General features: G+C 39.3%; 3 protein-coding genes and 1 long non-coding RNA gene across 10 annotated transcripts in view; 3 read left to right on the forward strand and 1 right to left on the reverse strand.

Moving 5' to 3' along the window:
* Window positions 1–4,482, forward strand: part of LOC122823632 (ankyrin repeat and fibronectin type-III domain-containing protein 1) — a 182,942-nt gene extending 178,460 nt beyond the window's left edge. For 6 of the 7 annotated variants that reach the window (XM_044103453.1, XM_044103451.1, XM_044103454.1 and 3 more), the window contains 5 exons: window positions 1,092–1,258; window positions 2,266–2,473; window positions 2,621–3,309; window positions 3,958–4,268; window positions 4,393–4,482. In XM_044103453.1, the coding sequence (XP_043959388.1) occupies window positions 1,092–1,258; window positions 2,266–2,473; window positions 2,621–3,309; window positions 3,958–4,257 (1,364 nt within the window). In that variant the 3' untranslated portion in view covers window positions 4,258–4,268; window positions 4,393–4,482. Of the gene's footprint in view, window positions 1–1,091; window positions 1,259–2,265; window positions 2,474–2,620; window positions 3,310–3,957; window positions 4,295–4,392 lie in introns of those variants that run through there. The other variant, XM_044103452.1, reaches the window with a different exon arrangement.
* A 33,366-nt stretch (window positions 4,483–37,848) lies between these two features.
* nog2 (noggin 2) lies at window positions 37,849–40,197 on the forward strand. The gene is made up of 2 exons (XM_044103460.1): window positions 37,849–39,527; window positions 39,683–40,197. Exon 1 carries the CDS (start codon window positions 38,827–38,829, stop codon window positions 39,463–39,465), a length of 639 nt encoding a protein of 212 aa, XP_043959395.1. The 5' UTR covers window positions 37,849–38,826; the 3' UTR covers window positions 39,466–39,527; window positions 39,683–40,197.
* A 182-nt stretch (window positions 40,198–40,379) lies between these two features.
* On the reverse strand, window positions 40,380–66,555 carry LOC122823637. The gene is made up of 5 exons (XR_006369368.1): window positions 66,314–66,555; window positions 58,191–58,283; window positions 57,110–57,173; window positions 45,580–45,659; window positions 40,380–41,881 (listed from the first exon to the last, which is right to left on the reverse strand). It is a non-coding gene; the product is annotated as an uncharacterized LOC122823637 (long non-coding RNA).
* ntn2 (netrin 2) lies at window positions 60,744–114,194 on the forward strand. Its single transcript, XM_044103459.1, has 7 exons — window positions 60,744–60,914; window positions 74,809–76,017; window positions 94,716–94,904; window positions 101,877–102,026; window positions 105,775–105,828; window positions 111,335–111,409; window positions 111,948–114,194. The coding sequence occupies exons 2-7, from the start codon at window positions 74,967–74,969 to the stop codon at window positions 112,325–112,327; spliced, it is 1,899 nt and encodes a 632-aa protein (XP_043959394.1). The 5' UTR covers window positions 60,744–60,914; window positions 74,809–74,966; the 3' UTR covers window positions 112,328–114,194.
* Window positions 114,195–144,179: the final 29,985 nt, after the last annotated feature.

The following is a 144,179-nucleotide window of genomic DNA, read 5'->3' on the forward strand; positions in this document are numbered from 1 at the left end:
GCCGCGTTTCTACCAGAGGATTAGAGCCAATGAAGACGGGAAAAGAGGAGCAAATTTCTGCCAAAACAATTCTAGAAAAATTAAGAAATTTCTGGGCTTTGAAAGTCAAACAATTGCTAGAAAAAACTCTGTAATTTTGAGACTAAATTCACAAATGTTCTAGAAAAACATGGATAATTCTGAGTTCAAAAATTCGCTAGAAAAAACAGAAATTTTCTAGAAAAATATGGACATTTCTAAATACTAAAATTGTCGACTTTTGAAACTCAGAAATGTCTGAGGTTGAGGTTTTGACTTTTCAAGTTAAAATTGTCCTGGTTTTTCTGGTAAATTTCTGGGATTAATATAAATATTTGAGTTTTTTTTCTAGCAAATGTTTGACTTTTCAAACTCAGAAACTTTCTCAGAAAAACATGAAAATTTTTGAGTTAAATTTTTTTTTATTTTAGGACTGGGAAATATCAGATTTTTCTAGAAAACTTCTGAATTTAATCTCAAAACTTCTACTGGGAAATCTTTGTTTTTAAAAGCTCAGAAGGTTTCTAGGAAAGGAAATTGTGATTTTATTCTTTTTTTTTACTGATAAAACTCAGAAACTTTCATGGGTCTACATGAAAAATTGATAATCTACATAACTATCAAATTTTGAACTTTTCAAACTTAAAACTTTCTAGAAAACCCATGAACATTTCTGAGTCGAAAAAATATGAACTTTTGAAAGTCTGAATTTTTTACTAGAATATTCCTGAGATTAATCGAAACATTTCTTAGTTTTTTCTAGCAATGTTTTTTATTTCAAAGTTTAGACATTTTCTAAAAAAAAAACTTGGAATTTTCCAAAATGTTTCCTTTTGAAACTCCAAGGGTTTTAGTAGAACACGTCACAGATTAATATAAACAGTTCTGAGTTTTATTCTAGCAAGTTTTCAACTTTTTAAACTCAAAAGTTTCCAAGCTTGTTTTGTCTTAGATTTCTTAGATTAGTCTCAAAATCTTCTGAGTGTAAATTCCTCTTCCTCCTTTGACTTCTCCATCCTAACACGCTGTGGTGGCTTCCCGTGTTTCCTGACTCTGTTTCTGCCTCCTTGCAGTCCACTTTGACGCGTACTGGCCCAGTTTCATCGGCCAGTACTGCAGAGTGTCGGCGCTGCTGGAGCTGGAGTCGCTCATGTCGCAGCAGGCGCTGCGGGAAGCGTTCTCCGAGGCCGAGCTGCTGGCCGCCAAGAAGAAGCACCAGCAGGTCCAGGAGCAGATGCAGGTACCAGCTGCACCAGCAGGGAGATCTGGACGGGTTGGACTCGATGCAGCCGTAAACTTCAGAGACACTAACTGACCTGATTTAATCTGATTTTTGAACTCACTGATAGTTCTTGATCCTCTGGTGGAAAAAACAAGAAAACAGTAAAAAAACAACTATATTTTCATTCGTTTTTCTAACGTTAATTTAAATTTATCGTGACAATTTTAGACTTTGGCAACTCAGAAATTTCCAGGATTTTTCTAATTTCTGTTCTCAAATTTCTGACGAACTTTTCAAACTCAGTTTTTCTGAGAAATTTCAAAATTTCTGTTTCAATGTCAGATTTTGTTTAATCATATTTCTGAATTTACTGATATTTTTTATTCTCTCGTGGGAATAAAGCATGAAAAGCATGAGAAAACATGTAAAAAATATTTAAAACTATTTCTAGAATATTGATAAGATTTTTTTTTTAAAGTTACTTTCCAAACTCAGAATTTTTTTGATGGAGAACACAGTAACAAATATTTCAATCATTTTATTTTTTTGTTGATTGACATTTATTGCAACAATTTTCAACAAATTCCAGATTAATCTCAAAACGTCTGAGTTTCTTTCCAGCCAATTTTTAACTTTTCAAACTTTTCTGTTTTGCCAGGAATTTTCTTAGATTATTCTGAAACTTACATTTTTTTGGGAGAAATTAACTTTTTTTAATTTACAATTGCTCCAACTGTACTAACCTGACTTCATTCAATCATATTTTTGAACTCATCTTTTTTATGGAGATAAAAATAATTATATTTTTTAACACTAATTGAGGTTTACCAAGACAATTTTCAATACATTTCTGATTAATCTCAAAATTTCTGACTTTTTTCTGGGAATTTCAAACACAGAAAATTCTTGATTTTTCTGAAAAATTTCCGAGATTAGATATTTTTGCATTCCTTTCCCCCCTGGTCTCTGTACAGAGACCCTAACATGCATTGCTCTTCATGATGAGCTGAATTGATTTTCTGCAGCAAATGGAGGAGATGTGGCGGGACGCGCGGTGGATCATGGACGCCCTGCAGTACGCCCGCTACAAGCAGCCCACAGGAGGAATCTCCATCAGCTGGATCATAGATTTCTCTAAAGAGGTTCTGCCAGACAAACCGGCCTCCACCTCGTCCCAGCCGGACTTCATGCCCTCCCCCATGGCCTCACCAGAACCCTGCCGCAAACACTCAGGTCAGAAACACCTGGAGACGGACTGCAGAAACATTCATCCTGTTCAGAAATTATGAAAATATTGATCTCATTTTAATTTATCATTAATTGATTAATTTTTGGTGAATCTGTGGGTTTTTACTGCTGCTGTTTTATTACCTCCATCAGATTATCCCGGTCTGTCAGATGAAGAGGGTTCCTCTGAAGTCTTCCTCACCACCGACAGCGACTACGACTCCAGCCGGGCGCAGAGCCCGCGTGAGCTGGACCTGCTGCCCCCGTCCCCCCTGTCCTCCTCGGCGCCCCTGGAGCCGCGCGGTTTCCTGCGCAGCGACGGCGGCGGCTCGGGGGGGCTGAGCGGCCCCGGCAGTGGCGGGCGCGGCCCCCTGAGGGACTCCACGCCGGACGTCCTCCAGGCCTCAGAACCTCAGCTGGGGCGAGACGGCGGAGGGCGGGAAAAGCGGAGGGGCCCGCCGGAGCTGTTCGACAGCGACTTCATCCTCCCCAGCAGGCAAATCGAACTGCTGCACATCACAGAGAAGCGGCAGGCCTTCTGCGTGAGGACCAGCAGCCTGGAGTTCCCGTCCAGCACGTCGGCCCAGCAGCAGCCGCACCCCCACTGCTCCTCCCCCTCCGCCTCGCCGCGGAGCCGGTGGCACCGGCCGTCGTCGGTGGACCGCTGCTGCTCTGCCGAGCGCTGCGCGCCTCAGCGTCCGCCGGCTCGGACGCTATCGGAGGACAGCGGCACGCAGAGACTCAACTCGCCGTCGCCGGCCGTGTTCAGGAAGGGCTGCCACGCCACGCTCAGAGTCTACCCACAGTACCGGACGGGTCTGCCCAACGAGACCAGCGTCAAGGTACCGCAGCACCGCCAGCCTGTTTCCTCTAGGCGCTACGGAATGCCCTCCATGACAACAAGCCACCCACTGTCTAAGACATTTATTTTCACAAAATTTGGGGTTCATTTTCTTAGATATCCATTTTAATCTCTTTAAGTATTTTTATCTACTACAACCGCTGGTTTTGTTTTTGTTTCTTGGCCTTTGAGACCTAAAGATAAAAAGGACATTATGAATAAAACCTATTATTATTATTATTATTATTATTATTATTACTAGGCTCAGTTTGACTGGGACCAAAGTTCCAACATTTGTAACATTTTCAGCTCCTGCGGTTCATTCTCAGGTTATTACAACTTTTTTTCTCATAACTTTTTTACTCCACAACTATTTTTATACTACAACTTTATTCTTTTATTATTATGACTTTTTTCTGATATTGCAACTTTTATCTGGCAGTATTACAACTTTATTCTTAGGACTTTTTTGTTCCACAACCTAAGTCTCGTATCATTTTGTCTTTATTCTCTTTTTTTTCTTAGTACTTTGTGGGTTTTTTAATAATTTGTCTGAGTTTCTATTTCATTTCCGTCTGTTTTTAGTTGCTGTTTGAGTCTGAAGCTCAGCTGAGCGTCGCCTCTTCCTCCTCTTCTCCTTGTGTTGCAGCTCTGTGTGACTTCGGTCACAACGGCCCGGGAAATGGTCCAGCTGGTGGTGCAGGAGATGAACGCGGTGTCTCGGCGCCTGCTGGGCGGCGGCCCAGAGCAGCAGCAGTCTGTGTGCTACGGCCCGGAGCAGGTGAAGCACTTCGGCCTGGTGCTGCTGGTGGACAACCGGGAGAAGTGGCTGCAGGACGACTTCTGTCCCCTGGAGCTGCAGAACCCCTGGCTGCGGGGGAAACTGTGCGTTCGCATCAAGGACTACTCTCCTCTGGCGCTGAAGCACAGCCGGGCCACCACGGTGTGACGCGCCTTCAGGTGTTTAAACCTGCTAAATCAGTGAATTCGGCCGTCTTTGTTGCTTTGACTGCAAACTGTAACATTCTGATTGTTTTTATTTTTTCTGAGAATCTGTTTCTGTGAAATGTGTTCTCCCAAACAGAAGAGGTTTTTTTCTACGAACATCAGAGCCTCATATGGACGCCAAATGAACGCTCAACATGAAACAAAGGAAAAATCTTTTTTTCTCTTCATGCTGTCAGAAATGTTTGAGCAGAAGATTGTGACTCTGAGCGAATCTCACAGTCTGGAAGCAGCACTTTGGGCTGCGAGCGACTCCAACATGACACAGGTTTCATCATCATCATCATCGTCATCATCGTCATCATCGCACTACAACGGCGTGTTGGGAACCTTGTAGAAAAAAGGAGGAGTAAATTTCCACCATAAGACTCCAAAATGTTAAAAATATGCTTGAAAAAATTTTAAGACTTGTGAAATTCAGAATCAGAAGAGTTTTCTAGAAAATTCATTTCAAATTGTTTTGAGTTTTGTTTGTTTGTTTGTTTGGTGTTTTTTTTGGAGCTCTGAAATTCCTTTGCTTTTTCTTGAAATTTTGTTAGATTAACCTGTAAATTTCTGGGTTTTTTCAACAAAATCTCTGAGATTAAGATGCCTGCACAGTGGTGCAGTTGGTAGAGCTGTTGCCTTGCAGCAAGAAGGTCCTGGGTTCGATTCCCGGCCCGGGGTCTTTCTGCATGGAGTTTGCATGTTCTCCCTGTGCATGGTGGGTTCTCTCCGGGTTCTCCGGCTTCCTCCCACAGTCCAAAAACATGACTGTCAGGTTAATTGGTTTCTCTAAATTCTCCCTAGGTGTGAGTGTGTGTGTGAATGGTTGTGTGTCTCTCTGTTGCCCTGCGACAGACTGACAACCTGTCCAGGTGAACCCGCCTCTTGCCCGGAACGTAGCTGGAGAGGAACCGGGTGGGTGGGTGGATGGATGGATGGATGGATGGATGGATGGATGGGTGGATGGATGGAATTAAGCTAAAATTTTCAGGTTTTTTCCCAGCAAATTGTTTGACTTTTGGAGGTATAAAATTTCTTTGCTTTTTCTGGAAAATTTCTGAGATTAATCTCCCAATTTTTTGATTTTATTTTCTCGCAATTTTCTTTTTTTACTTTTCAAGCTCTGAAGATTTGGTCCAGAAAATTTCAGATTTTTCTGGAAAAAAAATTCAGATTTTTTTCTAGCAGATTTTTGACTTTTCAATCTCCGGTTTTCTCTGGAAAATCTCTGTGAACTTCAGAGTTTTTTGGCAGAAATGAACTTTTTTGATTTGCTGTCGTTGATCCTCCTTGCCAAACAGAAAGGGGCTTTTCCTATGAGCTCTTTCTGCTACGACTCCCAGAGCTTCAGGTTTTGGTTTCCAGAGATGCGTTACAGAAACGTTCAGAGGTAAAACATGAGGAAACATTCGACCTGTAAGCCGGTCAGAGCCGATCTTGGTTTCTCCCTTGCCTGGTATTTAACAGCCAAGCAGGAAATAATGAACATTAGCACAAAACTAGGTGGTGCTGTCGACTCTAAAGTCGACTCTAGTGTAGCTAAAATAAATCCTATTGAACCAGCTAATTTTCCAAACAGGAAAAAAGAAGCAATACTCTCCATTGTGTTGATTTAAATTGAAATAGATATCATGCAAACATTGATTAGCTGCCATTCTGGCCCTTTGACCTTTCATGGAGCAGCTGTAAGTTTCATCCTGATCATTCTGATAATTTCTGATCATTTCTGATCATTCCTGATCATTTCTGATCATTTCTGATCATTCCTGATCATTTCTGATCATTCTGATCGTCCTGATCATCCTGATCATTCTGATCACATTCTGATCATCCTGATCATTTCTGATCAGTTGGATGTTTCACACCTGCTCTGATTTGAAGGACTTCTTCAGAACTCGGCAACCGTCTCTGGTTTTGTTGCACTTCACGCTGAGCTCTTCCCCACATGCATCACGAATGTTTTTAAGGTTTAGGAGGTTCTGTGTTTCTGCAGATAAACCAAACTTGGTTTCAAAATAAGCATTTAGAAGCTCATCACAGAAGATGAGTGAAGGCAAACAAAAGGTTCCCACCTGCCAGGTGAGTCTCAGTAGAGATTCACTGGCCTGTCTGAAGAACACATGCACAGTAAGTGTTGCTTGTTTTAGTTTTATAAGTGTTCTTACACATTGCCGTAAGAATGCATTTAGATATTTAGATAGTCTTCATTTAGCATAAATTCAGACCAGATGGTACAAAATGCTAAAGCTAGCGGCTAATCTGTTTGGGGTTAAGACCAAATGTCTCCAGTCTGAAAAATGTCACAAAGCTCTTAAAACGTCACATTTAGCAGTTATTACATTAAACATGGAGGCTGGAGGCGGTGCGCCACCAAAAATCTTCCTGTCTAAAACACTGACAGTGGAACATCGGAGATTCGATACAAAAATTATATTTTAGAACAAAATTATTGGTGCTGCAATAAGTTACCCTACTATTAAAATGGAAAGAAAAAATATTCACTTTTTTAAGTTGATCGGTATTCCTAGGAATCTTTTATTTATTTTTATTTTTTTTTGCTTTTTAATATTTAAAAATTAGAAACACAAGAGAACATGCCATTCCAGATATTGAGATTAGGGACGCACCAAAAATATCGGCATCAACATCCGATACCAGTCATTATTTAACATATCAGTAAATAAAACTGGGCCGTTACAAACAACCGATATTTATTTTTAATTTGTTTCTGGTTGGTTTTTCCTCAGGAGTCAAAATGGTAGTGAAATTTGCATAACATTGGTAAATATCGGTTATTGCTCATAACAGTAATATTATCAATATCGGCCCAATTATTTGCATTGGTTTCATCTCTGATTGAGACGTTCATATATGTCAGATAACTGTCACAAAATTGATAACGTGAAACAGTTAAAACAGATTAAACTGAGAAAAAAAAGTTGAATTAGAAGCAAAATAAATTCTCCAACCACAGAAAACAAGGGAGATGGAAAAAGATGTAAATATATATCTGGTACATAATTTATTCCATGTTTGATGCTTAAAAAGAACAAAAAAAAAAAAAAAAGCTTGTTAGCCTTCTGATCACAATGGAAAGAGGAAAAAAAGTTTCAAGTGTAATAAAAGTATCTGCAAAATTGAAACCTTTTCAGATGCATTTTTTAATCTAATTCAAATGATTTTAGTTATGAGCTTTTATGTTCTAGAAACCACAGTAAGGTATTAATAAATATTTGTTTACTCTAATAGATCTTCCTGCACAAAAGTGAAGCTTCGTACCAGCCAAACATTCGCTTTTTCAAATATTACAGAATTAGGTTACATTTCATTTTTCCAGGTTCTTTGACTGTTTTTGCACCAGATGAAATTATTTTCTGCTCCAAAATGTCGCCTGCAGGCTCAGCAGCATTTATTACTGTAAATAAAAGCGAGTACAATGTAGCGTCGAGTTTATTGCGTTTACTGACTCGGTTACTGTAGCATGTTGAACCTGCTAGCGGGGCGCTAACAGACGCGTCCTCACTGTTTACAGAGCTGACCTTTCTTACACATTTACAGACATGTTTTACATGTAAACTGCTGTATAAAGATGTTCTAATGCGTGGTAAATGGTTTTACTGATGGCTCCAGCTCTCGTGTTAGCGCCTAGACGTCTTTATTTGTGTTTTTTTTTTTTTTTTTTTTACCACGGCCGTCTGCAAAGACAAATGACTCAAACTGAACCGAGGAGATCAGGGGATGAATGTACTGTATCTGCCCTCAATGTGAAGCTAACCAGGGAGGCAGGTGGGGCAGCTGTGACCACTGGAGATGTCAAAGGTCAGTGACATTACAGGCTCTGAAATGAGGGGAAAAGAAGGTTTTGAATTCCCTTTCTGGGGTGGTAAAAATACAGCCTGTGTTTACAAGGAACTGTTGGTGGATCCATCATGAAGGAGACATCACGTCACTTTTTTAAAATTTATTTTTATTGAACAATAAATGAATATTACAAAATAAAAGCCCTTGTTTGTTATGTTTTTTTAACAGATCTGCTGTACGGGAACGTAGGAACTTTCTGGCCTCTTTTATGGGTTGTTACCTCTGAGCTCTTCCTGTTTGGAGCGTAAATTAGCCGTAGCACGCTCTCCTTGCTGCTTAAACTTTAACTGGCTGCACATTATGTTTTTATCTATGCTTTTACATGTTCCATTAATTCATCTGATAATGGTCAGAGTGATGTATAGCCGGCTGTCTCTGCCTCTAGGCGGTGACCTCAGCGCCGTTTGCAGGACGCTGCGTGTGTCCTGCAGGATGAATCCTGCGCTCGTTTAGGCTACAACTCGTTCACCAATGATGAACAATGATGGGAGGATTAACTGCTTTTCAAAGTATTGTACATCAGCACTGCCTTCATCAGTTGCAGACTCTCAGTCATCGTTCTAAGCATTCAGACTGATGCATGTTTGGATAAAAACAAACGTGTCAGATTGTCAAAAGAAGAAAAACAATAATTTGTCATTTAAGGAACAGAGGAAGCAAAAAGTGAAAGGGTTTGCTTTTAAAACGTTTGTTATTCAGGTAATTTATTTATCAAACACAGTGATGGGCACACTTATGCTAACATGCTAAGAGCGGTTCTGATATTTTGTTTTGCATATTAGCATTTGGCTAGCCTTGAAAACATTTAGCACATTCAACTACCTCTAAATTAAATTTTCAAAATAAACTAAAGCACTAATTTGTAAACTTAGTTGGATAAATTTTGACATCTGTGTTGAAGTTTTACTTATTGACTGTTAATCCTTCAAGTACTTGGATGTTTATGTTCATGCTCTTATTTTGAAGTCAGTGAAAACTTTCTGTTTCCTCTCCTCACTTTCTAGTTTTTTTTTTAAAAGAAAGTTTATTGGGCAAATGTTATGTATACAACCAACAAACAAATTAGGCATAGAGAAGAATAAAACACTGAAAAAACAGAAAATCTTATTCTTGTTGTAGTTTCCAGCGCAAATACACTTAAAATAAGACAAAACTAACTGATAAGTAACTTTTCAGCAAGTTTGATTTATATCAATAATTCCTTAATATTCATATAAAAGTGCTACTTCCAGAGGCAGATTATTACACTTATAGCAACGGGGAAATGTGTTGTTACAAGTGAAATAATCTGCAATATCAATGAATTACTTATTTAAAAGAAGCTCCTCTACATTTCCAGAAGTTTACCTGTGTTAGTTTTGCCTTATTTTAAGTGCACTAGAAACTACAACAACTTGCCAATATTTTGTGGTTTTGCAGTGCATGGTTACACCTGTTAGTAAGGCAGAAACATGCAAGAAATCCCATTTATGATTTTTTTAAGAGCCTCCACATGTTCTCCTCGCTTCACATGATTGAATTTAGTCCATTAGCATCACTATGTACAATATTTATAGTTAGCGCTGCTTTCATTTTCAGTTTGCTTTTCCCACCACTGAAAAAATGCTTTATTGCTCCATGAGGCTGTAATAGAAACTGGAACTGCTCCAAGCATGTGCACCCAGTCGTCAATGAGATCCAATCAGTTGGTGTTTGTAGATGCAGAATGGTTTGGCAATCTACAATAGGAAACGTAAAGTTTGATTCGAAATTATCCCAAATCTTCACATTTTACAAAAGATACCAACTGTAAATATTCCAGAACTTTAAATGTATAATTAAATATTCGTCAGCAAAGAAACGTGGAGGAACTCCTGCTTCTAAAGATAAAAACTCCTCCATTTGTATATCCTGCAAGTCAGCAAGCAGTGGAACGGCTATTTTTACTTTTGCATTAATACATTTTTATGTTGCACGCTCCTGTTTATGCGCTGCGTGTTTATATGTTTAGTTGACTCATGATCCCGGGGTTGAATTCTGGCTCGCCAGCTTGCTTTCAGCAGGCTCATATCACAGTGCTCCCTTGCTAGCCCTATGTGTTTTTTCAGCCCTTGAGCAAATAAAATGCTGCATGCTTCCCTGTCAACAGATCCTACACACATTAGTGTGAAGAAGGACGCACAAACACACGCACTGGCACACAGCGGCCACTCAAGAATCTTGATATATGGATGTGTAAATGCACATGTGTACCATTTGGAAGATTTACACTTTTAAGTTATATCAGGACAAACCCACACGTTTCTCAAGCATCTTATCACACACAAGCCAGGCAGCAACGCTTGCCAAGTCACTACACCTTTAAGAGCAGCCCTTAGCATTTATTGACAGTAACTTAAGAATTGTACTGGAATTCTGACACCTCCTAATTTTAAACCTTCTGACTCCAGGAGGACCCGATCTAAATATAACCTCTGGCACATATCTGAATACGCATAAAGAAAACATTCCAAAAACGCCTTGAATAGCGGCTATTCATGCTCAGAAACAGAGATTCAATGTGGAATGCGCCTCGCGGCGGCACGCAGCGCGTCTCGTGACTCGACAAATCCCTGTGTCCAACAACAGGCGCAGGTTAAGATTCATCCGATATGAGGCTTTATGAGCACTTGCACTGGCATGGACGTCGGATTCTGAGGTTGTTAAGATTCCATGCAGAAACTGGATGAGCGCAAACAGCTCGTAGCATCTGATACGACCTCAGGTCCATCTGAAAATCACTTCACCGGCGCAGCGGACAGATTTTTGGGTCCTGATCTACTTCCACTCCTTGTGCCACTCTTGATTCCTACAGAAGTTAGTAATGGCAGTTATTAAGCAATCTTCACGTTTTGGGCGTTTTTCTAATTTCATTTGGATCTAAAACTGCTTAAATAAAAAACAACCAGCCGTTTGGAGAAACATAGAAAACCTCCAAAACTCAACAGGCACTGCCCCGTTACCTAGCAACCCAAGCAGAACTCCAACACAACATTTGTGCTCAAGTCAGAGCAGCACTAAATAAAGTAAAAAGTATCCGCCCAGAAGTTACCAGAGTAAGAGTAAAACAGTATTTGGTAAAAAGTCTACCCAGGTACTGAATAAGTGAACAAATTAGCAATCATTTAATATTTACAAATTACATCATCAGATGGACCAATATTTAAAATTAAATGGAGATTTTAGTATTTTACGGACTAAAATGACAATAATTCATATAAGTAACAAAAAGATCAATTGAGGCAAAAGAAGATTTTGCTAAATCAGTTTTTTCAATAAAAAAACTTCAGAAACTGCAGGTGAGTCTGTCTGGTGAGTTTTTGGTTAAAACTTGTTTGTTTTTCATTCAGTGGGTAGAAAATCCAGAAATATTATTCAAGTGAGAGAAGAAATACTTCAAAATAAAATGACTCAGTAAAAACTACAGCGTAGTGAAAATGCTCCTTTTTTTTAAGTTACTCAAGTAAATGTGATTGAATAATTGTAACTCACCACTAATTACCTCTGGTTTTACTGCTGTATGTGGTGTACAATGGCTGCTGAACAATACAAATGTCTTATTGACTTACAACCAGGAAGCCATTTGCTGCACTCTTGTTGGTTATGCAGGAGGCTCCACTTCTGCTTTTCTTAGAAGGAGGTCTCGGTCTCCTGTCCACAGTTGGAATATATCAGTGTCATTGCTTTGCTTTTTGGCTAAGACAGAGAACAAATTGTGAATCCAATGCTTGAAACATTTAAAGATCAAATGTTATAGGATGACACAGGAGTGGATTTTTCACTCCTGTCCCACTGCCGCAGAAAATAATCTTGTCCTGTCCAAATCCCAGGCCACAGTAAAAACAACAAAAAGATTTCTATCCCGTCCCACGTCCCGTAAAATGACTCCTGCTCCTGCACCGCTCCCGTTTTTCTTCTTCATTTAGCCTTTACACTAACTTTTATTTGATCTCCTCCCCAGTCTGTTTTAGGTTACTTTGCCTTCTGCACTTTCACTTGAAAAGAAGTGGTAACAGGAAAAGTCCATCTGTGGTAATACAGGAAACATTGTGTGCTTCTGGGCCTTGTAGTTCTTTTGACTTCCATTAAAGTGTGAGTTTATTAAAAGAAAACTACAAAATGGCGGCGCCTGTCCTCTGTTTCATTTGTCATCGTAACACTTTTGTTCTCGCTCCCGTTTTGGTTCCGTTAACTTTTTATTCTTCACCATCCCAGTCGTGTGATTAACAGTAAAGTTTACTCCCATCCCTGGTGATCACTAAAAAATATCAGCCTCTGTTTTATAGCGAGAATCAGATTAGTGACAAACATGATGGGATGAGTATAAATTTGGCTTTGTGCTGCAGACAGTAACAGGAAATACAAACTAAGATGTGGTAGGTAAGCATTATTGTTAGCGTCTCCTGTTGGACTGGTGCCTGTGGGGGAAGATGTTAGTATTTACTCCAGATACGTAGGCTTAATCACTATTACAGATCAGAACAATGGCTTGAAGAAAATCAACAAAAGGGCAACCGGAAAGTCCATCAAGATCAAGAAATTACATGATTACTGACTCGTAACGGACAGTCAGTGGTGGAGAACCTCAAACATTACGCCTGATGCTGATATGTAGTGACAGTGAGTGAGGATTGTCCCAGGAAGATGGATTGAGAAGAGGGAACATATAAGAACATTTAAGAATGACCTCTAAAAGATGGCGACACTCCAACAGATCCCCTACTCCATCCTACCAATCCTCATGAACAAGACGCCAACATACGTCACACGAGGCAGCCATATTGCATTCAGAGAAATATCTGACTTTCCATGTAGGTGTTCCAACTCTGAAACATGGTCCACTGGTTTACTCCAACTGGGAAACTAGAACTCTCTGAAATCCAAGGGAACGCACCATTATTTACCAATCACTTCAACTGGAGAACCATTCAAACACGCACTTGGACGGTTCACTGATTGGTTGGCGCCATCATGCCTGAATATGGATTCCTTTCATTTTGTTGAAAGAGAACACCATCTGGAAAACTCTGTCACAAAACGTCTTTTACAAATCTGACTAAATTATTTTCAATAGCAACGTGATGTTCAGTTATTTCACTTCTTTCATCCACGTACATCAGACATCCAGTATGATGTATTTTCCAGACACAGGGTGAAATTTTCTAGCACAATCAAGTAACTATGTTTAAAAAGATACTTTATGTATCAAGAAATTTGACTTCCTGATTAAGCACCTTAAAATTGGTCCTTTGTCTCTTTAAAAACTCCTGCTCTTTCTGAAACTCTGCCTTCTGGAAGTCATCCCAACATGGCTCCTCTGTTAACCCTTTAACAACGTTTTTACCAGCATTTCACTCAGAAGTAGCTTGTATAACGATGCACAGTTCCACCAGGTGTTTGCTAATTGCTGCTGGCTAGTCTGAAGGAGCTGACTAAAGCGCAAGAAAAGTTGATTTTACATGAAACAGCAGCTTCAACTTGTTTTCAAATATTAGGGATATGCTGTCAAAACATAAGAAAACCTAAATGAAAATAGAACGTAATTTGGACTTTCTGCTGACACAATGAGGGCATCACCTGTTATTTCAACACCAGCCGATTCCAGCTTCCCGGCTAGCGGCGGATTATCAGCAGCGTATGTGTGTGCTTACATGCCGGCTCCAGCGTGTGTGTGAGGGGTTCTGTATATGCGTGTACAGTGGGTGGGAGAAAATAAAGCCTACCACTACGGCATCACTCATTTCTGTCTCTCATTCTCCTTCCCCGGGGCCCATAAACCTTTAAAGCACCTATAAAACACTTGGCGAGGCCTTTTTGAAGTTTTTATGAAGATCAGGCTTTATTGTTCCCTAGAGATGAGCCCCACTCCGCTGGCGCCTCGGAGCTTTCTGGAAGTGCCAGTGAATTCGGAGCGGGAGGTGTGGGTTTGGGTGGTAACGGAGGAGGTAGTCCCATGGAGGAGAGAAGGTTTAGGAACGGGAAGGGCGCTGCGTTTGGATTCCCTGGTGTATGCATCGCCGGTTCTTTGGGCACCTTTTTAGGTTAAAGTTGTCGGATCAAGGCGACGTTCACACTGCAGCCTGAAGTGAACGATTTTTGATGAAATCTGATTTTTAATTTCCCACTTCCAAATACATGAGACGACTTGATAGTGTCCCACAGGCGCAGTAGAGGGCGCAATAACGTCACACATGGAGAGCACGCTCAGTGTTTTGCCATAATAAAGTGGAAGAAGAAGAAGTTTGAGGAAGTAAATGTGGATGCTAATGGAGGAGCATATCTTACGATTCTGAAGTTGTTGTCCGACCGGAGCCAGAACATTGCATGTAATTGTTTACAACTGGAAGTCAAGCGCATGCCCATAATGCTGGAGGGTGAAAAGACGATTCTTTCGCCCGCCATCCGTAGCCGCACTGCGGCGGCAGAGTGATCCCGTTCACTAGATGAAACCTGGAGATGAAGCTATTATTAATTTAGTGCCGCCGTTCATCACAGCAAAGGGAAAATGACACAGAAAACCCGTTGAAGAACGACTTTAAATCACATAGTTCTTGTTCCCTGTGTCAGCTAGAGTATGCGCAGACATGTTGCCATAGCAACCAACAACAATGCCACTAGAGGTTTCAGGATTCAACACAAAAAACTCTCAAACATTTCCCACACAAAGAACAGAAAACTCAATTCATTACAGGTTTATGTTTTTAGGCTTGATGTTTAATTTGCAATTATTAATAAGTGGTGGTTAGCTACCGCTATTAGCTAAGCTAACAGAGCGGTGGTTGATTAGCTGATTTAAACACCCGCTCTACTGATGATCTGTCAGAGTTGGTGTGTGGATCGCCTTTCTTTTTATTTTGTAACTGAACCAAAACACACAGATTTCAGCAGCACATCTTCATGTTACGGTTGTCATAGTTAAGCTAGCATAACTGAACTACTTCCCTCTCCTTCACTAAATGTTTTCTTAATTAAAACCTTTCCTGACCTTGTTATCTAGTTGTAGTGGTGCTGACAATTAGTAGCAAAGTACAGCGTCGCATTTTCTTTTATATGTCATGCGTACATTTAATATTTAGCGCATTATATTGATAACGTGACAGCTAAAACCAATGCTAGTTACTGTTAGTGAGCAACTTTTTGCCCTCCATCAGGGAGACAGAATCATGCGCACGTTACATCATGCTGTAACAGGTTTGCGGTCTTTTTCCTGGTGGCGCATATCAGGAAGCAGAATAGTGACATTCATCAAGTATCGACGACGTTCCGGTCGGATGAATCCAACCTGGCCGTTCAGATTCAGGCCACATTTTAGATACGTATCGAATATTCAAATGTCCTGGGTCACATATGAAACAACTCTGATCTGTGTTGTTCAGACTGTAAGATTAAACTCAAAGGGTATCAGAATTGGGTCTCTTCAGGCTGCAGAGTGAAGGTAACCCAAATGAGAACATTCTAATAAAAGCACATGTGCGTGCCTGCATGTTTGTTCGCAGACGTCGGGGCCAGCAGGTTGCGTTCTTGTTGTTTGAAGTGGGGCTCTGTTGTTCTCATAGAGCTAAATGAATGGAGCCGGACCCCCCTCCATCTGTCTGATCCAGCGGCACCGGCCCTCCCTCCCAAATCCCAGCCCTGACGCCCGACGCGCTGGCCCCCTCAAAGGAACAGTTGGCAAACAGCGGAGGGCGACGGTGCTCACCTCTGAATGTGAAAGCCAAAGCAGAGATTAGTTTATGTTTGTGGATACTGGTGTATCTTAACCTAAGTGGTTGTTAACACGGGAGTGTATGTGTAGGAGTGTGTTTGTGTGTGTCTGTGTGTTGGGAGTGGCTGTTACGAGTCAGTGGCCGTGACATCAGCCCGTCTGGTGCCTTTGATTCTCTCTTTGCCCTCTGCAGGGCTCATTGTCATCTAAAAGCGAATTTAACCGAGGCGCTGACAGGATCATATCTCTGTTTGGATCTCCACAGCTTACCTAGAAACAGTAGTTAGTTACTAGAGTTGGGTAGTAACTACTACTCACATTTACCTGAGTATCTTTTTTGAACAATTTACTTTTAGGAGTATTTATACTACGCTGTACTTTGAGTAGCTTTATTTTGAAGTATCTCTTCTCTTGAGTAAAATTTTTAGATTTTCTACCCACTGAATGAAAAACAAACAAGTTTTAACCAAAAATTGACCAGACACAGACACACACCTGCAGTTTTATATTGAAAGAAACTGATTTGGAAAAATTTTCTTTTGCCTGATTTTGTTGTTTTTATGAATTCTTCTCATTTTGATCCTTAAAATACCAAATTTTCCACTTAGTAGCAACACGTCAAAATATTTTTACTCAAGTAAAAGTAAAAAGTAGCTGTCCAAGAAATTACTTTAGAGTTTTTGGTAAAAAGTCGACTCAATCACTGAGTAACTGATCAATCATTTAATATTTAAAAATTACATCATCAGATGGACCAAAATATAAAGTTCAGTGGAAATTTTGGTATTTTTTAAACCAAAATGACAATAATTCATACAAGTAACACAAAAATAACAAAATCAGGCAGGCAAGGAGTACTGCCACCTACAGGTGGGAATTAGCATCACTTAAACCCAATGTGTTAGACGATTTTTGTGGGAAATTTGCGATAACCTCACAATTATTCATTAGTACCAAAAAGTGCAAAGACCTGCGAAAAACTGTTATCTTGAACGTTCTTTTTAATGTGTCTAGAGTTTAGAGGACCACAAAAAAAAGCTGTGGCGGGCCGGATCTGGCTCCCGGGTCTTGAGTTTGACACATGTGGTTTACATGTAACCAATTGAGAGCAATTGTCACCAACAAATTAAAATGGTCTCCAAATGCTCATCTTGCAGAGAACTAAAGCCAGAGTCTTCATTAGCATTCAGTGCTAAGATTCAGCATCCTGGAGCCTGGAAGTAATTTGTTCACTACAGACATTTAGGGCCCAATCCACATTAGTCATTAGCATGACTAGCACCCTAAAACAAAAACACAACATCACACTGGTGTTTGTCAGAGTCAGATACTTCATAACCACAGACAGGAACCTTTGGTGCCAACGAGGCTTCCAAAAAACACAAGGAAACTGGAGTTTCTATTTAGCAGAGCGGTGGAACTGATGGACGTGTATCCTAAACACACACACACACACACACACACGCAGACACACACACACCCCAACCTCAGCTCCAACTCCCTTTGTGCAAAGGATGATGTCATGCTTTCTGAAAACATAGGGGTGCTGGGGGCTTCATGGGGTGGTGGTGTGGGATTCCTTTGGTCCTTTCAAGTTTGCAGGGGGAGTCTTGGGCCAGGCAGGGTAGACGGTACGAGGGCAGGAGGCTCAGCACTGCCACCCCCCCAATTCCTCCGCCGCCCCAGCAAGCGGCCACATTAGGCACGCTCCGGCCGCGCCTTCAAAGGCCCGGCTCGCTGCGCACTCACACACACTTTCAGGAGCTCCCAGTCGCTTCCAAAGTGCACGTATGGATCCGGTGGCACAAGTCAAGCGAGCCGCTTCTCACTTGGCTGAAACAAACGCGTGCCCAAAAATAATGACGTACAAGCGTACACCCACACAATAAGCGCACACACTCCCATACCAGCAGATCAAACGCACGCACACTTCAATCACGCCCGCCCCCCGCGGCTGTGTTATTGTTTTTAAAATATGATTGCGGTGACGGATGGGACGGGGTAAGCGCAGGGCTCTGGCAGGGGCGAGTGGCAGGGCCTCTCCATTGTGTCCGATCAGTGTGAGTCTGTGTCCATAGCTATAGAAACTGGGGCCACACTGGGAAGGCATGCTTTCATCTCCACCACAGGCCCACCGATGGCAATAAGGGGTCAAATAAATCCCCCTGGATGCAGGGTGAACATGTGTGTGTCTGTGTAGGGTAAGTTGACCAGGCTGAGGACATTTAAAAACAAAAATAAAAAAGGAAGTTACAAAAAATACTTTAAATGCAATTTTACAAGAAAAAAATCATAACAGCCATGCTTTTCTTACAAACCGGAAGTGAGTACCATATATTGACCGTTTGCAGCTACGTCACTAAATCATTGGAGGCGCCATGATGGACGTCAGAAGTGAGGGACGGGAGGATTGAACAGAGCAACTGAAACTGTTTTCCAAGTTGTTTTTGCCAGTTTATTCATGGCTTTCTCTTGTTCTAAAGGAGCTAATTTGTCTGTGAACGTAACACACCTGGTTGGGGCTGGTAGACGGCGGTTTTTACAAAAGTTGGAAACAACTAGCTTAGAAACCGACCCATACCTGATGATGTGTCGATCAAATTACTGAATTTTTCTCATTATGTCATAAACAGTTTCCCTTTAAACTGGAAAAGCATTAAAAAGGTACAAAAGTCGAGATGCTAACCAGTTTTTCTCATGCATGCTGGGCTACATGACGGTGCGCCATTGTCTCCATGGTTACCAATGGTTAGATGGTACCTTCTCCACAGTGTGACAATTGATATGTTTCTTATCATAATTACTTATAAAGAATATGAAAGCTAATCGTTCACTGCAAATCCATGATTACACTGAGGGCTGAAAGTACATAAACAAAGTTTTTAAAAAATCCAGAAGCAGGAATGTGTATCAAAAAACAGTTTGGGATTGCAAGAGACTGCCTTCGACTTGCTTTGTTACTTTCAATATTTTACATAATTTTTACTTTCTGGCTGCGTTCACACTGCAGCGTGAAGTGACCCAATCCCAATTTTTTTGTCAAATTGGACTTTTTTGCTGTGGTCGTTCAGACTTTCAAATATACGCGACCTGTATGTGTTCACCAGTATAAACGGGCAAACGACCCGGAAGTGTCCCACATGCGCAGAACAGGTCGCTATGTTAGCGTTCTCAGTGTTTGTGGAAGTAAACATGCATGCTAACGGTGTAGCATAGCTTACACATTTACAGTTCTTGTCCAACCAGAGCCAGTACATTAACAACTTCATCCTCCTCTGTCATGGTTGTTTTTCTTCCCACTTGCGTGTATCAAGAATAGGGACATCTGTTGAGTGTCAGTGACGTTCAGGTCAGATGAATGCGAACTGGACGTTTGGTCACATTTGAATCTGATACGTATCAGATTTCCAAGTGGCCTGGGTCGCATTCGAAAAGAATCCGACCTGTGATGTTCAGACTGTCATGAAAAGATACAGGTCGCATTACATAAAAAAAAAGGGAACTGGGTCACTTCAGGCTGCAGTGTGAATGCAGCCTCCGTTATTGAAATGAATACAATAATCTTGAGTGACAAGCCAGAACAAAACAGAAAAATTAATGAAATATGTAAAGGTCACACCGTTACCAATAGCCTGATTCTTGTTTTGCTGACCGACTTGCAATAGTTCTGAAGCACAATGTTGATCATCAGGATTTGCACTGGCCTGACAAATCCCAGAGTCACTGATTTCAGCCCTTTAAGCTCATACATTGTGTACACAAGCAATGACAAGCAAAACTGTGCAGATTCGCTTCTGGCACACAGTTGAAGAGCTGCTAGCAAAATATGTAGAAGTATGCATGATGTGGTATGCATATGCAAAGGTGGGAAGAGATCCCAAAGATTTGACTCAATACTTACTGAAGTTACTACCCAACTCTGGACATGGGGATGCTATCAAGCTCCTGGCATCTGGTCAGGTGGATCAAAATGTCAGAAACACATCAGTTCTTTTTTTCCCCCTCCAGAGGGTCTTTTGTGGGCTCTAGTGTTCCTTATTTGAAAGTAGGCTGACAGGAAAGGAGAGGAAGACATGCGGTAAATGTCGACGGATCCGGGAATCGAACCCGCGACTGCCGCGTCGAGGACTCGAGGTCTCCAAGCGTGAGTCGCGCTTATGCCACCACAGCACATCACTTCTAACATGTTTTTACCACTTAAAAGTAGTTCCCATGTGACGTCACACGTCCGTGAACTTTGTAACGCAGACGTATAACATGGTATACTGTTACTATGACAACAGTATACAAACCAGAAAGATAAAACCAACTCTCGTTTTGCTTCTATCTAACTTATAAACAATAAAAATACATGATAGTTACTTTCGAGTACTCTACCCACCTAGTAAAATAAATGCCACTGATATTTACTGTAGTATTTACTCCCGAACTAGCAAAATTATCTATGCTAATGTAGCATTTATCTGCCAGCTACGACAGACATGTAGCCTACGTGTGTGTTACTTCCTACTTACTCTGCCAGTCACCGGAACCTGGATATTCACAGGAAGTATACGTATGTCCTTTACAAAACCGTGGAAACAGTGATTGTATGGATTTCAGGCCGCGAAGCTCCTCCGTCGTGTTCCCTAGGTGTCCGACATTTGTTGGTCTCGGGTGATCAGACGTCCTCTTTTTCCCGGACATGTCCTACTTTTCAGACCTAAAAAAATGTCCGGGGGGAATTTCAAAATCGTCCGGGATTTTGGTCAACTGCCTTAAAACACAGCGGGCGCATGTTTGTCCGCCGATTACACCCCCCTCAGCAAAAAAAGAAGTGTCCTACTTTTCAGAAACCCAAATCTGGTCACCCTATCTCGAAGCCTTTAGTCAGCTATGCATCGTGCTGTATCTGGATCTGGAGGCGGTTTCCGTTTATTCAACCTGACAATCGGGAGATATTAGCATTAGCACGTAGCATGTGATACCGACTTCCTGCCCGAGCTATTTAAAATAATAAGCATCCGTTGCACATCGTGGTCAATTGAACAATATAAATTTAGAAGGAGTTACCATTTAGAAGAAAGTGAGGCAGAGCTGGAGGACCAAACCCGTAATAGTATGAACAGACAAATGCATTAAAGAAAGAAATTCAAATTCAAATATATTTTATTGAGCTCAACGGGAAATTAAATATTTTGCATTTTGTGTAACTATACAAATATTAATATAAACCAAGTTAAGTTTGCCTAGTAATACTTTGCGGCTCACTTCTAGTTCAGACTTGTGGGGAGTTTGTATTGATAATAAAAACCCACCAGTTGAGATCAGTATTAGTTCATTAGTAAGGAGTGAGTCAACATGAGAGTCACCAGACAGCAGAGGGGAAGAGAGGTTGCACAGCCACCACATGCCACAGACAAACTGACGATACTTTTCCTGGACTCCATGCCGGAGAACTGGCTGTAATTACACCACTCACACAAACACACATTAATGCATGCACACACACACACACACACACACACACACACACACACACACACTGTTACAGGACTGACAGTGAGCGATTCCTAATACCCTGAAATCTGGTTCACTCTCTTTCTACTGTTACGGGTTTATTTTCAACAAGCATTAGCTTTACTAGACATCCAAAACACTCTTAGAACAATATTTACAGGAAATGGCAGAGAAGAAAATTGGTATGTTCTTTCTCCAGACAACAGTCTATCAGTGGTGTCAAACTCATTTTTGTTTTGGGTCGAATCAAGATTATGAATGCTCTTATAGGGCCGATTGTGTCTGAATGTATTGATAAAATCTTTTAAGGTACTAATGAATTCTTAAATTAAATAATATTGAACATCTTTTCAGTCCCTCCAGGATTTCGCAGTTGTTTCTGTGGAGCCCAATAAATATATTACTTACCAAAAACGTTTTGCATCAATAATTGCATTTTCATTGACTATATCATTGCGCAATTTGATGTTTCAATACTAAATATGATTAATGGAAACACACCAATTTTTAAAAACTTGTGATTTTTTAAATAAAAAGTTGAAGTGGGTTTTTTGGCTGTATTGAAATCGGTTTATTTTTGCAAAACTGCAATTGAAACATTTTTGCATCACAAGTCACATGATCAACAACAACAGGATGTTGCCACTGGCGCAAACCACAAAGACGAAAACAACAGGAAGTTGTTGGAGAATGATGGCGCGGCAAGTTTTTTAATAACTTATTCCCTGAAAAAATTTATTTACATGTAATAATTAATTCAGTTTCTTATTTTACAGAAACAACACAGTTTCAAAATTGTGTTTTCTCGACATTAGTGGAATTTTGTCAAAGTTTTGCACACATTTGTTATGAAAACACGGCCAGAAATCCCCAACAGACCTGAAAGCAATGATGTGGCTACAAGTCATCCTGCAAAATTATGAACATAAGTGATTTTGTTTTGGTATTATAATTTCAAAACACTGCAAATTAGATAAAAATAAATCCTAAGTGAAAGATTTCATATTGTATGTAAGAAAATGTTTGTTTTCTTCTTTAAGCATGAATAATAACGCAATAAGTTATTCTTGGAAGTCTTGTGTGGAATGTTAGGGGGAAATAAATGAGGAAAACATTGAATCTGGAAAACAACATTCAGAGCTCTCTTAGCACAAACATTTTGTGAGCAGAATGGACTCTTGTTGTCTGACCCCTGAAATAGCCAAAGCTAAAGGTTACGAGCACAAACAGTCATTGTTATCCAACATCAGCACATATCTCTGGTATCAATAGCTCCTTGTTGATCCACTTGGCCACGCAGTTTGCCGTCACTCTCGCTCTCTCTCCATGGTCCCTGCAACTTGTGAAAGTTATTGGAGTGTAAATGCGTTTAACAGCCCCAGTCTGCTGCTCCTCGTGTGGGTAGCGCTTAGTGCATGGAAGTCACCGTGCGTTGGCCAGAAGTTTTTGCTTTTGTCAGAAAACAGTGGAAAAGTGTGTCTTCTAAGGTCTAACAAAACAGCTTACCCCCTTCTATCAATTACAACATTTGACATTCTAAATTACCACTTGTACACATCACTGTTTGTTCTGCGTGTAACTTCGTTAATTAGGTTAGCAATTTGTCGAGGGTGTTCTCTTCCTTCACTAATTAACAGCGGTAATTTGGTTAAAGCTTTAAAGGTTTTAGAAGGTACAAAATAAATCACTGGTGTCCACATTTGTTTTTCAACATGCAAAGAAAGACTAAGTGTGTTTTCACACCTGATAGTGCGGTAGACGTTGTTCATTTTGGGGGCCAAAACTGCGACATTTGTCACATTTTCATTTGCTGTGGTTTGTGTTCACTCTGCACTGAGTCAGATGACCCAAACCAACTGAAAAAAATGTCCCCCTCCTCGACAGTGGGGGCACTACACCAAGAACCACTGAAGGAAACTCCAAAAAAAGCTTCAGAAAAAGACAGGAGTGCAATTTCCTTCTTCAGGAACTGTAAACTAAAATGGAGTGGTGTCAGATTTTAGCAATTGGAGGATTTTTCTTTTGCTAGGGCTAAACTCTCGATTTTGTTTTGGTAGTAAATACCCAGAATGCCCTGCGCTGTAGTCAACTTCCTGCTTTTCGGGGCAGTCTTCAGTTCACTTAATGTTCACATACGCATTCGAACTGCACCGGAGTTCACTTCCACCGAACTGAGACCAAGGCTCATGTTGGATCTGCATCAGAGTTCAATTACACAGTCGCACCTCAACAAACAAATGAACAGAACTTTCTCGACAAACAGAGTAGAGGTCGATAAAAGTGGACTAACCACCCTGAGGATCAGACAAGGATTGTAAGTCAAAGCCCAAACTCCTTGGGGTTCCACAGAAAGGCAGACGCTCCTGTTTACACATGGCTCCAGGGGCTTGTGGCTCCCGATTAGCAAACCAGTGTGAGTCAACATCTGGAACATCCCTTGGACAAACTATCTCTCTAAACACACACTCCGTCTGCTGTCAAACCGTGTCCCTCCGTCCAGTTCCCAAGAAGGTCGGCCACCCCCTCGGCGGCAGTGCGCGCTCACACAGGGGCGAGACATTTCCCAAAGCCTCCCCAGTCCTTCTGGCATCTCGGCAGGTCGTCACCCTCTTACCCTTCTGCATGTTCCGCAAACACGCCAAAAATCTGACTTGAGGGCACCAGAGGCCCGATCTGCCATTTGTCGACATGCTTGATTATTGGGAGGGTGGCCGGGTCCATTGTGACTTCCCTCATTCTGTACAGGCAACTTGTGGATGCATGTACACAAGTTGCATCCACTTGTGCAACTTGCATGCACAAGTGCATTCTGGTCGGACCAGACTCCATTCGTAAACACTCCATTTTTTAAAATTTGGTTTAACAAGCAGTCAAGTGTAAACAGTATTTGAAGCAGAGGTGGTAAAGTATCCAAAAGTGTTCTCAAGTAAAAGCAGCACTACTTCAACATATTCTTACTCAAGTAAAAGTAAAAAGTAGAAATTACTCAAGTAAGAATAAAAAAGTGTTTGATAAAAAGTTTTCTCAAGTACTTCGTTACTGATCAAAGTATCAAACAATTAACAATTAAAAATTAAATCATCAGAAGGACCAAATCATAAAGTTAAGAGGACATTTTGGTATTTTAAGAACCAAAATTACAATAATTCATATAAGTAACAAAAAATAACAAAAACAGACAAAACATTTTATTTCCAAATCAGCTTCTTTCAACATAAAACTTTTGAAACTTTAACAAAACTGCAGGTGTGTGTCTGCGAAGTTTAAGTTAAAACATGTTTGTTTTTCATCCAGTGGGTAGAAAATCCAGAAATTTTACTCAATTAAGAGAAGAAAAACTTCATAATTAAGTTACTCAAGTAAAAGTAAAAAGTACAGCGCAGTAAAAATACTCATAAAAGTAAATTTTTTCATAAAGGTATTTAAATTAATGTAATTGAGTAAATTGAACCAGTTGCTAACCAACTCTGGTTAGAAGTGATGCATTACTCATGACTTTTTCATTACTTTTTCCAAGTAATGAATGGAATAAGAGATTACAATTAAATAGTTACTGTTTCTTCATTGCAAGCAGACTGCAAAATCACAATTTTCTGTCTGTGATCGACTCCTGACAATCAAGCGGGAGGCAGCGTCGTCATAGCAACAGGCATTTATCTAGGAGAGCGTTTTAATGCTTGGAAGTAAAAACATTTGTTTGGCTCAGTGACAGAAATCGCAGCGTCTGCTGTTCGCTCTGCGCGGGAACAAAACGTAGAAAACTCCATTTTGAATCTGAGCAAGAACAAAAACAAGCCGCAGAAATGGAGGAATAGAGCCAGTGCAGAAAAAAAAGAATCCACACTTTTCTCTCAGAAATCTGCGTTTGATCTTCTGAGATCAAAAGAAAGTCAAAATTCTGAGAAAAAAATTAGAATCCTGAAAATAAAGTTACAATTCTGAGCAAAAAAGTAAGAATTTTAAGAGTAATGTCAGCATGAGAAATTCTGACAAAAAAAAGTCAGAATTCTGAAGAAAAAAATAGAAATAAAGTCAGAATTCTGAAAGAAATTCTGATTTCTCAGATTAAAGTCAGAATTCTGAAAAAAACAATCTGAATTCTGAAAATAAAGTAAGAATTTTGTGATTCCACTCAGAATTTTGAGAAAAATAAATCTGAATTCTGACTATAATCTGAGAAGAAATATTTCTGAGATTGTCACCATTTTTAAAATCTTTTTGGGGGCAAATTCTTTTTCCATAAAGAAAGAATAGAATTAGTCTGAAAGGCATCTCATTTAAAGCAGCTTGGGCACCTTTTGTTGTTGTTTTTAAGTGAATAAGGTAATTATTAAAGAAATTACTTTGGGTAAAAAGGTAATGGGCAAATACTTTGTTGTGGAAGTAATCAGTAATTAGTAACTCATTACTATTTCCAACTGAATTCTGTTGCAGACTGGTGAGAATGCCGACTTTCCCTGGGTTTTTTGTTTTTCTTGCACAGTGCCAGTCTGAGAGGATCTTGGCCGTAGACTCAACAGAACGCACATGCCGAGGAGAGCGTCTCGCAAGGGAACATCTGTTGTGGTCGGTGGCTGCGGGCAAACGGTTTCATTTCGACAAGATGGCCTGTGGCAACACAATGGCTTGGCGGTTGGGAGAATGAACATAATGCCAGTCACTTGTGGTTTGGGTTTACCTAAGTTGGACGAAGCATCTGAAAGACATGTGGTCACATTTTACATCAAATTACTTTTTAGTTAGTGATAAAAAAGAACGTCCTGACACAGTTGTGTTTTAAAATTGATTCTTTCAAGTGGAACCGAGGAGTTTGATGTAACCAAATTGTTTTTGTCTGAAGTCTTTATTCCATTTATGTTACTTTTCCATCCCAGCTTGGAGCGTAAAGCGGGTGGGGGAGGGGGAGCGGCGCAGCGGCCAGCACAGCATCACGGATGAGGGAGCAGATTAGGATGACAGATCAGATCTTCAGGAAATCTGAGTAGTGAAAATACGACTTAACTGTCCAAATAAACCCTCTAAAGCAGAGGTGTCCAAAGTGTGGCACGGGGGCCATTGTGTGACCCTCTGGATGATTTTGTGTGGCCCCCAACCCCAATTCTGGATTGAGGCAAATATGGCCTATAAACACAGGTGGACATTTTTTTAAAATATTTCTTCTAGATTGACAAATTTTACAGACAAATAAAATCTTCTTGAAGGTGCCGTATGCTTCCTGAATACAGTAGATTTTTGGCACAAAATAATTCTTCTTCTTTCAGACTGACCTGTTTTAGGCTTTAAATCCCAATAAGCTGCTGCTGGCCACAACCCCAAACTCAACATTTACACATCAAAATCAAAATGGCTGCAAACAGACACGCAATTATACAACTGTACACCTTTGAAAAGCAGAAGTAGAGCCTCCTGCACAACCAACAAGAATGCAGCAAATGGTTTCTGGATGGTAAGTGAACATTAACTTATTGCCAAAACAACAGCTAGGTGGTTTATTAAGCGCTTGAGCTGTTTAGAGGCAGATTAGACCCAAATGCAAGTATAAACATGAGCAACAGGTGAATTTAGCTTAATAATTTCACATTAGGCTTTTCCACAGTTACAGAAGTTTTTCTGTTTTCTTGGTCTTTTATGCTTTGAAAAGCAGGAGTGGGACCTCCTGCACAACCAGCAAGACTGCAGCAAGTGGTTTCTGGATGGTAAGTTAACAACAAAACACTTGTCCTTTCCAGCAGCCATTGTACAGTGGACTACATATGGGTTGCTAGGTAACAGGCATTTCCTGTTTATTACTTTATGGTCCAGAGGTTTTTGAAACAACTAACTTTCCAGACATCATAAAACATCAACTTACTGCCAAAAACTGGGTGGATTTTTTTTTTTTTTTTTTTTTTTTTTTTTTTTTTTTTTTTTAAGCGTTTGAATTGTTTTAGAAACAATAGGAACCCAAATTGAAGCAAAAAGACATGGAAAAAAAAACATGAAATTTGCAAAAAATGTCCTCATTTTTTGAGTTTTGTCCAAACTCAAAAGGTTTTTGGCAAAACTCAAAATGTTTTGTCCAACAAAAGTTTTTTATTCATTGTCCAGGATTTTTCACATTTGTGTTTTTCACAATTTTGTGTATTATAGGACCACAAATATGATCAATGACTAGAATATTTATAAAGCAATATTAAGAAATGATTGACTTAAAACAACCAAGCGCCAATATCTTGCTGAAAATTTACTTGTAAGTTAGTTTTGTCTTATTTTTAGTGGACTAAGATACTTGCACAAGAAATTAGACAAAAATACTTTGTAAGACTTTGCATTTTTGAAATGTTTGCTTCAATAAAATCTAGCATGTTTTAGTTTAGTATTTGAGCAGATAAGATAATAAATGTCATATTGAATTTTGCATTTAGAAAAAATGAATTTAAAAAACGGGACCACAAGACGAGAACAAAAAGTTTGGACGCCACTGATCTAAAGATCTGATTTTTGTTCTCAATGTTTTCCCGTATCTTCCGCTCTCGGAGGATGTGCCGCTAAGAAAGCAACAGTGACCTTATTGTGAGTGGTGGGAATTAGGCACCAGGCCAATGATGTCACACCAGCACAGGAATCACCCCTCCTGGCACTTTTGTAAAATGTTTCTTTTTATTTCCGGAGTCGTCTTCCAGAAAGCGGTGATCAATTTAATTCCACCCTCATTCCTCCCAGATCTGAGAAACGGGCAAAGAAGAAAAGAGGAGGAGGAGGAGGAGGAGGAGGAGGAGGAGGCAAAGAGAAAAGGCGCTGCTGGGGCTCCGGCTTCCAGTCCGCTCTTCCAGGGGATTTGAAACAAATAAAAGAGGGAGGGGAGAGAAAAAAGAAAGAAAACCACGGGATGCTTTGAGCTGACAACATTCTTGTTTTTGTTTTAACTTTTTAAGATGCAAATGATTAAATCAGTCTGGAATGCTGTTAAGTTGCAGAAGTTTGCTAATTTGGAAGTTGGCAGGTTTGATTAAAGGGAACTTTTCTCTGAGAAAAGATGGGGAATAACTCTATAACTAATAAAAACAGACTTTAAGTAACACCAGTTCATAAAAGTACACGTTATGCTTCGCTAAACCTACTGCTGGGCTTTTGAATTTTTTCTAAATTCTTCCATAATACTCTATTTCTGTCTTGTTTTCATGCTGCTTGTGTACAAAAATGCTTATTCTGAAGATTTCCATGAAGGTTTTCAGACTTTAAACTGCTGCTTCCTTTGAATCAAACATTTTCATTTGACAAATATTTCTTTATTTTCTATAAATTAGAATATTACTGAAAAGTCCATTTATTTCAGGAACCTTGTCTCTATAGCTACAAACAGATTGTTGTTTTTACTTCTGTTAATTATGATAATTTTCTGCTTACAGTTAAAAAAAAAACGTGACTTTTAAAATTACAATATTACATCAGAACAATAATTTTAAAACATATTAAGCTCCACAACCCAGAAATGGAGGAAGATTTTAACTTTTTTCCCAAAATTAATCACTGCACCTCTAATCAGTTGAATGTAAACATATTTGGTAACCATGACAACGTCAGACTCTTGTCTAAAAGCTGATAAAAATCATTGGAGCATTTTGAGTTGAGTAGGAAACATTTGGACTGCAGGACAAATGCTTCATCACTTCATCACTTCATCAAAAGGACATTGTACGGAGCTCTTGTAGTGCCAAAAAGAAGTATTGATTTTGGGGTTTTTTTCAGTAATTTTTTCTTTTCCACAGTGGATAAATAAATAAATGCGCATATTCAAAACAAAACAAAAAAACAAGTAATTTTATACACTAAAAAAAAGGTTTATTAAGGGGGACAAAACAGGAAATCTCCAGTTTTGTTGATGGTTCCAACCAAATGCAAAACACTGAGATATTTTTTCATTATAATTTCTGTAAATCTGCTTTAGCTTACCTTAGAAACATCAATGTTTATATTTCTAAAAGATTTATATACTGTGCAGTACAAAAAATATGTTGAAGAACACCATATGTTGTTCTTCAACATATGAAGAACATATGTTGAAGAACAACATATGTCATAAACAGAAGTAAAAGTACATGTTGCTTCCAAATTATTTCATGTTTCATCCTCATTTTCTCTGAAACTATAGCAGCAGCTGTGATACTTAATTCTGATACCACGATTATTGAAAAACATAAAAACTGATTGCTGATAAAAACTCTGAAATGAAAGAAAAAAACTATAATTTGTTAAAAAATTCTACAAACCCTCTCAGAAGTTTGTCATCTTGACCAAACTGAGTCACTGATTGGAAAACAACGTCTCTGAACTTTAAAAGTGATAACTGATAACACCAACCAATAGATTCTGTAAATCACACAGAGCCAAACAAACAGGCAGAAGTTTCCATGAACACAAATGTAATATTTGGTCTCTTAGCGAGTTTTGGCCCCATGATGCACTTCGCCCCTCGTTTCATTTGATTTAGAAGAGTTCATTTAAATTGTCCGGTTCCTGCGGTTACACATATTTTAAACGTAGCCTATAAACTTTCAACAGACCCGATCATGAGGCATTAGGACGGCCATTACGGAGGGTTAATGTTTCGCCCGATTTCCTTCCAGTTTTGATGTTTTTGGGATCGTTGGAACCCCCAACTGTGTCCAAGTCTCCATCCAGCTGAAGAAAATGGAGTCAGCTTTCTGCTTTCACTGCTGGATCCGTTTTGAACAATCCATTTCTACCTCTCGTGGTGAAACATTCCCACAGCATGATGCCGCCACCACCATACTGTAGAGCTGCTGCAGTGTTTTACAAACATATATTTTAGTCCAAATAACTCAATTTTTGTCTCCTCTGACCATAAAACATTTGGTTTTAATAACTCGTGAGCCATTCCAACTCTGAGCTGAGCATCATGGTGTAGACCGGGGAGTCCAAAGTGTGGCTCCGGGGTCATTTGTGGCCCCTGAACTGATTTTATGCGGTCAATGAAGTAATTTAATTTGTTTAATAAGAGCAAAGTTTGTACTGACAAACTGAAATCCTCCTCAAATGGAAAATATAAGAAACAAAGACATTGTCAAAAATGTTCTGCAAAAACTCAGAAAATTTTTAGATTAATCAAAAAAAAAAAAGAAAAAAGAATCAGATAAATTTTGGAACTTTCTGAATTTGAAAAGTCAAACATTTGCTGGAAAAACCTTAAACATTAATCTTAAAAAAACTTGGAAGTTTTAAGAGTCGAAAATTCAAACAGTAAAAAATTTCCATGTTCTTTGTCTAGAAAATTTCTGATTTTTAATTTTAGAGTTTTTTGACAAAAATTCACTCGTTCTCTTTTTCTATCTGTAATGACGTTAATACACCGCTATACATTAGTGATCTTAACATGCACTCTAAAATGAATATGAGTTGATTTAAAAATAGAGGCACCAAAAGAAGTCCAAAACATTCACTAAAAAGCAACGTCTACTGTCTACTTGTTAAGTAAAAAAACATTAAAAACATAATTTTTTGTTACGAAGATGACACAAAGCAGAAACACTGGCGTTGCAGCTTTTGTTGCACCTACATCTAATCCAACAGGACTGTTTTATTTATTGGCTGTTTGTGCTGCAGTCAGGCTGTCTGGTTCTGTTTGAACGCCTCACGCTCCGAGTTCAAAGTGAGCCCGACTATCACATCACACATCCAAAATGCTGTCTGCAATATTATCACCATTAATCACAGCTTTTGATCACGCAGAGTTTTCTTTTTTTTCCATCATGGGAGGAATGTCGTGAAAGGAACAGAGGATGTAGAGCCGGACTCTGACTCTCTGCAGCAGAGACAACCTCCACACTTAGTCCTGTTTGCTTTTCTTCTCTAAGGGAAAAAATGCTGCTTTGATACCGTTTACTGGGTGTATGCAAAAATAACTTTATGATGAATTTCAGAGAAGAGAAAAAAATGAAGGGGGGCTTCAAAAGTTGTGCTAACAGGAGACAGATTTTTGACATGTTTCCCAAACCATCTGCTTCGGGTTAAGCCTCAGAGTCGGAGTCAACAATGCAGAAGAGAGGAAGACTGGAGACGATGGCAAGGCAGCAGGGAATAAAATAAATGCAATATTGGTGGAAAACTGTTTATTTGAATTGTGTTTTAAATTGTCATGGAAGGAAAGATGCAAATGTTGTGCCAGGAAGCTGGATTTGTTTTTTTTTTTACGTGTTTGAACATTTGACCTGGTTTTCATGCTGCGTTTCACTAAAGTGATAAACAGGGTCTCATCTTAGAAATAGGAATTTGAAGCTTCTGCCGTTTTTAAGGTTTAAGAAAAGGAAACTTTCTCCAGAAAAAGAACGATTCTTTCCAGACTCGTGCAGAAACTTGCACATGTAGAGCAGAAGTGGGCGGACCGATCCAAAATATCGACAATAACAATACCAAATCGGTTTCAGCTTCGGATTTATATTCTAGTTTAAAATTTATATTTTAAGAGTGAATCTTAAAATAAAAATCTCAAGATTCCTTGAACTCTTTATTTAACATTTTTTTAGACTCGATTACTCCAACGCTATTTTTACTGGATTATCCAAAAAAGCAATATGGCAGCTCCAGCTTCTCCAGAATGCTGCTGCAAGAGTCCTGACTAGAACAAAAAGAGATCAGCATATCAGTGCAGTTCTAAGATCCCTGCACTGGCCGCCTGTTGCTCAAAGAATAGAATTTAAAATCTCCTTAATGGTTTACAAAGTACTTCATAATGGAAACCCAGACTACATTTCCGATCTTCAACCATATAAATCATCTAAAAACTGGACTGGAGTTTAATGCCCCTGGTTCTAGTCAATAACAAAACACTAGTCTTTTCCAGCAGCCGTTGTACAGCAAATACAGCGATAAAACCAGCTGACCAAACATGCTGGAGCCAAGTAACGGCGCAGTGCACAACAAACAGGAGGTTTTTGAAATGGGTCATTTTCCAGACAACAAAAAGCATCTGGGTGGGTTTCTAAACACTTAGACTGTTTTTAGAAACAGTTGAGACCCAAATGGAAGTTAATATTAATATGCATTAATATTAAAGTATTAATGCATATTAATACTTTAACATGTCTTAATATGCATATTAATACTTTAATATGTCTTAATATGCATATTAATACTTTAACATGTCTTAATATGCATATTAAGACTTTAATATGTCTTAATATGCATATTAATACTTTAATATGTATTAATATGCATATTAATACTTTAATATGTATTAATATGCATAGTGGATACCACAGAAGGTAAGATCCAAGGTCTTCCTTATCACTGCTTTTGGGGGTTAGCATGTGGAGTATCTTTGTGCAAGGTATCTCAGCTTCCCAAGATGCACTTTGAGGACATTTTCTGTGAATAATTTGGGGTTACGTCTGCTTCATTTTGCAACAACAAATGAGAAAAAAATTCACATAACAATTGCTGTTACAGTCCAGCATCCTTCCAGCTAACTTTCCATGGTCTCTGCCAAAGTGAATGTGAGGTTTTGAACATAAAAGTGTTGATTTGGTTGAAGTGGCTTTGATTGGGAAGGTGTTTTTCTTGTCTTTATTTCCAGCAGTGTTGTGTTTGCGTTCCTCTCTCGTCTCCAAGCGGTCTGGCTCCATCCACCCCTCTGTGCCATTCTGGCCGTCCCCAGTGGGCACAGCCAGCCAGTCTGGCCAGCGATGCCCCTCACTGTGCCCCTGTGCAGGATAAGCTCCCGTCTGGACCTTGGGCTGAGCCCTTTGTGTGCGGCTGTTCGCGCTCCTTCCGCGTTTATATGTGTGCACAGCTTTCAGGAACAAATGAGATGAAGGGGGTCCAATCTGTGCCTGAGGGAAACCTGCTAGCACCCCGGCTGCCCCCAACGCACCCTCACATGCGCCCTATTGAAGCCTAAGGGAGCGTGAACAATCACTGCAGAAACAAAGAGCTAAGTCCCCTTGTTATACAAGCCCAATTTTCAGCAGCAGCCCAACCTCTCGCCTCGGCCGAGGGTCCCACCCCCAACCCAGCATTCCCCTCATCAGAGCTTTGTTAAATCGAGCCAGGTCCCTTTAATGTCGTTATTTAATTAGCCATTCCACAGAGAAACTACCACTGCTACCTCCGCCTGCAACAGGAGAAAAAAGGAGAAAAAGTCCACAAAAAATTCAGAAATTTTGAGATTTACCTCAGAAATTATTTAGAAAATACAAGGACATTTCTGAGCTAGAAAAAAAAACTCAGAAATGTTCAAGAAATAACTTGGAATTTTTTAGAGTGATCTAGGAACTTTTCTAGAAAAAAAAAGAAAAATCGGAAATTTCAAGAATTTTTCAAACTCAGAAATTCCTTGCATTTTCTAGAAAAAACAAAGAACTATCAGCTCCAAATGTTGAAATTTACTAGAAAAGAAATCTGAAATTTTGAAAAAAAAATTTTTACAAAAAATGGGAAACTTTTGAGTTTAAAAGTAAAAAATTTTAATTTTTTTAAATTCTGAAATTTTCTTCTTTTTCCTAGAATTTATTTTTCATCGATATCAAAAAATCTCTGGGGAGAAAAAGGACATTTCTGAGTTTGAAAAGTTCAAAATTTGCTGGAAAAAAATCAGACATTTTTAAGAAACATGGACAGAAAATTAAGGACATTTCTAAAGTCCAAAGTCAAATATCTCAGAGAAACAAAAACTCTGATATTTTGAGAGTAATGTTCAGAAAAAACGACAATTTCTGAGCTCCAAAAGTCAGAAATTTGCAACAAGAAAAATCAGACATTCTGAGATTCATCTCAGAAAATTTTTTGATTTTTCAAACCCAAAAATTTCTCATCTTTCTCATCTTAATGTCAAACCTTCAGAGTTTTTTGGCAGGAGTCACTCCTTCTATTTTCTGTCATCACGTTCTTCGCCTCTGTACATCCAGTTTTTCTCCTGGTCTTTAATTAGCCGGGGGACGGGGGTCGACTTACGACGGGGCTGCTGCAGTATTTGTTCTGAAGACACAGAGAGGGGAAGAGTTTCTCCCTGCATGGGGTTTCTCTCTCAGGACGTCACCCTCAGACCTGCGGAGGGAGACAAAGAGAAGAGCCGGTCCTACAGTATCCGGCTCAGCCTCACTGTCCCCGCCGCCCGCTGGCTCCTGTCTCCGTCACAACTCTAATTATTAACCAGATTATCAACGTGGGTCCTCTGGTGTTGTTGGGGTCACCACAGGGTTTCCAGAAGGGTTTCAATTAAGATTTTTTCACCAATTACAAACTTATTTTGGTACCAAAATAAAGCTCACTTCATCAGAAAGACGATGGAAGACAAAATTATTTGGATTTGATTTATTTTATTTAAATTTTTTTTGCATTATGCTTCATATAAAGTTTTTAGAAATGTCATAAATAATAATGATTCATCTGTGGACTTTGCTTGTGCAAAGATTGATACAGCTGAGGAAAATTAAAAAAAATGTACAGACGTCTTAGTAAAAAAAAAAGAAACATATGTAGATATTTTAGCGTTGGCATCACAAACAAAACTGGAGGTTTTTACTTACTATATGCATTTTTACGTGTCTATTATTGCTTGTTTTCTTCCTTTTTTTAAAAGAAAAAATATCCACTTTTATTTTTCTGTCCGGGCTGCACAGTGGCGCAGTTGGTAGAGCTGTTGCCTTGCAGCAAGAAGGTCCTGGGTTCGATTCCCAGCCCGGGGTCTTTCTGCATGGAGTTTGCATGTTCTCCCTGTGCATGGTGGGTTCTCTCCGGGTTCTCCTGCTTCCTCCCACAGTCCAAAAACATGACTGCCAGGTTAATTGGTCTCTAAATTCTCCCTAGGTGTGTGTGTGTGTGTGAATGGTTGTGTGTCTCTGTGTTGCCCTGCGACAGACTGGCAACCTGTCCAGGGTGAACCCGCCTCTCGCCTGGAACGTAGCTGGAGAGGAACCAGCAACCCTCCCGACCCCATTAGGAACAAAGGGTGAACAGAAAATGGATGGATGGATTTTTCTGTCCAATTATAGCAAAACAATAAGAAATTGTTAGATTCGACTCCTACTGAAGGAGAGTTTTTTATTTTGTGTAAAAAATAATTAAAATAAATTTTGCCACATTGCACAAAAGAAAAAACAATTAAAACCACCAAAATATGTACTTCTTTTGGCACTACCAGAGTTCCATAGGACACCCTTTTGATGAAGATTTCTGGCCACTAACGCCGTTCCCTGCTCAACTCAAAATGTTCAAATGCTTTTTATCAGCTTCTAGCCCAGAGTGTGACGTTTCCATGGTCACCAAATATGTTTACGTTTAACTGAGGGGAGGCGAGAAAAATGTTAAAAAATGCCCCAAATACAGGAGGCAAAGGGTTTAAAATGAATCAGATAATGAATGTGTGTGACCTCTCGTGTTGTTGGGTCGCCAGATGTTTACAGATACAGTACTTGGTAAAACGTTTACTCAAGTACAGAGTAACTGATCAAATTTAGTATTTACAAATGACATCGTAAGTCAAACCAATATATAAAGTTAAGTGGAAATGTTGGTACATTAAGGACCAAAATGGCAATAATTCATATAAGCAGCAAAAAGGATAAAATCAGGAAAATAAAAAATTTCCCAAGACATTTTCTGTCAATAAAAAACTTATGAAACTTTAACAAAAATTTTAAAATGTTTTATTTTGTTTATCATTCAGTGAGGAGATAAACCTGAGATTTTACTCAAGTAAGAAATACTTCATAATAAAATAAAAAAAATACAGTGTAGTAAGAAAAACTTCATTTTTTCAAGTTACTCGAGTAAATGTAACCAGTTACTACACAACTCTGGTTGCAGCCATTGTTAAAAGATTCTCACACCTGAGCTGCTGACCTCTGCAGATCCTCCAGAGTTACCAAAATAATCTTAGCTGATTCTCTGGTAGTTGCTCTCGTCAGTTTTGGTGGTCAATCAGATCTCTGTATGATGGCATATAGTTTTAAAACCTAAACCTGCTTTAAGTTGACCCCTGACCTCTCTACATAACGTCGTTTGTTCACTGATGTTCATGGTTTTAAAATTTCACAAAAGGACAAAAATATTTGTATTGTTTAAAAGGCTTAATAGGATTAACTGGCACAAAATGCTTTAGCAGTTTTATAACAATATTTTAGTCTTAATTTATGATCTTAATTTATTATATTCTTATATTTATTATATTGAGTTATTTTAGTAGACATAAATTAAGACTAAAATAACTAACAAGTAGCTTTTCAGGAAGATATTGGAGATTGTTTTAATTTCTTAATATTGACGGAAAAAAGATACCAGTTTTCCTGGCAGATTATTTTACTTATAACATGAGAAAAATGTTTCGTTATAAGTGAAATAATCTGCTAGTGGAACTAGAACTGGGTTGCTAGGTGACGGGTTGGACTTGGCTGGGGTTGCTAGGTAACGGCGCCTGTGGACCTAGAACTATTTCATCAACATTACGACTCTCTACTCGAGTTAAATGTCTGGATTTTCTACCCGTTGAATGAAAAACAAAAATGTTTTAACCAGACACAAACTCACACCTGCAGTTTCTGTTAGAGTTCAAACATTTTTTATTGAAAGAAGCTGATTTGGAAAAATTTTCTTTTGCCTGATTTTATTTTTTGTTACTTATGTGAATTATTGTCATTTAGCTCCTTAAAATAATTTTTTTAAAATCCACTTAACTTCGTATTTTGTCCATCTGATGATGTAATTTTTAAATATTAAATGATTATAATTTGATCAGTTACTTGGTTCTTGAGTAAACTTCACTACTTTTTACTTTTACTTGAGTAAAGTTATGTTGAAGTATTGCTACTCTTACTTGAGTATGATTTTTGATTCTCCGCCATTTCTGCTCTCAAACAGAAGCAGAAATGTGAAGGCAGTTCATGCTGGATCGACGCCCTCTAGTGACCACAACAAGCCAACCCAACACAATTCAGAGGGTCGAAACATCAAAAACCTCCAAAAAGTCTGGTTTGCTCAAAAATGACAGAAATAACCACTTATTCTGGTCCAATCAGGGGATTTTACAGGTAAAAGGAATTTTAACGCAAAATATACCAGCAGGATTTCCTGAAGTTGCTGTGAACTTTGGTCAAACAGAAGCAGAAAGCGCTGCTTGCTATGGGAAAGTCCTCCCTGGTCATTTATAGCCCCTCAATTACGAGCCTATTTCGTGACCTCTGGGGTTCAGCGGGGCCAATTCCTGTGCAGACCCAAATCCTGATGAACAAAGGTGGAATGCCCCAAACGATTCCCACCAATTTCATGGGAAAGTTCGTCCTGAAGCTCTGTCTCCTGATTCTGACAGCGCATTGAAACCATTAGTCTGCTGCTGCTGCTGATGAAAGCAGATTTGAGTTGCCGTTTCTTTCTGCTGAAAGTTCTTCAAACGTCGTTTCTTTTCCTGAAACACCGGAGCTTTAGGACCCTGCTGATGCGTGTCGTAGCGGCTGATATCCCCCCCACCATCCCCAAACCCCCGGGCTGTCAATCAGAGTGAAAGTGGCCGCGGTGGGCAGGCCTCTCTGACACTTTGTACCGGCGGAGGCGGATATTTAACTTGGGACTGCGCTCCTCTCGCTGCAGACACACACTCCTCTCTCACACACAGTGAAAAGCTCCGGCGCAAAGACTCCTGCAGAAACCCGGTAGGAGCTTCTGTAAGCGGCAGCAGAGAGCAGAGGAGCCAGGAGGAAGGGGGTGTGGAGGTCCCTCAGGAACCCGAAGCGCTGCAGATTGTTGTGGATTGTCTCGTCATGAGTTGCAATTGTTGGTTTTTCTGAGAGGATTCAGCAATGCAAGATTCAGACGAACTCTGAACTCTCATTTTCAAGATTTTTTTTTTTGGTTTGTTTCACCTGAAACCAGAAATAATAATAATAATAATCTACGAGTTGGAACATCCTCTGGAAATATGAATGGATCTTATTTGTTGAGCTGAGATTGCAGTGAGTGCAGGGAGGACCCCCGCAATCAAACACCGCATGTTCGCGGGACTGCGCGCGCTGCTCCGGGACTTTTTGGCAAACATCGGCGCGTCAGGCGACGTGAGGCGCGAGCCGTGCGTAAAAATAACTCCCATCTCCAGCTGGTGACAGTCAAAAGTTGGATTTTGCTCCTCATTCATTCCATGCTGCTCTCCTCTCGGCCGCTGTCATCGCCACTAGTTCCAGTACCCCCCAACCCCCAAAAAGGGTAACCATGACAACCCGGAGAAACCCAAAGTGAATCCAGGGAGCGGGGTGAGGCAGGAGCCAGTTTGAATACTGAAGTTTTTGCGCTTTTTTGTGCAAATCTGAGCTTCATGTCATCCAAACACATCCGCCTCTAGCTTTGGACTGAACTTATGACGCCTTGCCTTGCAGACAACTGATTCATTATTGCCCCCCCTCCCCAAACCCCTTCCCTTCCCCTTACCCAAAATAGAGAAGAACCGGCACCAAGGAGGGAATAATGGGCCTCTCACCCACGCTCCTGGTTTACGCGCTGGTGTGCGTTCACCTCGGAGTCTCCCAGCATTTCTTCCGCCTCCGTCCGCTGCCCAGCGAGCACCTCCCCGTCCCCGACCTGAAGGAGGACCCGGACCCGGAGTACGACCCCCGGGAGCAGGACTTGGCCGAGAAGCCGCTGCGGAAGAAGCTGGGCAGCCACTTCGACACCAACTTCATGGCCATCAGCGCGCCGCTGCCGGTCAACCTCACCTCCGTCCCGGACGCCCAGTGGAAGCCGCCGGGCCACATGCCCAACGAGATTAAAAAGCTGGACCTCACGGAGACCCCCTACGGGAAGCGGTTAAAAGTGGGCAAGAAAGCGCGGAGGAAATTCCTGCAGCTTCTGTGGACCTACACGTACTGCCCCGTGGTGTACACCTGGAAGGACCTGGGCGTGAGGTTCTGGCCGCGCTACATCAAGGAGGGGAACTGCTCCTCCGAGCGCTCCTGCTCCTTCCCGGAGGGCATGTCCTGCAAGCCCGTCAAGTCCATCAGCAAGACGTTCCTGCGGTGGTACTGCCAGGGCTTTCTAAGACAGAAATACTGTACGTGGATACAGGTGCAATACCCAATCATCTCAGAGTGCAAGTGTTCGTGCTGAGTTTACTCCAAGGAAGCGGACTGGAAATACAGTTTCAATTGCACTGTTAACTCTCTACAGAGGTGGGCACCATAGCAGATCTATTTTTTATATGGCATTTAAGTGAAATACCAACAATGTACATATTTAAGGGAGAGAAAAAAAAATGCAGCTATTTTTTCTAACTGAACTTGGACCATATTCAAACATTGTTTTGTTTTGTTTTGTTTTCCTCCAGGAGCACTTCACGAGGAAGAGCTTTTTTATATGAATATATTTTTATGAGACATTGATGAAGGAATTCATAATATGCTACACTTCTCCAAGAGGTGACCTTTTTTTTCGTCAACTGAACAATGATGCTGTTTGTTATGTCATTGCAATGCTGCCTAGAGTTTTTGTAAAATATTAATATCAATATTAATTAAACTGTAAAAAAGTTGAGGTTAAAGATATATAAATATATATATATATATAAATATATATATAAAAGCGTGAACTCAGCTTTTCTTTTTCTTTTGAATACTTAGTATTGTAGGAATAAGCAAATCTGTATGTTTTATTTATTATTTTAACGATTTGTGAGTATAGAGCATAAGGAAAGAGAATAGCAGAATATTACCAGAAAAAAATATGGAAGATGTCTACTTGAATATTTCTAAAAGTGACAAAAAAAAAGAAATAAAGTAAAAAATAAGGCATATCAGTGTATATGTTATGGTTACACGTGTTAGCAATAAAGTCTATCTTTTCAACGTGTTTTAGTGTCAAAAAATGTTGCTTAAAAGAGTGTCTGTGCAGAGGGGTGTGTACACTGTAAAAAAAAGACATCCGAAGACGTCAAGTTTAGTCCAAAAAAACAGGAGTTTGAGCTAATCAGAGCCTCAGAAAACAGAATTATCAAAACTTTACTTTCATTAAATCATCAAAACATATTAAGCATAACAAAATTATTACATTAAGTCGTCGTATTTTTAAGTGCAAGACCCATATAGAGCACTGCAAAAATGATCAAATCTGCAATAAAGTGATAAAAATGTTGCTTTAAAAAGTATTTTATATCCAGAGGGGAGCATGTACTGTAAAAAATAAGTATTAAACTGTAGTGTGTTAATTTTACACTCGTAAAACTACCAGTTAGAACTTCACAATTTACTTAGTTGATGTTTTGAGTATACATTTTGTAAATTTAACAGCTAAAAGACACTCATCTAAGTTAGTAATTAAAATCTTTGTGGTTTGTTAGCCGACGTTAAAATGAAATAAATATGGTTTGTGATTTTTGTCAGACAGAAACAAGCTGTTTTCAAATCTAATTTTTAATACAACCACCAACATTTCTGGTTAAAAAGCTAAACTAAAAGACAAAACAGGAACGGCTAGAAACACACAAACTTTCTCAACCACAAGTTTTATGACAGTTTTTAACTTTTTCTGAGTTCAACAAAACTCATAAAAAACAAACCCGCTGTAGGATTTTCTGTTTTACATCACGAGAAATAATCAAACTGTTTCAGTAGGATTTGTGATCCAGATATATTAGCTAACACGTTTTGGAACTGAGCCAGTGCTAAGCATCACTCTGCAAACTGATATCTGTTAACAAAATTGTATCGTTTTAACGGCTAATATTTCACAGTTGCTAAAATCCATTTACACAGTGCAGCCTGGATTTTGTCTTATTTCTCTGGATTGGTTGGTGTCATATTCATGCAATAACATGAAGGCTGGACTTCAACCTTTACAGGGTTCGAATGAACCCAGATCAAGTTTAGTTTTTTAAAACGTTGGATTTTATATGCCAAAAAACAAATGAATTAAAACACATTTCAGTTTGTCACAAACAGACCTGGCTCATGTACTGTGACATTTTCTCTTTTTTAAGTATGTATGCTGTTTCCATTTGGGGGAAAAATGGATACAAGAAGTCTAAAACTTTGAATTTGTAAGTCAGGCACCAATTTAACTCTAGCCCAGGGGCTCAGATCCTCCTAAATGCGGCCCTGGGTGCAGACGGCTAAGCAGTTACTTAACCGCACAAGTCTCAGTGGCTCTGTGTGGACTGCCTGCGCGTCGCTGGGTTTTTAAAAAAGAGCCTGATTTACAACGCAACACATACCTGAAGCGCCTCCACAGAACTGGCATTCATTTGTCAGAGAGAGAGAGAGAGAGAGAGAGAGAGAGGTGGGAGTCTGTGGGAGTGGAGCGGCGGAGCCCCGACACATTCATCTCCACTGTCTACTGTCTGCGCGCACGCTGGCTTCCAGGGATCCGAGGTGTTAACATAATGCGTAAAATATGATTCAGACATGTCAAACAGTGTCAAATGATGAAATGGCGAAGCGTCTGGGGTCTGGAAGCTCCACACAAGTTCCACTGAGGTATTTGTGTAGAGGTGGAATGGAGCAGACCGGCGCCTGTTGGAGTTGGACCGCCCCTGAGACAGAAAAAAAGAGACAGAGGGGAAGAAAAAACCCCAACAAAGCGCATATAAAACAATGGTCAGCTGTTTTTCACGTTAGCTGACTATTAATTAAGAGAGCGCACGAGTTAAACAGATATGGCCCAATTACGCGCGCTCATTTTCTATAAACGCCTCTCCTTTTATGGACTTTATATGATCAGTGTTTAAATGCGAGCAGCGACTTAAACAGGGCTGTGGCTGAGCGTGTGGAGGGTTTCCAGTGAGCGCATCTCATGTGCCTGAAAATGATTTGTGTTTTTCTGCGGCCAGAGCTGGATTTTTGACACTTGCCGCCCGGTTATTGTGACACAGCCTCTGATGGGATTTGGTCAGCAGAGAGGAGAGGAGAGGAGGCGGCACCGCACCAGGAGGAGGAGGAGGAGGAGGAGGAAGAGGAGGAGGAGGAGGAGGAGGAGGAGGAGGAGGAGGAGGAGGAGGAGGAGGAGGAGGAGGAGGAGGAGGAGGAGGAGGAGGAGGAGGAGGAGGAGGAGGCTGCTTTCCTTACTGTCAGCTTCTTTCTTGATGATGTCTCGGGGTTTTTAGAAACTGCGTCTCTGACTCGGCGGCGCCACTCAGCCGCCCCCTCTCCGCTGCGCAGAATGAGGTACTTTGGGAAACAGTAACCCTTTCAGGCTCTGCCTGGAGAGGATTTTAGAAGCGTGTGAAAGGCAATACTTCGCCCTTGCTTCAGGCCGACAGTTGAGCACCTAGTAGATTCTCATGGTCGGATAATTCCTCAATTCTTTAGAAATAATTATTTTCACCAAGAATCCTCGCAGCTTTATTTTACTAGCTACATGAGGAGTCAGATTTCATAACCAGTCAGGTTTTCTTCAGTTCGATTGGGGACCCAGATTGCAAAATGTTATGGTTCTCTTTTAGGCTGCATTGAAAAACCTGTTCCCCTCCTCGCCAGTGGGGGCGCTGCACCAAAAACTACTGAACGAAACGACATGAAAACCTCTGAAGACACTGAGAGCAATTTCTTTCTTCATGAAGTGTAAAAAAAATGGAGAAGTGTCAGACTAAGTGGTTGTAGGATTTCTCTTGCCTTTGGCAAAAGTCCACTCTAGCACTGTTTTGGTTGTATTTACCCAGAATGCCCGGCACTGTAGTCCACTTCCTGCCTTTGGAGCCATCTCCAGTTTGTTTGGTGTTCACATATGCATTTGAACCACACCAGAGTTCACTTTACCCAAAGTGAGACTGAGGTTTGTAGGCGGACCAGAGTTTGTTTTTTTGGTGGATTTAGCATTCACTTCTCCCCAAACGAACCGGACTTTCTACAGAAACGGACTGGAGTTCGATTAAAGTGGACTAAACAGGGCTGGTGTGAATGCAGCTTATTTTAGAAACAGAAATCACACTCTTAAAAGTGGTGAGTTTAAGACTGGGTTATTATTCAATTTGATGTTGGGATTCAGGCCTACCCAGGACTTCAGAGATTTCCAACCCAGAAACGGGAATCAAGTCAAATGTTAAACAATAATTCAGGATTTTCTTGAAGTACGGCTCTGTTAAAAGGTTTCAAGCAGTTAACATCTTACCTAGTGGATAGCGCTCTTACTATCTTCAGCTAATATAAATCCAGATTGGTCCCAGAAGCTAAAGCTAATGGATAATCAAACCGGATTTCTACCATCTGAAAATATGGTAAGAAGTCCGGCAATCTAAAGAACATTGAAGTGTTTTATTCATCCACTCTGCTATGAATTATTTGCATTATTACAATTTGTTGTTTACATAGAAGAAAATTATTTAAACAGAACATTTACAGACTTTTGGTTGAATAAAGTTTGATGTCTGTGTTGACGTTGTGGTTATTGACGGTTAGCGATTCTATAAGTAGTGAGACGTTTATATTCATGCTCTTATTTTGAAGACACAGTGTTTACGCAGCAGTTCCATTTCCTGTCCTCGAGTTTCCCACAAATAAAGTTTATTTAGTACCAGAATGCTTCACTGTAGAAGAGCAACATGTAGATCAAACGTAACTATAGAACTAATACCATTCACAGGTCGTATCAAAATGGTTGAATTTAGCACGATAGCATTAGCGTTTGTTAAATACTATGTTGTTGTTGTGATTTAGCGTTAGCAAAACTAATGTTTGTAATTAGTACTTGAGGGTTGGCGCAACTAACTTTTTTGTTAGCAGAAGCCACCATTGATAGAAATTAAAAGTACTTGAACGATAAATTTACAAACTAGTATGCCTTAGTAAAATGTAAAAACATTTTTTGGTTAATATTTGACCAAAATTATCCAAAAATCTTTTTTTAGAGTTCACCAAACGTCTGTCTCATCAACACAAATCAGGCATTTTTAAGGCAAAAACAGCCATCCAATATGGTTGACTCATAAGTAACCCCTAGGTATTTTCTTCACAACTTCACACCTTGAGATGAAATTATTCAAATACCAAAGAGTTTAATAAAAACTTCCTCAAAATGTTAACTAGATTTAGATTCACAGTCCCTGTGGCTAAAAGACAAGATGCTGATTGATACGCTATTGAGAGCGAGAGAATAAAAAGGAGCCAAACAGGATCATCATCATCATCATCATCATCATCATCGTCGTCATCATCAACGTCACATTGCATCCATATAAATGTCAACTCTCCGGTGGCCTTTACCCTGTCATGTGCTCAGTGTTATTATAGTCTGTCACAGCCTGGCTGTGCTTTCATCAGCGTATAAATGGAGCCACGATAATAAATACCGTTTGGACGCCTCATACACATCGACACCCTCATGTGAGTGGAAGATAAAGCGCACATTTACTGGCTGTAAGGAGGGCTGAATAAAAGCCTGGAGACAATTAGGATGGGGAGCTGGATGGGGGAGGAGGACGGCTCGGCGGCAAACGTCCTGTCCCTTGATGACTGCCAATTATGATGGATTGGAGTCAGATTGGGAGGGACTGGGGTCTGCAGTGGCTTTCACTCAAACATGAACGACACGCCCACACCTACATGCTGCCAAAAAGACTACACACACATACACACACACACGTAGCACATTGGGTTGTGTGTTAGAAAGACAGAGACCAGAGACTACATGGTCTGTGGCTGTGAGTAAAACCCAAACCTCAAAGTTGTAAAAGCCAGTGAGTCAGCACAGCTGAGGTTATTGATGATGACAGGGTATTAGATGGAGCACACACACACTCAGAGTTACCACAGATCATACCGAGCATTCCATCTCCGTACCACCAAATCTAAGCTGTGGTGTTTGGAGCCCCGGGTACAGTAAGTGTGTGTTGGTGTGTAAATTCATGCCTGTCAAACTGTTGCTTTTGCTGCATCAGAAACTGGAGATGTTGCCTTAGTGATTGCGTCTGCTGTGATCCTGTTACTAAAAAAGCCTTTTTTCCTCTTGCTTGACACTTTTGCTTGTCATGCAGTTTTAGAAATTGGAAATCTAACGCTGACGTCAAAAAATGTTTTACAAGGACTGTTATTTAATTTCAGTCTCTACTGCTTATCTTCAGTCAATCAAACTTTAGTTGATTGGAATCAGTCCCAGCCACTGCTAACTGTAGAGGTTGAAGTTAAACAGATAAGTAGATCATATTTGCTTGGTGACTCCTCAGTTTTCTCTTGCAAAACAGAAATTGCAGCAACAAAATGTGTTTTTTTTCCTGGGATTTTATGTAAAAACACTGACCTCGTTCAGTTGCTTGACAGATAGGTCTTCCCAAATGCAGCATGAATACGTGTCATTACTGAGCTTTCTTCAACACACCACTGGTCAGAGTAAAAAAATCACACACACCAAGATAATGAGCTGACATGTAGCTTAAATGCTAAACATGCTAACAGCTCAGACGCACATACACTACACTTACACCAACTGGAAATATCACAAACTATTTCTTAACATAAAATAAGTTGTACACTGTAGCTATATGCTTCTACGTGTGGGAAAAAACCAAAACATTTTTACAAACTTACAGATGGTGCTCCGCAAAAAAAAAAAAAAAAAAAAGCTGAAAACGAAGCAAATCGCTAAACAGGAAGTGCTATCTCCGTGACTTCCGGTTTCCCGGTTTTCAAAATTGAACTGAATAAATAATGTAAGATACACTAAAAACAATAAATAACAATAGATAAGAAGAACACTGTCGTGTGTAATTATTTATATTTTTCATATGGGTTTGTTAATTTATTTTTTCAAATCAATGTATTCTGATACCCATAATGATGATGATAATCCAGCCTTCAGATGTTATATGACTAAAATACCAAGCTGATAGGTCAGAGAGAATGCTATGGAAAAGTTTACAACATTCACATTTCAACCCATCAGTTGTAAATTTGTTATTTATGGTAGAAATACTAGAAGCATTAAACTTTAAATTTTTTTTTTACATCTCAGCTGATCATTTGGTGTCCTGAGGCGGTAATTCAGTCATTTTTTTCAGGCATGTTGGACCAGGAATGACAGCAGCCTCTTGATGATTACAGTTTAAATTTATGGATTGAATGACCATATTTGCATCCTCATGGTGAAACACGACGGTGGAAGCATCATGCTGTGGGGATGCTTTTTTTTTTTTCCAGTTGGGACAAAAAATCCAAATAAACCTTCAGCTCTTTTTCTCTACATGATTGCATTTTCAACATTTTTAATAATTGGCATGTATCTTATCAACAAAACAGTTTTAACTGATATGTGCCAATAATTCGTCCATACTGCCAATTTAACAACTAGTAGATAAACTGACAATATGTAAATATTGTCAGTTTAAGGTGACATGCATCCTCTGTAATCCAAAATATGCTGTAGCATCCTGGCTGCCCCGAATGCTTTTGTGCTTTTAGCATTTTAAAGAGGCAAACAGTGTGAGAGTCACATTCTGGTAGTCATGCTTGGGGCTCAGCCAATTCGGTGTAACTCTTGATAGACGCAGCAGTTACTGTATTCCCGAAGTGTGAGCTAAAAATAGAACTGTGGGCTGTGTCGAACCTTCTGCGCTTGAAATAGAGCATTTTCTCAGCCCTGTTTCCATGGTGAGCTGCGCTTCCTGCCACATGCGTGTAAACTCACATCACAGCTCTGCACTGCAAAAACACAAAATCTCACCAAATATTTTTACCTTTCTAGTGCAAAAATCTTACATCTTGAAACTTTTCAGCAAGATTTAGGAGCTTGCTATAAGTCAATAATTTGTTAATGTTAAAAACATTCCCAGATCAATGGCAGATCTTTTTCAGGTATACTTTCATATTAATCATCATATGAGATGTTAAAATGAATGCCATATCAAAACAAATTACAGTAGTAGTAGTAAACCTAATTTAAATAGAAAGTAGAAGAAGATATCACACTGCAAAAACAAAAAACATATGTAAATGTCTTAGTAGATTTTAAAAAAGACAAAACAAATTTACAAGAAACTTTCCATAAATTTTTTATTTTTTATTGAAAGAAATTGATTTGGAAACATTTTCTTTTGCCTGATTCTTTTGTTACTTATATAACTTATTGTCATTTTGGTTCTTAAAATACCAAAATTTCCACTTAACTTTATATTTTGGTCCATTTGATGATGTAATTTTAATATATTAACTGATTGATAATTTGATCAGTTACTCAGTACTTGAGTACTTTTCACTAGTTTTGAGTAATTTCTTGGTTGGGTAATTTTTATTCTTGCTTGCGTAAAAGTATATTGAAGTAGTGCTACTCTTACTTGAGTATAATTTTTGGGATCTCTGAGTGGGAATCAATCATTTCACCTGACTGCTTTCTGCCCTCTGCTCCCCCTCTCACTCCTCCGTCTCCCAGTCCCCCTCAGTGCATCGACATGGCATGCTGAGAATGTTTACTTTCGCCACAGTGTGTATTTACAGAGCCTAATAGTTTTTTAGGCCGCAATGGCGCCTCGCTACGCAACATGTGCACAACCCACCTACTCGTTTGAGCTTCCAAACATTTACCCACACAAGCAGAAAACGTGCATGGCGATCCCCCACCAATCTGCAAATCAGGCTGCTGCTGTCTGGGGTTTGGCAGTGGTGTGAGCCGAAACGCTGGCCAGGTGATACGAGGAGGGAGAAACGTGACACAAAGGTGGCAGGGCTAAGAAAGAGCTGATTGGCTGCATGCCTGCGATGAGACACTGAATGAACACTGCAAAAACACAAAGTCGTACCAAATATTTTTGGTTTAGTTTCTACTACAAATACCTTAGTGCACTTAGGATAAGATAAAAGTTAACTAACACGCAGAGGTGAGTGGAGTAGCACCTCTTCAACATAATTTTACTTAAATAAAAGTAAAAAGTGCTCTGTAGTAAAAATACTCCTAAAAGTATTTTTTTCCCAATAAAGTTACTCAAGTAACTGTAATTGAGTAAAAGTAACTAGTTACTACCCAACTCTGCTTACAAGTAACTTTTCAGTAAGATACAGGAGCTCGTAATATTGACAAAAAAGTTCTAGTTCCACTGGTGCCGTTACCTAGCAACCCCACACAAGCCCAGCCCGTTTCCTAGCAACCCACTTCTAGTTACACTGGCAGATTATTTGATTATTTGTTAAGTGAAATTATACACTGGTATTTTTTTTTGTTGATATTAATAAATCATTTACCTAAAACAAGCTCATATATTTTGCTGAAAAGCTACTTGTTAATAATTTTAGTCTTAATTCAGGTTCACTAAGATATTTGCATTAGAAACTAGACAAAAATATTTTTTGTGGTTTTGCTGTGCTGCCAAAAGAAGTCCTTAAAAAAATTATATTCCACAGAAAAAAATAGGCAAATTTTTCTTGCTCAAAATCCTGTTAAAAAACTTACATGTATATTTATATATTTAGAAAATAATACAACTATGAGTCTACTATCATATTAAAATGTGTTATTATGAGGGTTCTCATCTGATTAGTCACAGAGTTGCTGGGAATTAATAAAAAATTATTTATTGCTTTAAAAAAAATGAACTGAATTAATAAATAAGTTCTAAATATTTTTATTAGTGCTGCCAGTTGATTACAACAGGATGTAACAAGTAAAACCTGGGATCATTTCTCGTGTCTTGTAACATGTTCCAACACCACTCAGTCAGAAACAACCAATTAGAGGCAGGAGGAGGGTCCTGGCGCTGTCAATCACTCTTGTGCTCGCCTGCTCCCTTTGCTCTCTGCTACGCTACAGCTGGTTCACCACAACATAGCCTGCCACAAATGCTAAGGCTAGTTAGCATAGCCACCAATGGCAGTAAATAAATGATTTTCCTGGATTGGTAAGCTGTTTCTCTGCTATTAGAACATTTAGCAGCTCATACATGAGGATGATTAATAGCAATAAGACGTGCCTCCTGGCTCTGATTGGTTGTTTTTACGTGATAGCGATGCATTTCTTCATAGCTCCAGGAGGAGAAAGAGGAGATTGATCTTTTCATAGATCATCTGTCTCATATTATGTGATAGTTTAACAAATATGAAAAACACAAAATGTTTGTAAAAGTGACATCCTTTAATGTGTCTGTCCTGGTTTAAAGTTTATACATATGAGATGGGTACTGGATTAATTATTATCCATAACTTTCCCCTACAGAACAGAAACAAAACTGAAGCAATTATTTTTGGACCTGAATAGGAACCGTAGAGTCAGCTTCAGTTATTACAGCTGGAAACTAGAAATCATGCTGAGATAAGACCTGAAACTTCAGAGACACATAAAGATAGTTACAAAGTCAGCCTTTGTAACTAGGCTGAAGAACATTTCCAGGATTAAAAAGATCTAGAGAAGCTCATCCATGTCTTTATCTTTAGTCGCATTGTTTACTGGAACAGAGACTTTAAAGGTCTGCCTAAAAATCAGTCAGATCCAGAATGCTGCTGCTGGTGTTCTGACTAAAACCAGGAAGACGGAGAACATCACCCAGTTCTACAGTCCACAGAGAGAACAGACTTTAAAACACTGATGTTAGTTTATAAATCACTGAACTGAAAAAAGGGCTGCACAGTGGTGCAGTTGGTAGAGCTGTTGCCTTGCAGCAAGAAGGTCTTGGGTTCGATTCCCGGCCGGGGATCTTTCTACATGGAGTTTGCATGTTCTCCCTGTGCATGGTGGGTTCTCTCCGGGTTCTCCGGCTTCCTCCCACAGTCCAAAAACATGACTGTCAGGTTAATTGGTCTCTCTAAATTCTCCCTAGGTGTGAGTGTGTGTGCGCATGGTTGTTTGTCTTGTATGTCTCTGTGTTGCCCTGCGACAGACTGGCGACCTGTCAGGGTGACCCCGCCTCTCGCCTGGGACGCAGCTGGAGAGGAACCAGCAACCCTCCCGACCCCATTAGGGAAGAAGGGTGTAAGAAAATGGATGGATGGATGGATGGATGGATGAACTGAAAAAAACTTGAGCTCATCTGTTTTCTCCAAGTGCCAACTAGAAACAACCAATCAGAGCCAGGAGGCGGGGCTTAGCACTGTCAATCACCCCCTGTGTGGAGCTGCTAATCCACCCCTTTACATTTCACAATACATTCAAGATCTGCTACTGCTGTATCAACCTTTCAGATCCCTCAGCTGTTCTGGTCCTGGTTCTGGTTCTGCTCTGCATCCAGAACCAGAACTCAACATGGAAAAACAGCCTTCAGCTTCTATGCACCACAAATCTGGAACACACTTCCAGAAAACTGAAAAACATCCTTTAAATCCAGACTAAAAAGCCACCTGGTTAGAGCTGCTTTAGGAACATAATCAATGAAACATTGATCAATATTTTGACGTATAAATGATGGAACTTGAAAAATGTAATTGTTGATTTTTGTGTTTTTATGATGTAAATCTGTTGTTACTGAAATGTCCTCTACAAATAAAAGTGGATTTGATTTAAATTAGCCTCTTAAATGACAGAGGAAACCTTGAAAGTGGAGTGTAGGACACTCAGACTTTTGTTTTATTTCGTTCTCCCATCAGACGGCGCGCGGAGCCAAACAGGTGAAAATAATTGGCCGTATTTTCCCCCACTGGGCTGCAGAACCTGATGTCCTGACGCCTGCCTGTCTGCCGTATTCAGCGGAGGTGGTCTATTCAGAGTTAGGGACCAGGGGACACAGAGCCCACAGGGTGTGGACATGCATTTATCTGTGTGTGTGTGTGTGTGTGTGTGTGTGTGTGTGTGTGTGTGTGTGTGTGTGTGTGTGTGTGTGTGTGTGTGTGTGTGTGTGTGTGTTCATTTATGGTGTGTAAGGGGGAGAGAGGAGGCAGTGTAAGCAGCAGAAAATGCCTGGTGATGGGTTACCAAAAACAGAGCGCCATGGGGACAATGGATCCAGGACATTCCTGACATAACCCCAACACACCAGGGAGGAAGTGGATGGGGGGGATTTATTGGTGTCAACGGCCCCCTTGCCCCAACAGGAGGAGCGGGTGCCTCTTTTGTCCCCTCTGGCGTTGGAGATGGACGCCTTGCACAGAGAGGATGCCTCTGCACACATACACACATAATCAGTCCTTTGAAAAAAGAGCCACCAATTAGGGAGTGGACACGTACGGCTCAAAGGGGAAGGAGGGTGAGGGCGGCGAGGCGGAGGGGTGGAAGGAGGGAGGCAGGTTTTTGTAAGTCTGAGTGTGTTTCTGCACTGCAAAAAACAAAATCCTACAAAGTATTTTTGGTCTAGTTTCAAGTACAAACATCTTTGTGCAGTTTAAACTAACTTACAAGTAACTTTCATCAAGATACATGAGCTTGTTTTAAATCAATAAATCCTTAATATTGGTGAAAAAGCTCTAATTCCACGTGCACCGTTACCTAGCAACCCCAACCAAGCCCACCCCGTTGCCTAGCAACCCAGTTGTACTTCCACTGGTGAATTATTTCACAACATTTTTCTCATGTTATAAGTGAAATAATCTGCCAGTGGAACTAGAACTTTTTTTGATTCTCAGTTTTTCTGAATTATTGACCAAAAGAAGATTCAATTTCTTGCTGAAAAGTTAGGTGTAATTTTTTTCATTGTAATTTATTACCTTGTCCAACTATTCAGCAGAAAACCTTTAATATGCTTCCATGTTTTGTTTTGTTTTTTTTCTTTAGCAGGAACCATGCATAGAGGTCAGACTGTAAAAACACAAAGTCTTACATAGTTTCTGATGCAACTTTTATTTTTAGTGTAGTTTCGAGAGAAATTATTTTTGTACACTTGAAATACGACAAAACTGACTTACAAGTAATTCTTAAACAAAATATAGGAGCTTGTTTCCAGTAAATAAGTCCTTAATATTGATGAAAAAGTTCTAGTTCCACTGATTTCGTTACCTAGCAACGCCAGCCAAGTGTAGTCGTCACCTAGCAACCCTGTTCTAGTTCCACTGGCAGATTATTTCACTTGTAACAAGACATTTTTCTCACGTTATATGTGAAATAGTATTTTTTCAAAACTAATATTTATGAATTTTTGGCTTAAAGAAGCTTCCATATCTTGCTGGAAGTCAAGTTAATTTTTTCTTATTTTAAGTGTATTAAGACACAAACAGAATATGATGTGACATCCAAACGGTTCAGCCTCCATTTCTTCTCCCAGGGATTCATTTCCTTGTTCAAATATTCTTCAAGAAACTTTAAATATGTTTCTATGTTTCTTTTTTCTTCAGCATAAAGACTACACTGCAAAAACACAAAATCTTACATAAAACTTTTTGGTTAGTTTGTATTGCAAGTATCCTTGAAATAAGACAAACTAATGTAGACGTAACTGTTCAGCCAGATACAGAGGCTTGTTTTAAGTTAATAATTTGAAAATATTGAATAGTTCTACTTTGACTGGCAGATTTCTTTTCCCCTCATTTTATGGGAATATGTCTATATCAATATTTATAAATTATTGACTTAAAACAAGCTCATATGTGTTGCTGAAAAGATATTTGTAAATTAGTTTTGTCTCATTCCACAATAAGATATTTCCACTTGACATCAGACAAAAGGACTTGGTAAGGTTTTGTGTTTTTGCAGTGTGCATGCTCTCCTGCCTCCATGCAGTCTGAATGTAAAGACGGAGCCAAACAGGATGGATTTCAGCTCCTGGTGCAAAACGGACCGACCCCCTGGGAACACGCTGCTAAGAACTCGCTTCAATCAGGGAACATTTAGTCACGTTAAGGTTTGGTTCGGATTACACCGAACTGGGGCACAATAATGAAAACAATGAAAATGTCAAGCAATTTGCTGGATCATTTGTCAAGTTAATTTCCCATAGAGTTTAATGGTCCCTTCTACACACTACTTAAAGAAGATATGCTGACGGCTGCATGAAAAAGAAAATAGATGTCTCTGTTTCGCTCATACAAAGAGCAAATCATGTGATTTCAATGTTTTCCTGAAGCAGTTTTAGTAACAGAGGGTTGGAGTTACATTTGTTTTATAGTTACTGACCTTTATCAGTAACAATAACTGAGCGTGTTCTGCAGGTACAAGCAGAACACACTTAGCTCTTTCTTTCCCTTTAATTGTTTTTCCTGCTAAATTTACAGATAGGACACAAAATAAAAAGTAAAAAAACAACAACACATAATTGGGTTTGTAATTTTAAGCTTCTAAAAAGCTTTAAAATAACATTAAAAATCAGAACTGTATGAAAACACTGTTATTAAAGGTTTACTCAAGTACTGAGTTTCTGATAAAATTATCAACCATTTAATGTTTAAAAATTACATAATCAAACCAACCAAAAGGTGAATGGAAATGTTGGTATTTTAAGAATCAAAATGACAATAATTCTTATAAGCAACCAAAAATAACAAAACCAGGCAAAAGAACATTTTTCCAAATCAGTTTCTGTCTGTTTTTCATTCAGGGGGAAGAAAATCCAGAAATTTTACTCAAGAGAAGAAATAGTTCATAACAAAATGACTCAAGTAAAAGTAAAAAGTAGAGCGTAATAAAAATACTCCTAAAAGTTACTCATGTAAATGTAACTGAGTAATGTAACTAGTTACCACCAAACTCTGAAGTACTTCTACTTTTCCTTCAGTAAAATGTTTGGCAGGTTTCTCTGTCCAGCATTCAGAAATATTTAATGTGTGCAAAACAAATTTAATTACAACATTAACATTTAATATTTAACTAATTAACACACATTGTTCATTCACACACACTGTCTGCTGTCTGGATAAAGTTGATTTATTTCTACTGTTTGTTTATATAAGTATTATAATTCTTACTTTATTTATTACAGTAAAATTAATTGTTTCAGCCTCTAATTCACCTTTTTGACTCTGTTGGAAGATGATAAACAGGCAGCAGGTGGAAGGAGAAACCAAACTGGACTAACAGCGTCATCTAGTGGTGAAAATCTTTTAATTGATTGTGACGTTTGGAAAACTGAATATTTTGTAATCAGTCAGAAGGAGTTTAAAGTTTTAGAAGCTGTGTAATAACACAGGACTTGTTTTTCCATCAGTCTGGATTTTACTGAGTAAAATGAATCTGAAGTTAGAATGTTAGACTTTGCCTCATTGAAACCTAAAGATTTATTTGTTTTTTATTTGGATTTTATGCCCTGGAACAGGATTCTGATGGCAGGTGATTATACTGGATTTTATTTAGGGATATCAGAGTAAATGGGGTACACAGCACTCAGTATTGACCCCAAATGGTCAGTTGACTGATAGAAATCTGACGATGAACAAAAATTTTATTTTTCAGCATTTTAGTGACGCTAAACATCCATTAATATCAATAAAAAGTAAAAATTCGGACTCAACTGAAGTCTTAATAAGAACTTCTTTTGTCAAATGTATTTTTCTCTAATAAATTTGTTTTATTTTTTCAGTTAAAATGTAGAGAACAAAATTATAGAACAAAATTCAGATTACACTGAAAGAAACTGATTTGAAAAAATGTTTATTTTGTTGTTTTTTGTAACTTATTTGAATTATTTTCATTTTGGTCCTTAAAATACCTAATTTTCCACTGAACTTTATATTTTGGTCTGATTATGTAATTTCTAAATATTAAACAATTTGATCAGTTACTCAGCGCTTTTTACCAAATTCTTGAGTAATTTCTTGGACGAATACATTTTTACTCTTACTCGCTGCTCCCTCATTTTTGTCCTTTAACTCTGAAATGTCTGATTTGATGCGCCGCCATTTTTGGGGATCAAAATGAATTGTTTCTCCGCCGCTGTGGCTCTGGGTGGCACCGCTGCAGAATTTATTAGCTAATCAGCAGCGCAGTCCCAGATTCTGCTGTTCATGAATATCAGGGGGTATTGGAACCAGAACACAGGCTTTCATTAGAGCGTTCTGACTCTCCTGGTCTCGCTGCATCTTCAGAACACACAACGAGTTCAAATGGGAACTCCCAAGCGCTTCCAGCTGGCAACACTTTGGGATAATGATGCTGGATTCCTCACAAATGAAGGGCCTAAATACCACCAGAGAGGCACCTGAACCCCCTTCTTAATGCACCGACATGCATGCATGTATGTAAAAGCTTTAAAGTGATGCTAATTACACATGCATTATCCACACTCGGAGGGAAAGAGAGTTTCCCACCGTCGTTCATAGCTGCTGGTGTCAAATGCCACATCAAATCAGCGTCCCACACACACACACACACACACACACACACACACACACACACACACGCACCCCCCCCCCCCACACACACACACACACACCCTCTGATTTATCAGGAGTGCAGATTGGATTACTGCAGATTCCAGCCTGGAGGTATCCTCACTTTGTGACGCGACATCAGAATGATGGATGGGACGATAGCAGCTAGCAAGCAGAGCTAGCTAGCAGAGTTAGCAAGCAGAGCTAGCTAGCAGAGTTAGCAAGCAGAGCTAGCTAGCAGAGTTAGCAAGCAGAGCTAGCTAGCAGAGTTAGCAAGCAGAGCTAGCTAGCAGAGTTAGCAAGCAGAGCTAGCTAGCAGAGTTAGCAAGCAGAGCTAGCTAGCAGAGTTAGCAAGCAGAGCTAGCTAGCAGAGTTAGCAAGCAGAGCTAGCTAGCAGAGTTAGCAAGCAGAGCTAGCTAGCAGAGTTAGCAAGCAGAGCTAGCTAGCAGAGCTAAGCTCACTTTAAGTAATTCTGATGTGAAGAAATGGCCAACTGGTGGATATTTGGAGCCCAGAGCTGTGATTAATACCACACTGCAGAAAATACAACGTGTACTGAGAATATCTCAGGACACCTGAAATAAGAGAAAACTAACTAAAAAATAACTTTTCAGCAAGACATCGGAGCTTGTTTTACGTTAATAATTCCTTAATATTAATGTAAAAGTTCTAGTTCTACTGCCGCCGTTGCCTAGCAACACCAGCCCGTCTCCTAGCAACCCAGTTCTTGTTCCACTGGCAGATTATTTCGCTTAGAACAAAATATTACAACACTAGAAGTTTTTAATCAAAATAAAGGCATCGTTTATTTGAAATAAACTCCTACATCTTGCTGAAAAGTTACTTCTATGTTAGTTTTCTTGTCTGATGTGGACTAAGATATTTTCACTTGAAAGTAGACAAAAATACTTGGTAAGATTTTGTGTTTTTGCAGTGAATTACTGTCTCTTGTATCCTCACCTTGAACACTGCAAAAAAACATAAAAATATTTGTGTCTTGTTTCTAGAGCAGATATTTTAGTTCACTTGAAAATGACAAACTAATTTATAATTTACTTTCAACAAGACATAAAAGTATTTTTGAAGTAAATAATTATTTAATATTGATTTAGAAACATACAAATTCTTCAAGCAGATTTTTTCACTTATAAAAAGACCATTTTCCAATTTCTAGGTGAAATAATTTCCAGTTGAACCAGTTCATTTGATCAATATTAAACACTTAAAACAAACCTCTATGTCTTACTGAAGTTAGTTGTCCATTAGTTTTGTCTTCGTTTAGATATTTGCACTAGAAATTAGATGAAAATACTTGGTAAGGTTTTGTTTTTACAGTGAAGTTCTGAGAAAAAAGGAGGAAAATTTTTCAAGCTGTTTCTTTTTGCAGGACGCTCTCTCTAACTTCACCTCCTCTCAGCTGTTTGGACGCTACGCTCCTTTTTCACCAATCACAGTGAAGTTATTTGCATATTACTCAGAATGTTTTGAAAAAGCGGCTCCGATAAAAGGAAACATGTCGGACCAGACTGAACTTTTACTGCCTACTCGCTGAAATGTGCAACACAAATGAACCTGACTTGACTTTTTAACGCAGCCTGTGGTGGGAAAGAGGCACTTTAACTCACCGTGAATGAATCCCCACTGTGAAACATGGTGGTGGCAGCAGCATGCTGTGGGACTGCTGTTCTTCTGTAGGAAAATTAAACTGGTCAGAGTTGACAGAAAGACAGATGGAGATAAATCTGTCCTTTTATTTTAATTTTTGATGTGCATTTAGAAAAAATAGGATTCCCAGATTACACTGCAAAAACACAACTTCTTACCAAGGTTTTCTGGAATATATTTAAATTGGAATATATTTCTTGGAATAAAAGGAAAAGATATTATAAGATTTTTTCCTCTTTCTGCTGCTTTTCATTTTATTGATTTGTACATTTTCTCTATTGTATGGAATTGTTTTGTTTTTAATGAAATTGAATTTTAAAAAACTGGTGAGTTACATGTTTACACTAGTCAGCTTCTGTGCACTGTAAAAAAAAATATCTCTAATTTATGGTAAAATACCTGCAGCTGTGGTTGCCAGAGTTTTACAGTATTTTCACGGATCTTAACGTTTTTATACAGGAAAATTCTGGCAACCACAGCTGCTGGTACTTTACCATAAACTAGAGATGTTTTTTTTACAGTGTGCAGAGTTTATGGATTGTTTTTGGAGAAGTACAGTTCGATGTTATATCGCTATTTTTAATTTATTTAGCTGTTGTTTTTTTTAACACAGTGAAAAAAAACAGACTAAGTAATCTGAGAGGAATTTTAAGATCTTGTTCTGATGGCAGCGACATGACGGCGTATTACAAGAAAATTTAAAAATGTTAAATATTATTATGAGAATAAAATTATAATATTACTAGAATATATTTGCCCGGGAATAAAGTCAAGGTAATTCAAGAATAAAGTTGAAATAACATGAGAATAAATTCATATTAATTTGAATAAAGTCGAAATATAACAACATTATTCTGGTAACATTATGACCCTGTTTTCCTATTAATCCAACTTTATTTTTATGGGGCTTCAGTCAAATTTTTATTTTTATTTTTGTCTTAGTATGGTCCTAATAGTCCGTCGTAGATTGTAAATATAATTAAAATCCAACAGATTAATCAAATTTGATCAGAAAGTCCCAAAGTGATATATTAGTCTCACCACCAGAGGGCGCCCTGTCCCCGCTGGAGGACGTTCGGGGTTTTCCTCCTCCGCCCAGGTGAGCATCTCCTGTTGCGTCCAGTCACCAAAACCCTGAGAGCGAGAGGAGAGTCAGAGTTTTAGGTTCGGGTTTGTTTCGGGATCCAAACGCGTCGCAGGCCGCTGGGGTTGGTTCTGAAGAAACAAGCAGAACTTTGGTCCAAATGCTGCAGCTGTGAAGGACTGACGGAGCAGAACCTCAGCTGACAACAAGTGAGTTTGTTTCTGCTTCTGTTTCCCTTCAGTTCAGTTCAGGATCTGAAACCAGGATTTGGTTTGTGACAGGCTGAGGATCATTTAACCCGTTAACAAACAAACAAACAAACAAACAAACAAACAAACAAACAAACAAACAAAAAACCTTAAATGACCCCACAGTAACAGCATCCTAACATGGAACCTGAAATGAAAATATTGTTTCTTATCTTTGTTTTCTTTGTTCATCCAGAGTTTTATAAAATCATGAACACGTCCATTCAGGACATTTTGAGTTATTTACAGATTGTGTAAATAAATAATATCAAACACACAGAAATAAAAAAAAAAGTTACTTTTTTAATACCAAATGTGTTCTTTAATAATATTTTAGGAATATTTGTGGTTTCGAAGCACAAAAAATGAAAATTCGGGCATAAAAAGTAAATTAGATATGATCATAAATCAGTCAAAATGTTCAGTTTAGTCACTTCTGCTGCTTTATATTCTCCTTATCAACTTTGTTTTCCTTTGTGTTTTATTACTTTTATATAATTTTAACGTTATAAATGTTTTCTATATGTTCATTAATATGTGCTGTCCCTGTTTTATACGAATTTAATCGAAAATGTTAAGAGGTGATTAATATCTAAAATGATATTAATCACGTAATTTATTCACATAAACGTAAATAAATTAAGTTTAACAAACTTAATTTGATTTTATTTTTAAATTGAAGCTCCGTTCTGTTTTTAATCTTAACTAAAGAATCCAAACTGCTAACATTACGTTCACATGCAGCATCATTTGACAATCTCAGCATTTATTATTTCATCTTAAAAGATTCAGTGAAAACAATAAAACACCAACATGGTGCAAAGTCCTTTTCCAATCGGATGGTTTTACTCTGTTCTCTCTTGCATGTTTTCTCTCTTTTTCAATGCCGCTGCGTGATGAAACGACACCCAGCCATTTTCACTCAGATTATATGTCAAATAAAAATAATAACTGCAATAACGGTTAAAGGCAAAATTCATTTTGACATGTTTGTACTTCCGTTTGCGTCTCATTTGTTTCCAAGAAACAACCCAGGAGCTAAAACAAATTCAAAAACCTCTGGAATGTTAACAAATCAGCTGCTGCCCTGTTACATAGCAACCCAAGCGGAGTTCCAGCATGTTTGGTCAGCTGGTTTTACCGCTGTACAATGGCTACTGGAAAAGACTGAATGTTTTGTTGTTGACTTAACTTCCAGAGACCACTTGCTGCATTCTCTCTGTTTGTACAGGAGGCGCCCACATAACCCGCTATGTTTCAGATATTTCTACATTTAATTTCTTTAATAAGTTTGGGGCAGGATGAGGGGAGCTGAGGGGCGTAAAGCGGCTCTCACTGTAGGAATGTCCGCCAGAGCCAAGAGGAGCTGGAATAACGAAGCCCAGGTTGGAAGTCTCCACCTGGAATAACACGCAGGAAGCAAATATTGATTTTCCTTCCACGTTTCTTTATAAAAAAATACTTCAAGGCATTGAGAAAGGAGCAAACCAACAGTTCCTGTGCGAGTTTTGTCGTTATCTTTTCAACAGGAGTGCCAGAATCAATGCAGTGAGTCGGTATTGAAACAGCTGTGAGCTCTCCGGTGCGCCTTTACGCACTCCGCCCCTCCCTCCGGCGCATTCCGCCGCACAAACTTGACAAACCACATGCTCTATGAGCGGCAGAGGGGGCAGATGTATATATAAAAAGCCATATGAATGTGGCTAATGAGTTAATGTGATGCCGTCATGGCCGAGGGGCGCACAGCTCCGTTTCTCTCTGCCAACAAACGAGCCTGCGAAACGCGCAGCAGACCGTTCCGAGACTTCACGTAACTCAATCCGTTTCGTTTCGCTGCTGTTTTCTGCTTTTACGTAATGAAACAGCGAACATGTGGAGTGATACTGAGATTAATCCGCATCTCTGGGTTTTGTTTCTGACTGAAGTACTTCAGTGTTGTTCCAAATAAATAAATATTGATTTTTAAATTCTATATTTGTGAAAGGAAACCTGAACAAACATTCCAGGTTTGGGAATATTTAAAGCCCCCTCCTCTCTCTTTCTCTCTCTCTCTCTCTCTCTCTCTCTCTCTGTCTGTCTGTCTCTCTCTCTCTCTCTCTCTCTCTCTCTCTCTCTCTCTCTCTCTCTCTCTCTCTCTCTCTCTTTCTCTCTCTCTCTGACAATCTGGGTTTGATTCTAACGGGGAGTAGCCTAACCCGGCTCTTTTTTACACATGGACGTGCCGGGAGCTCTCAGTCGCCCTGCGCTCTGGACGCGGTTGGATCCTGGATCCAGGACTCCGCTCATTTAGCTTCCATCTGAAAGCGGACAGACTTTTGGACGGAACCGTTTCTACCGGGAGAAATAACCTCAAACGTGATTTGAGAGGACGCTTCTTTTCTTTATTCTTTTTTAAATCAAAAAGGGAAAGTCTGCGGCCGGTTTGGCGCTGAGGTGAGTTCATTTGCGTCTTATTAAGCGTATTATTGTTTCAGATTTTTCATTTTACGCACCACTTGCTTCGTTAAGGAGGAGGAAAGTGAGTCTCTTTGACCTTTAGGTTATTAGAAACAGCGTCTGAATCACCGGCCCGGCTGCACACAGGTGCATCTCACTGCACTGCAAAACCATCAAAAAGTTCATTTATTAGAGTAAATTCAGCTCAAAAACACAAACTCAGAGCTTTTCTATATTTATTAGATCCAGAATTATATATTTCAGGAGTTTTTTCTTTTAAATGTAATAATAATGACGTGCAGCTGATGAAAACTCAGCATTTAGTAAAACAGAAAGTGAAAATAATGTATGAAATCAATAAAAACGTGTTTTGTTCAGAAGTGTGCAGGTTTGGGTCTGAAGTCAGAGAGGTTTTACCTCAGAGACTTTTATCTTCAAATAAAACTAAAAGTTTAAATTATTCCATAAACGACAAACAAAAACATTGTCTCTGATAAAGGCTCATTTCTGCCACATTCATTAAAACGGGTTTGATTCAGCGTCTTCTGAACTATGCTGTTGCTCGTGTGCATAGTTTTTCCTTCCACTAAACCTTCCACGACTAAGACTGGATACAGCTGTCAGTCACTGCCAGTTGGTCACAAACATAACATTTCTGTTTAAAAACTACACTGCAAAAATCTTACCAAGTATTTCTGGTCTAGTTTCTACACTGTAAAAAAAAAAAGTCTCTAGTTTACGATTAAATTTTGGGAACCACAGATTTACCGTAATTTACCGATATTTTGTTTCTTCTTTTTTTGTTTTCTTTGGGGGTTTTTTACATATTTGAGTGTACAAATATTAGCACACTCAAAAATAAACTTCACCAACACACAGCATCTTATTTTAAGTAAATAATTTCTTAATACTGATATAAAAAGTCTTAGTTATAATAGCAGATTATTTTACATAAAACAAGACATTTTTCCAATGTTTTAAAGTGAACTAATCAACTTTTTTTTCATCAGTATAAATAATTTAATCACTTAAATCAAGCCTCTACATGAAAAGTTACTTCCAGGCTATTTGCAGTAGAAATAGGACTAAAAATACTTGGTAAGATTTTGTGTTTTTGCAGTGCATATGTAAGGTTTTCATTGGTTGCAACAGAAATAAATACTTGAAATCCTTATTTTTGCTTATTGAACTGGTTGAGTTCAAATCGCAGGTGAAGCTTCATTCTGTTGACTGTTTAGTCGACGAATAAGGAGGCAAGAATAATCCTTTTGGTAAATTATTGGTTTGTAATATAGAGATTTATTTTCTTTCTGTTTTTTGTGTTGTTGTAAATTTACCAAAATGAAGCAAATCTGAATGTGAGGATTAGAAAATCCATCATTTGGTCATAAAATCTGCTGCGTAGCATCAAATTAGAAGGATTTGTGTTTTCTTTGGTTTTGTTGATTTGGTTCTTATTAAACCGTTTCTGATGGGCCGGGTCGGTATCGGTATCGGTATCGGTTCGTTCTCGCTGCACTCGCAGTCAGAATAAGAAAACCTGAAGCTGTTCAGCAGCCCGGGGTTCACAATCCAAAATGGCTGCCGTTCTGAAAAAACATGAGAGCTGCAGGTTTAAAGTATTTATCTTCTCTTTTGTTGTCATTCTTACATATGCAGCGTTTTTATGTTTTTGAGTGTATGAATTGCATCTTCACAGTCAGAAGTGGTTCAACTCAGTTGATTTATTTCCTGACTTCTGTGAGAAATTGAACGCATCATTCGGTCCACACCAGGTTCTGCCGCCATCAAAGCTGATTTTTAACAAAATGACCTGTTCTTTTTAAACATATCATCAAAAATAGGAACTAGTATCTTTTCAAGATTTCTATGTTCATTTAGAAAAAAAAGATCCAAAATGTTCCTTCACCTCCATCTGTCAAGTGGGAATTATTACACCATTAAATGGTTTCGTTGTTCGTCCTTCATAGTTCCACTTTTTAGATAACCTACACTGCAAAAACAAAAACAACCATTTAGAAGTAACTTTTCAACAAGATATATGAGCCTGTAAATATTGACAAAAAAAAAAAGAACTAATTCCACGTCCAGATTATTTCACTTGTAATATGGGAAAAAAGTCTTATAAGTGAAATAATCTGCCAGCGACAATAGAACGGGGTTGCTAGGCGACAGGCAGAGCTTGGCTGGGGTTGCTAGGTACTTTGTAAGATTTAGTATTTTTTGTAGTGTAGGGACTGAAGTTGCTTTTGAAAACAGCTAACGCTCCATTCATACATCGCTACATGGTAAACCCAAAAACGTTACTCGTAAGTTAGTTCCTACACCAAGTTTTCCTTCAATATGAATGAATTATTTCATTAAACATATAAAATCCTCCCTCTACAAACCTGAAAATGAAATATCAAAGCGATGTGGGATCCCTGAGACAATTATCCTGCCAATAACGACGATCCTGCTGCTGCTCTCAATCCAGAAAGGGAAAGTGAGAATCCCTCCCTGATTGCTTATCTTAAGTGCCTCAATAGAGTGAAAGTATTCCCCCTTTGCTCACTGAATCCGTGTCAGTCATTTGACCTACTTCTCTCTCTCACCCCAAATGAAAGGAAGCAGAACGGCTTCAAGTCTCTCGCTGTGGAACCAGGAGTTTAAGGGCCACATGGCCACCATTTATCTCTCTGCTTTGCTAGAAATTATTAATTCATTGCATCACTCTGCAAAAACAGAAGATCTTACAAAGTATTTTTGTTGAGTTTCTACTGTAAATATCTTATGACACTTAATAATAAGAATAAGACAAAACTAACTTATAACTTTTTAACGACTCCTATTTTTTTGCTGAAAATGTACTTGTCAGTTATTGTTTTTTTTTTTATTTTAACTATGCTGATATATTTGTGGTACAAACTAGACCAAAAAATCTTGGTAAAATTTTGAGTTTTTACAGTGTAACAGTGGAGTACGCCGGGAAACACAAAATCCTACCAAATATGTTTGGTCCAGTTTCTACTGCAGATATCTTAGTACACTTGAAAAGAGAGAAAAACTAACTTTTCAGGAAGATACAGGAGCTTGATATTAGTAAATAATTCCTTAATATTGATGAAAACGTTCTAGTTCCTCTGGCGCCGTTTCCTAGCAACGGCAGCCAAGCTCAGCCCGTCGCCTAGCAACCCAGTTCTAGTTCCACTGCAGATTATTTCACCAATAACAAAACATTCTTTCATGCTACATGTTCATTTTTATGAATATTGAGGAGATATTTAGCGAGAACAAACTCTTATTTCTTGCTGAAACGTTACCTGTAAGTTAGTTTTGTCTTAATTCAAATGATTTTAGTTATTTACATTAGAAACTAGACTAAACACTTGGTAAGATCTTGTGTTTTTGCAGTGTATGCAGGGGAACCAGTTCTCTCTTGTCATGTTTTTGTTCTTGTTGGGGCTCTGTGATGCTCAGTCTCCCTTGTTTGTCCTGTTTTTCTGTCGTCTTTGGGTTCAGTTTAAATAAATGACTCAAGACCATTTAAATAAAGAGCCTGACCTGGGATCAGAATGTTTTCACTATTCTCACCCAGCTGTCAAGTGTTACCAGATCAGACTCTAATTACAGAGCAAATACATGAGTCTGGGAGAACTAATGAGAGAAAACAAGTTCTGTTATTCCTTCCCCGGATTGTTTCCATTCCTAACCTTTTTTTAAAAAAATACTCATATTCAGAGTAGTGTTTTAAATAGAAGCAGCACAAAAAACCTCCTCACTGAAATAGCAGCTTGATTTTGAGTGACAAACTGGGAGTCGGGCAAAGCTGTCGGATGATCCGGTCGACGCCTCGGACCCAGCGGTGGAGATTTACACGCTCTCTTCTGCCACTTCCTGCCCCCTGCTGGGCCTGTATTTGTTAGCCACACATTTCGTCCAGATGCAGAGATCTGCACGTGTGTGGGGTCCTCATGTGTTCTGGATGCAGATCCAGAACCGCTCACATCCGCAGTGATGGAAAAGTGGACCGGCTGGATAAAAACGAGCGTTTCAGACCCGTTGAAGCAGAATGTCAGCCATGAAGGATGAAAACATTCCTGCAGAAATGTTCGTCTGTTAAGCAGAGATGGACAAAGAACTGAAAACTGTACTCAAGTAAAAGCAGCAAAAATGACTCAATTAAGAGTAAAAACGTGTTTGGTGAAAAGTTATCAATCAGTTAAGATTCAAAATTTACATCATCAGATGGAGCAAAACATAAAGTTAAGTGGAAAGTTTGGTATTTTAAGGAGCAAAACGTTAGTAATTAAAAAAAATAACAGAAATTTTTCCAAATCAGTTTTTTTTTATTTAAAATTCAGAAATTTTACACAAGAAGAGAAATACTGAAGTAAAAGTAAAAAAGTACAATGGAGTGAAAATACTCCTTAAAGTACTTTTTATTTCATCAAAGTAACTTGAAAAGTAAGTTAATTGAGTAACTGCATGTAGTTACTATCCAACTCTTGTTATCTAGATAAAAACATTCATTTCTGCACATTTATGCGCCATAAAGCATGAAAACATTTCTGTAGAAAATTTAGTACAAAACCAATTAACATTTAGAGAAACATTTTGACCTTTTTGGCACAGATTCCTGTGTGTTCTGCTCTGCAACAAAGCTGAACTTTTCCACATTTTCTTTCATTAAAACCACAAACTTTGACATATTTGATTTGGATTTTATGTGTCAGATATAAAAGCAGCTCATATTTGTTTTGTTCATCTGAACATGTAGAGCAAAAACTGAACAGCAAACATGAGGACAAGTTCAGAATCACAGCAAAAGGCGGTTCTACATAAGGAAGTGGAGTGGAGCTGAATGCAAAAGCATGCCACACTTTTCAGTTTTATTTGTAAAAAATGTTTGAAAATAATACACATAGTCTATCTATCTATCTATCTATCTATCTATCTATCTATCTATCTATCTATCTATCTATCTATCTATCTATCTATCTATCTATCTATCTATCCGTCTTGCTAGCTATCATGCTATCATGCTACCTAGCTATGTTGCTATCTCGGCAGCTAGCTGTAGAAAGTGTTTATCTGCCCACTGTGTGTCTTTAAGTGATGTACATAACCTTGCAGGCACTTAATAAACTGATTTGTGGTTTTCTCCCCCTGCGTGTTCAAAGCAGTTCGGTTCTTTCGGCAGCAGGGTGGATGTTTCTTATGAGCTGAAAAAAAACAACCGTTTTCCTGTTAAAGGGGCTTTTAGGGAAACCACGGCTGCGCCGACCACAGACGACCTTCTGCAGCTGTTAAAAAGAACGGCTCACCTCTCTGTTTCCTAATCTTTCCATCCCTGTAAACCAGCCACTTCCTTTCTCATCCAAGTAGACTTGATTTTTGTCTCTTTATCTGCTTACCGTGGTTATTATCGGTCTGCCTCGGCCTTGGGAGCGTTTTCTGTAAGGAGTCTGTGGATCGCCGGGCGGTGGGTGTCATGTCTTTCTCAGGCGCATCTTGACGGCACATGTAGTGAAAATATTTCTTGTATTTGAAAACAGATCACAGCCCGACACGGGGAGCAATAAATTTTCCGTCTCTGGTCAACTTCCCTCCCAAATCCGTCTTCCTGTCAGTTAAAAATCCCAGACAAAGTGCGACTCCAGCTTCCCTCTCGCAGAGGTCGGCAGAAACATTTCTCCTCATAAAATAAGTCATCAACACTGCAGCTCTGTGGGAACTCTGTGGTTGCTTTACATTCTGAATACACTTTATGCAGATTTGATTTATAACAAACTTAGAAGTTTTTTTGCCACTATGACTTTAAAACTCACCAAGTTAAATTAAAGTCTGTGGTTTGAAAGTGACAAAATGTGGAGCGGTATTGTGATGAAAGTTTCTGTAAGGTAAAAACAGTTCCTGCTTTTTCTTGCGTTACCCCAGTTTAACCTGTGAATAATGAGTCAGCGGCGCCTGAAACTGCCGGCTCACATCCTTTATCCTCAGGTTTTCTCACCCAGAGCACCTTTATGAAAAATAAACCCAACCACAAAACGCTCCTATCAGCACTTTCCTCTTTCCTTTTGTGCTAAAGTGCAAACGTGTGTCAAACTGATAGTGTCGTTTCATATCAACCTGTCAGAGTCTTAAACTGGTTTGTCCTTATATTCCACCTTGCTCAGTGTTTCTTCTCCTGTTCTCTTCTGGGTCGGGTTCTGTTGATCCAATAAGCCGCTGTCAGAATCAGGGCCAAGCGTTTGGGCTCGGCCGCAGAGGTCTGCGCATTCCTCCGCTGGGCGTTCGGCTTCTCTCCTCGTAGCGTCTCTGTTAGGTGGAAAGGTTGGGAATATTTCACTTGGATGGACCCGGATTCCCTCTGGATCCATTTGCTTTGACTCTTTCCAAAGCTGCGATGTTTTATTGGAAGTGGAGTTCAGGTGTATTGTGGTGAGATTGAAATGTTTGGAGGGAGGCTGGGATCGGGTTTAGCTGTGGTTCGGGTTAGGGAACCTCTCACATTAAACACCAACACACACACAGAACCTCTGAGGAGGCTTTAAAAATTTGTCAGCGATCCCCCCCCCAGCTAATGACGCCCTCAGCTGTGAGAGCTGACCCCCTCCTGCCCTCCAGGCTCCCCGATCCTCCCCCAGCCGTTCCCCACTCCTTAATGAATGCCAACTGAGGCGCTGCGAGAATCCCAAACCTCAGAGTCCAGCATGTTTCCTCTCAGAGCCCGAAAACAGGGAGATCGTCATCACCCCGGTGGAGACGGACATCTTAAAATGGAACTATGAATCCGAATATATCAGCCCCTCAAGTTAGGGCTGTTAGTCATGATAACTCATGATAATTCATAATAACTCAGAATAGTTAATGATAATTCATAATAGTTAATAATAACTCATAATAGTTCATGATAACTCATGATAATTCATGATAACTCATGATAATTCATAATAACTCAGAATAGTTAATGATAATTCATAATAGTTAATAATAACTCATAATAGTTCATGATAACTCATGATAATTCATGATAACTCATGATAATTCATAATAACTCAGAATAGTTAATGATAATTCATAATAGTTCATGATAACTCATAATAGTTCACGATAACTCATGATAATTCAAGATAATTCACGATAACTCATAATAATTCATAACTCATAATAATTCATGGTAACTCATAATAGTTCATGATAACTCATGATGATTCTATTTTCTTGAGGATAAAACTGAAGCCTGTGTTTTACAGAAGGATCCTTGTTCTGAGATCAGATTTATTTTCTTGAATCAGACATAAATATAGTTGACAGCTGATGTGAAATGAAACAGAAGTGAGTCATTAAAGGTTATCTATTCTGTTTCCTTGATCAGGTTAGAATAGAAGCTAAGCAAAAGTATGTTAAGTACATTTTATTTACACAAAATAATTCTTAGGGATTTTAGTCTGTTCAGTTCTGCCTACCTTGTCACTTTAAATCTAAATGAGCTGCTGCTGGCCACGCCCCCGCAACTCAAACTTGCACGTGAAAATATCTACAAACCGATGTACGGATATACAGCCGAACATCTTTGAAAAGCATTAGTTGAGCCACCTGCACAACCAGTAATGCAGCAAGTGGTTTCTGGGTGGCAGGTCAACAACAAAACACGTCGTCGTCTTTTCAAGCAACCACTGTACAACACATACAGCGGTAAAACCATCTGACCAAACATGCTGGTTGCTAGGTAACGGGCGGAATTCGGCCGGGGTTGCTAGGTAACGGGCTGGGCTTCTCTGGGGTTACTAGGTGAGGGACCTGCTGATTTGTGACGTTACATTCCAGAGTTTTTTTAAAAAGTCAAATGAGAATAAAGTGGAAATAATAAAATCATAATATTATTCCGTTTTTCCTCTTAATAACATGGCTTTATTCTCATATTTTACAACTTCATTCTTGCATTATTTCCACTTTATTCTCATAATGCTGATTTTATTCTTGTAATATTATGATTTTATTCTGGTAAAAAAAAAAAAAGAAGCAATTATTAGTATGACCCTCATACTCTGTTATACATCTATATAAACACAGAGGAAATATTTAATTCAAAATGTTACAAACTCTTCTAAAAGCAACATTTCCTGTCAAACTGTACAGATAAACTCGTGTTTGGCGGAGCTGGGAACACATTTCCTCTGTAGATTCTTCTTCTGCTACCTATTGTTGAAAGGTTTCATGTGCAGTGACCCCTGCTGTTTAAAATGAGAACCACAGTGAAAGTCATGAGCCCCATTCATCAGGTGAAGATGCACCTGGGAGGTTCAGCTGTTTCTCTCCCCTCCTCACCCAAAGCCAAATAAAACCTCTCAGCGACTTTTGTTTTCCTAATCTGTGAACTCTGACAGAGACGCCCTCGCTTGAAAGAAAGACATCTCAACATGGGATGACGTCCTGGTGTCAGGGAGAAGCTGAAATAACGTTCCCTGGAATGCCGGCGTTGAGGCCACCAGACCACCCTGCCATCTCTGGGTTGCCACGTCTGTTAGCGACAGACGTGGCAACCCACCTTCACTAATTGGGCCGACTAAAGAAAACACTTAAGTGTGTTCCAAGTCGTCCTCCTGGCAAGTCTGTACATCTGTAAAATTTTGTAGATTTTTTTATTAAGGATGCACCGACTGCAGTTTTCTGGCCGATCGCCGATCTCTTAAAAAGCCTACCTTACCGATTGCCATTTTGGCTGATACCATTTTTTTGTCTGAAATGTTGCTCAATACATCAAGAAGGTTGAATTGGCAACAATGGGGTGACTGTTGTTAACTGTAAATGGCCGGCCGGTTTACAGTTAACAACTGTCAAACCCCTCTGGAGAAACGAAAAGCACAGTAGATGATTTTTAGACCTTTGCCGAGGTTGATAACACCAGTGGATAAGATCGGTTTCACATGTAAAAATTGGCCTATTTTTACATGTGAAAAATGTAAATCGACAGACTTTTTGGAAAATCGACACAGATAGATCGGCTGGCCGATGAATTGGTGCACCTCATTTTTTCATACTTCCATTTCTGTGTTTACTGTTTCTAAAAACAGCATGAGCTTAAAAAAAAAAAACATTTTTTGGCAAGAAGTTTATGTTTTTTGGTGTATGGAAAACGAGCCATTTTAAAAATATTCAGAGTGTAACGTCCCAAAAAAGTAGGCAGTGTTCATCACCTAGCAATCCCAGCAAAGCCTAGCCTGTTACCTAGCAACCCAAGCTGAGTTCCAGCACATCTATTCAGCTGGTTTTACTGCTGTATGCTGTATGCTCTGTGCAATGGCTGCTGGAAAAGACAAAGTGTTATGTTGTTGACAATCCATCCAGAAACTACTTGCTGCATTCTGGCTGGTTGCACAGGAGGCTCCACTTCTGCTTGTCAAAGATGTGCGGTTACATAATTGTGCATCTGTTTGCAGCCATTTTCATGTGAGTGTAAACTTTGAGTCGGGGGGCGTGGCCAGCAGCAGCTTATTTGAATTTAAAGTGACAGGATGCCTTAAAACAGCTGAAAATAGGCAGAACTGAGCAGATTATAATCTCATTACCTAAGAATGATTTTGTGCAAAAAATGTGATGAACATGTTTTGTATAGGCCATCCTAAACTGCTGACGAAAACATTATTGGGTCACCTTTAAATGCCATCCTATTTGTTGCTGCAGTAATTTGCTCACTTGGGGAGTTTCTCATGTTACTCAACAACATTTCCACCATTAATCAGCAGAGGAATGTTGTAGCGACAGAGAGGAAGATTAGTTTAAATGTCACTGAACTCCCAGCATCCAGGAACGGATGAACTGCTGCAGCAGCTCCTCGTTCTCAAAGTTTGGAGTCGCATCCAACTGTAAAGGTGCAGCACCTGAAATGGGAGGCAGCCAGTAGGGGTCACTGTTGTTTCCATTTCTCTACTGAATAAAGTTTATTTGAACAGTTTGTCCTATTCAACGCTGTTATTTTTGCGACTTTAGATTTATTTCTTTAAGTTGGTGGAATGCAGCAATAAATCGAGATCATATTCAGTTCTTTTGCTTTTATTTTTAAAGACAAAGGTTGTGAAGTTCACAATGAAAAACAGTTTCAGAATAACGCCATCGTTTTATTTACTAGTCCACTAATGATAGATATTATTTTTAGCAATAAAATGTTTATTTTCTTATTTTAAAAAGGAAATAAATAATTTAGTTATTTGCATCATTTAATGCATTTATAATATTATAGAAGAACAAAATGCTTAAATGGTGTAAAGAAAAATCAGTAGAATTTTACATAATTAATCATCAGAATTATCAATAGAATAATCAATGACTTAAAGAAATTGTACGTTGAGGTCTTACTGTAGAGCATGTGTCAAACTCAAGGCCCGGGGGCCAAGTTTGGTCCACTGCAGCTTCTCATGTGGCCCTCTAGACTCCAAAGGGAGCGTAAATAGAGGCTTCACAGTAAATATTAAATATTATTTTACCACGTTTATATTTCCATTCTGTCTTATTACATCAGTCGGTAATCGAGTTTTTGCAATCCCGCAAAATCAACAGATCCCAACACTTTTTCACGCCAATGCATAATTGTAAGTTTACAGCAAATTAAAGTGATGCCAACTCCCACCTGCAGGTGGCAGTATATCTTGATTCTATTACACTGCTGCCTCAAAATTACTTAGTCTGTGATCGATATGCGAGAAACAAAAACTCACGTTTATTGTCAAATATTTACAAATATTTCTGAATTATCTTCACAAAATCAGTGATTTTTGTTTGCCAATGTGGTTCTGGAGCAAGCAGCCCTTTAAGAACATTCATGATCTTGACGAGACCCAAAACGAAAGCGAACTTGATGCTCCTGCAGATCTGAGCCGTAATACAGACCAGATTTCAGTTTGTGAGGGAACTGCTAACACTTTCTGCTCATGTCTGTGTTAGCAGGGAGGCGGAGAGGCTTTAAACAGACGCCCTCTCTCTGTTTAACCTTCTGGCTGATCTGCCAGATGCGCCGCGCAGCACCAGACCCTGGAAGAGTCCTTTAGCTGAGCAGCACATGGACTGCGCCATATTTAGTCATTAGGCCCCAACGCAGGCCGACTAAATCTGTCCCTCCGCTGTTTCTCCGTGTGCTGATCTGCTTCTCATTACTTCTTTACATCTACTTGTCTCTTTTGCTGCCTGCCATTTATCTTTCATGCTGCTAACTGTTTTCCTTCACTTCATTTAATTTCTCTCTCCTCTTTTCCATTTATTGTCTCTGTCATTATAATTGGCCTTTTCTCCACATGTTCAGAGCGTAAAAATTGGTAATTAGAAGCCAACAAATCACAAAATCTATCAGTTTTATGTCCATAATCTTCCCAGAAACCTCCAGCTTCACCACTATTGTTTTCTTTATGGAGTGCTTTTCCTGGCAAACACTTAGTTAAACTCAGACATAACTTTAAATACTCCTAAAGGTTTTATCCTTTTCATTGACATTTGTAAAGTTACACAGTAATTGCTCTACTGCTTCTATAAACAAGCTAAATTAAAGACGCCATGTTAATGTTTTTGGTTTCAAAATCACCTAGTGACCCCAGGTCGTTACCTAGCAACACAACCAAACCTTCCCTGTTACCTAGCAACCCCAGCAGAGCTCCAGCACGTTTAGTCAGATGGTTCTGCGCTGTACAATGGCTGCTGGAAAAGACAAGGGTTTTGTTGTTGGCTCACAATCCAGAAACCATGTGATGCATTTTCATTGGTTGGGCAGGAGGCTCCATAATTGGGTATCTGTTTGCAGCCATTGTCACTTGCAGATTTAAATATTGAGTTTGGGGGGGCGTGGCCAGCAGCAGCTTATTTGGATTTAAAGTGGCAGGACGCTTAGATAACAGATTAAAATCTTATTATAATGAATATATCTTGTGTACCCAGTAGACCAACCCTAAACTGTTGAAGGAAGCAAAATAGTTCACCTTCAAGATTGTTTTTGACTTCATACTGAAGGGTTTCAAGTGGAAAGTGTTGCAAAAAAGTATTTCATTTAAATGAGTTTAGTAGATGAGCAGCAGATGACATGGAAGCAGCTGTACTCCATCGTCCGCCTGGTAACTCCCAACCTGAGCCTGACAACGGCCCAACGAGCTCTGAAGAGTCGCCCCATTTACCAGACCACTTGCTTCTTTATTGGGGGTTGCTGGCTTTGGACCCTTTGCACAAGAAAAGAACTTCTGTTTCTTTCTATTTTGGACTTAAACCCCTGAAAGCCTCGACTGAACTGGATACAGAGGCGGCCTTTTGTTGCACCGCCATGAAGAGGGATGCTGTAGTAAAAGAGAGTGTGGGGGTATGAAGAGGCGGCTGGGCTTCATTGTAATTTAATAAACACCTTCAAAAGAGCATTGCAGAAACTTCTCCACTCCTCAGTTTTTAGTGAAATCTTCCAGATTTGAGTTTTTAAAAAAATGGAGGGATTAGGGAAGGAAAAGCTTCAGGCGATTCATACGTCTCTTTCTTTTAGCCAGGGCTTTTTCTCCCAGCACCACCCAAATCTTTCTCTCACTGGGGAGGAGTGGCCTCTCGCCTGGCTGTGAGCATTTCAATGCAGGTATCTGTCTGCACCCGGAGCCTTGAAGGCTTCAACGGAGCGCCGTGGCCTTAAATCCCATAATATGAAGAATAGTCTTCAATAACTATCACTTCTGGGGAATTTTCTGGGTCGATGAAAGAAGATAATGCAGACTTTAGAAGACTCAAAAACAGCTGCAGTGGATGATTCCTGGTAAATTTAAAAATGACAACCACACACATTTTTAAGAGACTTAACTCATCTTGAAGGATGGATATTTATTATAATAAGAATTGTTCTATATTGATATTTTCACCAAGAAGAAGAAGTTATTGTTTGGACTGGTGCAAAGACAGATGATAACGTGGATCAAAGCCTGAAAAGATTGATGTGCATTTTATTTTATGCAGTGGATGCTTGGTATTTGATCAACCAAACCTATTTTAATAGTTCAAACATTAAATATGCATTAAAATCCTTATGCAATAATATCCTTATCTCCATTTTTTTGTGGATTCAGCCAATCAGCTCCAAGGAAAATCAATGGCGCTCCTGGATTGGCTGCTTCGCAAACCCCAGGAAATAACATGTCAAGTCGCTTTGCAACAAGCTGCACATTTATTGAAAAACCAAAGTGGAAAACCTTTTACATTTTGCCTACAGATATAAATCGTAAACAGCTCCTACAAATGAATGGCGAAACAACATGCCTGTATTATCCTGCAGGTGGCAGACATCCTGTAATAATCAAAGCTTTTGTATTTTTGTGACACAGAGCGGCTTCTGTGTCACGTCGATATTTTATCCCCCAGAAAATTCCATCAGATTTTTCCTTGTGAAACGATGATACGACCAAATGCTGTGGAAGGGACTCTTGTTCTCTTTTGTCAAGACTTTCTCTTTCAGCCAAGGTTCGACCAGAGTGGCACGCAGTTCACAGCTTTGCACTCCCACATGGGGATTATGCGGGTGACTTCTGCCATGCTTTTCAAGCCTGACCAGAAGGTGGGGGCAGTTTTGACCTGAATAGCAGAAATGAATGAACGAGAGGCATTGAAATTCAAGATGCAGTCACTTGCAGCCTCTAATGTCTCTCTTTAAATGGCCACTTCCTTTCACTTGGGGCCCTCATTTAACTGTCTGATCCTTGACATGCTTTTAGTCAACGAAAACATTCACTCTGGCACTGGAGATTCATTTGAAGCTCCTTTATAAGGGCAAGCTTAATGTGGGTTTAAAGACGTAGCTTTGTTTTAGGTGGTAGATCAGTGTCACTTTCCATCTTCTGTCCTGTTATGGTAAAAATATGCCTGTGACATTGACCTTTCTGTCTGTTTCTCTCTCTTACAGGAAGGACTGGAGTGAAGGGCCACTGAGCTCAGACACTCTCCTTTCACTGAGTGACAGAAACTCACACAGGGGAGAAACACTCGGACGCGTCCTTCCAGGCATTCAGCATTCTGCACAGCCCAAAGTTTGCAGAAGTCAACTCCGGCCCTTTCAGCAGGATGAGGGAACCCCTGAGGTGCCCGCTGGGCTTGTTCTTCCTGCTGACTTTAGTCTCCACTCACAGTGCCACCAATCCTTTTGCAGGACAGCAGACATCCTTGGACCCTTGCTATGATGAGGCCGGAGCTGCAAGACGATGCATCCCTGAGTTTATAAATGCCGCCTTTGGTAAGGAGGTGACCGTGTCCAGCGTCTGCGGCCGGCCTCCTTCCCGCTCCTGCAGTGTCGTTGAGCGCAGCGACGATCGCCCCTCTGTACGTGCGTGTCAGATTTGCGATGCATCCGACCCTCGGCGTGCCCACCCTGCCTCCTACCTTACAGACCTCAACTCAGCCCACAATCTCACCTGCTGGCAGTCGGAGAATCTGAACACGTCGCCCCACAACGTGACTCTCACCCTCTCTTTGGGGAAGAAGTTTGAGATCACGTACGTCAGTCTGCAGTTCTGCTCGCCCCGACCCGAATCCCTAGCGGTATACAAAAGCATGGACTATGGCAAGACTTGGATGCCGTATCAGTTTTACTCGTCACAATGCAGACGCATGTACAACAGGCCCAACAAAGCAACTATTACCAAACAGAATGAGCAGGAGGCGTTGTGCACAGACGGCCACACTGAAATGTACCCTCTCTCTGGAGGACTTATCGCTTTCAGCACTCTGGACGGACGCCCCTCTGGTAAAGACTTTGACAACAGCCCCGTCCTGCAGGACTGGGTCACAGTCACTGATATTCGTGTTGTCTTCAGTCGGCCCCAGCTCCCCAGAGAGCTAATGCTGGGCTCTGGCAGCAACGTTGGAGGAAGGGACGACGACCCACTGGCGGTAACGTCAACGTTACCAACGTACTTCTATGCAGTGGGAGACTTCCAGGTCGGTGGAAGGTGCAAATGCAACGGGCATGCCTCGCGATGTCTAAAAGACAAGGAGGGGAAGCTGGTGTGTGACTGCAAACACAACACAGAGGGGCCTGAATGCGACCGGTGCAAACCTTTTCACTACGACCGACCGTGGCAGAGAGCCAACGCTCGAGAGGCTAACGAGTGTCTGCGTAAGTCCTTCTGCTTTTCTTCCATTTCAACATTAGCAGACGATGCTTTCTGTGCTGCAGTTGTTCAATCCTCTGTGGTCAGAGGTGCAGAAAAAACATTTATTCTATAAAGCAGGAGGGTCAAACTCATTTTCATTTTGGGCCAAGTCAAAAATCTGAATCTTCTTAAAGGATGTATTGATAAAATCAACTAAACTGTTCAAATATAAATAAATAGTTGTTTGTTGCAGCATTTAATAAGTATTTTATAAAATTAAATAATCGCTGGTCAGTCCCTCCAAGGTTTTATGATTGTTTTTGTATTTTTTGCTCTCAAAATCACAGATTTTGTGGTTCTAATTTTAAAATATTTGTAAGGAATTTTGTTCTAATTTATGATGTTAAATGTGACTTTTTGCTGCTCGTCGTATTGATCACAGGCTATAACTTCACATCACGTTTTCCATAATTAAATGTTTAAATTTACAAAATTAAAACTAAGATATTAAACTTGAATCTCTGATTAATTCAGAAGTGTTTTTCTTACTGGTGTTGTAATTATTTTCTTGTAATCATTGAAAGACGGTCATATTTCCTCTTGTTTGTCATCAGAGGTTTAGATCTAGAAATGTAAAAGGTTTTGGAGGAAACGTACTCTTCAGTGACCATATTACTTTTTTCTTTTCACTCCAATAATATTCTGTTTTTAGATCAGCTGGTTTTTATGCAGGTAAACATTTAAAACTCCATTAATCCTTGCTGTGGTTTTAAAGAGTTTATGTTCAACTTCATAGTAAGGTTTTGGGAAGGTGAACAAAATTTACTGGAAACTTAATTTAATAACAGAATCTACTTCCACAGTTTGACATTTTCCTCTCTGCATTTAATTCAAAGGGTTGGTACTTTACTAGTTTGTTTTGTGAAAGGTGAAAAACTCTTCACTGCTTGCAAGTCTAAACCCAGGATGACAGGATCTGGAGTCCCTGGCGCTCTGCAGAGCGAATCCATCCAAGAATGTTATTTGGCTGCTTTCTGTGCAAGTCATCCTGTCGCTTTATGAAATCCAACCAAGAAAAACTCCCAACATGTCGAGCAGGAAAGTTTGTTTGCTGATTATATTGCATTTGATTAAAGATGAAGTCCTATCAGTGCTCTGGCCTCAGCCTGGTGTTTGTTCTGTAGCATAAATAGATTCAGGTTGAGCCAGTTTTGTTTGTCATAGGAATTTGTTAGCATAGGAAAATAAAACCGTATTAGAAACCGCTGTCCCCACTGTAACCTTTGCTCACTGAAATGAAATTACAGCCAGAGGGAGGAAAAGAAACAGTGTGTATTTTTCTAACATGTTGTAATTACCCAGTGAGCTGGCCTGAGGTCACATTTAGCACTGAACAGTGCCAGATTTGTTTAAAGGGGACCAGGAGTGACAGAGCCAGAGAGGTGAGGCCGTTCCAGCCAACAAATCCATCCTCTCCTCACCAGCTACTCTGAGCCTCCAACCTCAGCTTGGCTTCAGACGGGACTGTAAAGCCTCCATTTACTCAAGGCAGACGGATGCAAACGCACTCACAAGCCTTTCTTCAACAATATCCTGTCAATCCCTCAGTGGGCTCTCGCTCACACTTTTCCACACGCCCTCTTTCAGATGTTTGCGAAGTGTTGTACCTGCTTCCCGTAAATCTCTTTGCTGTGGGATTGATCTGTCACTTCGATCCAGAGCCTCTGGACAAAACAACCAGATTTCTGCTGGCCAACTTCCATGACCTCATCCCTCTGCTCAGGCAGGGCGGTTCGGGCCCGTTTGCTGTTGCACGCTATACCTGCTCACGCATTTAAACATGCCAGAAAGCTGCTCCCACTTCTCTGGGACTTTCAGCTGCAGAAGCGTCTGCAGAGGATTAGGGTAACTGTGTCGAGAACGTCAGTCTTTGTTTTCCTGTTTTATGCCTTCCTGAAGTGCTGGACCAGAGAGTTCACTCCACATGTGTCAAACTCAAGGCCCGCGGTCCAAATCTGGCGCGACGTAGCGTTTTCTGTGGCCCTCTGGACTCCAGACGCAAAATTACACCAATCAGTCCCTCCAATTTTTGGCAGAAATTTATGCAAAATCAATAAATCCCAGAATTTGTTTGTACTAGTGCAAAATTGTGAGTTTATTGCAAAAAGTGTCAGAAATCTTGGGCTGAAGTGATGCCAACTCCCTCCTCCAGGTGGCAGTATTTATTACTTCTACTAAACTGCTGCCTTAAATTCACTTGATGTCAAGTTGCACTGCAAAAACATTAAATCTCAGCGAGTATATTTGGTTTGGTTTCTTCTCTTGAACTGAGACAAAACATTTTCAGCAAGAAATAGAAGCTTGTTTAAAGTCAATGATTCCTCAATATTGATGAAAAAGTTACAGTTTCACTGGCAAGAATATTTAAATCATAACGTGGAAAAATGTGTTGTTATCGGAGAAATAATCTAGAAGTGGAGCTAGAAATTTTTTAACAATATTAAGGGATTTCACTGCAAAAACACAAAACCTTACCGAGTATTTTTGGTCTATTTCTAGTGTAAATATCTTAGTATAGTTGAAATAAGACAAAACTAACTTACAAGAAACTTTTCAACAAAACATATGAGCTTGTTCTAAATCAATAATTTTGTAAGCAGTGAAAAAAATGTAGTAGGTCCTCTGGTTGTTTATTTCACTAATAATTAGACATTTTCTCATGTTATAAGTGAAATAATCTGAAAATGGAATTAGGTTTTTTTTTTTTTTTTACTTAAGACAAACTCCTATATCCTGCTGAAACGTTATTTGTAAGTTAGTTTTGTCTTAATTCAAGTGTACAAAGACATTAGCACCAGACATCAGATAAAAATACTCTACAGTATTTATGTGGCCCTCTGGAGTCTTAAGGGCCACATAAATAGCTTTGGTGGGCCAGATGTGGCCCGGGGGCCTCGAGTTTGACACATGTGCCCCAATTAGTCGTCTGTTAAATTTTTACCTCAAACAAGAAAAACTTCCACTGACTGGTTTGTGTGATTCTTCTCCAGTTTTCCTCAATGTTTGACAAGCCTTGCACCAAGATAACCGCCTGCCGTCTTGGCAAACTCACACACTCTGTCCAGACACGATCCATACACACACACACACACGCACACCCACACACACACACACACACACACACACACACACACGCACACACACACACACACTTATGTGCCGCCTTCATTGCTATGAATCGTCCCCGAAGACACAGGTTTACAAATCCCTGCTGAAGCGGTGGAGGACGGCAGCCTCATAACCGGCTGCGTGTGTTTGCGTTGAGGGCGACGCGGTGGAAAAAGCCGTGATTTATCTCCGCTGCGCCTGAACCGCAGGACAGAACCAGGAAACAGATGGATAAGAGCAATTTGGCTTCTGGCTGTGATGGAGCGCTGGCTGTTCTGTCGGCATAGCTGAAGTTATAAAGTAAATACTTTATGTTGATTTAAAAATCAGGGACACTATATCACGCCTTAACAGAGTCTGCCAGCGCGTGACGTACGTGACGTCAGGACTCTGCCGCTCCGCCATGACAGACATCAAAACAATGCGCTCACAAAAACGGACATCTGGTGGCCTAATGCCGCTTTTATTTAGTTGATTTCACTTTAAAATGGTCATAGGATGCTGCGCGGGAAGCTGCTCAAACAGACAAGGACAGAAACCAAACGTCTCATTTTATTGCGTAACTTTTAACGTTGATGGACAGCAGCTGTTGATCATTATGAGCCTCGTGATCACAGATTTACAGCGAAAACTTTTTACAAGGCAAGAAAATTAACGCTCATAAACTTTATAAGTAAGTATATAATGAGAAAGATATCAAATATCGCATTATGGAGAAGTTCCAGTTTAACCGTTGGTAACCATGGAGACGAAGCCGCATCGTCATGTAGCCTAGCATGTATGAAAAAAACTGGCTAGCATCTGGTCTCCTGTCAGTTTTTAAGACTTGAAGGGAGTCATGTGATGTGAATCCAGGCAAAGTCAGTAATTTGATCAACACGTCAAGAAAATTATGTTAGTAATTACAAATAAAAAAAACTCTTTCTGCATCAAGGACCTGTGCTGGACGGGTACAATTTGCATCATTTGTGAGGACCACAAACGGGCCCTGGGCCGCACGTTGGACATCCCTGATTTATGCAGAAGCAGCAGGGCTGTCTCTGCTCGGCTGTGGCACCGAGCGGTTCTGTTCTGCAGAACTTCCTCCACCCCATTCCTCACTCAAACCACAGGAAGTCCAGAAAACTGGATGCCAGATCCCATCCATCCCTAATGGGCCGGCTGAGCCAGCAGCGTGGCAGCAGACACACCGGCATGCATTCATGGCATGAAGTAGGAAGGTAAAGGTTGATGTGCCAGGAATGCAGGTGAGGCTGCTCTGCTGCAGAGTCTGGATGCAGCACTGAATATTGAATATGTTGAATATTTAGAGGGAGAATTTGACATCTTGACTCGATGAGATGGTCTTCTGCTTCTGCGTAATCATTACAGTTTCCTTGGAAATTAAACCAATCAATCCAATAACCTTTGGAGTTTAAGAATGTTAATGTTTTTCAGAGTTAATATATTTCTGATGGGTTTGTCAGGCCACACTGTAAAAACACAAAACCTCAGTGTTTTGTGTTTAATTTTCAGTTAAAATTAAGACACTTGAATTAAGAAAAAACTAAATTACAAGCTAGAAAGGAAGCTTGTTTTTAGTCAATAATTACTTAATATTAATAAAAAAATCTTATTTCCAGTGTCAGATTATTTAATTTAAAACAAGACATTTTGCCCCAAATTATAAATAAAATAATCTGCCAATGAAACTCAGACTCTTTCATCAATATTAAGGAATTATTGATGTAAAAGAACCTCCTTTAACGCTTAAAAGTTACTTACAAGTTAGTTCAGTGTAATAATATATTTAAACAAGAAATGAGACCAAAAATATTTGGTAAGATTTTGTGGTTTTACAGTGCAGATGTTGGGAAGAATCCAAGCAACTCAACGCATTCAAACATTATGTGTAGCTACACTTAAAAACACTAAATCTTACCAAGTATCTTTGGTGTTTTCAAGTGTAAATATTGTAGTTCACTTAAAATTTGACAAAACTAACTTTTCAGGAGAACATAGGAGGATTTTAAAGTACATAATTCTTCAATATGATAAAAAAGTTCTAATTCCACTGACAGATTATTTAATTTCTAACATGGAAAAATATCTTGTAATCAAAAATATCTGCCAGTGGAATTAGTACTTTTTTAAAAGTCAATATCAACAAATCCTTGACTTAAAACAAGCTCCTATATTTTGCTAAAAAGTTACTTATAAGTTAGTTTTGTGAAGCTGATTTTAGGATTTGGACCTACAAATGATTCACATTGTTTAATTAAATCTGGTTTGTTGCTGTAGAGCAGGTACAACCAAAATAAAATCACAATAATCACATTTTTGCCTTTGAAATTTAATGATTTTTTTTGTGTAAATACTTTCAGTTTGGTGATTGAACTCAACCGACGTCGTATTTAATTCCTATCTATCCTCCAAACGTCACATAGATAATATTTCTGCTATCAGATCATGTCTGCAACAGGACCGTTAGGTCCAGCCCTCCATACCAGCAGGAACACAAACACTTTACATGACGGGTGTGCAGAGGCTCTCTGAGGGGTTCTGTGGCCCTGGGGCCGCTGCCCCTGTCTTTGGAGAGCGATATTTTGAAGTAGCGATAGCTCGAATGGGAAAACGTTGTGGTCCAGCAGCTGGACTCGTGTCACAAGCAAAACGGCGGCCAGGAACAGTTTCCCAGAACATGAGCACAGATGAAGCTAACTGGGCTGGAAACACTGAAAAATCCACTAAAGTACAAACTCCCCCTTTATTATTTTCACTTTGGTAAATCTCTCTCCTCAATAACCTCCCTGGCAGGCAGCAGATGGTTATTCCATGCTGATTTGACTTCCAAAATAGGCTTCCCCCCACACCGTCTCAAGGGCAGGCAGAGGTCACGCCCAGTCATCCTGCAGCTTGGCCAACGGGCTTTTTACACCTGCAGATCCTGAAATCTACCACATTCAACTGGTACTGTTTGGCTAGCCTGAACGTTAATATCTTTATCTACATTATATTTAATTACTACATGCAGAAGAATAGGATTTACATGCTTTTCTCTGTTGTTTTGAGTAAAACCTAGTTAGAAAACTGATCAGTGATCTCATGGCTGGAGGTTAAGAGAGAAACAGTCTTTATTTATGTCACTTAAATGAAAAATTCTGGATTTATTTTGTGGTGATATAATTAAAAGTTACTATATTCACTTAAAGGGGACACACCTTATGCAAAAATTCACATTTTGATTTTCTATGCTTCAATTTTGGTTTCTACTGCTTCTAAAAAAAGAAACAACTTAAATGCTTTAAAAAAACTGCTAATTTTTTGGCGACTGGAAAATAAATAATTTCAAAAACTTTCAGAATGTAAAGTCACAAATCAGCAGGCACTGCACCGTTACCTAGCAACCCCAACAGAGCTCAGCCTGTTACCTAGCAACCCCAACAGAGCTCAGCCTGTTACCTAGCAACCCCAATAGAGCTCAGCCTGTTACCTAGCAACCCCAGCAGAGCTTCAGAACATTGGGCCAGCTGTTTTAAAAAAAAAACAACAAAAAAATAAAACTTTTAAAACTTACAAAAATAGTACCGTAGAGTAAAAAAAATCTTTATCAAACTCAGGATGATCTGAATGAAATTAGCATTTGGTTGCTAATGGCTACCAAACACTATTTACATGAATGTGCAGCAGCAGCATTACAGGCTACTTTATTAGATAAAATCCTGTTTCTATTGGCTGTTAGGATTCAGATTTACATCCAGTGCATGTTGGGCTCAGATCAGCTGGACTTCAGGAAGGAATTACACTGAAAAAATAAAATAAAATAAGCAGAGCTCTTAAAAAAATCTTGTGTTAATTGGTCACAAGTAACTGGAGTTTGTCAAACTTACATTATTCACCTTTATTTAACTTTAAAAACACAATAAATTAACTTGGATAAGCTAAATTTGATCCCTTGTGACCAATAAATTATCGACTCTAAAGTTTCATAAACAAGTTTATATTTCAAGGATTATTTTTAGAAAGGAGAAGCTTTAAGACAGAAGAGGTGAATTAGACTGGATGTTGTCTCTGCCTTTGAGACGAACAAATCTGAATTTATCAAAACTGAAAATGCCCAAAAAAAAAAGAAGTTAACTTGTTTTTTAGTTTTTTACAGAATCTAACTTAAAAAATCCTGAACTATCCATTTAAAACATCTTAGACCATTTTTAGTATTCCTTTAAAAAATGTAACAAAAGCCACAGGATGTTGCTTCAACATTGTTTTTGTAGTAAACAAAGTTAGCTTGCAGGAGCTTCGTCTGTCTGTGAAGAAAGATCAGCAGTTTGTTCAGTGTGATTAGTTTACGCTGCAGCTTTTACTTTATTCTCTCTGTCAGGGTTTCACTCTGGGCCGCGGCCAACCGGAGGATTGATATGATCCTGCTTTTGAGAAACCACCCAGAAAGGCTTTTCTTGCAGAAAGAAATGGAACATGGAGAAACGATTGTTAAAGACAGCGAAGTGTCAAGTAACAGACTTAACGCCAACGAGGTTTTAAAGCGCCGTGTGTGCGCCGATACATGTGTGAACGCCACATGTGGCCTAGTTGTGCCTTGCAGTGTTTCATCCCAGTGCCAAAGCAAACTGGGGAAGCTGCAGAACCAGTGCCCACCCTGCTTTCTCTGGCCCACACTGCTTCTTCCTCACAGATGGTAGTAATCACCTCCCGAGGTGCCCGTCACCGTTCGGCCTCTCCTCCTCTCTACGCTGACTTTTGTCAAGGAGCAACTGTTTGCCAGGAGATGTTTCTCCTCTCCTGCTACTTATTTTACCTACTTTTTCCTGAGTTCTTTGTGTTTTTGTAACAGAATTTATATGCTGTTGCAAACTCCCTCTGCTTTATTGCATGAGTAAATGTGTGTTTTGGCTGCTGGTCGGTTTTTCTGGTTGCAGCCAGAACTGGAGACTATTAGGATAAAATACGTCCTTCAAAAGTTTTCATACACCTCCAACCTTTTTATGTTATGTCAAATTACAGCTGAGCACTGTAACACATTTTATTGGAGTTTTATGTGACAGAGCAACACAAAGTCGTGCGTAGTGGTGAGCTGGAAGATTTTTTTTACTTGCAAGGCTTGAAAAGTGCTTTGTGCAGCAAAAAACACAAAAACTACCCAGAATATCTTAGAATACATGAAATAAGTCAACATTCATTTACCATTAACTTTTCAGCTAAAGTGTGACGTCACATGCACAAGATGCCGCCCATCTCTGCTGGAGGGCAAAACGCTGCTCGCTAACGGTGACTAGCATTGGTTTAACATGCTAAATCCTTCATGTACACCTGATGTATAAAAGAAAAAGGGACGCAGTGCTTTGCTACTGATTGTCATCACTACAATTATATAACAGGGCCAGGAAAAAGTTGTTTTTATAAAGGTTTTATTGACTCTAGTGGCCTTTATTTGATAGTTAATTGACAGGAAAGTGGGTAATGAGAGAATGGGGAAGACATGCGGCAAAGGTCGCCAGGCCGGGAATCGAACCCGCGATAGCCGCGTCGAGGACTAAGGCCTCCTTATGGGGGCTGTGCTTAACCCTTGCACCACCACAGCACATCCCAGAAAAAGATTTAATTAAGAATAAGAGCATGAATATGAACGCTTCACTATCTGAGGAATTCTTAACAGCCGATAACTTCAGCACAGATGATGAACTTTATTCACTGAAAGTTTATAAAACTACAAATTTTATGTGGAAAAATCTAATTTAAGGGAAGTTAAGTGAAGTTATAATAAGATCTAAAAAAACAAAACAAAATACATCACTGTTTCACTTGATGTAAATTCAGGCCACATATTGTTTACCTCTTTCTACTTTTTTGTCTTTTTCTCCTTTTAAACGTGAACTTTCAAGTGAATTCTCAACTATTCCTGTTATCTTTGTCAGAGTTAATGAATTTAAACAGTATATTCCATCTGTCACTTTGTTTTCCCAAACCAGCCAAGCCCTTGTAGTTGTATATGCCGTCAGTAAAGTCAGACATAGAACAGCTCCAGTTCGTACGCTGATGTGGCTGCAGACGCAGGATTTACCCTGCAGGGTGGAAAACCTGGTAGCAGAGTGGAGATAACGATGTTTAGATGTGAGGAAGCAAACTGGACCAGTGAAAGAGAACAGAGCCGAAGACACGACTCTGCACCGACATCCCCAACCTGGCAACCCTCCAGGGTAATCTAGTTAAAGTTTCTTCCTGTTTGATGCCATGCAGAAAGAGAAAACGAGCAGAAAAGATAGAAAAAAAACAGAGATGGAAAGTAGTAAAACACTAGTTTATGAATCTGTTGTGTTTTCTAGGCAGACTTGTGAGGACTGTTGCAGTAATCAATGCGTCTAAAGATAAACAAATGGATGAGATTCTCTAGATCTGGCTGAGACTTTCGTCCTTTAATTCTGGAAATGCTATTCAGGTGATAGAAGACTGACTTTGTAACGGTCTTTATGTGACTGTGGGGTCACTGCACCAAGAACAACTGAAGGGAACAACATGAAAACCTCTGAAGACTCTGAGAGCAACTTTCTTATTCACAAAATGTAAACAAGACTGGAGATTTTAGTGGCTGGAGGATTTCTGTTTTGTCTTTAGCTAAATGTGCCATTTCTCCCGCTGGCGCTAGAATAGCTGTTTGTTTTGGTTGTATTTATCCAATTCCTCGTTCTGGAGCGGTTTATTTGGCATGGCACAAACTCACCACTAGATGGGACGTTTGCAATTTCAGAACTTTAACGGCAAATGTGTTTCCATCTCCCCTTTTAGCGTATTAACGTCTTTTCAGAAAAAAGCAAAACTCACCTAAAGCAAGAGTAAAATCTTTCTTTAAAAACTGAGGAAATTAATTCAGATTTTGCCGTTTCCATCAACTGTTTTTAAAGTGAGACTTCAAAATATCCACAAGTTGACAGAAACAGTTAATCTTAGGGTCTGTTCTCACCTGACAGTCCATGTCTGTCGCATATTTAGTTGTATTTACCCACAATGCCCTGCGTTGTAGTCTACTTCCTGCTTTTGGATCGGTCTTTGGTACAGTTGGCGTTCACATATGCATTTGAGTTCACTTCAACCGAACCGAGAACACGGTGTGTAGATGGATCAGTGTTCGGTTGTTTTGGTCCATGTTAGCGTTAGCATTCACAAACGGACTGGAGTCGGATTAAAGTGGATTAAACAGAAAACGGTTTTCTGCCTGATAGTATTCAGTACGGTGTGCTCAGTGTTTTGAAAAAAATCATCATTTTGAGTTTGACTGGTCTGAAAATGATCCAGTTCTGGATCTTTTCCCTGCAGCATTTGATATGTGTGGAAAGTGGAGTGAAAGAGGAGAAATTATGAGAATTAGGGGGACTTCAGGTTGAAGAGAGCTGTAAAGAGACTGCTCTTAAGATCACAGTTTGAGGCTAACCGCAAAGCGGAGAGAGTGGGGGACTGAAATGTGGTCAAAGACGCGTCTAAAGGAGGAGAAAGAGGACCTGAAGTTGCCTCGTTGCAGAGGCAGAAGCCAACGGATTTATAGTTTCTTGTTAGCGTCTTTTATCTGTTGGGCTCAGCTTGTTGTCTGCAGCTCATTAGCGCACAAAGAGTTTACATCTGTTCGAGATTCACTTCATCCTTTCTGTGCCTTTACTCGCCTGGTTCTGTCGTGGATACAACACCTCAAAGTGTGTGTGTGTGTGTGTGTTTGTGAGTGTTTTTAGTGTGCTCCCTGGTCTGGTTTGGCTATAATGAGGAGCTAATTAACCGGGTGTTTCCCTCGGTGCCCTGAGCAGGTGGCTGGAGCAGCCAGGTGGAACCCAGCCCACACACACACACACAGAGAGAGAGAGAGAGAGAGAGCTCACACACTGTAGCGTAGCATGTTTTGCCAGGCAGAGAGAGCGCCCGAGGGGGGCAGCAGCACGTCTGGACGGCTGCCCGGGCCCGGAGGGGGAAGGTGGCGGTGTGAGCCCTCCGGTTTTCAACGACCAATTTTAGCCGTGGGATTTGGGTTTTGCACAGGCATCCAAAATCAATTGGCTGCACTCACCGGCTTGGCTTTGGCGTTCCACGCTGGACGAGAAACGAGGTTAGATTTATCCCTGACATACGGAGAGGGGAAGGAGAGGTGGCGCGCTCCGCTAATATGCTAGCATTTATGCGTTGAGAGTGGGCTTCCAGGGCCAATTTGTCACCAGTCAGAGGAGAGAGGGGGTTTTATTCAGAGCAGGCACCTGTTAAAATAGATTAAAAAAACTATTTCCTGATGTTCATAAGAAAAATCTAACTAAACTCTTTTTTTGTCCAGAAGCGTATGGAAAAGGATTAGGGACACTGAAAAAAAAACCTTTAAGATTTCTGACTTTAATCTCAAAATTCTGACTTTTTCTCAAGATCAAAAGAGAAAAAGTCAGAAATTTTCTTTCTTTTTTAGTTCACTGTTTTGTACAGAAAACCTCTGACAGCCTTCAAAGTAAGGAATAATTTACCAAAAGCGTCTTTTCCATCTTTTCTCTGCATCTTTTCCTTTTGCCAAAACTGAAGCTTGTGTTTGTTGCTGGATTTCCACGACAACGTGAGAAACGAGCTGCACGTCTCTTTGAGCTGAACTCTGAGCCGAGAGCTTCTGGAAGATCAGAGAAAATCTGCAGCGTTTCCAGCAGCATCAGATTCCCTGCACATCTAGAAGAGCGTGTCTTTCTGCTACGGCAAAACCGGATATTTCTTTGAAACTGTGCAGTTTAAAGTTGACTGGGTTTGTAATGGAGTAAAATCTTATAAGTTTATACTTTTACTGACTTTGTTTCAAACGTGGAAGAAGGATAAGATGTGACTTCACTTCAAAAACAAAATCTTTCCAAAATTACATCATCAGACGGATCAAAATGTAAAGTTAAATGGAAATTCTTGGATTTTAAAAATGATAATAATTCATAACAAAATCAGGCAAAATAAATTTTTCCAAATCAATTTCTTTTAATAAAAAACCTAACTAAAACTGCAGGTGTGTGTCTGTGTCTGGTTAATTTTTGGTTAAAAGATTTTGGTTTTTCATTCACTAAGTGAATGAAAAATACACAAAAATACAAAATATTACCAAATATTTTTGGTTTAGTTTTTAGTGCAAATAGGTGCATTTGAAATAAGACAAAAGAAACTTATGTTTTACTTTTTGTTTAGCAAGATATAGGAGCTTATTTGAAGTAAAAAATTCCTTAAAATTGGTGAAAAAGTTCTAGTTCCACTGGCGCCGTTACCTAGCAACCCCAGCCAAGACCAGCCGTCACCTAGCAACCAAGTTCTAGTTCATTGTTCCCATGTTTTAAATGAAATAATCGTCTGATTCAAGTTGTACTTTTGCATCAGTAATAATAAATTATTGACTTAAAACAAGCTCCTATATTTTACTGAAAACTTCCTTGTAAGTAACTTTCTTATTTCAAGACATTTGCACAAGAAACAAGACAAAAATACTTGGTAAGATTTTGTGTTTTTGCAGTGTTTGTAATATTATATATGAATTATAAATCATGTTTAAAATAATCTTAAAGCAATGTTAGAAATGAACCGATCAGGGATTTTTTTTAAATCTAAAGCTAAATCTAAATTTTCCAGATTTAGATTTTTTTGTAATTAAATAAGTAGAAATAAATGTTTTCTACTTTCTGCCTAAGATGGATATGAATAATAATGTAGTGATATGCAGTAGACTTACCTATCTGAAGATTACTTCTGCGTACCATAACTCCAACTTATTTGTGGAAAATATGCTTATTCTAGGATTTTAGGCTGCATCACAAAACTTTTTGTTTATTTTATTTTCTCAGGAAATGTTGAACTTGTAGCAGATTTTCCATTCTACAACTTGACATAAATTTGCTTAAAGGAAACATGCCAAGTCTAATTTTTTGATAAAATGCTTCGGTGCTAAGATGAGGTGTTTTTTTTTTTCCACAAACCTGGAACAAAATTTTTTTTTTTTTTTTACATTACACGAGTCACATGATGAACAACCAGAAGGTACTACAGGTGGAAACGACAAAGAAGACGACGACAAGAAGTAGTAGGAGGATGATGTGCTGTGTTTTTTAATAACTTAAAACTCATTCACGTGTGATTTTGATTGCTATTTTTGATTTAATGGAAACACCATAATTGTGAAGTTGCATTTTATCAACATTTGTTGACAAAGTTTTGCTCACATTTGTAGTAGAAACGGAGCCATTGTTGGATTATTTCTGTTGAATCTGATTTGGTTGAGCAGGTTGGACAAACACTTAAAAACAAACCCATAAACACTGCAGGAAAAACCACACACACACACACACACACACACACACACACACACACACACAGTAACGTGTCCGCTGACCTTCTCGTTTCCTGTCCCGTTTCCAATGACTGAGCTTTTCTTTCAACCCAAACACAGATTCTTTCATTCTCCGTGTCATGGTGGAGTTAAAGCCATCGCCGCTACATATGTCAAATCATTTAAAGGTTAATTTCAGAGAGATTTCCTCACATTCTCCACACCTGAATATATATATCCCCTCTGATTCCGGGTTTTGTCGGCAGATTGTGTTGCACAGCAGTAAGGCGAGAAGAAGCCTTACTGCTTGAGGCCGACGCTCCCTCAGCTGGGGGAGAAACGGCAATACGATGCTTTCATGTTCCCCCTACAAGGTGTTAATGGAGGCAACTGCTCACAGCTGTGCGCGCTTCAGACGCTTGATCGTAACCACGGTTCCCGACCTGCATGACTTCGGTGATCCATCTGAGCCGTGTGTTCTTTGTCAACGTTCCTGCAGAGGAAGCGGGGAAGCCTGAGGATCGGCTCACTTGCATGAACACACAGAGGAACCCAACGGTGATTTTACGCTTTTTCAGGATGTTTAAGAGCACTGTAAAAACACAAAATCTTACTAAGTGAATTTTAAATTAGTCTAGTCTAGTTTGCAAATATCTTAGCACACTTGAAATAAGACAAAACTGATTCATAAGGAACTTTCCAGCAAGATATAGGAGCTTGTTCAGAGTCTTGACTATTGATATGAAATAATAATTCCACTGGTAGATATTATTCAAATGGGATTATGCAAAATTACCATTCTGTAATGTTTTTGTACCTTCATTTCAGTTTTTACTGTTTCTAAAAACAGACAAATAATAAAAAATACACCCAGCCGGTTTTTGGTTTTTGGTGTCTGGAAAGTGAGCCATTTCAAAATCCAGGCACTGTGCTGTTACCTAGCAACCCCAGTGGAGTTCCATCCGTTACCTAGCAACCCAACCAGCGCTCCAATGCATCAGCGTAGTTGTTGATTTACCATCCAGAATTCACTTGCTGCATTCTTGTTGGTTGTGCAGAAGGCTCCACTTCTGCTGTTCAAAGATGTTACGGTTGTAGAACTGCAGCAGCTGGACAGAAAGCCCTAAAGCAGCTCAAAACAGGCAGGACTGACTAGACTAAAATATCATTATCTAAGAAGGATTTTGTGCAAAAAATGTAATGAACATGTTTTGTATAGGCCATCGATCCATCCTAACCTGTTCAAGGAAGCATAATAGGTCACCTTTTACTCATAATCAGTTTTAAGGAATTACTGACTTAAAACAGGCTCCTGCATGCTGCTGAGAAGTTGTTTTACAGCAGTTTTGTCTTATTTCAAGTGTTTTAAGATATTTGCAGTAAAACAGGACACAAATATTTGGTAAGATTTTGTGTTTTTGCAGTGAAGAGATCAACCACATCATTTCAAATGTGCATATTCGAAACCTCAAAGGCTTTGAACTCAGTTTTTAAACCTTTTTCTCATTTCCAGCCAGAGAACTAGAGTCTCAGATCCGCCCACTGATCCACTTTGTGCTCCTCTGCTGGATCAGGGGGTCAGTTCTGCTCTGAGGCTCATCAGTTCATCAAAGTGGAGCAAAGAAACCAAAAGCAGTGCCTCCAAACAAACACTGCTGCTTTAATATCAATTTATACTTAAAGCAGCGCTTCATTAGTAGCAGAGTTCCACAGAAATCGGAGCATGTAATAACCAGATGGGGCAGGGAAACAGTCTGGGAATGTGGCCCTTACCCTGCGCTCTTCCCCCCGTTCCACAGTCTGGGACCGGGAGAAGTGGGCCTCTTTCCAAACGCACCAGGTGCCAGGCTTTTCTTTGACTGTGAATGCGGCTGCATGTTCACTGCTTCCATTATTCCTTAAAGCCAGACTTTGTTACTTTTTTATGTTTTTCTCCTTCAAAAGCAGCCATTCAAACTTGGCTGTAGCTCATATTTACTGCTTTATAATAAAACTCAAAGGTGAGATGTTAAAATTTATGTAATATCAAAGCAAATTATCGTGGTTCATAAAGTGAAGCTACACAGAAATTATTTTAAAATTAGTTTAAAAGAAAAACAAAATATTAATGTTTTTTGTCTAATTTCTACTATAACAAGAAAACTAAAAAATAACTTTGTCAAGATAGAAGAGCTTTTTTTGAGTGACTAATTTCTTAATATCGATTGAAAATGACAGATTTTTCCACAAGAAATGTTTCTCATGTTACAAATAAAATAATCTGCCAGAATAATACTCTAATGCTTTTTGAAAAACAATATTAAGGAATTATGGACTTAAAACCCGCTTATATATCTTGATAAAAAATATTTGTAGGTTAGTTTTGTCTTATTTCAAGTGTACTAATATAATTGCATTTTAAACTTAACCAAGAATACTTGGTAAGATTTTATGTTTTTGCAGTGCAACACTTAACAAATCAGTTAAAAAAAAAACAACAATTTTTTAATAAAAGTTACAGCTGCAGCTTTAACACGATGACCAGAGATAAACCAGTGTAAATATTTTCACTATAAGGTACAAAAACATATTTATAAATAGTTACATGGAAGATGAACGATAACGTAAAATATACGGGATATAAAATTATGTTTTCTATGTAGGATATTGATATGTACACTGTCACATTTATTTTGATATAAGCGTATGTTGAATAGCATATGCAGGTGGAAATTAAAAAAATGTAGAAATTTCCGACTCCTTTTTGGACAAGCACTAAAAAAAAACACTCTGTCGCTTTTTAGCAATAACTTCATATTTTTTGGTGTCTAGAAAATGTTTCAAAAATCTTCTGATGTGATGTCACAAATCACTGTGCCGTTACCTAGCAACCCCCAGCGGAATTCCGCCCGTTACCTAGCAACCCAGCATATTTTGGTCAGCTGGTTTTAAAGTTGCTTTTCAAAGTTGTACCATTGCATAAGTGTAAACATTGAGTTGACAGAACTGACCAGACTAAAATCTCATTATCTAAGATTCATCACTTGGTGTAAAAATTGTAATGAACATGTTTTGAATAGGCCATAGAGTCATAAAAGGTCACCTTAAAATTATAACATGGGAAAATTGTCTTGTTATAAGTGAAAAAAATTAGTATATTTTGGTAAATCATTACGTATTTTGTACTACAGTTGCAAATTAAGGGAAATAATAAAGGAAAAGTGCCACAGCTTGCATGCAGATCGGAATATAATGTTTAATAGAAAATCATATCTTCCTCCTTTTATGTTGTTGAAAGACTTTTTATGTGAAATAAATGAATAATGTTCATCGTTTCAGTAGACGTTAAAAAGCCTGCAGTGTTTCCTCCTGTCTGTCTTTACTTATTCACCATTATTTTGTCTTTTTCAATTTTAAACATTCCCTGTTGTTGAAATCCTCTCCGCCCAGCAGCCTCCCTCCTGACTTAAGCTAACTAATACCAGCTTTATTTGTGATCACCTTGTAATCCTCCAAGCCTCAACTGTTGACATTTTTGGTGAAATGCCCCACCGTTGTTTACCCGTTTCTAATTTATCTGTGGGTAACTCCGGACCGGAGCGCAGCTCCACTTTGAAGCTGCGGCCAGATTTCAGGTCCCGGGTCTGACTCTGATTTAAAGAGTGGAGGGTCTAAATCAAACTCTTTCACACAAATAGGAGCGGCGGGTTTCACAATCGACTGCTCAGATGCAAACCTCACATGTAGAGAGTGACAAGAGTTTATCAATAGTGTCACAGCTTGTGAGTGCAGAGGAGTCTGAGGAAAGACGTTTAAGCCAAGGTGACACGGAGAAGCCATTTTGTGGGGGAGAACTTGACGTCCCGTCTCCCATTTATTCTGCTCGCCTCATTTAGACGACAGCTAGCAGGAGCCCACCTCCATATCTGACCCGCCTTCGGTTCTGATAGATCTCTGGAGTCGCTTCTCATCACGGATTCATGAAATTAATGCCTCTCTTACCAGGGATTAATATCTAATGAGCTGGGAAAAGCTGAATTCATTAATTATGAAATGGAGCAAATGAGTTCTGCAAATAGGACTTTTGATGGATGATGTGTGGAAGAGCAGCCAGACTCCGATTATAAACCATCGTTACGCCGCTTCACTGGAAAATGTCTCCCTGCTCTCTGATAGCTCTACATGTGTTTTTACAGGAACGTGTTACATGTAGTGGAAACTTTTACGTCTGCACACGCAGAGCCAGGAAGTAACTAGTTACATTTACTGGAGTAACGTTTTTGAAAACAAAATCACTTTTAGCAGTATTTTTTACTATGCTGTACTTACAAAATCTTACCAAGTACTTTTGATCTACTTTTCTAGTCCAAACATCTTAGTACGCATGAAATGAAAAGTAACTTTTTGGCCAGATATAGAGTCTTATTTAAAGTAAATAATTCCTTATTATTGATGAAAAAGTTCCAATGGCAGATAATTTAACTGATAAAATGGAAAAAATGTTTTGTTATTTGTGAAATAATCTGCCAGTGGAACTAGAACTGGGTTGCTAGGTAACATCTGGGCTTCGCTGGGGTTGCTAGGTAACATCTGGGCTTCGCTGGGGTTGCTAGGTAACATCTGGGCTTCGCTGGGGTTGCTAGGTAACATCTGGGCTTCGCTGGGGTTGCTAGGTAACGGCTGGGCTTCGCTGGGGTTGCTAGGTAACGGCTGGGGTTGCTAGGTAACGGCTGGGCTTCGCTGGGGTTGCTAGGTAACGGTGCCAGTGGAACAAGAACCTTTTCACCAAGATTAAGGAACTATTTACTTAAAATAAGCCTCTTGCTAAAAGGTTGCGTGGATGTTAATTTTGTATTATTTACAGTGTATTAAGGTATTTGAATTAGGAACTGGACCTAAAATACTTGACAAAATGTTGTTTTTGTAGTGAAGTATCGCTACTCTTACTTGAGTAGTTTTATTGTGAAGTACCTTTAATCTTATTTCGGTAAAATTTCTGTATTTTCTTCACACTGAATGAAAAACAAACAAAACAACAAAAACAAAGCTTTATGAGTTTTATATAGAAAAAAAACTGATTTGGAAAATTTTAATTTTGTCTGTTTACCAAATACTTTTCTATTCTTACTTGAGTAATTTCTTGTAGATCTACTTTCACTCTTAATTGAGTAAAAACATGTTGAGGTATTGCTCTTCTTAGCTGGGTATAATTTTTGGGTCCTCACCTCTGTGAACTTGTGACTGAATAAAACTTTCCTCCTGTCTTCGCAGCGTGCAACTGCAACCTCCACGCTCGCCGCTGTCGCTTCAACATGGAGCTGTACAAGCTGTCGGGAAGGAAGAGCGGCGGCGTCTGCATGAACTGCCGTCACAACACGGCCGGACGCCACTGCCACTACTGCAAGGAGGGGTTCTACCGGGACATGGCTCGACCCATCAGCCACAGGCGCGCCTGCAAAGGTGACAACAAACAACAAACAACCTGCTTTTATGACGAATTCACCACAGGTTACACTGCAAAAACACAAAGTCTTACCGGATATTTTTGGTCTAGTTTTAGTACACTTGAAAAAAAGAAAAAACTAACTTACAAGTAACTGTTCAACAAAATATAGAAGGTTGTTTCAAGTCAGTAATTTCTTAATATTGATTAAAAACAATTAGATACATTGGCAATGTGTTGAGTGAAATAACAGAAGACACATTAGTGTTAAATTATTGACTTGAAAAATGGACTTAAAACAAGCTCCTATATTTTGCTTGTAAGTTAGTTTTGTCTTATTTCAGATATAAGATATTTGTATTTGAAATTAGACCAAAACATTTGGTAAGACTTTTGCACTGTGGAGCATTTTAGTTGTTTAATTTATCTTCACTTATATTAAAAGTACATAATGCAGCCATTTAAACAATAAAAAACAGATGAAATTCAGATCAGTAATATTAATGCACCCTGTGAGTTTTTCTGGTGCAAGAAAACGTGTAAGCAGGCCTCGTCTTCCAGAACGTCTTCCAGCTCCAGAACCATCAGTTCAGCTCAGGAAAAAACCCACAGAGCAGAACATCACACCCGGCTGAAATCCCTGCTGAACGAAATGCACCTGCATTGTCTGTTTTATGGTCGTTACTCATCTGCAGCACGACGGAAACTGATGGTGGAGCTGCAGAAACTAAAAGAACAGCGAGGAAACAGTGCAGGAGAGACGTTTATGTTTCCTGCATGAGACGAAGTGACATTGGAGCGACATGAAGAGAATGTTTTTATTGTGATCAGAATCCAGTGTCAGTCATTATTAAAGCAGCCATGTTGTCGTTCATGTTCCCTTTAAGCTAACTTTGATGTTTCACTGTAAGTGACGTAGTAAAACAAAAACAGCCAAACGAAACGTCCTAACTCTGTTAATACTCATAATAATCATGTCAGCGCTGAAGAACTTTAAGAGGAGCAAGATGCTAAAGAGTAATGGAAAACATATGCAGCCATGGTAACTTTCAATAAAAATATAACAGCATGTCTGATTTGGCATACTGTTGCACTTAGAATTAAATTGATACTATGCCTAAAGCTTCCCCATCAAAAGTTCCCCCTGTAACCTCACACACCACATAATAGTATCTGTTCACCGCGGCATCTCTCATGGAAAAATGCATTTTACTAGTTTGCATTTACAGTGAATATGTTTTTCAGCCAGATATTAGGCTGGAGGCTTTGCAAAAATAACACCGGCTTCCTGAACTTGATGCTCTGCAAAATGTTTGAATAAACAGCAGAGAGGGAGAGATTTTCACCCTGCTGGTCCTTATCAAGGTGAAAAACTCCTGCAGGAGACGACATAATTGGAGAGAGCAGCAACTCTTACAGGGTCTACACTGCAAAAAACAGTCTGCTTTGAATGTAGATAACCAAGTTTATTTGAAACACGGAGAAACTAACTTATACGTAACTTTTCAGCAAGATATCGGAGCTTGTTTTAAGTAAATAATTCTTGAATATTGATGAAAAAGTTTTATAGTTCCTCTGGAAAAATATTTCACTTATAACTTGGGAAAAACGTCTTTTTACAAATGAAATAATCAACTAGAATATCAAGGAATTATTGATTCTAAAAAAGCTACTTATAAGTTAGATTGGTCTTTTTTCAAATGTACTATTAAATTTACAACAGAAAATATAAAAAAATACTTGGCAAGGTTTTATGTTTATGGATGTTACTACTGGCAGAAAAGAGGAAGAAGTCAACAGGAAGTAGTTAGGAAGAAGTTGTCAATGAACAGCCTTACTCACGCGTGATCTTATAGTTTTTTTATTTAATGCAAACAGTAATTGTGTTTCTCGTCATTAGCGGAATAACAACAAAGTGGAAACGCAGCTTCTGCCTACAGATGTCTGTTTTCACCAGCAAGCTAGCATAAAGCTGCGAACTGATAAACGGTTAATCTGACCAGATCTGACCAAAATGTAAGCTGGAATATCTCTACAGCGGCTGACGGTCCGTCTGACTCAGGGGCTGATCAGAACCACGGCCTTCATGGAGCGCTCATTTGCGTCAGCCCTCCTTTTCATCTCCAGCTCAACAGATGTTTCATAACACCGGCGGCTCCAACACTTCTGGCTTTTCATGCCCCGACTCACCGCAAACCTTTAACACCTTTGTCTTTTCCCACTGAATCCCTTGTTTTATTCTCTGACTCTCACTCGTGTCTGTACTTTATGTCGTGATTAAAGTCGGAGGTACGGCTGAAGTGTCAGAACTGGAAGAGGACAATAAAACGCAGGTGTCTTCTGTGGGAAAGAAAAGAGACAGACGGGTCTGTTTCTGTTTCTGATTAAAGTTAGAATAGAGAGCTGAGAAGGGAGTTCGCTCTCTAGACGTTCAGACTTCACACACGCAGAAAAGATGCATGCTAAGATCTCAAAGGTCACCAATTATCCAAAATTCACATTTTGCATGTTTTTGTACTTCCATTGAGCCTCAACTGCTTCTTCCCTCTAAGGGAGACAGATGTATTTTCCTAAAACTGTATATTTTCATTAAACAAAGAAAAATGAATTCAAATTTGGAGAAAATGAAATAAAATCAGTTCTACGTTTTTTGGTCACAGCATCACATCAGTTCTGAATCATTTTCCAGTGAAACAAGATATTATGACTCTGTGCTTTTGCACTGCAGCCATCAGCAGTTTAAGTTTTCCCATTTCGGCTCTTAACATCTTAAAAATGTAAAACAACAACATGGAGAGAAAAATAAATGGACAAAAAAAAAAATCAATTATTTATATTGGTTGATACAAAACGCTGATATTGTGAACAGCAGTAATCTGCTGACACAAAACAAACGGCGGTCGAGTCGGTGCCTCCTGGACTCATAAAGGTCCAGGAAACAGGACCGGTGATCCAGCAGCCGTCCCACCCAGACTCCAACGGATCAGGCCGTTTGCACAACAACGCCGACGTTGACGGTAAACTGTGAAGTCTTCTGGAGAAGGGAGGAGTGTGTGAGGAGTGTGTGAGGAGTGTGTGAGGAGTGTGTGCGCCCGACATAACACACGTCGTGTTTACGGTGGATGATCCTGCGCTGATCGCCGTGGAAACAATGGCCTGTCGGTGCTTTGCTGCGAGTCTCTGCAGGCCGGAGAGACCAACAGGGAGGAACATCTTCCGGATCGAGTAACCCGGGTTTGTCCCGGGTTTGGAAACTCGTTTTACAGACGAGTAAACATGCAGTGGAATTGTTAGAACGACTCGACTGCGTTTTACTGACCCTGCAGCAGAAATGTTAGGACTGATTTCTGGTGTTGTGACTGTGCAACACTGTAAAAACACAACATATTACTGAGTGTTTCTGGTCTAGTTTAGAGGAAATATCTCATCACACCTGAAATAAGACAAAACTAACTGACAACTACATTTTTAGCAAGATATCCAGGCTTGTTTTAAGTCAACAATTCCTTAAAATTTATTTTACAAAGTTAAAGTTCTATTGGCAGATTATTTCACTAATAATAATTCTGCTGGTGGAACTTGTGCTGTTTGTTCATTTTAAGAAATTATTGACTTAAAACAAAAATATAGCTTGCAGAAAGTTCCTTGCAAGTTAACTTTGTTTTATTTAAAGTGTATTAAGATATTTGCACTAAGATACTTTCCTACTTACTTACAAGTTACATTTTGAGTTAGTTTTGTTTTAAAACATGTATTTGTTAAGGTTTTGTGTGTTTGCAGTGGAAACACTGGCAGCTGCCTGATGTCTCATCACACTGCAAAAACACAAAAACTTTCCAAGTATTTTCATTTAGTTGTTTAGTATCTAGTACAAATATCTACACTTGAAAAAGACAAAAACAACTAAACCTTTCAGTAAGATGTAGGAGTTTGTTAAGTCAATAATTCTTGACCAGTTCTACTTGCAGTGCATTCACTGGAAACACTGGAAACATTGGAAACACTGGAAAAATGTCTTTTGAATGAGAAAATCAAAATGACTACTACATTTTTTCCTCAATATTAATGAATTATTAACTCTAAACAAGCTGTTAGTTCTTATTTAAAGTGTTCTGAGATCTGCACTAAAATTGGACTCAAACTCCTCGGTACGTTTTGTGTTTTTGCAGTGCAGTAACACGTTTGTCAAAGGTTCTGGTTTCCTGGTGCGGCCTGCAGGACTGAAGCGGAGCGTTGGGGGGTGAATACATCCTGATTTATAGCTTCAAATAGAAAACAATCACTCTGACACCTGTGGACCGATTAGCCCTGCAGGAAAAGGCAGAAGTGTTTCTGAAGATCTGGGCTGCAGTTAATCTTTCCCTACCCTGTCGCCAGATGCACACAATCATTGCCGGGTCAGAGTGGACCATTTAAACCCCCGCCAGCCCCCATCAACAGATGGTAGAGTCCTCTGCTTTTGTTGGAGCAGCTAACAGAGAAGCGAGAGGCATGCGAAGGCGCTGGTTGTGTTACGTGGAGAGAAGAAGTTGTGGCTTGTCAGCAGACGCCTTTTCCTGCCGTCCCATATCACTCACTGTTTGATCACAGGGTTTCCCCCCAAAATGTAACGTTAGAGTTACGCTTTTTTATTTTTTAATATAAATTTTGACACTTACAGATTTTATATGGGTGTATGTTTCAAAAAAGTCCCAGAGAATGAGAGGGTTCAGACTAAAAAGGACAATGAGTAAATGATGCCAAAGGACTCAGAGAAAAGGTTTCTTTATATGCACTGCTTTGATGCAACAAAAGTACAGAAATACAATATTTACACTGTATTTTTTCAAAGTTTCCGATGCAAATATCCAAAAATCCTTGGTAAGATTTTATGTTTTTGTGATGCAATGAGACATAAAGCAGCTGCCAGTGATTTCACTACAAAAACACACAATCTAAACAGTATTTTTGGTCTAGTTTCTGGAAATAAGACAAAATTAACTTATGTTACTTTTCAACAAGACATAATTGCTCGTTTTAAGTGAATGGTTTCACATCTCGTTAGGAACTGGAACATTTCCATCAACGTTGAAGAATTACTGACTCAAAAGAAGCTCTTACATCTTGTTGAAATTAAGTTTGTCTTATTTCAAGATATTTGCACAAGAAACTAGACAAAAATACCTGGTAGGATTTGAGTTTTTGCAGTGTAGATGTGAAAAGGGGGTGGAGACAAACCCAAAGTCTAATTAATATCAATTAGTAATTCCAAAGGAAGCAGATTAAAAATGCACACCACACTTTTCAGGTTTTGTTTGTTAAAAAAACCAACGGCCTATTTGGTGATAGTTCAGTTGGATTTTGTTTATTCTGTGGAGCCACGAGAGGCTGAATGTTTCCCATGTTCCCCTCACCCTGATGAGAGGCTCTCTCCCTCTTCCTGTCATCCTCTGCGCTCTCTTGTAAATATCTGTCAAAGTGCTTCTGACCAACACCCGGGATCATGTATCCAACAACTCCTTGGTGCCAAAAACGCCTCGTTTTGGATAAAGTAGCTTAAATAAATCACCCAGAACTAGAAAAGCGAAGGAGAGTGTTGCCAAGGCGGGGTGAGCGGAGTGTTGCTGTTGGCATTTGCCGGGCATGGACCAAGTTTTCGGGAAGTGATGAAATAACGCAGCGAGTCACCAAACGGAGTTCAGGAGAAAGGAAATAAGCAGAAACAGGAGATGAAGATGCATCGTGGCGTTTGGGTTTCCCATTAATGTTCTACTGAACGTAACGCTCAACCTCCGGTTTCACACAAAAGACTGATATGGAAGTGAAAAGCAAAAATTCATAACTGTCCTGAAACGTAAAAAATACAAAATATAGTAAAACCGATCAAGTTTTAGTTCTGTAAAGACCAGAAGCTTTAAAGATGATCTATAATGTTTCCCTAAACAGGTGAGGAAAGGACTGTGGGCAAAACGAAACAAAAGTTTAGTCTGGCTCTTTCAAAACACTGAAAAAAACACAAATTTTACCAAGTATTTTTCTTTAGTTTCTACAGAAAATATCTTAAGACAAAACTAACTTACAAGTAGCTTTTCAGCAAAACACAAGAGCTTGTTTTATGTAAATAAACCCTTAATATTGAGAATGAACTACTTCCATCTGCAGATCATTTCACTTTTAACAAGTGAATGTGTTTTGTAAATGTCTGTTTAACAAAACATTTTTCCTGCACTATGAGTGAAACAATCACCAAGGAATTATTGACCTGAAACAGGATCCCATATGCTGCTCAAAAGTTGCATTTTTGGTTTTGTCTTATTTCTGGTGCAAAGACAGAAACACATAAAAATATATAATAAAGTTTGTGTTTTTTGCAGTGAATGAACTCTTTTAGAGTCTTGTCACTTTAAATCCAGATAAGCTGCTGCTGGCCACGCCCACCAAATCAACGGTTACACTCACATGAAAATAGCTGCAAACAGATGAACAATTATACATCTGTACATGTTTAAAAAGCATTAATGGCGCCTCCTGCACAGCCAGCCAGAATCCAGCAAGTGGTTTCTGGTGGTAGGTCAACAACAAAACACTTTGTCTTTTCCAGCAGCCATTGTACTGTGCATACAGCGGGAAAACCAGCTGACAAAAAACATGTTGGAGCTCTGTTGGGTTGCTAGGTAACAGGTGGAATTCTGCTGGGGTTGCTAGGTAACGGAGTAGAGCCTGCTGATTTGTGACGTGACATTATGAACGTTTTTAAAACGACTTATTTTTCAGACACCAAAAGTCATTAACTGCCAAAAAAATGTCTGTGTGATTTATTTAAGTGCTGATAGTTTGTTTAGGAGCAGCAGAAACCAAAATGGATGTTCAAAAACCTGCAAAATGTCAATCATAACTCCCCTCTATATGTGAAACACAGGAGTTTGGCAGCAAATTCAACCAGCTAGTTTGAATATTTTGTTTCTGTCTCTATAATAACACTCTCCCTCCCCCTTCACACCCGCCCCCAGCATGTGACTGCCACCCTGTGGGCGCCGCAGGCAAAACATGCAACCAAACCACCGGCCAGTGTCCCTGCAAGGACGGCGTCACCGGCCCCACCTGCAACCGCTGCGCCAAGGGCTACCAGCAGAGCCGCTCACCTGTGGCCCCCTGCATCAGTGAGTGATGAATACACACCGCAACACACACACACACACACACACACACACACACACACACACACACACACACACACACACACACGCACACACACGTCTATAACCTTTTAGTTTTTATAGTTTTCAGTGACTCTCTGAATAAAAATTGCAGTAATTAACACAAAGTGTTGTCAGGAGTGTAGAAGACCTGCAGGTTTGAGCAGAAACATGTACAGAAATAAAGGAAAGTGTTGCTGATTTCTGGAGAATCACTGCACTGCAAAAACACAAAATCTCACCGAGTATTTTTATTTTAGTTTCTAGTGAAAATATCTTTAAAGTGACTTATAAGTAACTTTTTAGCAAGAAATAGAAGCTTCTTTTCTATCCACTGGCTGATTATGTCATTTGAAACAAGGGAAAATGTTTTAAGTGAAATAATCTGCCAGTGAAACGTTTTTTCATCAATATTTTCAAATTATTGATTTAAAACAAGCTCATATGTCTTGCTGAAAATTTACTTGTAAGTTTTGTCTTACTTCAGAAATCTGAGATATATTTGCACCAAATGTTTGACCAAAAATACTTAAGATTTAGTTTGTAGAAAGCTAGAACGCACACTGCAAAAACACGTTACCACATATTTTTGCTCTAGTTTCTAGTGGAACTAGTTTAGTACACTTGAAATAAAAAACAATTAACTGTTCAGCAACATATAAGAGGTTCTTTTAAGTAGATAAGTCCTTAATATTGATTAAAAAAGTTCTAGTTCCACTGGCGCCGTTACCTAGCAACGCCAGCCAAGCCCAGCCCGTCGCCTAGCAACCCAATTCTAGTTCCACTGGCCGATAATTTCACTTATAGAAAGACATTTTTCCCATGTCATGACTTAAAATAAGGCCCTGTTTCTTGATGAAAAGTTACTTTTGTCTTATTTAAAGTGCACAAAGATATTTACACAAGAAACTAGACAAGAAAATATTTGGTAACATGTTATTTTTGTCACCCTGATCCATAACAGCTGCCACTGTATTTCCACTCTCTTGTAGTGTGTGTGTTTTCACTCTATATGCAGTAGATTTGGTGTTTAATTTCCTGTGACAAACGTGTGTGTGAGTGTGTGTGTGTGTGTGTATGTGTGTGTGTGTGTGTGTGTGTCCTTGTGGGCTGTGAGTTTCACCAGTGGCCTGGCACACACAGCCCTGTGTAAGTGAGGGCAGCTCCCCGCCACACTGAGCGCCACATTGCTGGCTCTCAGACTGGAGCGGGGCCCCGCCCGGCCTCGCAGCGGCACGCTGCCACGCTGCTCCTCTCACACGCTGCCCTGCAGCAGATGGCAGACGGGCATGAAGGGGAAGACGACTGCGGACACGGATGGTCAACTACACATGACTCTGAGTGACACCGATCTGTCCGGGAAGGGGAAGGAAACCAGTACATGTGTGTTTGTAATCTGGTTTTTGGAAGCAAAAGACATGGCTGGATTTACTGCAGAGCCAGATAATGGAGTGTTTCTACAATTTTTAATGTTGCAACCAGTTCAATGTGTTTTATTGGGATTTCACTGCAAAAACACAAAATCCTACCAAGAATTGTTGGCCTAGTCTCTACTGCAAATATCTTAGTACACTTGAAATAAGACAAAATGAGCTTACAAAGTAACTTTTCCATCAAGATATAAGAGGTTGTTTTAAGTCGATAATTATTGAATATATTAGTTTCATTGGCAGATTATTTAATTTATAACTTCAGAAAAATGTTTTGTTAAAAGTGAAAGAATTTACCAGTTTATCAATATTCAATTATTGACTCTAAACAAGCTCCCATATCTTGCTAAAACGTTACTTTCAAGAGTAACATGGATGTTACTGAATGTTTGTTGTCGTGAACAGACCTGACACGATAAACAATAATTCAATTATGATAAATGAAAAGAAAGATTCTCGTTTCTCTTTTTACCAAAAACTGGCTGATAAAAGTCTTCAGTCTATACATACTAAAAATAAGAAAGATGTTGTGTTTTTGCAGGGAATCTTCTCATTACCAGCATTGAATCCTGTCGTGTATTTTGCTGGGTTTTTTATTATTTAAATGGTCTCATAATTGTCATTTTGCCTCCTGAGATTTCTGTTTCCCAAGACAGAAGACAGGCCCATTGAGCCGCCAATTAGTATGAAGGCAGCAGCCCCTATCCAAAACATCCTTTCATCATCTGTCCTTCTGCACAAGACGAGGCGGTGACGGCTCGGGGACTCTGCGCGGCCGCAGCAGCTGCGCCTGGCGGCCGCCACACAGCCTCCGCAGCCCCTTGTTTGTTTTGGTTGGCAGGGTGTCCATAATTTTAAAGAGACAACGGCTGCGTTGCCTCAAAACAGCTTTCTAAGAACCAAACCCTGCACAACACACACACACACACACACACACACACACACACACACACACACACACACACACACCCAGGACTGAAAACCCTCAACCTAATCAAAAGCAGATCCGCCAAGCCGGCGCTCCGGTAATTCTGTGTTACGGTAACAGCGGTGTTAGCATTAGCATTTGTATTGGGAGGTCGCATACGATTAGAGGTCCAGGAGGAATTCCAACGCGCCGCCTGCGAGGGGGAGGCATCTGCCTCAAGATGCCCCGCGCCATCTGTCCGTCTGTCCAAACGGGGAGATTACGCTGCAGAGTTAACCCGGCATCTGCTGGGGGCATCGGTCTGTTTTCTCCTCAGGGGCAAAAACTGAAGAAGGGTGGCAAACTTAAAGCTGCAGTACGTAACTTTTATTAAAATGTCTCCATGTCATGGCAGTTTAATATGAGACAGATGATCTGTGGAAAAACTGATCTCACCTGCCTCCTGTCTGAGCTGATGTTGCCATCTGAAGAAACGACCCTAAAACAACCAATCAGAGCCAGGAGGAGGGGCTTAACGCTGTCAATCAATCTCATGTACTCACTGCTAAATATGCTAATGGAAAAGAACAACAAAGTTTATTACAAATTAAAATGTTGATTAGTGTTTCATTTATAATGTTTCAAAAGCAGCAGAATTGCTGCTTCTCCATGTTTGGTTCTGGTTCTGCATCCAGAACCAGAAGACCTGAGAGGTCTGGAAGGTTGATGCAACAGCAGATCTTTAATATATTGTGGAATGGAGAGAGACGGATGAGTAGCGCCACACAGAGCCTGATTGACAGCGCTAAGACCCGCCTCCTGGCTCTGATTGGTTGTTTCTAGTTGGCACTGAGAGAAGGAAGAGAAACTGAATTTCTTTCACAGATTATCTGTCTTAAACTGTCGCTTCAAAATTTGTGTAACAAAAACATGTTACATAAAAATTACATACTGCAGCTTTAAATTGCCGTTTCATCTAAATACTTAGTCTGAGAGTTTTCCCAGCGTAAATAATCTAAATAATCTAAAATAATCTGATAATCAATATTACAAATTTACTAAAACATCTCCTATATCCTGCTTAAAAGTTGCTTCTAAGTTAGCTTTGTCTTTTTTCAAGTCTATCACAATATTTGAACTGGAGACCAGACCAAACATAGTTGGTAAGGTTTTGTTTTTTTTGCAGTGTAAGTGTCATTCTGTCAGAATCAAACTGAGAAAGAAACAAACTGATGAAAACATGTCAGAATCCAAACTGTGTGTCTCTGATTATCTCCGTCTGAACCGGCCTGCTTGTTTTTGTGAGTTTTCTGTATCTGTATGAATGTTTTCACGCTCTGGATCCGCATTAATTTGCGTCTCCTGTGTGTTTCAGAAATCCCGGTGGTCAACCCCACAGCTGCGGTGAGCAGCACGGAGGAGCCAGCAGGTTAGCCTAGCCGCTCTGCACCTCACCCATGAGCGCCGCTGCTTTACGAGAGGAACAAAAACATATTTCTCAAACTTTCTAGACATGACTTTTAAGGTGTGGAATAAATATTAAGGCAGGGCGGGTCTGGATGTTTGAAGTTATGAGAGCAGCGGGGACGGCAGGATTTTTCCATTGTCTTAAAACTCTGACTGCTCGGCCTGGACCGAGCGGAGGCCCGCAGCGCCGCCAGCCGATTGGCTGCAGACGTGATTAGTTACGGTATCGAGGGGAAGTTGGGAGATCTGAGGTGTGAAAAGAGACTTGGCAAATAACTGGGGGGAAATATGTTCAGTCACTCCCTCTGTCTCTCCAGCTTAGGCTCCGGTCAATTACCCAGTCCTTATTTTTCATGCAGTGGCTGTTTGCTTTGAACGGCGGTGGCGATTTGGAAATGTTGATTCGTTAGTTGATTTATAGCATATATCGTCACTCAAACTGCGGATCTTGTCCCCCTCCCCACTCCGTCACCAGAGCGTTTTCGAAGTATAACAGTTATTGTTTTTACATCCCTCTGCTTCTAAAACATTATACTTGTATTTGAAATCAGTAACTGTCAAGTTTTACTTCTCAGCTCGGTTCAAACTTTTGATTTGTGCTTTCTTGCGTTTCAAGAGCAACACTTAAAGAGTTCAAGGCATATTTAATGACTAGATACCTTGGATGAAGCTAAAAGCTGAACTTGGAAACATAAACAAAAGACACATTATATAACTACAGAAGAGTAACACAAAATGTTTCGCGTTTCCCAATCCTTATGCAGTACTGTCTAATGTTACCGTGCAGCTGTTAATCTAAAAGGTGATTTTAATATTGGTAATAATGCTTATGAAATAAATCCCTTTAAGGCAACAGCTCAGATTCTGGTTCAAGATTGATTTATGCTCATTCAATTCAGTTTAGTTCAGTTTTACAAACAAAGAAAAAACATTAAAATAATTTAAATTCAATCACACATTCATCAAAGGTCGTCTATACAAAACATGTTAATTAAATTTTTTCACAAAATCATTCTTCGATAATATTTGCATCTGTTTCAGGGCCTCCTGTCACTTTAAATCTAAATAAGCTGCTGCTGGCCACGTCCCCCAATTCAACATTTACACTATTTACAGCTATATAGCTATTTACACTTCTGAAAATGGCTGCAAACAGATGCGTAATTATACAACCGTACATCTTTGAAAAGCAGAAGTGGAGCCTCCTGTAAAACCAACAGGAATGCAGCAAATGGATTCTGGATGGTTATTCAACAACAAAAACACTTTGTTTTTTCCAGGCGCTCAACTTGAATTGCTAGGTAACAGGCGGAATTCTGCTGGGGTTGCTAGGTAACAGGCGGAATTCTTCTGGGGTTGCTAGGTAACAGGCGGAATTCTGCTGGGGTTGCTAGGTAACGGGCGGAATTCTGCTGGGGTTGCTAGGTAACAGGCGGAATTCTGCTGGGGTTGCTAGGTAACGGGCGGAATTCTGCTGGGGTTGCTAGGTAACGGCCAGAATTCTGCTGGGGTTGCTAGGTAACGGCCAGAATTCTGCTGGGGTTGCTAGGTAACGGCCGGAATTCTGCTGGGGTTGCTAGGTAACGGGCAGAATTCTGCTGGGGTTGCTAGGTAACGGTTTATTGCCTGCTGGTTTGCGATACATCATAATAAAATTACTAAAATAAAAGTAGCCATCCATAAAATTACTCAAGAGTAAAAATGATTTGAGAAGCCTCCTCAAGTACTTATCAATCATTTAATATTTAAAAATTACATCATCAGATGGACCAAAACATAAAGTTAAGTGGAAATTGTGGTATTTTAAGAATGAAAACAATAATTCATACAGGTAACAACAAAAAAATCACAATCAGGCAAAAGAATATTTTCCATATCAGCTTCTTTCAATAAAAAAAACTTATGAAACTCAAACAAAAACTGCAGGTGTGTCTGTGTCTGGTGAAATTTTGGTTAAACTTGTTTTTCATTCAGTGGGTTGAAAATCCAGAAATGTTATTCAAGTAAAAGTAGAGATACTTCATAATAAAATTACTGCAGCAAAAGTAAAATGTACAGCGTAATAAAAATGTTAAAAGTAGTTTTTTTAAGTTACTCCAGTGAATGTAACTGGTTATTTTCCAACTCTGCCTTTACCCAACCTTAACTTTAATGAACAGTGTGTTCCTTACAGTCAGATATTTAAATTAAAGTAAATGATCTTTCCTTTGTTTAATCGCCAAGTCAAAGTCCAGATTTTCCAGAGTTTCCAAGGCTGCTCAGGAACCCCATATCTGGTCGTTTTAGATTTAGCGACCAAAAAATGGGGGCAGCTCTGTCCTGTTTACTTCTTCCTTGGGAAAATGTTAAAGAATCTAAGAACACAAGCCACTGATTGTCAATTCATCCCAGCTTCTTCGAAACAAACCAGAAAATTCCCCCATCCTTCTTCTTCCTGAACTACCGGACGAGAAGCCTCACCATCAGCAACCTATAGCTAACCCCAACGTTTTGTGTGAGGGGCGGTGGGCACCATTTGTCCTTGTCACGGCGCAGTGAAAGGGGGATCTCTGGTTGCCAGTTAGGGTTTCCTTCTGGGTCACTGGCTGATTCTCCATGAGCTCTAACAGGTGAAGAACCAGCAATAAACTTCCAGTCATGGGAAAACACTCATCAGAAGAACTAAGGGAGGCTGTCCAAAGTGCGGCCCGGAGGCCATTTGTGGGCCTTGGACTGATTTTGAACGGCCCCCAACTGCAATTCGAAAATTATACAAATTTGGCCTTTAGATGGAGACTTTTAACTTTTGTGATTAATCTCAGAAATTTTCTAGAAAACTTGGAAATTTTCTACAAAAAATTAAGAAATTTAATTTACGATATTAATTGAAAAATAAAATGTATTTTTTCAAGAAAATTTCTGATTACTCACAGAATTTCAGACTTTTTTGGCAGAAGTTTACTGTTTTTTTTATAATGGCTCTAACGGCGCAGTAGGTTTTGCATGTTTGTAAGAAAAGTTTCTGGTTTTTAGTTTCTTTTGGGCTCAATTGAATAATTTTATTTTCAGTAATAAGAACAGGATTTAGATCCCTTTGTTTCAAAATATTTGCTATATTTAAGTTTAAGAAAGAACAGCAGCTGATTTTGGTGCAGCAATGTTGGATTTTCAGTAAAAGTGTCTGGATAAACTCGGTTTTATCTTTTGTTAAAACTTAGTTATAAAAACAAAAATACTTTGTTTTGCACTTTACATCTATCTCTGTAAGGAAATAATGTTGGTAACAATTTTACCCTGATTACAAATGAAAAGTCTCCATCTGCATCTGCAGAACAGATCTGTATCATTTTTGAATTGCAGTTGAGGGCCACACAAAATCAGTCCAGGAGCCACAAATGGTCCCGGGGCCGCACTTTGGACCCCATAGACCCCAAACATCCATGTCTTTACTTCCGACTTCCTGCTTGTTTCTCCTTTTCTTTAGCTAATAAAACCTGCAGCATTCATGGCCAAGTCTGCTTGGTCATTTTATGGCCTCTTTGGCCCTCGGCTTCTTCCTCCTATTTAGTCATTTCCTCCAAACACGGTCAGAACAACTCCCTTACCTTTGAGCATCGTAAAAATCCTTCATTTCTACTACTTGAAAATATGATTTGATTTTTTTTTCTTCTGTTTGGAATATAACGGTTCTAGTATTTTCATTTTGTTTGCTACATGATGGTGCATTTTCCTTAGTAACTTTAGTCTGAATTTCTGCCTCAGGTTGAAGAAATGTTGCCTGGTAAAAAGACAAAAAAACAACAAACTTACTGCATAAGTTTGAAGAAGTTAATTCAGTAACAACAAACTTACACAAAGTCCTGCATAAGTTTGAAGAAGTTAATTCAGTAAATCCCTGGTATTCAGAAAATGCTAGCTGCTAGCCGCTAGCTGCTAGAGGCATTTCCATTAAAGATGTATGCAAAGCTTTGTCAATATTCTGCAGATGTGGTTTTAAAAGCCTCCTCATGTACTCCATATGACTGAACTTAGCGCTTTAGCATTAGCTTCTACAACATACCATGTTGGAATAGCATGTTAGCATTAGCTGAGTTGAGCTAATGTTGATGATTAGTGATTTAGGGCTAAAAGTTACTCAACAAGTAAATGTGTTTAAGTAGCAATAAGAAGCTTCACTAATCTGACTAAAATGAAAAAATGTGTAGTTAGCTTCTAGTATTTTTAAATCCCCCAAACGTTGAGTTATTTATAAGGTGTTTTAGATTTAAATTATTTACAAAATCCAGTGACAAACTGAAATGTGAAACTTTCCTAACCATCTCTTACAGAAGACCAGCACTTTGAATATTATTTTTGCAACATGATTGCATTCATCTGTTTTTTTAAAAATGCGTTCAGTTATGTTTCTTATCAGTTTCATCTCTAGCACTTCCTCTGCTCTTCCTGTGTTGATAGAAAATGTCTTTTGCAATCACACAGAGAATTGGCGCTCATATTGTTGAGTGGACAAAATAAATATTTCAGGATTTCTAGAAAACAAACCTTGGGAAATAATTACATGCATGTGCTCTGGAGCCTTTGAAGGGGTTTTTTTTTCATCTGAATGAACTCATCAGGAAATGTATTCATCCATGAGGAATGGCGTACACAGTCATCAGTGTCAGCTGCAAACTATATTTAATAACTTCGTCATTTAACTTCTTCAAGTTCCCTTGAAAGAATAAAATCTGGATCAAAGTGGTTCCAACAGAACAAGATTTATGTTGGGGAAAACAGTTAAATCAACAAATAAACTGACTTTGAATGTCACAATGATAATTATAACTATACAGGCAAACCAGCGAAAATGGTGAACAGAGACGATTCACCCATCGTACTCCGAGTCGTCAGCCGAAGTATTTCCTCACTGCAAAAACACAAAATCTTACCAAATAATCTTGGTCACGTTTTTAGTGCAACTACAATATTATACTTGAATAAAGAAAACTTATTTTTCAGCAAGATATAGCAGCTTGTTTTAAATAAATTATTTCTTAATATTAATGACAAAGAACTAGCTCCATTGGCAGATGAATGAATTATAACATGGGAAAAATGTCTTGATAAAAGTGAAAAAATCTGCCAGTGGAACTAGAACTGGGTTGCTAGGTAACAGCTGAGCTTGACTGGGGTTGCTAGGTAACGGCTCCGGTGGAACTGGAACCATTTCACCAATATTAAGGAATTACTGACTTAAAACAAGCTCCTGTTTGTTGCGGAACTTGCCAGTTGGTTTTGTCTTATTTCAAGTGTACAGAGATATTTACACTAGAAACTAGACAAAAAATACTTGGTAAGATTTTGTGTTTTTGCAGTGCAGTCACTGCATTGATGCATTAGAGCTTAAAGATTTCAAGAATACATGTGTTGCAGGAAGTCAGTGAGTGTTGGGAGAACCTTAACAGTTGAAGTTTTCTAAAAGTAAAAGTTGTTTGTCTTTGTTTTTGCAGATTGTGAGTCTTATTGTAAACCAGTGAAAGGAAATCTAAAGATCAACATGAAGAAGTTCTGCAAGAAGGATTACGGTAAGAAAACACAACTATCAGCCAGAGGTTTACATACACTCATCATCACTGACACGATGCAATAATTTATCACTTCAAAAACAAAATCTTACCAAGTATTTTTAGTGCAAATATTTTAGTACACTTGAAATAAGACAACAGTCACTTACAAGTATTTTTTCAGCAAAATAAAGAAACTTGATGGAGAGAACAGACTTTAAAATACTGTTAGTTTATAAATCACTCAACGGTTTAAAGATCTGCTGTTGTGGTATGAACCTTCCGGACCTCGCAGGTCTTCTGGTTCTGCTCTGCATCCAGAACCAAACATGGAGAAGCAGCACTCAGCCTCTATGCTCCCCAGAACAGGAACAAACTAAATCCTGGCTGTTTAGAGTTGCTTTTGTACCACAATAAATGAAACATCAATCAACATTTTGGTGTGTAATGACAGAATGAACAGAAAATATCATTTTAAATTTTTGGTTTACTTTGTTGCTGGAATATTCTGCAGAAATGAAACTTGATTGATTGATTGATAGTGTGACTGTTTTCTCAGCGGTCCAGGTCAACGTTCTGGACATGGAGACGGTCGGGGACTGGGCCAAGTTCTCGGTCAGCGTTGTGTCTGTGTACAAAAGCCGCGGCGAGCCCCTGAAGCGCGGCGACAACATCCTGTGGGTGCACATGAAGGACCTGGCCTGCAAATGCCCCAAGATCCAGATGAGCAACAGATTCCTGGTGATGGGCGGCGCCGAGGGTGGCACGGCCCCGGCGGCGGGCCCGGGAGTCGGGCCCGGAGGGGGCGTCTCCGGACCGGAGCGAGTTGGCTTGGTGGCTGATAAGAACAGCCTGGTGATCCAGTGGAGGGACGTTTGGACGAGACGTCTGAGGAAGTTTCAGCGCAAAGAGAAGAAGGGGAAATGCAGCAAAGCGTGATCTGACCTTCCTGACCTCTCCATGACTGTTTCTCGCTCCTTCAACCCTCATCGCCTTTTTTAATCAAGGGAACACTGCGCATACAAAAACAATTGCATGTACCTTCCATGTTTTATGGATCAATGTTTTTGTGTACATTGTATGATTATTCTACCTGTCTCTGTGTTCAATTGGTTTGCCTTGAAAAGGAACCAATGAAAAGGGTTTGAAACGTTCAACCCATCGAACTCCGACCTCAAACTGGTGCGAGTGACCGTCTTCCGCCTCGTTGCTTTCGTACTTTATGTACCGCAGGCCGTAAAGTTGTGTCCTCTGCACTTTTCCAAGGACGTAACTTTGCAGTGCTCCCCACTTTCTGAGTTGGACTGATTTCAGCAACAGCTTAGCCAACTTACCGGACTGTCCGCTGGCCACCTCGCTCCGAGTCTTCACGTTCTGATTGGCAGACTGCACCTAAGAAACTTTTTGTCCCAAAAGGAAGCAAGGGCTCCCTCAGCAGGGACGCTTCTCCTAGTCGTACCACCACCGCTGCTGCTCCTCACGTGGGATCTTTTTATCTACAACTTTGTGATGCTGTTGCTGATGACAGTTTTAATTTCTCACTTGAATTCTCGGCCAAGCCCTATCTTGATTTTCAGTCTGTCTATTTGGCAGAATGACCCTGTTTGTGCATGTGAGGCTGCGCCTCTTCACCGCTAGTCCCTCCAACACATCCTGACTCACGTCTTTGTTGTTTTTGGGGACAAAAGATGAAGTGACACGGACAAATGGCTGGAATTTCAGAACAGTGCAACATTTCCAGAGATGTTTTTGCTTTATGGATAACGTCTTCCGCTGGTTGCCATCTTCCAGATGTTGCTGTTGACCAACGTAATTTTTATACTCTTTCAAGGTTTTAATGTGTCTGAAGACTGGCAGGCTCCGCTTGGCCAAAATAAGAGACTGAAACGAGATTTTCTTTTCATGCAGTACAAAAATAGGAATTAGGCAGATAAACATCACAGCCATGTTTTTCTCTGTAGTGTATGATGACAACAAGAATGAGGCTGGAAACATTCTAGCTCTCGCTGATTGTATTATGACATGAGAGGATCATGTTTCATCTTTTTGTGCTTTTCTTATATATATATTTGCATGTTTGTGGCTTCTTGCTAACGGTTAGCAGAGCGGGAGCTGAACCAATGTGAGTCTGAAGATCCAATGGAAAACTTCTACCACGTGTTCACCCTGAGGCACAGCGTTGCCATTTCACTGCCAAATCATTACTTTCAGTTTTATATTCAATTAGAAATGTACAGCTACTCTCAAAATGTTTCCTATTTCACTTCCTGAAGGAGATTGCTTTGAGCAGTAGAGAAAAAAATTGAGCGGATGTGAAGATTAAAAGTATAGGTCACGACTGTTAAGGTAAAGTTCTGGGATCAGTTGGTTATAAATCCAGATTATTGATCATTTACCATCTGAAAACAACTTTATCTAAATATACATAACGTTTTATGCAAACAGTATTTTGTGAATCATCAAACTTTCATCATGTTTCCGTTGGGCAGTTATTGAGAAAAAAACTGATTGTTTACACAGAAACATGAGGTTGGAGGCGGTGCGACGCCAACAACCTTCCTGAGTGAAACATTTACTGAGATTAGAATATTTCCTATCAGACTAACTGTCTGATATAAAACTAATGGTGATGATGTAAAATGAATCACCAAACTTTCATTATGTTTCATTTGGGCCAGAACAAACCCTGAAAGGTTTGGAGGGCCATGTGTAAAGTCAAAAACTTAACAGCAATAATTTGATAAAACAAACCAAATATTTATTTTAAAATTAAATATTTTGTTAGCAAGCTAAATATTTAATTTGAGACTGGATATTTTAATCTCAAATGTAACTAAATGTAAATATTTAGTAACATTTAGTGTGAATGTTACTAAATATTTACATTCAAACTAAATATTTATCCCAGATATTAAACTAAGTTAAATATTTAGTTTGAAATATTTAGTGTGAAGCTACATATTTAGTTTCTACTAAATATTTTTCACTTTAACCTTAATATTTAGTTCAAAGCTAAACATTTATTGTAAACTAAACATTATGTTTGAAACTAAATCCATTATTTTGCTGCTGACCTAAATATTTAATTTGAGGAAGAATATTTTAACTTGGTAGCAAAATATTTCGTTTGATGCTAAATACTTAGCTTGGTGACTAAATATCCAGTTTAGAGATAAATATTTAGTTTTTCACCTTAATATTAACCTGCTAATATTTAGCAGGTTTCAGATATTTAGTTTGAAACAGTAACATTTATAACTGAATAACTTTGTGACAATATGAATGAAAAATTTTAAATAATCCAAATTATTGCTGTTAATTTTTAACTGTGTAAATCTACAAACATCTCATAATAACAGAAAATGCCCACAATCCTCTAAACTTGGTGATTTGTTTGGTCTGCAGGATCTGTAAGATCCCTCCAGAAATCCCAAATAATCCGTTACAGATCATATCTAGTCACCATATATCTGATCTGACTGGCATCACAGATGTTATCTGAAGGATTTTTGGATCTTCCTGCTGACGTCCAAAAACACCCAAAACCAGTTTCCACTCACCCACTGTGGGGAAAAAAACAGAACAAAATAAGTATTGAGGTTTATGCTAGCGCTGTTCCCATGCTCCGCTCACACTGAAGGAATTTCACAAAAATGCGGAACCAAACCGTCAATTTTTCATCGGTTGGTTTTGCTCCGCGCCTGTCAGGCAGGTGGAGTTACAGTAGCAGCTAGCAGCCGTCTCACTGCACCACTTCAGGTCCACTTGACACATTTTGATAGCCTGTCAAACACTTTGAGGCCCGTCTGGAGAGGCACTGCAGACTTCTCAAAACTTTTTTTTTTTTCCAGGACATCTGAACTAAATTCCTCCGTTTTTAAGTGCTTGGAAAGTTAGAGTGAGTCTCAGCGAGCCTCACAGGGAGATTCCTCCTGTTGTTTTACATTAACAAGCCTGGCAGCTTGGCAGTGGTACTGAGGCAACGTACTTTGTTTATGCCCTTTCACAGGGTTTATAGCATCCACATGCGTATGCGTGTGACTTTGTGTTTAATTAACCCCTGCTGAGCAAACAAGTGTGCAGCGCTCTGTGAAGTATTCATACCCATTCACCTTTTTCACATTTTGTCACCTTACAACCAGACTTTTATGGATTATTTCAGGTTTTTATGTGACAGACCAACAAAAACCGGCAGCTAATTGTGAAAAAATACATAGTTCCCATCTGTAAGATGTGGCAGGCTTTAATATTCAGCCCCATGAGGTAAAACTTTATTGGACCACTTTCAGCTGCTATTTCAGCTCCAGATTAGGTGGCGAAGATTTGAGAACCGACAGTTTTCAAACCAACTCAGTTTCTTAAACCGGTTTATGCTTTTATGTAAACATTGTAGCTCTGGCAGTGGCTGCCTTACTTCACATCTACAACTTAATTTGTTGATAATATTCTTTCACCTGAGCTGTGGATCTTTACAGCTCCTCAAGAGTTACCATGGGCTTTTGGCTGCCATTCTGATGGCAAAACTGCAAAAACACAAAATCTTCCCAACCATCTTTATCTAGTTTCTCGGGCAAATGTATTAGTACACCTGAAATAAGACAAACTAACTAATAAGTAACTTTTTCCCAGCATATAGGAGCCCTTTCTTTTTAAATTAATAATTTCTTAACAATTATGATAAAGTATTAGTTTCACTTCAGATTATTTCACTTAAAACATGAGGAAAATATCTTATAAGTTAAATAATCTGCAGATGGAACTAGAACTTGGTTGCTAGGAGACGGGCTGGGCTTGGCTGGGGTTGCTAGGTAACGGCGACAGCAGAACTTATTCGTTTTTTGTCAGTATTAAGGAATTATTTACTTAAACCAAGCTGCTATAACTTGCTGAGACGTTATTTGTAAGTTAAGTTTTTCCAGCCTGCATAGTAACTACATTTACTTAGTTACATTTATTGAGTAACTATTCTTGGAAAAAAGTTACTTTTAGAAATATTTGTGCTGCACTGTACTTTTTACTTTTATTTGAGTAATTATATTATTAAGTATGGCTTCTCATATTTCAGTAACAATTCTGGATTTTCTCCCCACTGAATGAAAAACAAACCAAAAATTTGCCAAACAGCTGCAATTTTTGTTAAAATTTCATACGTTTTTTATTGAAAGAAACTGATCCGGAAAAAAATTACTATGCCTAATTTTGTTTTTTAGTTACTTATATGAATTATTGTAATTTTTGTCCTGAAAATACCAAACTTTCCATTCAATGTTATATTTTGGTCCATTTCATTTTGTAATTTTTAAATATTAAATAATTGATAATTTGATCAGTTACTTAGAATAAGTAATTTTGTGGACAGATACTTTTTATTTTTACTTATGTAAAAATATGTTAAAGTATTGCTACTCTTACTTGAGGATCATTTTTTGGGTACTTTACCTCCTCTGGCTTGGTCTTATTTTAAGTGTGCTAAGATATTTGCACTAAAACTAGACCAAATAGTACTCGCCTATGATTTGTGTTTTTGCAGTAAATCTTAAGCAAATTCATAAGTTTGATTTTTAAAAGCTTTTTACAGATTAATGAACCGAACATGTAGAGGTGAGGAAAAAAGTCAGAATCTTGAGGATAACTTCACTAAAAACGTTGAACTCTAAGTTCGAAAAGGCCTGGTTTGTGTGAAGGAGTCTGAATATTTGTGTTTCATTTGCTTGGTGCTTTTGGCTCATTGAACGGCTCCTGCTTCTCGCTCACGTTGTAAATATGAACTGGGCCGCTCCCGTGTTGCCGTGGGACGGCTGTTGTGTATGGATGTACAAACCAGATGATTATGGATGTTATATGGATGTAGAAACCAGGAACATATGCTTTTTTGGATTGTGACCCGAGACGTGGTTCGCTTGTTACGCAGAATGTATGCCTTTTCTTTTTCCAGATGACGAAACGCCCAAATGTAAATTGCTTTCAGGTGATCCATGCGAGTGATTCCACACACAAGATGAGAAGAGCCGCCATGTTCTGTAACATTAACGTCCTCAAGATGACGAGGTTTGAGTTTTCACTTGAATGTCTTCCCTGTGCATTCTTGAACCACTGACTTTTTCATCTAAATGGTAAAGAAAATAAATTATTAGTTAATGAACTGTGTTTGTGTTGGTTTACCATTGAAAAAGATGAAAGCATTGTAGAGCAGTTTTCCTCCAGGTTGATCCCCGCAAGAGGAAAAGATCTAGATAAAGAAAAAGGAAACCAAAGCAGGAAACCCGTCCCTATTTTCCACTTTTTCCTTTTCCCACCTGCAGTGTCATCTTTCCTCATCTCCCTGAGCTTCAGCATTCAGCTCCATCCAGCCCACTCAGGGAAAATTACAGGAAAGCAACAATTTATTATCATTGTCCCCCAGGTATTGCGGTCGTAAACACTGGAATTTTGCGTCTGCGTAAATTTTAGACATCCTGAACTTCCATCAGTTTTTCCAATTTTGTTTTTGCCAGGCCTGCAATCAAAATGGATTTCCACCTAGATTTAAAGGGAAAGTAGCATTTTGCTGTTTTTGGTACTTTCATTTGGGTTTCTACTGCTTATAGAAACAGTCTACATGCTTTAGAAAGAAAAAACGTTTAAAAAAACCTCAGCCATTTCTTGGCAATAAGTTAAAATATTTGGTGTCTGGAAAATTTGAAAAACCTCTGGAATGTAACAGTCCAAATCAGCAGGCACTGCGATGTTACCAAGCAACCCCAACAGAATTCTTACGGTTACCTAGCAACCCAACCTGAACTCCAGCATGTTTGGTCAGCTAGTTTTATCACTGTATGGGCTGTACAATGGCTGCTGGAAAAGAAAGGTGCTTTGTTGTTGATTTTAAAATCCAGAAAGTCAACAAGTGTAAACATTGAGTTGGCCAGCAGCAGCTTAATTAGATTTAAAGTGACAGGACACCCTAAAACAGCTCAAAATAGGCAGAACTGATCAAACTGAAATCTGATTATCTAAGAATGGTTTTGAGCAAAAAATGTAATGAACATGTATAACAGGTCACCTTTCAGTGACTGCTAACTCCCACATGCAGGGGGCAGTATTTCTTACTTCTACTGTCCTGAAGACTCTGTTAGTCTGAGATCGATTTGCTGAGCAACAAAAAGTCACATTTACCGTCAAACATAATCGCAAATATTGGCAAATTACTTGCAAATATTTCTAAAGCATGTCCAGAAAATAAGTGATTTTGATTTTTAAAAGCTTCTTTTTTTTTTAAATAGTCATGAAATCCTGCAGAGAGAGTTTTGTGTTTCAGTATTCACCTCACTGTTTAGAACCTGTTAGGCTTTACAGGATGGAAGATCAAGACAAATACTTTTGATTTTTTTCCCGTATTCTATCCGACACACACACACACACACACACACACACACACACGCACCAGGCAGTGTGTGACGGGGCTTACCAATCATGCTTTCATTTGTACCTTGATCGGCTCTAAGTGAAGCCTCATTACCGCCACATTTTCCAGGATAAGATCTCTTTCCTTCTTACGTCCATTTCCTCAATACATTTCTCTTTTTGCCAAATTCAAAATGAATCTCATTCAGTTATTTTCCTCAAAAATGTCTCCACACCTCACATTTCCTCAGAAGCAGAAGGTTGGTTTGTTTGTCTGTGGATGTGTGCAGGAGTCACCCAATGAGAAACCACTGAGAAGCTCAAAACACAAGAGGATTAGTGCCACTGAAAAAAAAAATCTGACTTTTTTTCCAGAATTATGACTTTTTCCCTTCAAAAATGTTTTTTTGCTGCAAAATTCTGGTGCTTTTTCTCAGAATTTTTTAAAAATCTTTTTTTCTTGACAATTTAGACTTTTTTTCTCAACACTTCAATTCTTTTCCAACTCTTATCTCAGAATTTTGACTTTAATCTTCTTAATCTTTTAGTTTTTTACAGTGTCCCTAGTCCCTTTCTGTAGACATAAACCAAACTCCTATATCTTATTGAAAAGTTCCTCATAACTCTTTCTTTAAGCGCAGATAACTAGAAACTAGACTAAAACTACCTGGTAGTATTTTGTGTTTTTACAGTGCATGTCCTTTCTACCTTCCACCCATTTCAGTTTTTTACACATTGTCTGAGCTAAAAGACGGTTTTCCAGGCGCAGACGGTGTCAGAGATGCCACAGCACTGCTGTTTGCACAAACCCCGGCTGCCTTGTTCCCGTTTTTATTGGAGAAACAAAGTTTATTGGTCCACTGAGTGACGGAGAGCAACGGAGGAGCAGAGAAACTTGAAACCAGTGTGGTCCCTGATAGCAGCTTTGTGCAGCTCCTAATCCGCCCTGCAGGTTTCTGTTTGATTGGCTGCTGTTGAAAATGGGGATGAATCTGCCTCTTCAAAGCCCGTAACATAAGACGAATGTGTGTGTGTGTGTGTGTGTGTGTGTGTGTGTGTATTAAGGTGATAACAAACGTGAATTGTGCACAGATGGACAGAATGAAATCACAACAGTGAATTTTCCATAACTCCTTTCTAAACTGACAGACTTATTACAGAACAGTTGAAATGACAATTAGACCACAATTATAATTTTGGCTTTAGAGACAAATTATTCAATTAGGACACAGACATTCATCTATTTATGTAACGAGCAGAGTGTTACATGTTGTGAATGGATAAGTTGGGCTGAAGCCTTGGCTTAACGGAGCCTCCATTAAAGGGGGGAGCGTGTATTTCTGTTCTTTCAAAAAGGATTTAACTCAAAAAACAATAAACTCATAAAGATATATTAAGAACTAAATAAAAATGAAAACTGAAATGCAGGTTGGTGGCAGTCCAAGTACCACTAGTGGTACCCCTGTTATTTGTGGAGAACATTTCAGCAACAAAACCTTACATCATAAAAACCCAAAGTCATAAAAAACTCTACACTGAAACACTGAATCTTATCAAGTCATTTTGGTTTAGTTTCTAGAGAAAATATCTTAATACACTTGAAATAAGACAAAGCTAACTTAAAAGTAACTTTTCAGCAAAACATAGCCGCTTGTTTTAAATAATTCCTTAATATTGATGAAAAAGTTCTAGTTCTATTGACAGATAGATTAAATTACAACATGGTTACAACAATGTAATCTTTTTATAAGTGAAATAATCTGCCAGTGGGACTAGAACTGGGTTGCTAGGTAACGGTTGGATTTGGCTGGAGTTGCTAGGTAACAGCGCCAGTGGAACTAGAACTTTTTCCCCAGTATTAAGGAATTGTTGACTTAAAATAAGCCTTTATGTAAAAGGTTACATGTAAATTAGTTTTGTCTTATTTCCAGTGTATTAAGGGATGTACAAAAAAAAAACTGGATCAAAACATCTTGGTAAGATTTTGAGTTTTTGTAGTGTATACAGTCAACTAATAACAAAGACGATATTTTGATGAGAGCTGTCATCAAAATGATCAGTACGTCAAATATGTTGGTCAACGTTCCAGTTATTGTGGTTCAAAAGCAGCAAAACTGACATTATTCAGAAAAACACTTCGACGCAACTTTCCACCATTTATCTTCAAATGACATTTGGTTTTATCGTTGGGATCTTTACAGGATCCATTCTTTCAGAACATTATTTTATTTAATTTGCTCTATCAGATATGAAGGTCGCCATCTTAGAAAAAAAAACTTTTGGTTCACTGGAGACATTAAATATTCCTCAGATATGAGTTTTCATGTTTCTGCGTTGCTCTGTTGTAACCTGGCAAAGTGTATTTCTCATCAACCTACAGTTTATCTGCAGAAGTTAATTAATCTGTTTAATTAGTTTCTCCTTAGAGGAATGCAAGAGAATGGATGTAAACACAATAGTTAATGTGGCGTTAACAGAGATTAGGCTTCAGAGTTTATTGCATATGATCAAAAACAAAAAACTTGTAGTTTAGCTGTAATAAATTTTCAAAGGTGGTTTTGCTAATGGGTTTTTTTAAGAGTCGTGGGGAGATAGTTGTCTTTGCTTTGTGGAGCAGAACTTTCTCAAAGTTTCCCTGCACCATTTCTCACTCATAAAAGGCCAGATTTAGCGAGAAGGCCCCCCTGTCTCACCCCGAGGCTCCACTGTCACGTACTGTATGGGGTTGGTCCCATCTACTTTGGGCCCCATCTGTTGGCACTTAGCACCAGCTTCCCCGCCTCTGCGCTCGCTGATCTCCGGTCTGTATTAACTGCCCTAATTTGTCTGACGAAGCCGACTCTGATTGATACCATGTGAAGCTCTGTGAGAGACGAAGGATCTCTGCTGATCTGCTGGACAGACAGAGAGACACGGAGCAGGAGGAAACTCTACCATGGGAAACACGGTGGGAACAGACGACAACTAAGAAAACTAAAAAAAACAAACTCAGTTTAGAGATTAGAGCCACTGAAAAAGAGCATTTTTTCTCAGAATTCTGACTTTAATCTTCCAAAATCAAAAGTCAGAATTTTGAAAAAGTCAGAATTTTGAGAAAAAACATCAGGAGTCATTTTCTTTGACTCCTTTCTTCTAACATAGAGTTCACCACAGAAGACTGAACAGATTAATCATATTAATCTTGGTTAATCAATTATTTAATTGATCATTGTTCATTCATTTTGTAATTTTTAAAATGTTAAACTAAATGCTCAGAAAAAACAATGTGCTGAAAGAAAAGCATTTGGACCAGTAATTAAGCCAAAACTGTACACTTAAGATTAAAAAAGAAACTTTTTGTAAATACAGTACAGACCAAAACTCCTCTGGTTCATTGTTTTAGCTTCAGCTGGTTCAAATTAAAGAAGTGCTCTGTTGTTGCATTCAAGCACTAAAATCTTTATTTTTTACGTAAAAAGGGAATTGAATTACTTGTTTATTTAAATCTTTTAAAGTATTTCTTACAAAAAAAGCTGGGGTTGAAGGTGAAAAGTGAACAAACCTGTTTGTCCAGGTTTTCTGTAACCTGGATAAACAAAAAGACGAAGAGATTAAAGGAAGACCGACGTTTGGCCTTTTGGTCATTTTCACAGGTTCAGCTGGTTTCACTCACAAAAAAAGACACGCTTCAGAGAAAGAAGGAGCTCCAATCTGCACTGCTGAATATTCAGCTAAAGGACGGGCTGCCAGGTTTACACCAACCATGTTGTTATGACAGTAAACAATAAAGTTAGCAGCACCGCAGTTTTAGTTAGAGGGAAACCAGAATTCAGACTTTCTCATTAATGTTATTCTAATTTATTTCCATACGAATCACAGCCCTAGTTAACTTTCTGTGTACAATACATACTGAATGTTTTAGGAAACTAGTTGTTTCGCACGTTGCACAAACTAACGTCACCTAATATTAACCTGTTAGTCTTGCTTTTGACAACTATTCTACTAGCAGTGCCTTGAATTTGTTTTCCTGCACATCTTAACCAGCTCACATACCTGGTTAAGTTATAATTAACTTAACTTAACTTAATAATAAGTTAAGTTATCAATGGAACTGCACAGGTTGAAGGTGAACAGATGATTTATCCACATGACTCCATACTTCTCCTCTTTCTCTTACTGAAGTTCATTTTAGCTTCCACTGAAGCGACTGCAATTCATTTAGTACAAAACGTCAAAGTCTGGTTGGCATAAATTATTTAAACTTTGGCAACTCTCATGGTACACTTTTAAACATGTTTTTGTTCTTCCATTTTAGTTTCTACAAATTAAAAAAAAAAAATTTGTAACCTAGCAACCCTAGCAGAATTCCACCCGTTACCTAGCAACCCAGACTCTGACTAGTAGCAGATTATTTGAATTTAAAGTGACAGGAGGCCCTTAAACAGCTCATATTGAAAGGAGAAAATAAAATGAATGATTTTGTGCAAACATGTTTAGCATAGATATATTGCAACCTGTTCAAGGAAGCATAATGTCTTCTTTAAGCCTTTAGTTTAGTAACAATATTTGCTATTTTATTCAAAATACAACTTAGTGTAAGTTTTGTCTCCATTCAATTCAAGTCAGTATAATCATAAAGCACCAGCTCACAACATGTAGGGGCTCTATCAAAGGAAAATCTAATTTATATGCAAAAATCAATTCAATCCGGTCATACTAACTAAAGTCAGCTTCATCTCACTTTCTGTTTCAATTTCAGAACGTGACATTGTGACCATGTCAAAGGAGAAAAGCTGAAAACATTTTGCAGAGAAAATTGCGGCATTCACTGGGAGAAGCTTCAAATGTTGGAGAAGAAGAGAGGAGGTCAGGCAGTTCAGCTGGGGTCGCTGCCCTGGCGACTTTGACCCCGGATGAGAGGTACAGGACTGATGGATAGCCGTGTGTCTGCGGACTCAGTCACACGGCTGCAGACCAATTTGTCTGTGTAATAAGCAGTGACCAACAGTGCACAACTCGGGTCGAAGGTGAATGTTCCAAAAAATGTGAACTTTCGCTCATTCGAAGACTTTTCAAAGCATCAGAGTGTCTACACAACAATGAAGGAGCATACCAGAGACTACAGCCCACCAATTAGGCCAATTTGTCTTTATCCTTGTTTATGTTAAGTTTGACTAAAAATGTCAGTTATTATTAGAAAAGCAGCAGAATAGTAAATCAGATTTGTCCCATTTTTCACCAGAATATTATGATAAAAACACCAAATAAATCTTATTTGATCGTATACTAGTGGACTGCAGCAAAATTGATATAAAAGCTAAAACTAGCAATACTGCACAGTGAATCAGTGAAGGAAGTGAACTTCAAATGTACTAAGACATTTGCATCAGAAACTACACAAAAATACTTGGTAAAATTTGTAATTTTTTTTTACAGTGCATGAGCTGTTTGAGGGTTTCTTGTCACCTTAAATTCACACAAGTTACTACTAGACAAAATAAACCCCAGAAAGCATGTGACAGACTCTCCCAGCCGTCCAGAGTCACAGGGTCATTCTCTCATCTCTGTTGTGACTTTGCTCCGCTGCTCAAAAGGACTCGGTTCTGCCCGAAAAACTCTCCCTCCAAGAAGATCCGGAAAAACTAATGACAACTTCTGGCTCATTATTCACCCACCCAGTGGAAACCCACCACGGATGTTTGACCTCAAACATATTTTCTGTAGCTCTTCGACAGGCTTGACATTAATTCCCTCACTGACCCAATAAACCAATGTCACATGCGAGTTTAGAAAGTATCTGCAGCTTCAAGGAGCCCACTCCAAACCGTCCTCTTCATTAACGTTTATCCAGTTTGTCTAAAGGGTTACCGGCCGCTTCCTGACTTACACAAGAAGCAAAACTCCCTTTGCTGGTTCGCCAGAGGAAGTTCTGGACAGCCAGGCCGTTGTGTTTGCCAGTGAAAGCAGGAGTCAGGATTTTGGTTCAACAACACAAGCACCTGAGAAAATACAGGCAGCTCTCCACCTATCAAACCAAATAAACCCACACCAGCGTGGAGTGTGGGCTTAGCATGATGAAAGATGCCACTCTGCAACCGCACCCACAGGGCAATAAAACGTCTCGCCAGTGCGATGGTGAGCCGATGGTTAGGCCTGCCTTTCAGGGCAAAGGAAGGCTTAATTTGTGTTCACATTGTGGTTACATGGACTGAGAGTTAAAAAGAAACTATGGTTTCAGTTCTGTTTCACAATGACAAGTGAACAGTTAGGACTAATGTCCTTTAAAATCTCTTAGTAAAATCCAATTAAAATATTTCAGTGCCTCTAAAGGGAAGAGTATCTTAAAACTATCTTAATTGGTCATTATAGCTAAATCCAACCTGCCATTAGGGAATTGTATTTGTGCTGAAAAAGGCTGCAATAGTTTTTACTTTGCCGATGTTTGCAGAGACTACAAACACTTGAAAGCTTAACGGGAATCAAACCAAGTAAAACCAATTTGAAACTTGGTGGTTTTTCTACTTTTACAGTTATTTTTGTCTCAGTAGTTTCATCTGGTTTAGCGTTGAGTTTAGCTGTGACATCTGCTGAGATAACGCTGCCATCAACTTAACCTCCTTCTACAGATGATGCATTTTTCAACGTTTAATCTTGTCTCTCTAATACACAAAACTATTGGCTGAGCTTTAACTGGGACTATGGTTATTTTTCCACCTGAAAACACATGATTCGGGACCAAAACTGAAACATTTGTTGCATTTTCAGTTGCTGTGGTTCTTTTTCTCTCTGCACTGTCAAATCAACCAAACTCCTTGAGCAACCTGTTCCCCTCCTCGCCTGTGGGGGCGCTGCACCAAGGACAACTAAAGGAAATGACTCAGTCATTTCTCCCGCTAACGCTAGGCTAGCACGTTTGTTTTGGTTGTATTTACCCAGAATTCTGTGTGCTTTAGTCCACTTCCAGTTCATATACGCATTCAAATGGCACTAGAGTTCTCTTCAACCAACGGCAACTGTGGCTCTATGGTAGAGTAGTCGTCTTGCGATCGGAAAGTTGTAGGTTCGATTTCAGCTTCTTCCAGCCACATGTCGATGTGCCTCTGGGCAAGGCACTTACCCCCAAATTGCCTATCGATCTGCGTATCGGTGTATGAATGGGTGTGTGAATGGGTGTGTGAATGGGTGAATGTGACTCTAGTGTAAAGCGCTTTGAGTGGTCAAAATGACTGGAAAAGCGCTATATAAGTTTAGTCCATTTACCATTTAGAGTTTGATTAGCATTCACACCTCACCAAACGAACTGGACTTTCTAGACAAACAAACCAGACTTGGACTAAAGTGGACCAAACAGGACTGGTGTGAACGCAAGTCGGTGACTTCATTTCTTAGACAAAAAACTTTTAAGATTTTGTGGCACTATTGGGCTTTTTTAGCAGTAGATTACTCAAGAAATGGGCGAAGAGAGAATGATAGAAGACATGAAGAAAGCATTTTGGTACAATGGTCACTCTTGGTGGTATGATTTACCATTAATCCAGGTTTTCTCCATTTGTAGAGGCTTTGCTCCTCAGCTACTCTTAAATCTCCAACAACATAATGTGTTGCTGTTTGAGATCTAGTTAACCACAAAACTCAGAATCAGGGTTTGGAGGCGGTCTCCGTTTATTCAGCCTGTCAATCGGGAGACATTAGCATTAGCACATAGCATGTGCTCTAGTTCGCCAACCCGATCTCTCCCCAGTGGAACAAGTAACAAAAGGGCGCGCTAACATACCTGTCAATCGGGAGACATTAGCATTAGCACATAGCATGTGCTCTAGTTCGCCAACCCGATCTATACAAAATAACAGTATTAACATGCATCAGATGTTATAAAGGCGTAATAGCAACTCAACTGAAAATAGTTGCTATTAATACAGGCGGAAAAATAAACATTCGAACAATATAAATGAAAGGAATACAACGGATTATAAAACTTGCCTCTCCCCAGTGGAACAAGTAACAAAAGGGAAGAGGAAATTAATAACAGAGTATATATAATGGTCCTGAAGGACCCCGAACAAAAGAAGAAGAAAGAAGGGCGGAGCTGGAGGACCAAACCCCTTATAGCAGACACAGAGGAACACGAGGATAGACAAATATAAGAGGACAAATAAAGAAAACATTTTGTGGAAATATATAACTAACAATATAAACCCAGTTACACCTACGTCATCTAATGGAGCAGATTCTGCTGAGTCTGCAAGACAGAACTAAACGTTCTCTTCAATTTTCATGTTTTTATGAAGACAAATAAAAGAAAATAAACAAAGTGAAGCTAAAAGGAATGAAAAGGGATTCTGTGTTGTGTCTCTGTTTATTACAACCCTTAGATTTAAAAAAATGAAATACAAATGTGTTTAATGAGAAAACCAGCAAACATCTCTGGGAAGTCCTGAATCTCCCACTTTTCAGGCTGGTCCATCCTCTACCTAACTTAAATTTCATAGAAATCGATTGCTATAAACCAATAAATAAAGCTCTAATTTACCACTGAAAATACTAATTAAATAAAAAAAAATAAACACCTTTAATGACGCTAAGGCTGGATCATGCTAACAAGTAAAAACTGACATTTTAAATGTTGTAAATATACTAAACACCTTGGTCACAAAAACGGTTTTCACCTGAACAATGTAGCCGTTAACTGAGTATCTGGCTAACAACTCAAGGCTAAGAGCCTTGAGTTAACAGCGTGAGGCTAGCAGCTAAGTTGAATGATGCTATTTCACAATCAAGCTAACAAATATAAAGAAACTGTAAATAAACTGAGCACCTTGGTCATAAATGCTGAGAAGTAAATTTCTACCAAAGAATAAAAATAAATTTATCAGCTTTATTAGTCGAAAATGTGCTAAAAGAACTAAAATATTTTGAGACTAATCTCAGAAAGTTTCTAGAAAATAAACTTGGAAATTTTCAAAAGTGAAAGTTTTTCACATTTAGAAATGTTCTGAGTTTCAAAACTGAAGTCAAAAATCTGAGAGTTAGAAATCTTAGAAAAAAAATCTGAGAAAAAGTCAGACATCTCAAAAAATAAAAAAAATCTGAGTTTAAGGTAAAAAATTTGACTTTAAAGTCAGAGATCTAAGAGTAAAGTCATATTTTTCTTTTGAATGACACTAATCCTCTTCCGTAGATACCTGCTATTTCTGCAAGGACAAACATGTATGGATGATTAATTGTTCAAATCAATTTTAATGAATTTGTGGGTTTTATTTTTTAATTTTTATAATTCATAACAACTTTCCAAAAGGTTGTTATGATAAAGTCTCCAGTCTAAATCTGCCTGTTTGTTGAATCACATGTAAGTTTTACACGTTACTTTCATATTTAATAAACATTTTTCTCTTTTTTTTTTCCCCTTTCATTCTTGTTTTTTAAACTGCCAACATCTGGTTTTGATTAGGGGCCATGTGGGCCCCCCCTCCCCGTTACCCCCAAAATCATGGAGGGTTACACATGTGTGCTCTCACTTTTATACCTGAGATGAAAGCTGCAGGCTGACAAACACCTTGACGGACAGAGTCATGGAGCAGAGCGGCTTTATGTGCGGTCTGCAGAGGAAAATCTGACTTAAAATGCAAAACAAAGGAGCGACGGTTTTGTAGGAATAAAGGTAAATTTTCAACTGAATTCAGTTTTATTTATATTGCACCAACTTTTGACGTTTCAAAGCACTCCAGAAAAAAACTCATTCAATTGATGTTGTAGAACATTACAGTAAACTCAATTGTTCTAAATATTCCAGCAGATTGGATCATTTCTGTGTTAATTTGAATCATATTCTGCTGAAAAACTCAACGATTATCCATTTTCAGCTTTTTGGCCGAAGCAAACAGATTTATTGTTCAAGAATTACCTTGTATTTTGAATTTTTGACGTTGTTTATGGCCAGATTTACGGCATCTGGTTTCAAAAGATGCAGAATTGTAAAACATCTCTCACTTTCATGACATAAAAGAGATAAAATGCAGTATGACTGCATGTGGAAGCTGTACAAAACAGATATTTGAGAGGTACAACGACAATAAATAAAAAGAAGAAAAATAAGGAAAAAGAACATTTTTCTTATTATTCCAAAAACTCAGAAATTTTAGTATTAAATTCAGAAATCTTCTAGAAAAAAAACTTTGAAATTTCTGAGTTTGAAAGGTTAAAAAATTGTAAGAAAAAAAATCTCAAATGTGTAGATTAGAGAAATTTTGTCGAAAAAAAAAACATGGAAATTTCTGAGCTTAAAAAGGTAAAAAACTGCTGAAAAAGAACTCAGAAATTTTAAGATTATTATAAGAAATTTTAAACAAAAAACATGAACATTAGCTTTGTCATCCATTGCAGTTGTTTGTAGATATTGCTTGTGTGTAAAATTTACAGGCCTACCAGAAACATGTGAATACAAAGGTTCCAGGTGGAATTAACCAAAATTAAATGTTAAAATCCCGGCTCTACGTAAAAAATTATGTTTTCAGGGCATAATGTGAAGCGAGCAACTTGGCTTCTCTGCTCTACCAAGTTTATATTTCTACAAACTTTCATGTGGAAAACAAAGATGAGCTGGGAAGCTCCCAGCAGCATTTACGGCGAAGCAGGTTCCTGTCTTGTTTGGGTCCGATCGTCCATGGATACCAAACTCCTCACAGGCTGTGGAAACCCACAGACTCGCATACTTCCTGTGGGTATGTATCCGTCTAGGAACCACGGTGGAAGGTGAACTTTTCCCGTTGGGAGCTGAGCCAGTTTTCTTTTCATTACTCTAGCTGGAGGCCGAGTCTCCACAATCAGATTTCAGGGAATACCATGCCGCCTTAAACTACACGCCTCCTACTTTTGGTTTGTTGGCATATTAGAGTGGGTTTTTTTAATACTTGTACAGATTTTGCATGTTTTGTCTTAAAACCATTTATTTCAGTGCAGTCAGTCAAACATTCAACCTGATATCCATCACAGTTTGCAGAACAACATTTTTATCAGATTATAGCTTTGAAATTTGTATCAGTTGATTAACGAGATGCAGACGGGAGAACAGCGAGTGCTCCATTAAAAGCAACACCAGAAACAATTCTGGTCTTCCGAGTTTATGTTCTGTAGAAGCAGATATGTGTGGCCTCGGGTTTTTCTTTTACACAGAGGAAAACCCGATTCACCATTAATCATGCCGTCACTGTGGCTCTGAAAACGAGAAGGGTTAAGATAAGGCCTTGGACAACAGAGTTTGTTACATTTTCCCTTCTCTTTCCCACCAAACCTTTTGAGTGAGCTGTTCCCCTCCTCGCCTGTGGGGGTGCTGCAACAAAAGCCTCCCCACTCTTTGGAGGAAAAGTTTGGGACGCCGTGGCCTGATTGCTGGTGGATTTTGTGGTAATTTGTGTTGGAGGTGTGTGATACTGCATATTTTGGTGCCGATAGGATACCAAGTGAATATTGCAACGTTGATAGGCACCTACACAAGACTGTAAAAATATATCAAGACGGTAAACAGAAACAGTAGATAATCAGAACAAATTTGTTTGTGTTCTTTGTAAATGAATAAACCAAACCAACCAAACCTTTTCAGGAACCTGTTCCCATCCCAGCCTGTGGGGGCGCTGCACTAAGAACCACTGAAGCCAAACTTTAACAGTAGGATTTCTCTTTTGTCTTTTGGTTACAGACCACAAACTATTCCTACTGCTAGTGCTAGGCTAACACTAGCGTTGCTTTGGTTGTATTTACCCAGAGTACCCTGTGCTGCAATTCACTTCCTGCTTTTGGAGTGGTGTCTGGTTCATAAAAACCAGCAACATGAAGACCAATGAATAGGACACAAATCTTTGAAAAGCAGAAGTGGAACCTCCTGCACAACCAACAAGAATGCAGCAAGTGTTTTCTGGATGGATAGACAACAAAACGTTTATCTTTTCCAGCAGCCATTATACAGCACATACAGCGGTAAAACCAGCTGGAGCTTCACATCGGTTGCTAGGTAATAGGGTTAGGGTTGCTAGGCTACAACGCAATGCCCGTCAAATGTGACTGAACAAGTGGGAAGTTTTTGAAACGGCTCATTTTCCACACACTAAAACAACATGAACTTATTACCAAAAGAAGACTGGGTGTTTTTTAAGCACTGGATTGTTTTTAGAAGCTGCAGAGACTCAAATGGAAGTGTACAAATTTAGTTTTGCATAATAGATCTTCTTTAAATTGGCATGAATACTTTTGCAATGAGCTGCATAGAATTACTGAACTCTGTCAGAAAATATATCTACTAAACCAAATCATCTTTATTAATTGTTAATAATTCCACAGGGAAAGGTTTCAGTTTTAAAACATTTCTGTAGTCACTGAAATTATGATTTTCCAAACTAAATCTGCTTGGAACGCCATTTTGCTTTTGGTGTTTAATATTCAGATCCAGTCAGTTGCCTTTTCTTTATGAAAACTCACATTTCATCTCTTTTTTTCGATCAGGTTTTAATTGCAGTTATATAAAAAATAAAAATGGCCGAATGGTGCCTTTGATGCGGAGTGACATTCCTGGCATCCCTCAGATGTCTGCGCTGCTCGGCTGTAACCCAACTCTGGTTGAAAGCATTTTCCTGCAATCGACGGCCCCTGGGACACCTGCTGCTCTGATGCGGTAGTGACTACAGATCGGTCCTGGACGATACTCGACACCACGAACACACACATCCAGCAAAACACACTTCCACCAACGTAAGGTTTGTTCGGTAACACTTTATTTGAAAGGGTCTGAATAAAACTGACATAACGCCATCAAAAACATGAAGGTGTTTTCCATAAATGTTCATGACTGCTGTCATGAAATGTAATTTTGTAAATAATGACACTTTCAATGCAACTTTTAATGCAAATTTACATTAAAGGTCCATTAAAAGTGTCATTATTTACCAAGTAATCCAAAGTTTACACTTTTAATGGACTTTTAATGCAATTCTTAATGCAACTTAGCTTTAAAAATGTCATTATTTACCAAATAATGCAAATTTGACACTTTTAATAGTCTTTAACCTCAGCTTTGCATTAAAAGTGCAATCATTAACAAAATAATGTAATGTTGACACTTTTAATGGACTTTCAATGCAAGTCTTAAAGAAAATTTGCATGAAAAGTCCATTAAACATATCAACTTTGCATTATTCAATAAACAATGACACTTTTAATGCAACTTTGCATTAAAAGTGTCATTATTTACCAAATGACACTTCATGACAACAGTCACAGACATTAAACATCCTGTTTATCGTGTCATGTCAGTCTCGTGCAGATCCCTTTCTTCCTCCTCTCTGGAAGCCTCTTCAGGTCGCTCAGCTGCCTCAGAGTTATGTGGTGAAAATGAGGACAGCTGTTTCTATAAACCTTGTCATCAATTTGTCCCAGTCATTAAAATGGGCTGTAATTGGCCTAATTGTGGTCAATCACAGCTGCCAATGGTGCAGAAAAGTGCCGGGTATCCCTTTACAAGCAGACGGGATGATGAAGCCGGAGCACGCTGCTCTGCTCCAGAACGATGATTACCGAGGATGATCTTCATCTAATCCCGACCCCAAATAACCTGTTTGATCAAAGACAGGAACAATGATTCACTAATGCCTCACAGACTGAGACGGTCTGTGGATTTATTTGTTAATTAATGTCAGTTTTACAGGCCAACCTCTGAACATTTTCTCATTTTTGCTCCAGACCTATTTAGCATTTTGATTAAATCAAACACCAGGAATGCAAAAGAAGCCATGGGTTTGTGGTATTCAAAGATTATTTGGCCTTCCTTTAAAGTTCAGCTTTTTGCTTTTATTTTTCTGCAACTGATTGAGTCTAGAAGCAAACGCAAATTTCTGTCTTCAGGAGCCCAAGTTGTTTACATTTTTCGGTTTTTGCAGTTTTACTGTTTATTTATACTCAGTCTTCGTTTCTGTCTCTTTTGATCAATCTTTCCTTTGTTGTTTATTTACTCAGGTTAGTCCTGCAGTAGTTATTCAAACTGTTCCAGTTTGTTTACTCCTGCCCAGATCTTCTCTCCCTCAACCTGCCTGTCTGGTCTCCCCTCACAGCTGCACCGTTTCCAATCAGTCACCTGTTCTGCACTAATAAAGCTTCTCCCTACTTAACCCTGCAGTTGCATATTTTAAAGCTGTTGCAGATAGAAAAGAAAATGGAGAAAATTTCCTTTTACTCCAGATTTTTTTATTTTAAATTTCATAAGTTTCTCTAGAAATTTTCAGAAAAAAAGTTTATTATTTATTTTACAGTCACAAATTTGCTAGAAAGAAAATGTAGAAATTTCTGAGTTTCAAAAGTAGAAAAGGTTTGACTTTTAAACCTTGTTTTTTCCACAAATTTTCTGATATTAATCTCAAGATTTCTGAGTTTTTTTCTAGTAAACTTTCAACTTTAGAAATTCAGAAATCTTATAGTTATTTACTAGAAACCTTTTGAGATTAAGCTCTTCTTTTTTTCTAGTAAAATGTTTTCTAGAAAATGTCTAAAACTTTTTGTAAAGCAAATTTTTGACCAAGCTCATGAATGTCAATTTCTTTCTAGAAAGTTTCTGAGATTTACCTCAATATTTGAGTATAGCAGGAAATCTTTGACTTTTCAAACTCAAAAATTGTCAGGTTTTTTCAGGAAAATTTCAGAGAATAATCTCAACATTTCTGAGGGGAAATATACTCCTCTTTTTTCTTCTTTCTTTTCTTTCAATAACCCAGCTGGTTTTTATAACAATGTATTAAAACAGTTGGTTTTAATACATTGTTATAAAAACCAGCTGGGTTCCAGTAGCATTTAAAAAGCACCCATAATAATGACCCAGCATCCCTTCAAAGCTCCATCTGCAGATTTAAAATAAATAAATGAAATCTTTTGATAAAAACAATTTTCAAAGCGAGCCGGGTGCCTAATCCCTCGACTTTGCCTGCTTTGGCTGTTTCTCCATGGAGCTTCTCGACACAGAAACATTTTTCTTTCTTGAGAACAAAACATGTTCCTCATTTGTTTTGAGAAACAGATGCTCTGGGGATGACATGTTAAAAGTTTTGCGAGCAGGAGAAAGTTGGCGAGGCGAATGAATTCTCCCGCTGGGTGCGAGTGACGGCATCATTCCTTGCATCTGAGTGCAACATTTCCGTGTCCTCGCTTTGGGCAGACACAGGTGGTTTGAATCCAGACGTTCACGGACAGAAGCGTCACTCTCTGCATCTCTTCCTCCTCCAAGAATTCAAATATCTCTTTATTCACCTCAGCATGCCTGCCTCTGCTCCTCCTGTTCAACGCTTTTACTTTTTGGATACACAGTTTCATCTCACATCACTTGTATCCCCTGCCAGCAGTTTTTTCTGATAGTTATACTTCCAGTCTGCACTGAAATGTTTGAAATATTTTCCCGTGGGGCGCCGTCATCGTGCAAATGGAGGATGGAAACCTTCTCTTCTGTGACCGGCTGCTTTGAGAGAGAATTTAGGTTTTATTTCAGTCACTTTTTAGTGGTCGCCAAAGAATAGCTTTGGTTTATACATGTTTCCTTTAAAACCAATAAGAATAAAATAGTCCGCTTTAATCCAACTCCAGTCCATTTGTCTAGAAAATCTGGTTTGGTTGGGGAGGTGGGAACGTGTCACTGAATCATAAAAGAACCGGTGCCGACCGGAGATCACTTGAAACGGTTTGTGGTATTTTGGAAATTCTCCAACTGCTAAAATCTGACGCTACTCCATTTTTGTTTATATCTTGTGAAGAAGCAAGCAGCGCTCAGTGTCTTATTCTGACGTTTTTGAGTCGTTTCCTTCAGTGGTTCAGTAGTGCAGCGCCCCCACAGGAGAGGAGGGGAACTGATATCTCAAAAGGTTTGGTTGGATTGGTTTATTCATCAACCAAAAAAAAAATAATGTACAGATTTGTTTATCTACTGTTTCTGTTTATCGTCTTGTCATATTTCTTAAATATTTTAGAGACACCTATTAACTGTCTTAATTCTCTCCTAAGATTTAGCAAAACAAAACCCCAATGGTCAGAAGCTTGGTGATCTAACAAACTACAATAATAAATAAAAAGTATTGGTATAAGAATCTGTATTGGCAATATTGACCCTGTATTCACTTTTTATTGGATCAATACCAAAATATGCAGCATCACACACATTTAATACAAATTACAACAAAATCCTCCATTAATTAGGCCAGGGCGTCCCAAACTTTTCCTCCAACGAGTGGGGATGCATCGATACAAAAATTCAAGTCGATATTGATCTCCGATATTAATGTTGCTGTTATGGCCGATAACCGATATTTACACATAATGTTTTGACACTTTTGGGGAACAAAGCAACCAGAAACAAACTGCAACCAGATGGAAATATCAGTTGTTAATATCAGCCTGGTTTTATTTACCGATATGTTAAAAAATTTACGATGTGTCGTACATCCGGCACACAGAGCCTCAATTTCAGGCTTGGGACCCACATGCAGTGCTAATATGTCAGAAAAACCTTTAGAATATTTTTCCTCACTTTTATTAAATATTTTATAATAATTAAATTTGTTTAACATAATGCTGCCTGATACTTTCTGATTTTAGTCAACCAGGAGCTGTGAGGTTGTTGTTGTTACTTCGGGTTTTTGTAATTGCCAAAAACTTTCCCAGTTTGTTGTTGTTGTGCTAGCTTGAGAAGCAAACCAGCTTGATAAAATGGTAAATAACGTTTCAATACATTATATTACCTTACATTTTATAATAGTCATTGAAAAACGGATGATATTTTATGCAAGAAATTATTAGATTCAAGTTTTTTAATCTAATAATTTATTTTTTCTGGCGCCCCCCGGTGGACCCCATTTGAAAAACACTCGTCCATTTGGATCTTTGAGTTCAGATCAGGATTTTTCAGTTTATTCAAGTAAAGTTGCACAAAACAGATGAAAAGATGGATTGCTGGCAATCCATGAAACATTTCTGGTCCCAATCTTGAATCTCCTGAGCTTTTCCAAAGACAAAAACAAGAGACAAAACGCCTGAAATTCATTTTATTTTTGACAGTAAAGCCTCTTATGTGCCCCTGCATGTCTCTTTTTAAAGTTGCGCCCCTCAGTGGAGATAGACTGTTGCAGAATCAACAAAGAGATTGCATTACAGGGACAGGAGCAGCTTTCTGAAAGCGCGTCAGGCGCATTCCCGACGGATTCAGTCAATTTCACGACCTCTTAGATGGATGATTGTTATTGAGCAATGTGAAGTAAGAGGCAGCCGGCCAGGGTCAGATCAAGTCCTTAAGACACTCAGGAAAATACAAAAGAGGCATGCAACTGGGTGAATATGACGGAGGCCATTTGCTTCTAATTGACCTTCAACTTTGCGACTGGGCTCCACAGCCAGGCGCGGCCCAGTGTGACCCGCCGTAGCATCTCTGCGCCGCAAACGGGAGAATAGGAGCACTTTGACTTCCTGACCCCTCGCTGACTCGCAGAGCCTTCTACCTTTGGCCTGACATGCAAGGGGAGAGGTTGTTTTTGCTGTCTGAACCATCCATCAAAACGCTCACAGCTGGGGACCCAAGGCCAGTTTAGTGCTTTTATCCAACTCCAGTCCATTTGCAGAGAAAGTCAATTTTGTTTGGGGAGGTGTGAACGTGTAATAGCAAACTCTGGTCTGCCTACCAACCTCGGTCTCCGTTCAGTTGAAGTGAACTCTGGTTCAGATCAGATGCATGACCAGAGAACACTCCAAAAGCAAGAAGTGGACTACAACGCAAGGCATTCTGGGTAAATACAACCAAAACAAACACACTAACTAAGCGCTAGCATGGTCTTTAGCCAAAGACAAGAGAAATCCGACAACCACTCCATTTTGCTCAGTGTCTATTTTGGAGGTTTTTGTCGTTTCCTTCAGTTGTTCTTGGTGCAGCGCCCCCACAGGCCAGGAGGAGAACAGATTTCTCAAAGGCCTTGGTTGGTTGGGTTCATTTATTTAGTCCAGTTCGTTTGGGTAAGTGTGAACACGTCATCGAACCAAAAATAGCAAACTCTGGTCCACTTACAAACCTCAGCTTGGTTGAAGTGAACTCTGGTGCAGTTCAGATGCATATGAACCCCAAGTGGAACGGAGTCCACTTCAAAAGCAGGAAGTGGACTAGAAAGCAAGACATTCTGGGTAAATTCAACCAAAACAAACATGCTAACTTAGCACTAGCATGAGAAATTACTTGTGGTCTTTTACTAAAGACAAAAGAGAATTGCTACAACCACTTAAGTCTGACGCTACTCCATTTTTGTTTACAGTTCATGAAGAAGGAAGTTGCGCTTAGTTTCTTCTTTAGAGGTTTTCATGTTGTTTCCTTAAGTGATTATTGATGCAGCGCCCCCACAGGCGAGGTGGGAAACATGTTGGTTGGCTTGGTTTATTTATTCATTAACATAAAAAATGGGTGGATATGACAAAAGCCATTTGCTTCTAATTGACCTTCAACTTTGTAACCGGGCCCCACAGCCAGGCGCGGCTCTGCATGACCTGCCGTAGCATCTCTGTGCCGCAGACGGGAGAATAGGAGCACTTTCGCTTCCTGACCTCTTGCTGACTTGCAGAGCCTTTTACCTTTGGCCTGACATGCAGGGGGAGAGGTTGTTTTTGCTGTCTGAACCCAGTCAACCATCAAACCGCTCACAGCTGGGGACCCAGAGCCGCGGCCTTGGAGTCGAGTTTTAGGAAAACTCTTCAAGGTTTGATTCCCCCTGAGAAACATCACAGATCTCCGAGGTTTCAGGATTCAGATATGTACTGAAAGACTTCAATTTACGCCGCACTTTTTATGTTTTTGGCCCAAAAAAAAAACAAAAAGAAAAAAGCTTCCCATACTGTGAAAAAAATATTACCGTAAATGGGCATGAATGGTTAAAATTATTTCCCCATTTTCCATAATCAGTTAAGCTCATTTCAAGCAGCCGTTTATGAGACAGGCCACCACTTCAAACGTATTGATTACCACTTTCAACCACGCATGAAATCATGAGAAATATTTCCAGTTACACCTAAATTATTCCTAACGTTGCAGATCTCAGGGTTAGACCTCGTGAAATGTCGGCACACAGATCTGCAGTCACCCCCATTTTCTCTCCGTTTATGTAAGCAAAGCTCCGAAGTGACGAACGGCGGGGTGTCTGTGTCTGTGTGTGTGTGTGTGCGTGTGTGTGTGATAGGAGGGGTGGAGAAGACTTGATGTGACAGTGTTTTGATGGCTGAAAGCTGGAAACAATTTTGGAAAGAGATGAATTGAATACAAAGTCCTGGTTGAGCCGACCTGCCCGGGTTCCTCACCTTAACCCCGTACTGTAAATGCAAACGTTGTACTGAATTGAAAATAGTAAGAAATCAGTTTCTTACCATCAAGAATCCAGCTACTTTGTAAGTTGCATGCTGGTTGCCATGGTTACTGCATTTAACTTGCTGTTTTAGCATTAGCTAGCGTATGGTCGCTACTTATTTTACTCAACTACATTTACTTGAGTAACTTTTTGAAAAATAAAATCCTTTTACTACACTGTAATTTTATTATGAGACATTTCTACTTTTACTTGAGTCAAAATTCATTATTTTCTACCCACTGAATTAAAAACAAACCTAAACTTCACCAGACTCAGACACACACCTACAGTTTCTGTTAAAGTTTCAGAAGTTTGTTCATTGAAAGAAACTGATTTGGAAAATTTGTCTTTTGCCTGATTTTGTTATTTTATATTTATATAAATTATTGTCATTTTGGTCCTTAAAATACCTAAATTCCCACTTAACTTTATATTTGGGTCCATCTGATGAACTAATTTTTAAATATTAAACGGTTGATAATTTCATCAGTTACTCAGTACTTGAGCATGACGTTGTGAGTTTTAATAGCAATATTTCAGGGTTTTTTCTAGTAAAATGCATTGGGAACGGCTTTCCTGCTGAGACTGTGGAAGAGCTGAGAGGAGAAAGAAAGGCCGGGAGAGAAAGGGGCGAGACAGGCGAGCTATGGGAAAGCGTTTTAGGGAAACCAAATTAAGGGGAAGAAAGGCTGGACACAAAGGCCTTTGAAAGCAGCAGACAGTTCCCTTGACATGTGCCTTAAAAGAGATGCTGCAGCCGATGCCAAGAAGGAGGGAGAGAACAGGGAGAAACAGAGGGAAGGAAAGAAGTAAAGTTTAGGGGGAAAGGTGGCTTGAGAGGAAAAGCACAGAGGAAAGTGTGTGTAATGCACAAAGAGGAAGAGAAGGTAGAAAAAAAAACTTGAAAGCGTTCCTTCTGCAAGGCAAATTCATTGTAAATATCCATGAAACTTTGTTAATATGCCTTTAAACTAATGCAGGTGCAAAGGAGAATCTGACTCAGCAATAACCAAGATGGCTGTTTGGGTGGGAGAAGTTTGATATTTCCAATTCTTCACTCAAGATCTCAGAATGTCACATTGATCAGAAATAGTGAGTCAGAAGCCTTGAATGCAAAATTAAATAATCTGTGCTTTTAAAAAGTGGGATGTTCATCTGCATTAGCTGATGGGACGATGGATGGAGCTTACGCTGTTCCAGTTTTCTGGTTTGATGCCAGAAGTTGGAATTTCAACATGGAGACGCCCATAAAAATGGCTTCCAGTAGCTCTTACATCCATCACTTTAAGTTTTACTTTCCATGTTTTCAACATAGGGTTGAAGATGATACATGTAACATTGATTTAAGACAGATTTTTGCATTTGTGTTTTGTAAAATAAACAGGTTTCTACTGCTGTTGACGTGAGGAGCGGCCATATTGACGTACACCTTACAAGTCATTCCCAATGGAAAATCTGAGGTCAGAGGTAATCCAGCGGATTTTTACGCCTGGGAAGTGGGAATTTCCCAGTTCCAAGTGCAACTGGAATGCAACTTTGGCAATAAGTTCATGTTTTTTGATGTCTGGAAAATAACCTGTTTCAAAAGCCTCAGGAATATTAGGTCACAAATCAGCAGGCACTGCCCTGTTACCTAGCAACCCCAGCGGAATTCCACCCGTTACCTAGCAACCCCAGCAGAATTCCACCAGTTACTTAGCAACCCCAGCAGAATTCCAATAGTTACCTAGCAACCCCAGCAGAATTCCACCAGTTACCTAGCAACCCCAGCAGAATTCCACCGTTACCTAGCAACCCTAGCTGAGCTCCAACACATTTGTTTAGTCAGCTGGTTTTACCACTGTATTCGCTATACAATAGCTGCTGGAAAAGACAAAATGACAAAAAGACAGTACAGCTGTATAATTGTACTTGTTTGCAGATATTTTTATGTGCGAGTATAAACACTGAGTGGGGGAGTGAGGCCAGCAGGAGCTTAACTGCGTTTAAAGTGACAGAGGCTCTAAAACAGCTGACTCTGAACTGACTAAAATCTCCTCATCTATCAATGATTTTGTTCAAAAAATGGAATGAGCATGTTTTGTATCATCTATAGGAGGGATGGGCACTCGTGGTCCCCAAGGGCCGGTCTCCTAAAACTTTTAGATGTATCTCTACTTCAACACACCTGAGTCAAATAATGAGGTCATTAGCAGGACTCTGGACTGCACTGAGGAGGTGATTCAGCTGTTGGATTCAGGTGTGTTGGACCAGGGAGACCCTAAGAGCTGCAGGACACCGGCCCTCGAGAACCAGGAGGGCCCACCCCTGATCTATAGACATATCCTAACCTGTTCAAGAAAGCATAATAGGTCACCTTTCACAGTCTACCACTGTGTCAATGTCTTCATGGAAGCTGAGCAGGCAGCGATGTTCTTAAGGTTCATGTGTGTAAGTAATAATGTGCAACAAAATGGACAGAAACATTTAAAATAAAGAAAAACTCAATATTAACAAAGCAATTGCGAAATTGTGTTTTTTTCAGCATTAGTGGAAAATTCAAGTTTTATGTACACTTGTAATGGAAGCAGCTTTTGATGAAACTTTAGCAAGTTCTTGGGATGCATCTCTAACAGCTTTGCACACCTGGTTACTGAAAGAGTTACCCATTGTCTTTGCAATGTCTGTCTGAACTTTGACTAGGCCATTCTGACATAAAAAGGCTTTAATCTAAACCATCCATTGTATCTTTATGTATGTTTAGAGCGGTTGTCCTGAAGATGAACCTCGACCCAGTCCCAGGTCTTCTGAAGTTGCTAACAGTCAACTCTGGCCAAGAAGAAAAGCAAGTCCCACAGCATGAGGCAGTCACCACCATGTTTCACAGTGGGGATGGTGTATCCAAGCTGAGTGCAGCGTTAGTTTTCTGCAACGTAAACCAAAAAGTTCCGCTTGGGTTCATCTGACCGGAACACGTTCTTCCACATGATTGCCGTTTCCTCTATACGGCTGGTAATTATGAATCTTTCAACTATGGCTTTCTTTCTTCTTTTTAATTTTATGACTATCACGAATATTTTGGAAGTAAAGAGGAGAACACATATTGTCTTTACGGTTTGAATCCTAGCTTTATGGGTGAACTACCCATAAAAACAAATTTCTCAGGTACCATTTGCCATAAAGAGCTTGACTTTCATCTTCAACATGACATTAACAAGGTTAATTGGAGCCACATAAAACAAAACATAAAAAGTCAGAGTTCTGTTTGGCAAAGCAAGAGAAGCTTTTCAATCTCAAAATTGGTTTAGAGGGAAAAGTAGTGAATGAGCTGAAAGAGGAACGGGTCGACAGAGGTGCGGCGGCACGCCTTTAATCACCATTGGTGCTTGTGCCGACACACACTGCACTGTCGTAATCCACACTGACAGACTTGTCATCGTTGTTGGAGGCGGGGGCGATGGAAAGCGGCGTAGAATCGGCCGAGGTGAGGGACTTTCCTCCATTCTCTCTCCCCAGCGGTGGCGCACATTGAGCGGCCGCGGCCGGTTCCACCAAGGCCCCCTTTGTGTCGGTAATCACCAAGTGGTGAGTGACGGCAACGCGGCCTCCCGCTCTCAAGAGAGGCTGTGTGGGGGGGGGAGCGGGTGGAGAGGGGAAGGTGCAGGACCGGAGTATCCTGGAATGTTCCCAGAGGAAAGGGTGCGAAAGAAAAGAAAGGAAGGGAACGGACAGCAGGTGCGCTGCAGGAGGAATGCGCCATCATGACTCAACTGGCTTTGACTCACCAAGGAAGGAGCAAAAAAAAAAAAACTTCTAAGAGACGGTGAATTGCCTGGATTTCACTTTTTATCTTTCCAGTCATCACACAACCATTTTTAGAGTTCACTTAAAGAAGCTGATGTCATCTGAGCTCCAACCAGCATAAATTCATGCCTTGACTCAGTTGGACTCGCCAAGACACATTCTTAAGTGACGAATGAACGTCTAGACGGCCAAACGCATCCGAGTTGCTTTATCTGGGGAACTTCAGAGGTCAGAGGTCACTACCACTACTCTTTTCTCTGCTCTCCAGTCGCTTGCCGTTCTCCCACGCTCTCTCCACCACAATCACACCTGTGTTCCCTCTATTCCTGATATGTACAACACACACACAGATTCAAAGTCTTCCCAGCTGCATGTGCACCTGGGCTGCCAGCTGTCAACACTGTGGTAACTGGCATACAGCAGGCTGTGTCACTATCACCTGGATCATCAGCTCCAGAAAGAGAGAAAGAAGGGAGCACAAAAAGAATCGAAAGGCATAAAGAAAACAACCGGAAAGGCAGGAAGGTGATGGACTGTGAACGACTTGTATGAAGATAGAAGGTAAACAGAACTGATGGGAGCAAACATCAACAAAACAGACGAGCAACAAGCCAAAGAGAAATCTGAACACTAAATGCAGACCAACGAACGTAGTCCAACATTTAGAAACTACAACGGCTGTAATGCGCCACAGCAATGGTAAAATAACCCGAACAGGTGATCAACTCAAAACCACTCCTACCTTTTTACACTCTCTCTCTCTTTCTTCGTAGTTTAAGCACACCTGTTACCGTGGCAACCGCATGCGATTACGTTAAAAACATAACATTCAGTCCCTTACAATATCAAGTTTCCAGGTTTGATATTTATTCCTCAATTATTAATCAGCGCTTCCCTGAACACAGCTGTGGTTGATTGACCAGCTGTACTTGGTGCTAGAGTAGCTAACACCAGGAACAGTTTAGTCCAAAGCCTTTTCTGCTAAAATAATATCATTAGTGTATGACAGATACATTACACATTGCATATTGATCTGTTTAGCTAACGGAAGACTGTGTAGCAGACAGGCTTCAAGGTGTAGAAGTTGTATCAGTGCTGCCATTATGCTGTACTTAGCTAACGGGAAGCGTGAGACGGTCACGCACGTGGTAGCCGCGCTACTACATAGAATGGGCATCAGCCAATGAAAAGCGGCCCCTGTACTAAGGTCCATCACTAGCCACCTCATTCGACGACGACGTTGCATTTTCCATCCAGGAGTTTTAACCATTTGACAATTTTTGTAGTTATTCAGAGAAGAATCACGCTAATGTACATAATTTCTCACCACATAGCATAAACGTTCCGTATTCATGTGGATAGTAGAAGCGAAACATCAACAATCCTGTAAAACACGGCAACAAACTTCTGACCAATGACACAGCACTTCGCATAGCGTGAGGGTGTGACGTACCTTAGCTTTGCTGTTGCTAGGCTCCTTATGTTTGTGTCCCCAAAATGCTCAAGTTCCATTTTGCGAACCTTGCACACGGTTTAAACTCGGTCAAACTCGCTCTTCCTCAGAAGTCAGTAAAAAAAATACTCCGAATGCTGGCCTACAACGAAGACGACGCAGGTTGAACCTTTCGCTGTTTCCTTTTTCTTGTGGTTCTTTCTGCGCATGCGTACGTTCCATTATCGGCTGTCTGGTGACGTCAGAACGTCCAGGATAGTTACAAAATGGATGCCAGCAGTTAGCGTTTTTCTTTGGTTTTTAATAATTAGGTATTTTGGGACTTTTTCTATCACTTCTGAATCGTAGTCAACGAGATTTGTGATTCTTACATTAATAGATTTTTAGGTACATCCTTATTTTTACATTTTGTACGAAAAGAAGAGTGAAAAAAATAAACAAATTTTGACAATTATTATTGATATAATTTTTAGTGCAAATAAATGAGTTAAATAATAAATAAGACAAAGCTAACATACAAGTAGAAAAATGTACTATTGAAAGATTTGTTAGTGGAACCAGGACATTTTTATCAATATAAAGGAATTACTAACTGAAAACAGGTTTCCATGTTTTGCTAAAAAAAATTGCTTGTAATTTAGTTTTGTCTTATTTCCAGTGAAAGTAATATTTAGTGTTTTTTTAGTGGGTATTGTCTGATTAAGCAAACAATACCCAACTGAACAACGTATAAGATATATCTCTGTCCGTAATCAGAACATACTTAACAGCTTTTGACCAAAACAAAATATTACGCAAGCTT

This window comes from Gambusia affinis, linkage group LG20, assembly GCF_019740435.1.
Source record: "Gambusia affinis linkage group LG20, SWU_Gaff_1.0, whole genome shotgun sequence".
Taxonomy (NCBI): Eukaryota; Metazoa; Chordata; class Actinopteri; order Cyprinodontiformes; family Poeciliidae; genus Gambusia; species Gambusia affinis.

Excerpts from the sequence above, each read along its gene's own strand:
- ntn2 (XM_044103459.1), top strand. The coding sequence starts at position 74,967 with ATGAGGGAACCCCTGAGGTGCCCGCTGGGCTTGTTCTTCCTGCTGACT. Across the intron at positions 76,018-94,715 it reads AGAGGCTAACGAGTGTCTGC|CGTGCAACTGCAACCTCCAC; the intron begins GTAAGTCCTTCT and ends CTGTCTTCGCAG. Across the intron at positions 105,829-111,334 it reads CAGCACGGAGGAGCCAGCAG|ATTGTGAGTCTTATTGTAAA; the intron begins GTTAGCCTAGCC and ends TTGTTTTTGCAG.
- nog2 (XM_044103460.1), top strand. The coding sequence starts at position 38,827 with ATGGGCCTCTCACCCACGCTCCTGGTTTACGCGCTGGTGTGCGTTCAC.